This window comes from Echiichthys vipera (assembly GCF_963691815.1).
Source record: "Echiichthys vipera genome assembly, chromosome: 7".
Lineage (NCBI taxonomy): Eukaryota > Metazoa > Chordata > Actinopteri > Perciformes > Trachinidae > Echiichthys > Echiichthys vipera.
In genome coordinates this window covers 13,220,566-13,341,059 of record NC_139832.1, presented here as the reverse complement: position 1 = coordinate 13,341,059, position 120,494 = coordinate 13,220,566, and the positions used below count along the sequence as shown (strand labels likewise).

The 120,494-nt window shown below is 38.8% G+C and overlaps 11 protein-coding genes across 11 annotated transcripts in view; 7 read left to right on the top strand and 4 right to left on the bottom strand.

Annotated features, from left to right (window-relative positions):
* Positions 1 to 10,602: 10,602 nt before the first annotated feature.
* dennd4a (DENN/MADD domain containing 4A) lies at positions 10,603 to 27,320 on the top strand (the record flags this gene model as incomplete). The annotated part of the gene is made up of 30 exons (XM_083916185.1): positions 10,603 to 10,913; positions 11,106 to 11,352; positions 11,448 to 11,517; positions 11,669 to 11,838; positions 12,708 to 12,946; positions 13,042 to 13,108; positions 13,218 to 13,276; positions 13,367 to 13,511; positions 13,800 to 13,975; positions 14,339 to 14,439; positions 15,388 to 15,606; positions 15,941 to 16,086; positions 16,550 to 16,570; positions 18,053 to 18,186; positions 18,479 to 18,611; positions 18,918 to 19,124; positions 19,222 to 19,350; positions 19,482 to 19,626; positions 20,890 to 21,012; positions 21,932 to 22,042; positions 22,650 to 22,718; positions 22,838 to 23,679; positions 23,772 to 23,988; positions 24,527 to 24,618; positions 24,724 to 24,899; positions 25,133 to 25,496; positions 25,960 to 26,077; positions 26,346 to 26,508; positions 26,608 to 26,672; positions 27,184 to 27,320. The coding sequence occupies 30 exons, from the start codon at positions 10,603 to 10,605 to the stop codon at positions 27,318 to 27,320; spliced, it is 5,196 nt and encodes a 1,731-aa protein (XP_083772311.1).
* A 2,309-nt stretch (positions 27,321 to 29,629) lies between these two features.
* On the bottom strand, positions 29,630 to 35,114 carry LOC310949546 (sodium/potassium/calcium exchanger 1-like; the record flags this gene model as incomplete). Its single annotated transcript, XM_083917022.1, has 9 exons — positions 29,630 to 29,879; positions 29,997 to 30,163; positions 30,359 to 30,448; positions 30,542 to 30,802; positions 30,989 to 31,077; positions 31,300 to 31,380; positions 32,525 to 32,633; positions 32,931 to 32,990; positions 34,071 to 35,114. 9 exons carry the CDS (start codon positions 35,112 to 35,114, stop codon positions 29,630 to 29,632), a joined length of 2,151 nt encoding a protein of 716 aa, XP_083773148.1.
* Positions 35,115 to 37,271: 2,157 nt separating this feature from the next.
* Positions 37,272 to 40,694, bottom strand: LOC310949678 (sodium/potassium/calcium exchanger 1-like). Its single transcript, XM_083917188.1, has 6 exons — positions 40,576 to 40,694; positions 39,239 to 40,225; positions 38,394 to 38,654; positions 38,232 to 38,321; positions 37,859 to 38,019; positions 37,272 to 37,756 (listed from the first exon to the last, which is right to left on the bottom strand). The coding sequence occupies exons 2-6, from the start codon at positions 40,061 to 40,063 to the stop codon at positions 37,495 to 37,497; spliced, it is 1,599 nt and encodes a 532-aa protein (XP_083773314.1). The 5' UTR covers positions 40,064 to 40,225; positions 40,576 to 40,694; the 3' UTR covers positions 37,272 to 37,494.
* Positions 40,695 to 41,358: 664 nt separating this feature from the next.
* Positions 41,359 to 46,768, top strand: ints14 (integrator complex subunit 14). Its single transcript, XM_083916511.1, has 11 exons — positions 41,359 to 41,630; positions 42,355 to 42,462; positions 42,610 to 42,765; positions 43,910 to 44,028; positions 44,133 to 44,275; positions 44,369 to 44,461; positions 44,857 to 45,001; positions 45,140 to 45,273; positions 45,643 to 45,761; positions 46,369 to 46,434; positions 46,521 to 46,768. The coding sequence occupies exons 1-11, from the start codon at positions 41,409 to 41,411 to the stop codon at positions 46,752 to 46,754; spliced, it is 1,539 nt and encodes a 512-aa protein (XP_083772637.1). The 5' UTR covers positions 41,359 to 41,408; the 3' UTR covers positions 46,755 to 46,768.
* An 831-nt stretch (positions 46,769 to 47,599) lies between these two features.
* Positions 47,600 to 51,306, bottom strand: hacd3 (3-hydroxyacyl-CoA dehydratase 3). Its single transcript, XM_083916512.1, has 11 exons — positions 50,992 to 51,306; positions 50,146 to 50,188; positions 49,986 to 50,059; positions 49,721 to 49,885; positions 49,533 to 49,578; positions 49,285 to 49,395; positions 49,037 to 49,164; positions 48,825 to 48,937; positions 48,048 to 48,154; positions 47,842 to 47,973; positions 47,600 to 47,731 (listed from the first exon to the last, which is right to left on the bottom strand). Exons 1-11 carry the CDS (start codon positions 51,067 to 51,069, stop codon positions 47,655 to 47,657), a joined length of 1,074 nt encoding a protein of 357 aa, XP_083772638.1. The 5' UTR covers positions 51,070 to 51,306; the 3' UTR covers positions 47,600 to 47,654.
* On the top strand, positions 51,301 to 57,901 carry ppcdc (phosphopantothenoylcysteine decarboxylase). The gene is made up of 5 exons (XM_083916513.1): positions 51,301 to 51,508; positions 53,275 to 53,370; positions 54,329 to 54,457; positions 54,570 to 54,738; positions 57,392 to 57,901. Exons 1-5 carry the CDS (start codon positions 51,365 to 51,367, stop codon positions 57,478 to 57,480), a joined length of 627 nt encoding a protein of 208 aa, XP_083772639.1. The 5' UTR covers positions 51,301 to 51,364; the 3' UTR covers positions 57,481 to 57,901.
* A 6,690-nt stretch (positions 57,902 to 64,591) lies between these two features.
* Positions 64,592 to 73,247, top strand: cUnh15orf39 (chromosome Un C15orf39 homolog). The gene is made up of 4 exons (XM_083917381.1): positions 64,592 to 64,752; positions 67,482 to 70,636; positions 71,762 to 71,796; positions 73,111 to 73,247. Exons 2-4 carry the CDS (start codon positions 67,597 to 67,599, stop codon positions 73,114 to 73,116), a joined length of 3,081 nt encoding a protein of 1,026 aa, XP_083773507.1. The 5' UTR covers positions 64,592 to 64,752; positions 67,482 to 67,596; the 3' UTR covers positions 73,117 to 73,247.
* Positions 73,248 to 76,268: 3,021 nt separating this feature from the next.
* Positions 76,269 to 89,183, bottom strand: arih1 (ariadne ubiquitin-conjugating enzyme E2 binding protein homolog 1). The gene is made up of 14 exons (XM_083917124.1): positions 88,784 to 89,183; positions 84,987 to 85,054; positions 84,711 to 84,858; positions 82,230 to 82,322; positions 82,075 to 82,130; positions 81,301 to 81,367; positions 81,014 to 81,120; positions 80,829 to 80,871; positions 80,625 to 80,696; positions 79,868 to 79,998; positions 79,476 to 79,533; positions 78,675 to 78,935; positions 78,201 to 78,313; positions 76,269 to 78,116 (listed from the first exon to the last, which is right to left on the bottom strand). Exons 1-14 carry the CDS (start codon positions 89,069 to 89,071, stop codon positions 78,032 to 78,034), a joined length of 1,590 nt encoding a protein of 529 aa, XP_083773250.1. The 5' UTR covers positions 89,072 to 89,183; the 3' UTR covers positions 76,269 to 78,031.
* A 1,096-nt stretch (positions 89,184 to 90,279) lies between these two features.
* hexa (hexosaminidase A (alpha polypeptide)) lies at positions 90,280 to 96,630 on the top strand (the record flags this gene model as incomplete). Its single annotated transcript, XM_083916430.1, is given in 16 exon segments — positions 90,280 to 90,550; positions 91,110 to 91,220; positions 91,337 to 91,402; positions 91,567 to 91,613; positions 91,757 to 91,867; positions 91,946 to 92,047; positions 92,236 to 92,368; positions 92,633 to 92,813; positions 93,016 to 93,102; positions 93,193 to 93,265; positions 95,659 to 95,733; positions 95,737 to 95,758; positions 95,761 to 95,835; positions 96,062 to 96,152; positions 96,262 to 96,369; positions 96,501 to 96,630. Coding segments are annotated over 16 exon segments (1,617 nt in total). The 3' UTR covers positions 96,565 to 96,630.
* Positions 96,631 to 115,971: 19,341 nt separating this feature from the next.
* Positions 115,972 to 118,193, top strand: LOC310948983 (photoreceptor-specific nuclear receptor-like; the record flags this gene model as incomplete). Its single annotated transcript, XM_083916297.1, has 8 exons — positions 115,972 to 116,047; positions 116,312 to 116,459; positions 116,588 to 116,691; positions 116,808 to 117,071; positions 117,200 to 117,387; positions 117,495 to 117,735; positions 117,815 to 117,920; positions 118,061 to 118,193. The coding sequence occupies 8 exons, from the start codon at positions 115,972 to 115,974 to the stop codon at positions 118,191 to 118,193; spliced, it is 1,260 nt and encodes a 419-aa protein (XP_083772423.1).
* A 1,948-nt stretch (positions 118,194 to 120,141) lies between these two features.
* stoml1 (stomatin (EPB72)-like 1) overlaps positions 120,142 to 120,494 on the top strand; it is a 4,192-nt gene continuing 3,839 nt past the window's right edge. Inside the window, exon 1 of the mRNA XM_083917082.1 lies at positions 120,142 to 120,423. Coding sequence (XP_083773208.1) covers positions 120,267 to 120,423 — 157 coding nt within the window. The 5' untranslated portion in view covers positions 120,142 to 120,266. The remainder of the gene's footprint in view (positions 120,424 to 120,494) is intronic.

Here is a 120,494-nt window from a genome sequence, read left to right as displayed (position 1 = left end):
ATAAGGTTACAAACAACATATAAGGTGAAAAACAGCTCTTCTCGAACATTTTAACCATAGACATAAAGAGTAGACGCCGCATCGAACGTTGGGCCGCGAGAAATGCGGCCGCCATCTTGGACCGGTCATTCTACCAGCTAAGTTCTATGATTGACTAGTTGAGCCTATGAGTTGAGCAGCAGAACGAACAAGATGCTGTGTTATAATGTTATAGTGAGTCCCTCAGGCTGTGGCAGGTAGATAAATATTTAGCTGCCAGAGGAGCTGCTGTCCCTTATTATATTATTATTATCTTGTCACAGTAGAGGCGTGGAGATTAGCCTCTGTGGGAATGTTAGTTAATTTACCCCCCGGCCAGATGTGTGTGTGTGTGTGTGTGTGTGTGTGTGTGTGTGTGTGTGTGTGTGTGTGTGTGTGTGTGTGTGTGTGTGTGTGTGTGTGTGTGTGTGTGTGTGTGTGTGCATGCCTGTGTAGATATGAAAGGAGAAGCAGGGAGGAGAGGGGTTGTCGTACATGTGGTCTAGTGTAAATGCATTGCACATTTCCAGCAGTAGGTCAGCGGAGGATGTGCTGTGGTTTCATGAGAGGAAGACACTTCAGAGACAGTTAATCTCAGGTCACCTCAGATATTCTCAGTTTTGTTTTTTTAAATATTGAACATGACATTGACATGAATTATGAGATAATTTTTCATGTCATGTCACTATTTTTTTTTAAAGTTTAGACTATTAAAGGAGAAGTGGCAGAATCTGATCAATATCCTTTGCTGTTAAACTGTTTCATCAAACAGGAGCAACATGATGTGGGGTTTATTATAAAGAATGAATTAGAGATTTACGAGGCAAGCGTGAACATGTATTTCCACTCTGTGCCCGATATTCTCACAGCTGAACAAAATGTTCCACACATTTTTACTTGGTTCTCCACATCTCCACTTGAAAGCAGCACGGACGTCACATGTTTGTAAACCAGAACTGGTGAGTCCAGGCTTTTTTAGTTCAGTTGTACCACAGAAGTTGAAACAGTCTGAAAAGAAAAAATCATACATTTATTTAACTAAGGAAAAATCTAGAGCTACACTCTAATTGGTAATTGTGCTAGAACAAAACAGTGTGAAAATTATCGATTTAACAAAATTTTATATATATTTTTATACCACACACACTCGCTCAAATGTGGACCCTCCCTCTCCTCTCCACTACCACGACTATTCGACTGGCAGAGCATGGATCATTTCTGAATATTTATAAACATATAGGGTTCGGCTCTTGGTTTTTTTTTGTGCTTTAAAATGGAAGTGTGTCTGTTTGACTTGTATTTAGATGTGTCCAATATGTCATCTCTCTCTCTCTGACCTAATTGTATTGATACTCTTGATTTATATGTATTTTAATTTTGTGAGAGAGAGTGAGTGAGAGAGAGATTTATGTATTCATGAATGAAATATAGCTCTTAATACTCTATAAATGATTTATATTGTTGTGTTTATATTTATAGTGTTTGCAAAACACCTATCATACATCACATATATCATATATCAGAATATTCTATTACTGTTAATCCCACTGTGAATATTAAAATACGCTGAACCGTGTCCTGTCCTTACACTGAGTGGAGCGGGCGACCGGTCCAAGATGGCGGCCCCACCGCTCGTCAGCGCCAATAGGCCCAACGTTCGATGCGGCGTCTACTCTTTATATGTCTATGACGATAACCCACTGATTCTTTCTCCCGGAGGTTAAAGGAGCAGTGCTCGTATTATTAAGTGCCAATGCAAGTTTACTTTTGCAACATGCAGGGCTCACACATTTAGGCTAGCAAAGTCTAGTTCAAAAATATTTAAATCAATTTTTATATTGATTGACATTTTTTATATTTTTGTATTTATTATGTATTGAATTGAGTATGTAAAATTCAACAATAAATAGACAACAGAGTGTTGCGTTGAAACCATATTAAACAAAATAGGGAAAAAAAGAAAAAAAGGAGAAAGAAATGACATAATTAACTTACTCATTAATTATTAATTAATTTACATTCGCGAAAAGGTGTAGGAAGAAGTATAAACTTAATTCTGTCCCTTAATTCAATAATCAAACCATTATTTTCCATAACTCCTTTATACAATTATAGTGCTTAACATACTTTTCACTTATCACACCCATAGTTAACTATATGCAGTTAAACTCAGCACAGCATTTACACACATATATAACCTTAATTGTCTTAAATAAAGAGCAATACATAATCATATACACATGTGTATATATACATACACATACCATACATACATACACACACACACCTTACACATCTGGTGATCAAAGAAGACTGACTGACTTACATCTTTGTTTTACAAGGTTACACATGCAGGCAACAAGGAAGCTTATTTTATGGAAGATTTTTTAAATAAAAAATGGTGACCCCCTGGTGAAACGGTCTCATATGACCCATTTAGCGGTGCAAACTTCATGACAAACTATCAGTATTGTGTGGAGCTTTTTGTATTTTCTGTTGGTCACATCAGGCTGACTGATAGATGTCCTCCCAGCGTCACTGAAGCTCATTCATCATGTAAATTTCCAGCAACAATATGTTAAGACCATCAACAAAGCAGGCTCCATTTTTAGATCATTTCTTTTGTATTTCTCAGCAGGGATATTGACCAAATAGTCTATAATTCATAGTGCCCTTATAAATCATAACTAATGACAGGCTGCTTCATCCCTCAAAGATGACAGATTGTGTTTACATAAGACAGATCAAGGTAAAGCTGTTGCAATATTGGTCAGATTTCAAATCTCAAAATAAGCCTCAACACAACCTTTTTTTTCCTGATATCCTGAGGCAAACAGATGCTGTTCCTGTAAAAACTCCTTCCTCTCTCTGTCCCATGTTTAGATTCCGACTACTTCATTTAGCCTAAATCGGCTCCTTCTTCTCTTTCCAGTTGGTAGTCTATCTTTTTTGAATAAACTGTTGCCATGGATGCTGCGCTCCCTGACAGCAGAAGCCTTGTATTGACGAGCCTTCATCCCAGGATTCATTTTTACATTCTTTTGTTATTTGATGGAGTGGAACAGAATCGCCTACAGATTCAGACTTTTTAATTATCTATCACTCAAGAGCTATTGATCAAAACATGCCATGTGTTGAGCAATATATTCTGCAGAGGCACTGACTTAATTGTCTCATGTTTTAGACAGTATGGAGAATAGTTTGCAGTTAGAAATCAGAGATCATGACTGATAACATTAAGTATTATTATTATCATCATCGCTCGGCCCTTAACGTATATTCCTGCTGTAATCATTCCTTCTGTTCATAATTGACAATCAGAGCTCCCTTAAATGTGTAATCCAGTGTGACGGGGGACAAAATCCGCACTCCTCATTTTGTGCAAACATGTATTCAAACATTTTTCTGAAGCTATGAGGCTTTAACAGTCGGAGTGAGACAAAGCAAGTGAAGTCTTTTTTAGTACAAAATCCCCTCTTTGTGTTTCCATCCCTCCAGTGCAGCTCAACAAAGACAAATTGTGCTGGGACACACAAAGAGGGAACCTACTTTAACTTTGGAAGATACCCACTTGATTTGTCTAACTCAGACTGCTGGGGTCTCATATTACCTTTAGGTGAACTTTTAAATGTATTTTTGCAGAATGAGGATTATGTCCCCCATCACATTGCTTTGGCAATTTTTTTTTTTAAAGGGTTATCCGCCAACACTATGAGAATGTTAAGATTGTTTTTAGACAGACACTAATTGTAAGGTAATACAGAAAGACATCCACTAAACAGGAAACTCTTAACAATTAACTTATCTTCAAATTCGTCATCCAACTTTCGAGTTATACTGCAACATCTCAGTTATGTCAAATTTGATATTAGTTGCAATTTGTTTTTGGTCACAAAAGATGACCAGAGAGTCGCTGGTTCGAGTCCCTGTGTGGACCATGAATGGAGCGTCGACTGGCATGCCATTATTTGCATGTATATAGGTCCTGTCTGTGCATGTGTGTATTTCAGGCCTGTGTGTGTGTGTAAAAAAATAATAATAGAGTGAAAATTGAATTTCCCCATTGCGGGACAAATAAAGGAATTCTTCTTCTTCGTAGATCTGGAGACCTGTGATGAATTGTTATTTGAGTTAAGTCAAAATTTAACCTGTTTTTTTCACCTCACAAACCCCAGAGTTTGCATTTAAAGCAACAGTGCCATCCAGAAATCATTGGAATCATCTTGAAATATCACAAATGATACAGATTATGATGTCTGATGGAGCGGTCCATACAATTGGATGCTAGATCAAGTGGGATGTTTGGACATTTCAGTAAAGTATAAATAAAATCTATTAAATTGCAGATAATTTATTATGAATCTTTTTAACTTCAGCTATTGGACCCGTCCAGCACCTTGTCTCACTTCCTGTGAACCACTTTACGTGTGAAATCCAGGAAATGTCTCTGTTTGTTGAGGAAGGAAGACAGTTGATGTTTTTCTTTCTAGACATAAATGCTGGACTGGAGTCAGTTTTCAATCTATGTCAATCTAGTCTGAGAATCAAATGAAAGCCCCAGACACTCTGAAAGTCAGACCCTAGTTAATTTCTTGGATTCATATTTTTTTTTCCTTGTTTTAATTTCTCAACTCAAAATGGACAAATCTTACCATGCAAAACGAGAGAGGATCAATCATTCCACTTTACCTCTCTTTTGACCTATTTTTTCATCTAATGTTATCTTTTACTTCTCTATAAGGAAAACCTGCAATGGTAATGTGTCTTTACTTATCATTAAGATGTGATTCCAACATCAGAGATGACAGAGCAAAAATGTCTCAAAACAGAGCCTGTGATCTTCCGGTATACAAATATGGTCATTTGTTAGTTTCAACAGAGCTGTATGTCTTGGTGATCACCACACAAGGGCAGCAGAGGGCAAGAAGACATGTTGTCTTGTCTCATGGTCACAGTTAATTCAGCCTTTCCACATGAGCAACATAAAAGTTACATCTCTGCAGCAGAACAAGTCTAAGTGAATCAAATTAGTAGGCCTATTGCTAATTTAATCAGAAGCATGGAAGGTACTATCATATTAAAAAATTCATCACAAACAAGCTATTATTATTATCATCATTGATGATAATAATAATAATAATAATAATTTCCTTATTGTAAAGCACTTTATGCTGTTATTCTTGTATATAAAGTCCCCATTGTGTATAGTGTAATCTCCCATTATTACTATTGATAATAATACAAATAATATTAATAATTATAATAATAATAATATCATTAATATTACTACAATAAATAATTGGAATAAATAAATAATTTACCCCCGGGATTATTAAGATATTTCTGATAATTCTGATAATGATAATAATTATAATTAGCAATCTTGGCGTATTCACATTCTACAATTATTAATACTTATATATTTTATGGTCTGGCGGCAGTATTATTTAGACTCAGTATATTTAAATGTAACCACTTTTAGGCCAAAAAGTTGTATTATTCTTATACCTACTTTAAGCTTACAACCAAAAGCAAACATTCGCTCTTTTCAGCTCCTCAGATGTAAGGATGTGATGGTCGGACAAAACAAGACATTTGGAAACGTCACCTGGGACTGAAACATTATACCAAGCATTCTTCACCATTTACTGATGTTTTATTGACATTTCATTTAATCAAGAAAACAAGACACAATCTTACGACTGGATGACACCAGCTGCGACACCAAATCACCCTATAGCCTAGTTTTGGTCCCCTTGTTTGGATCACATCCATTTCCGTACTCTGCCTTCATTTTGATGAACTACACACCTGTAGAGTTTTGTGACTGTAGCTTGCACAATTGTGATGCTCTAGGTCAGGGCTGGTCTATCAGTGACAAAATCTGTCAGACACCACGCAAAATACTTAAAACCACCTCCGTGGTAGATTCCACTACAGGAGGTTTCGCCAGGACCACATTTTGACACACACACACACACACACACGCACACACACACACACACACACACACACACACACACACACACACACACACAGACACACACACACACACATTATTATTATTATTATTATTATTATTATGAATTATTAAATATGATAGCCCATGCTAAAGCTCTGTATCTTTCTCTCTATTCCTCCTGTATGCACTGTGCAGTTAAGTACAAAATATTTCTCCACAGCCACAGACGTTGTTCTTCTGTCACAGCTGCCAGCAGTGTCATCAGTGACGTCAGTGAGGGTTGTAATCAGTCACGTGAGCCGCGCAGGTCTGGATAAAGCGCTGCTCGGGACTACACGGGCTATTCGGATCCGTCCATCCCACTGTGAATTATTATTTCTTTTTTTATCATAACACATTTAGACAGAGATCATAAAACAGTGAACAATATAATTTCTTATCGACATAAATCTGGGTTTTGTTTCGACGCAGGTTCATATTCGACAGATCATCCTTCAATCGAGATGTGAGTAGATTCTTCTATTACTGAGAATAAAAACAAACGACGCACACACACCCATAATTTATAATTAAGATGTTTATTGTTGAACATTGTGTGAATGTATTTGGTTTTTTTTTTATGATATCTGTTAGCGTTACAAACAGGAACCTTGTGGACCTATTTATTATTTTGATGTTGGATGGTTGGATAATTGACCTACACGGCAAATCTGTTATATTATTGTCAGCTATAGCTATATGCATTGCAAGAATATTTGAATGCTTTATAGTGAGCATCCCGACCCGTGTGTGATTCCTACATTTACAGTGCGCGTATTGGTTACAAAGAAGTCATATGGAGGCTTATTTTATTGCATCGCGTGTAGATGCTCCATAAGATGGCTTCTTGTGATGTGGGCATAGGAGGAACCCCCTCTGTAGTATTGTGGTCGCTATGACCAGTTGGGTTTTTTCCAAATGACTTGCTGGCTTTATTCTGTAAACCAAATATTACAAATGCACGAAATGCAAGCATTGCAAGCTTATCATTCAGGGTTCTTCAGTATTTTCCAGCACCGACTTGGAGTATTTTCTCCTTCATCTTTCTGCTGTATTTACCTTGGGCGTTTGTGGTTTCCTCATCAAGCAGCCAGGGTTCCCCCTGTCAAACATAAGGAATGCAAATGGCTGGTGAGGGTGAGGGTTGTCTTCGTGGCTAAGAGGGAACAGATGCTGAGTGAAATGTTGTGGTGATTCCCTCTCCAGGTCAGACTGCCGATCCTTCCTGCCCTCCTGCTGTTAACACAGCCCCTTAATCCCTGCACAGCCTGACACTGACTGTCCAGCAGCCACTGCCTCTGTCTCTTGGGCCATAATTACAGCAACAAAGCTCAAAGCAAACGTCAAAATCCCTTTAGTAAATAGCATAATGTAGAGAGAATGTCAATTATTTTTTAAAGGTTTAATATCAAAATCCTGCAAAAAGACTGTTTTGAGTAAATGTAGAAAAATAAAAGTTCCTTGCATGAAATATCAAAAGGCATGGATGAAAAAAAATGAGAAACGTTCCTGTCATAACTTCCATATTGAAATTGATCTCATTCCAGCCAACATTTTAAAAATATTGTGTCACTGTTCAAACTTTAAATAATGAACGTGTTTTCATTATTTGTAGTTTGGTCAAAATTGAGCCTGTTTTACCTGACAAACAAAGTTCTGTGTGGACAAGCACTGTTAAAATCCAAATGAATTTACTTCAGATTGTAGTCAAGACTCCAAGGTTTCCCCAGATACCAATAATGTCAGCTTGAACTACAACAAAAGGGTCTAAAGTGATAAACACATTTTAAATTAAACTCTGCAGCGAGCAGATACAAGATATGAAGAACAGTCAGTGTGGGGAAAATCTTGTGTGAAATAAAAATGTTGGGTGGCTCAAGTGGTAAACACATTGCTGACAATCTGTCATCTCTGCAAATCTGAGGGTTTGAGGTGACTCATAAAAACAATAGTGGATGTGAATAGGGAAGTTGGCTTGTGAGCTAACAGCAAGAGGACATCCGCTTTGTCCTTTTTTGTGCTGCTTTTATGTCGAAAATTGTGGTGAATGAAAAAGATTGCAGTTTCTGTGGAGACTGGCATGACTCACTTCCAGTCTTGCCTACGATAAGTGAGATAGCAGGAAGAGAGTTGAAAATATGTAGAAAATGAAATATAAAGTCCATTCAGGTCAGGTTTATTTATAGGCTTTTGTCATTAAAGCAGGTTTCTGTGTACAAACTAAACAAATCACACAATGCATGACAGCAAAAGGCTAGCACACTTTCTAATGTAGCACAGCCCATCCAGAAATATCAACACTAATGGAGAACAAAGTAAAACTCTTGCTGGGAAAAAAGGTAAAAACTGTGGACAGCCTTGTTCACTGTGAAGTGAGATGATGTGTAATAGCGTCCAGGTCAGAACAAGAAAAAGCCAATAACATGGAAAAATATTCATTAATATATTTAGGGGTAAATCTGTTCTGAACATTTTATTCTCAGGCTGTCTCACACACTTTCTGTACATCTGTGGTAACGTCACAGCCCATTAGTTGGTTTGTATCTAAACAGAGCAATGTTCAGCATCAGAGTGAGAAATGTTTCACTTTTAACGTTGTTGCTACGGTGAGGATTAGATATTATTTTAGGGCTCTGTGCCATGTTGAGAGGGGGAGTAATAGACACAGATGATGCAGTAGTCATAGTTTTAACTGGAGATTACATCTATATTTAATCCTGAACCTTCCCTGTATTATACGACACATCTGCCATTACATGCCAGGCTGTATATTTAGCTGCATTCGTGCAATATCTACTGAGAGCAGGCATTTTACAGATTGGTGTCACATTAAAGAAGAGGTGGAGCTACTTAACAAACACATGTTGGCCTTAAACTTTCTTTGGTTGTTAGGTCACTAAATGAAATGGATTGTAGACAGATTACGATGAAAATATGTATCTTCATTTTCATTCTTTATACCCTAATTCTATCTGAATAGTATATTACCTCAAAATGATACCATGGATATGGAGAATTCTGGTTGGAAAGCAGTCTGAGATGTGGCATATTTGCAGGCATTGGCAGCTGTCAAAAAGGCTATATAATAATCTAATCCTTCGATGTGGAAGTTTTTCTAGTTGACTGAAAAATGCTTTGACGTGACTTGTCAAAGTGCTAGAAAAGTTAAACTAGTGAAGCAACTTGGAAAAAAGATCAATCCTCTTATTCAGAAGTGCAACTGTAGTGTATACATATTTTGTCATTGAATACATTCCAGTATTGAAGGAGATCAGACACCGCTTGCTGAGTCATTGGGTATACCCACAAGGATCAACACTGCAGAGCACAAATAACTCAACATCAAAACAGCCTTCAGCCAATCAGTGAAAACCCTCATAAACATGTGTAGGACAAAACACTGCAAGGCCGTGAGCCACCTTGTGATGATGAGTCATAATATAAAAGACAACTCTCCCTCATGTGATATATTTGATTGAATTTTGTTTCGGTTGGTCTTCTGCTTTCTTGTATAGGCTCATTAATGTGCTTGTTACTATAGATTATCTTCCTTTTTCCGTGATCTCATGTCAGCAGTGAGTTTCACATCCTAAGCCTGTAAGCAGTGCTAAGCTTTTTGTCCCATCACTGGGCCACATGGGGGAATGGCACACATATCCAATAGCTTTAAAGCCAGTGGAAGCCAAAGTCCTATAAGTGGGTGAGATATGGTCACAGATTTTTGTGTGTCATTGTCCCTAGCAGTGACATATCCAGCACAGAGGAGGGGAACTACTTTATGCTAACTCCCTTCACATCCCAGTGGGCAAAATAATAGGCAGCTGTTTATCAGTTTACTGAGTGTGGAGGAACTGCAGAGAGAGATAAAGCAGACTCTTCAGCTGAAGCACAATAAGCTGGCCCAGTGCTGAGAGGGCGTCCAGGGCTCCATGTTTTGTGATAAAGCTATAACAAGCTGACTCACAGGCGCTCACTCTATTCCTTTCTTTTTCATAACATTGTTGAGCGCAGAATGCATGTCGTCTGAATATATCCTCGCTGAGAGCTCCAACGAAAAAGCTTTTTGCTGCACTCCAGTGCACCCTCTATTCATTTCCCAATGCTTGTTTATAGTTCTGGTACTTTTCCTTTCTGCACATTTTTCTTTCTTGTTTTTCTGGAAAGGCATGTGTTTCATTTTATACAATCGGTTATGGCATATAGCAAGGTCATTGGTCTTAAACTCTCCCATATTTCTTGTTGAAATATGGTGATTTTGCAGACAGGAAGGGCAGGCATGCTAAATGCTTCCAGATGTTCTCATTATATTCTGTTGTTTCTTCAGTATAGTATGAATTTGTAATGTAGGTTATGTCTGTTTAACATACTGCATGGAATGTCTATTTCTGTTTTTACTGCAACAATTGAACAATTAATACAGCATGCTCAGAGAGTGATTAGTCCACTCTGCCATGTTGTGCCCTGATGGCAAAGGCCCATTTTCTCTTGATTTTAAGATCGACTACAGCTAGTAATATGCATAATGGAAGTCCTCCCCCTCTCTCCCCTTCTCTATTTATCAGCCCACAGTGTGGGAATGGGAAATGATGGAGGATAAAGGGCCTCGTGTAGCCGACTACTTTGTGGTTGCCGGCCTCACCGACTCGTCCAAGCCTCTGGAGGATGAGCTCCACTTTGATGATGCCGGTCCTAAGTCTGTAACACCAAAAGCCCCTATCACCGACGTAGCTGTGGTGATCCGCTCCCTGGGTGAAGAGGTACCTCCGGGTTTCACCTGTGTTGAAAGCACCCCCTCAGGTCTCTCTGCAGAGCTCAATGGAGCCAGCCTCAGGGGCCAGCAGATATTCTTGTGCTTCAAGCGAGGCAGAGATAAGCCTCCACTGACAGATCTTGGGTAAGCAGTAATCCTCAGTCACTGACCTATTACTCACCCGGCACCACTAATCACTCCTTTGCCTTGGGTCACTATAATCTGTTCTTAAACACATCCTCTAATCTTAATATATTATCAGATCACTCGAGTAATTTTTCTTTATGAATGTCTTGTGTCAAAAGGACAATATATAAAGTCAGCCCTGTATTTCAGGATTCTGTACGAGTGGAAAGAGAAACTGAAGCCTGGATGTCACATCGTCCAGACCACGCCCTCAGGTCGCCCTGCCAACATCAGCAGCTCGTCATCCCAACGCATCTACATCACGTACCGCCGTGCACAGAAGAGCCAGCCCCACACTTCGCTGGCTGTCACTGATGTCTGCATCATCATCCCTGGCAAGGGGGAGATGCCCCCTCACACCTTCTGCAAGGTGGACAAGAACCTCAACAGCAGCATGGTGGGATAGAGCTCTGAGAACACAATGTTATCTCTATCGTCTGTAAGAATAATGCAGATTTTGATTGATCTACAATGTCTTTTCCTATATTCCAGTGGGGATCCTCAGTCTACCTTTGTTATAAGAAGTCCCTGGCTAAAGCTGACACAATCGCATACAAAGCAGGTAAAGTGGTGTGCCGGATTTGTATTATGAGCCAAAGTGAATGCTCAAGTAATCTGATTTGGGGAAATGTCAGTTTTATTCTGCCTGTAAATGAACATGTAATTGAGCTGTGACCACTGTGTTTGACTGTGTTGTGTGTATTTGTGTCCAGGTCTGCTGTGTAGGTACCCTGAAGAGGACTACGAGTCCTTCCCACTGCCTGAGTCTGTGCCTATGTTCTGCCTGCCCATGGGGGCAACCATCGAGTGCTGGCCGGCACACACCAAACACTCCCTGCCTGTTTTTTCCACATTTGTACTGACAGGTGCCTCTGGAGAAAAGGTAAACCACCTCCTTACATTAGCCTTACCAGTAACCATGATGATTTTTCATAAACTTTCATAAACAACATACAAACAAACAAATCTACACACATACATACTGATTTTGCCATGGAAACAACCAACATAAACAGGTCTCTGAACACTCTGTTCAGAGACCTGCTAATTTTCATCAATAATGATTAATTAAGCGGTTCCCCCAAGTTGGCATTAGTTGTCTGGTCTTAAAAATATCAATTCTCCTTTAATTGCTTAATTTCAGCCAGCCTCTCCAACTTAATCCCCCCCCCTCTGTCTCTCTATGTGCATTAGTATCCCTTATGGATTAGCTTGTTGATGAACTGTAGTTTTCCGAAGAATACCAAACGATCTTAATCAACTTCTAAAGTCTGACTGAAATTGAAAATGCTCTAAAGGCAGTGTTTTGAATACTAAAAGGCTGTAAGTCTTTGAAAGCAATGCGGCATAAAATATTTTTCTTTTGAATAATGGAAAAACCGTGGATCACTTGGGCTGGTGCATACATTTTAAATGCTGAATGCCTAAGTGACCACTCCTTCCCTGCAAACTGTAATCTGAAGACTGGTCTCCTGGTATTTCATACCTGAAATTATTTATGTATTTATTTGTTTGGAAGGAACAACTTCAAAGGTCTGAGTATGATTTAGCTGATTTATTATGATGAAAATCCTCTAGTGGAGCCGCCACAATAGCTTACCTGAATAAGTTCTTTCAAAGGATCTTTTGTGCTTTGTGTCTTTATAAAGTTTGCGTCAGGATGTTAACAAGTCTTTGTGTATATGTACTTGTGCATGAACTGAATTCTTTATGCAAACCATCCCACTTACATTGTGATCCTTTTGCTTGCAGGTGTACGGAGCAGCCATCCAGTTCTATGAGCCTTACTCAGAGGAGAACCTGTCTGAGCGTCAGCGCTCACAGCTCAGCCTGCCAAGCTCTGATCTTGGACCTGATGGGACCAGGAGTGTTTACAGCAACAAGAGCATCTGTCTGCTCTCCCACTGGCCCTTCTTCCAGTCCTTCAGGAGCTTTCTCACTTTCCTCTACCGATACTCCATCTCTGGACCACATGCCGTGCCCATTGAAAAGTTAGCAATGTTTAACAGATTAATTTTCTTTGTTGATGTCTTTCAGTCATCCTGGTTCAAAGATTCAAGTCTTTTTTCTTTTTTTTTACTCACAGGCACATCTCTCACTTCATGCAAAATGTGCCGTTCCCCTCGACTCAGAGACCACGCATCCTAGTGCAGGTGAGCTTAAATGAGTGAAGTAATGACCTCAGTTCTGTATGCTTGTTTTATTTGCTTTGACATAAATGTCTTTAACACGCTCTAACGCTCTCCTGTGCGTCTCCCACAGCTGTCTCCACATGACAGCCTGATACTGAGTCAACCTGTGTCCTCTCCACTACCTCTCAGGTAGAGAAACATCAATAATATGCAAAACATGAAGACATTCTGTACTTCACAGTCTTCATCTGGAACCATTTGTTTTATTTGCCTGTCTAGTGGTGGAAGCCTCTCCACGTTACTGCTGAATCTGGGCCCGAAGAACGCAGCTACTCTGCTGGTGCTGGCTGTCACAGAGCACAAGATCCTGGTTCATTCCCTGCGTCCAGCTGTGCTCACCAGTGTTACGGAGGCCCTCGTGTCTGTAAGTCTTTTGTTATTTTTTTAACTTTCCACTTTTCCTGATAATGCCACTAAATAGTGTGTCTTCTAATGTGATTATAACTACAAGGGGGTCAATGAACTAGACATAATCACATCAAAGAAGACCCTCTGGATTATGAATGTTCAAACAACATTTACCTATGAAAAATGCTCTTCAAAGAAATGTGCATATGAAGTTCTCCAAAAAGAAAAAAGAGGAGGAAATAAGAAAATATTTCTGACAGTGTATGTATCGACCATATTTTAATGTATTGATCCCCCCTTTCAGATGATTTTCCCCTTCCACTGGCCGTGCCCCTACATCCCTCTGTGTCCGCTGGCACTGGCCGGTGTGCTCAGTGCACCATGCCCTTTCATTGTGGGTGTGGACTCCAGATACTTTGACCTTTATGTGCCCCCAGCTGACATCAGCTGTGTGGATCTGGACACCAACACAATCTCCCAGTGAGTGACCTCTAACCGCAACTGCTCTGAGATAGATAGCCACCTTCAACTTTAAGACACACAGCCAAAAATAATCTTTATATGGTTTAGGTTTTTATAGGTCTGATGGGAGAAGTCCTTCCCAAGGTTATCAGTATCTGTCGAAGAAAGCCTCTTATGTAATGATTTGAGCTAGAATGTGAAATATTCTTAATGTACACAAATGCACATCTGGGTAACCGTCCAACATCAATCCAAAAGTTTTTTGCAGAGAGATTATATTGTCAGTGCTGGTGTCAGTGTACTTGTCTCCCTCCTTAAATCTTTTTGCAGTGTTTGTTGACTATCCTCCCGTGTAATGAAAACCATATGGTGTACTTTCAGAAAAGACGACAAGAAAGCTTTAACGTGGAAAATCTTGCCCAGGAGAGCCTGCAAACATCTTCTGAATACTCTGCATAAGCTCTATCAGCAGCTCACTGAGGGTGAGTCCAGTCTGATGCTGTTTCATTTTATGTGTGGTTTAATGAATAATTTATGCCTGCTACTTGAGTCTGTTGAGTCAGCCTGTACAGTCTATTTTACAGGAAACTCATTGGATACTTACACTGTTATACAAAACCAACTTTTGATGTTTAGTGCATCCCAAAGTATAGTCTTGTCTGTATCCACTACTGCCTCATATACAGACACTTAGCTCAGTCATTTACTGTGATTCCCAGAATTGCTTTTGCACCTTTACTCAAATTTCAGCATATCATGTGGTTGAATGCCTCAGGGTCTATTATGGTCTGTCTGCAGTAAAAACAGAAAAATCTGTATCTCTGTTCTACCATGGATTTATGTAAACTTTGATGCAATATAAATCCCAACCTAGAAAAAAGCTCTTTGATTGCGACAGATTAATATTTACCTTTGATGTTTTCTGCTAGCACAATTTATTTTGGCTGAACTGAAAATTATGTAATGTCAGGTGGTCTACTTTTGGCCAGTGACAGCCCTCTGTTTTGGTCCTTAGAGGATATTTGTACAAGCTTTCATGGTCCTAAGAGGATGAAGACTACTGACTTTGGTGACCCTGACTTTTCGTGACTTTTCCTCTTTTGTTTTTCAGTAAAATAGTAAGAACTATTGGACGGTTTCCTATTAAATTTGCTCTAAACAGTACTCTAGATTTGGACTTTAGCCTAATCTAGTGATCCCTTTCACTTTTCATCCACCTTCATCATTAAAAATCTAATTTGTTTTTTGGATTATGACCAAATACCTGCAAAACAAATGACATTTCCATTAGCCTCAGCTGTACTTTGTGTTTATTGTTAATTACCAAATGTTAGCATTTTTCTTAGCTTGCTGACATCAGCATTTAGCTCAAAGCACCAAAGTACCTAAGTCCTAAATAAACTTACAGCTCACCTGTTGTATGCTCACAGGTGGTCAGCTGAACCGTGAAGATGTGCAGATGGAGCACACGGTAACTGACAGTGAGCTCAACGGTGGGAAAAGCCTCCACACTCTGGAGCTGGAAATCCAGGAGGCCTTCCTGCGCTTCATGGCGGCCATCCTACGAGGCTACCGCTCCTACCTTCTGCCCATCACCCAAGCCCCCTCTGAGAAGACCACCGATGCGAGCTCCCTCTTCGACATCCAAGGTACACTTCAATCTCAGTCTGCAATTATACTGTATGCAATCACAGAAAGGCCTCAATCACCGCCCAATCACCAGGCTTTGGTGATTGGGCTTGTATGACAAATCATAGAAACCACCATGATTAATAGCACAATGTCCCTGTGTGTTCTTATGCAAGCGGAGCAGCAGAGAACAAATTGTTTCATACCGCAGTATTCATTTCCTGTAAATGTCGGTTAAGTCTGCACGTTAACCCCGCAAATGTTCTGAAACAGCTTGATAAGTGAATGTTTTGTAATCCAATATTAATGCCCGCTCACCATGTTTTTCATTACATAATATGTTTGGCTTCATAGGCTTCCTGAAGAGCAGAGACCGCTCCCACCAGAGGTTTTACTCCCTCATGGCCAAGACTCAAATGTTCAGCCGTTTCATAGAGGAGTGCTCCTTTGTCAGTGATAAAGATGCCAGCCTGGCTTTCTTTGATGAGTGTGTTGATAAGGTGAGGTTTGCAACTAATCTTTACGTGGAGTGTCTGTGTCAGAGACAATTTATCAGAAGATGTGTAAGAACAAATGCTCCAATAACAATATTTAGTCTGGCCTCCACCCTCTTCTTGCAGAGGGAACAAAGCAAGCTGAGGCATTTCCAGGGAAGATTAATCACATGCTGTTCCCTTAATTAAGATGTCTTATTAAGGTCTTGGCTTAATTTGAAGGAATTAATAAGCAAATAACTGGAATGAATAGATATAAACAAAGGGTAATTAACACTCTCGATTGAGCCTCTTTTTAACGTCAACACTAGCTTTTCCCATCTCTAATGCCCCATGTTCTTTCAATCAAGTGCTTTTCTCAGTCTCCTTTTTTTGGAACTTCTATTGCTGTCCTTTTATTCTTCTTTGATTTTCTGTCTTTTTCTCTTTTCTGCTGCTGCTGTATCTCATCATGACCCCTGCCTGGTAGCTATTCACCAGTGGAGGCAAGGTAAGCTACCAGTGCTTGTCTCACAATTTAGACCTTTTATGCTTGTGAGGGTTCTTTTTTTACACACTTTCTCCCTTTTTTAGCTGTAGTAGAATCCCAAGTTAAGAGTTTTTCATTGTTCTCAGTGTGGCACTCAGCTCAGAGTGTTTTGTGTGTGTCAAATCAATGTGAGGGGAAAATAGAGTGGAGCTAAAAGTGCAGAGGAATGTGAGGATGTGCATTAGCTGTCAGCCTATGTCAGCAATCTGCATCATTCAACCAGGTGCCATTAAAAGGAACCACACAGATACAGTAGGTTATGTAGAGTTGTTGGAGACTCTGAAGTTAATTATTTGTGCTTGCCTTCCATTGAGATGACTGTGCACTATCCTGACTATCCCGAAATTTAAAACAAAAGAATAACAAAGGGAAGACAAAGACAGGGGTTGAAATATTGTGAGTGACTAGCCCTGCTCGTTAGTCATTTGGGGGTTGGACAGCTTTTATTAACACACACAAAAAACACAAAACATCGCCTGCTCCTCCCAAAAAAAACCTCTCTGTGCTTGCAAACTTGTGCAACTAGCAAGTCACATTTACATCCTGCATGAACAGTGGGAGCTCCTGTACGAGCGGTTGTTGCGGTTATTATTGAGAAGTGGAAGCTTGATTCATTCATCGTCACTGCTGCTGATGTTGACAAAGAGTGTGTGATTGAGAAAGACCTCTTGGGTGTAAGAGGAAGGGCAACAAGCGGAGAAATACTGAGCAGAATCGAAGCGAGGGCAAATAGGTCAGTGAGAGTTAGATGACTGAATCATCCACTCGACTGACTGGAACAAACCCTGTAACGCAGTAGCACTGGGGAGCTATCTAGCCGCTGCCATAATATTAAAGGTTTTTTGTGAAGCTCATGTCTGAGATAAGATGGTGCTCGATCTAAAATAGAACATGGCTTGCCACTTCCAAATCTTACCATGCAACACAACACAGTGCTACTGCTGTTGTTCTCAGACCGGCGGGAAGGCAGTGGAGCTTTTTACACTTTTCTTTTTCTTTTTTTACACTTGTTTTTACACTCCATACAGCAGATCAGTCAGTTATTTCTGAGCTGAAGGAAATGTGTTGGTTTAATACCAAGCACTGCTGCCAATTCAATACAGTTTAATGTTTCCATGCCCCTAGAGCAACATGACCATTTTTCTCCAGGTCACTGCAGCCTGGATTCATTTAGTGTTGTGGGAGTCATAGGAGCCCTTGCATTGACAGTGCCCTTTAGATAAATGGAGTGGGGACATAGGCCATATTTCTGATGGCGATGGACTCATTGCTGACATCTGTTTTTCCTCACTGACCCTCATATCTGATATGATCTGAGGTTCTCACAGTATCCCATGAGCCCCTAGGCACCATTGGTATCTATAGATTTGTGTTTAAAGCAAACCTATGAGGAACGAACAGAAGGTAGAATAATTACAAATGTGTTATTCTCTTGAAAACCAGATGGACAGTGAGCGGCCAGAGGAAACCAGACTGATCGAACTGGATGAATCACACCGCAGTGAGCACACGGTCTATATCAACCCTCCAGAGCTGCCTCCACTACCACAGGGAGAAGAGCATCCTCTGTGCTATAGGTACTCCACTGTGGATCAATATCTTAACGATAGATACAAGACAGGTTGTTTCTCTCTTTCACTCAGAGCACTTCCACCGAAGGACAGACATACAAAATTGCCTTGTCACTGCTTTATGGCTTTGTGATTATTTCGAGGTGGAACGCATCATATTTTGGATTCTTATGTCAGTGCTCAAGCAACTATTGTCCATGTCCCTTGGCTTGCCAGTGTTTATGTGAATTTGACGCCTATGTCGGTTTATATGTTAGAGTGATTATATGTATAAGAATGATTATATGTCTTTCTGCAGCTACTGTGGGTTCCCTGTACTGAATGCTGAGCTTCTGGAGCCGCTGGAGGGGCCAAATCCTCCATCAGCAGGCCTGGCCTCACGCCACAGCAGCCCAGCCAGCCCTACGACCATCTTCAGACGCTCTAAACAGGTCAGCTAATGAGTAGTGATATTTTCTTAAAAAATAGACTCTTAGAGGTGAATGATGATTTATTGTATTAGAAATACCAAATATGAAGACCTTCATTTCCCCTTTTTTTTTTTTATCTTTTACTGGCTTTTTCTAATGTTAAACCATATAAAAGAGAAACATGAATATGTTGTGTATGTGTATGTATTTATTCTTCATAATTATAGATACAGATATAAATAGATACAGATGTAAATGCAAAATGCAAATATGGTTGAGAAAGGCTGATAAATTATCTCTAAATGTAATCTTTTTTTATTATTTCAGGAGATCAAATCAGCTCAAAGGATGGCCAAAACCTATTCATCTATGCCTCAAATGTGGTCCAAGTGTCTACTGAGCCACTGCTATGGCCTTTGGTTCATCTGCTTACCAGGGTTCGTTGGTACCTGCCACTCAAAGGTGCGAGCTCTGCGTACAGCATATGATGTGCTGAGAAAGATGCAGGACAAGAAGTTACAGGCTCCAGATGAGGTGGGGAACTGTATAAATGATTGTCTATATAAGACAGCCACTATATACATATTTAATTGTATAGATTAATTTGTAAATCTGTTGCTTTCTGTCCAAGGTGTGTTACCGTGTGTTGCTGCAGCTGTGTGGGCAGTACAGCCAGCCTGTCCTTGCTGTCAAGGTTTTGTTTGAGATGAAGAAAGCTGGAGTTCATCCCAATGCCATCACCTATGGGTACTACAACAAGGTGCGTGGTCTTTGTATGTATTGTACATACACACAAGGAAGTAATAAACAAGCTAATCTGGCTCTAAATTCACCAGTTGAATGTAAATCGGAAAATGCATGACCACATACTGTACATGTTGATTGCTCTAGGCGGTGCTGGAGAGCACCTGGCCCTCCACCACCAGAGGAGGCTACTTTTTGTGGGGAAAGCTGAGGAATGTGATCCTAGGTGTGCTCCACTTCAAGCAAGCGGGAAGAAAACAACAGACGCCACACAGAGACGCTCAGCTTTCAGGTAAGAATCAGAATCACGGATTGACTCTCTTTTGAAACGATTCTCAAGTGGCCATACAAAGAACTGCAGTTTTGGTCACTTCCACATTGGCTTAATTTTTTAGCCCCGGAGGTCATCTGGTAGAATAGAATACTAGAATACTAATGTCCAGACACAGAGATGCATTGTATTCATTTTTAATGCTACCCGATATCTGGTACCCTCTAATTGCCGTGTTAATTTAGGCTGATACTGATACAATACTTCCACAAACATCTGGTCAAATATGCCATCACAGTCATCACTCATTTTTTTTAGTTAGTTATATTTATAAGTTATATTTCTTAGCTATAACGTTTCGATAACGGTATCTGACACAGTATATCCTGCACTCCCACACTGTCTGCAAATACTAAAACCCACACCAGTAGTCATTGTTTTACATTCAAATCTAACCAGGTCTTAAGTTGTTTGTGATTAAGTTCAAAGGTAATTACTTTTCAGTCGCGTACAAATTCAGTAAAGGTGATTCTGAAAATATACGATTATAATGACTTCCTGTACTTATTAATGAATAAACACGTAAGTGAGTGTAATCTTGTGGGAGCATTTGTTTCTTCAAGGCTTCTTTCCCAGTCTAATACAAAGTTTCATCCCAACTCCATCCTCCAGCACATATCGTTCCCAAGCCGCATTTCTTTAATGTCACTAATTAAACAGAGTGAAGAGGTTTCCCCTTCCCAGCCCAGCAGTCACAGCACACAGGTTGCTCATGATGCCAGCCCCCAATGCCCAGTTAGACTCTCATTACCATAATGACATGCTGAGTGAGGGGCTGTAATGAAAACATCATGCTTAACACCAAATACTGTAACCTTGTTGTTGTAAGTTCATTTTGATTTCATTCACTTCACAAAGAAAATGTTAATGTAATCATGTTGAGAAGCATCATCCTTTTATTTATTTCAGTGAAAAATGATTCGGTGAAATTACAATTGGTGAACCGCAAATGTGCAATTTAATGTGATCGATTCAACCCTTATCTTGCTCTCCTTTGAGCTAAACATAGCACAGAAAAGTGAAACTTTGATTCTCTTTTGGCACTGGCATCCTTTTATGTCGTTCAATCACGGTGACAGCTATGTGGCATTCAAAGCATTCCTGCATCTTTGCAGTGGATGATAACGATTACAGCACTGTCTTATACCGGCTCTGTTCTTATAATCCTGTCAGTACTCTCATTTGTTTTAATCATCCTCTCCCTTTTCTGTTATCTCCCCTCAGACGGCAGTGATCTCGACACAGTCAGTCATGGCAGTTTGGACAGTGCTAATGACTCTGCTGAGCGCACTTCCTTTGACACTGACTTCACTAAAATGGACTCCAGTGATGATGGATTTAGTTCAGGTAGGAAAAGGCTTCTTTCTTCTTCAAACTCTTCCACTTTCATCCTTTAATTGTGTCACAGCTGCTCCTCATGTCACAGCTTCACTCTGGAAAAATCTCACTTCAATTTGATTTCCAGACCACATGGTTCTTAAATCTTTAATTTTGCATATCTCTACTTAGATGCTGTCATTGTACTCAAATAGTTTTTTGATGTCATTACATTTTCTACTTTTTATCAATCACCTGACACCCACAGAAAGAAACAAAAGTCTCTGGCACTAAGAATGCCACTTTTATAACTGCTGAGTCCAAGAGGTGGCACTTGCTCCTCATAAAAGTATCAATTAAAAGGCGAATCATTTGTGGACAAAACATTGTCCATATACTGTAGAATAAGAAAAGAGAAAAGGTAGCATCATGCAAATATTTTTGTCTTTTTGCAACAACAAAAAACCAATTTAGTTCTCTCTACTAATGTACTGTAGACAGTAGAAACACCAGGGCTCACAGTGGTCTATCAACAGGATAAAGACCTTACACTAAAAATATCATGGTCATGAATCTGACTCACAACTTGTCTCATGTTTCTTATTCCTCAGTTGCAAACAATTGAATGAATTCTGTGAGAATACAATAAATCACAGTAGAGAAGATTTAATTTTTTTTTCCTGTAGTGTGACCTTGTGAATAGGATGCAAGTTTTCAAAAACTCTATTCATCTTCTGCCTCTCCAGCTTTTCTATTCTGGGAGTGTTGTGTGCTGTAAGATGCAGGGAATGTTAAGGCGCTCTGCTGAAGATAAACTCTCAGATCAGTTGTCACATATAAAGTAATCCACAGAGACTAAAAAGCTAGTTTCTGATTCACTCAGCTCTTTCTGAAAAAGGACACTAAGCAAAGTGAAAAAATACAAAGAAAAGCCTCTTATCTTTTTCAGGTGGGCAGTCAGACCAAGGCTACGATTCACTATCCAAAGAGGAGGAGAGGATGTGCAGCAGAGATAGTGACAACACTCTTCTAGTGGAGGACAAAGAACCGAGGCATCCCAGTGAGTTATGGATTAGCTTCTATCTCTAATCTTTGACATTTTAGCTACCGTTTCTCCAGGAGTGATTCACCGCTTACTGGCAGCAAAATAAATGCTTTACAAGCTGGGGTATCATATGGCAGTGTGGGTGTACTGTATTCTCTACCCATCCGTTTGCTGTTATATTTCTATGTTTTAGAGAAACAGATTCTGTTGATGGATGAATGTTAGGAATGTTAAGCAAGTGACTGTTAGCATGAGAGGATTTATCTTGAGTTCTGTTGCTAATAACAACATGCAGCGTCAGATGCAATCTCTGTTCCAGCTTTCGTGATCAATAGTCCTTACTAATTGGTGTGGGTGTTGCATCAGAGGTTTAATTGTTTATAACACAACACAGCCATATTTTAGGATTAACAGGTGTCCCTTAAGGAACCACGCAGCTGCCAGTTCTACCTTTCTTTACCCACGACTAGTAGCTTAAGGCTGGCACAAGCAGCAGCACTCCAGCAATTGATGATTTTCTATAATAAATGTAGTGGTAGTAATTGATTTTGCAGGAATACAATACTGATTTTAGAGATTTTGATCCATCTCCTTAACGATTGGATGTCATTTAAATCTGCAGCACCTGAGATCGAGGTTCCAGTCAACAGCATCTCTCCTTCTATAAGCAAATCAACGGATGACACTGCAGGTAGGTTTTATTTATAAAGAAGAATATCAAGAGGCCATTATAATTGTATATAAAAGCCACAGAGCTTTGTTTTACTGTATGGGAGCTGAATGTTGAGCCACGTATGTTTTTTGTCACAGGCAATGGCAACAGGCTGGTGTCCAGTCCATCTGGTGACACGATGATGTGTGGAGTTCTGGCAAAAACAGAGAGGCCAAAGTCTCTGGACTTGTCTGGTGGACAAGGAAGTCTGAGGCTCACTGTCCCTCACCTTGGCTCAACAAAGCAGCATCACCTAGCTGCTGACAGGCTGCATGGGGTAGAAGAAGAGGAGACAGAGACTGATAAACAGAAACCTCAGATGGAGAGAAGCGTCAGCTGCAGCGGTGCAGTGGAGTGGGCAGGTCTGACCTTAGAGAGGAGTGTCAGTTGTAGTTCTGGGACTGTGAGGAGAAAAGGTATTGAGAGAGGGTTTGATCCCCTGTCACTGATGGCCACAGATACGGCACAAGAGTGTGATCAGGAGAACAGCAGCACACCCACAGCACGCCGTGACCTCGCTGAGGAGATTGAGATGTACATGAATAATGGCAACAGCCCTCTGAGCAGCCGCACACCCAGTATGGACCTGCAGAACCCCTCAAGCCCTCTGTTTCGCTCTGCCTCATCTCCTCACACCTCCCCACAACCTCCCACCCTACTCCGCTCCAACACACACCTCACACTGCCTGTGAAATCCAAGGAGAGGCTGAAGACGTCACCGTCTCTTCCTCTGGGTGTCTGCACAAAAGACAGGGAGAGGCCTTCCTCCTTGGTGTCACCCTCCTCACCTACTCCCTCCTCCTCATCATTCTCCATGGACTCTCTGTTCACCCCAACACTGGACATCTTCAAGAGCAGCGTCCTATCAGCAGGGAAGGGCGTGGCTGAGAAGGCCAGTCGCCTCTACTCTCGTCTTTCCTCCCAGACTTCATTAACACAGGTTGGTGATGCATCACTATCCTTACTAATATTTACAATATAAATGCTGATCACTACCTCCGCAATGATATTCTCCTTCCTCCTGTCCTTCAGGATGGGAACTGTGACCAAATTAGTGTATCCTCACTGACCTCAGGAGAGGCAGACTGCTCCTCGCTGCTTGATCATGAATCCTGTCTGGAGCCGGATGGCTTCACCTCCCCCCAGCACGGCAGCGTTTCCCGATTCAGGAGGAGCCCAGTTGTGGGTCATACCAACTTGGGCAGCCCCAGCACCCCTAACAGAGTGTTCAGACACAACTCATTCTCTGGTTTGTTCCACATCCTTTAATCAGTCTGCCCAACAATATTGTTGGAATAATCCTTCTGGTTTTGGTTTTATGTTGTTGTTGTTTGTTTATGTTTTCTTTAGACAAAAAAAAAGACAAAAGCCATAGCTTACAGCCATGCTCCTTGAATTGCAGTTTAAACGTTAGTGGTGTGTTGGTTCCCTGCAGAATACTTCTTGACGATCTAAATTTAGAGTTAGAGAAGTGCTCAGCAAGGGATAGTGTTGGGTGTTCTGTGCGAAACTAGGCCAGCAGGCGTGAGGGCTGAATCACTGTGTAGGCTGCTCTGCACCCAGGCACAGGCCCTATGCTAAACATGCACACATGCATGTACACTCACGTGAAGCACAGCTTCATTAAACCTGCACTGCATTAAAAACAAAGAAGAAAAAAGTCCACTGATTGTACACTTTGAAGAAGGGGTTGCTGTATTACATGCTGACATGTATATCTTTGATAGATGTGTTAAATCATGGCTTTGGCTTGAGGGTCTAATTGTTTAACCCTCCATCGTATCTAGGTGGTTTGGCACTTGCTTCTAAAACCCCTCACACTCCAGATTCCTCCCCCGACACCAGCCGCTTCCAGCCCACTCCCAATTACACCGTAGAGGTAAGGCTACTCTCTTATAAAAATCTCTTATCAGTCACTCCTCTGGAGACTGACTCAGCCTATCATGACTGAGTGTTACACTGTGTCTGCTGCTTTCTGTTGTAGGTGTTGATGTCCAGCTGTTCGCTTTGTAAGATATGTGACTGTTTGGTGTATGACGAGGAGATTATGGCTGGCTGGACAGCAGATGACTCTAACCTCAACAGCACCTGTCCCTTCTGCGGCACAGCCTTCCTGCCTTTCCTCAATGTGGAAATCAAAGACCTGAGACCACAGAGCAGGTAAATGCTCCCCTTACATAGACCAGTATAGTACTGTATATATTCACATAACAGAAAACCTTTGAATAATTAATCAGGGGCTGAATTAACTTAAAATATACAGTAAGGTGTCTTTGATCTCTTATGCTAGAATGTCTATTTTTATAGTGGCTGTCTGGCACTTTTTCAAAAGACACAAAATCTTTTTATCCCTGTGGCCTCTTTAAACAGATCCACTCTTTGTCTCTCCTCAGGTCTTCTAAGGAAAGTAATCCTGTTACAGAGGAGGTCACGTCGCCGACTTTTAAGACTGATACCAACATGTCTGAAGCAGAGTGTGCAGCTCAGTCATCGACGGCTCCCCCACAGAAGCAGGGGAGCAAAGGGAGTGCTGTCCCGGCCCCGGTGACAGTGCCCTACCTGAGCCCCCTGGTTCTGTGGAAGGAGCTGGAGAGCCTGCTGGTAAATGAGGGCGACCAAGCCATGTCCTCCCCGAGTGTCGTCGACCAACACCCCATCGTCTTCTGGAACCTCGTGTGGTACTTCAGAAGGCTGGAGCTGCCGAGTAACCTGCCAGCTCTTATCCTGGCCTCCCAGCACTGTAGCCATGGAGACCAGGTAAACATGCAGGTGTATGTCAAGCTCACCCACATGTAGTTACTATATTTTCTACCAATGCCGACATTTTATTAATTCTGTTTTAAAGGAATAATTTAACATTTGGGGGATTTTCCACTTTTTTCCCATGAATTAGATGTGAATATTGATATCGCACATCTGTATGAAGCTGATCTTAGAGAGCGGCATTGATCCTCTCATCAAATTATCGAAAGAAAGCAAATAAACTTATTCCCCAAACTCTCAAAGTATTCCTTCAGACCTCCCTTGTATACAGAATTTCCAACCTTGGTGACTCCTAGTGGTAGTTTCAAAAACAGACAAAACCAATTTTCAGTAGGAATGTCTCTTCATCAATTTCTTTTTAACAAATGAAAACTAAATACTTTTATGGATATACCAACATAGTAATTCTAACATACAGATTATGGGATTAATCTTCTACATGTTTCAACCCTTGCAGACTCCTCCGAGTGTTTCATCCGAGGACAGTAAGCAGGTACTTGTGAGGATTATGTGGGACAACCTGAAGCTGCACAAAGACAAAGTTCAACCCTGCTACGTCCTGTGGAACTCACACTGTAAGTCACTAAAATGTTTAACAGACTGAGGTATAATACGTTTCAAAGGGTGACATTATTTTCAGAAAATGATTCTGCTAGTAAGGTCAGATATTTATATGTAAATTAAATGATGCATATGCAATAGCTAGAAACTCATGCATAATTCACTTCAGGACTCCTATTAGTCATGCCGCCCTTATCAGTGCTACACTTTCAGAATTGATCTGGAGTGATGGAGATGAACGAGCCTTAGATCAGGGTGACTTTTATATCTTGTTCCTTGTAGGTGCAAACTCCCTGGTTCGCTCTGGGCTGTGTGAAGAAGGCCAGCTCTTCACTGTGGAGCTCCTGCAGAGTTTCGTGAGGAGTATTAAGAAGAGTGATGTCTATCAGCCTATGAGCCAGATCATCCAGCTGCTGGGGGCAGAGCTGGGTTTTAAAAGACAGAGGTGAGGAGATAAAGAGTTTAGCATAAAGCTATGTGTGAAAAATTATATCAATGGAAAGTGTAATTGTTTTCTTCTTTTTTTTCTTTTGTTTTCAAAAAGGAGCCTGTACCGAGATTTATTGTTCCTAGCTCTGGTGGCTTTGGGAAAGAACAACATTAATATCAGTAAGTCCAAAACATCGATGTCTAGTTTTTAGCCATGTTTGAGGCTTGCTTCAAAACATATCTCAATAACTGTCATATGGATTGTCATGAAATTTGGCAGATATCCATTGTGCCCAGAGAGAATGAATTGTACTGACTTTGGTAATTACCGTTGACTGTTCCTCTAGCAGGTCAAAGTTTAAATTTACCCTGTGAAATATCTCAACATTTACCAGATGGATTGGCCGAAACTACATTTATGTCCCACACAGGATGAATCACTTTTGTGATCCCCTAATCTTTCATCAGTACAATTGTACAGTTCTTTGGTTTTTAGACTACTACTACTTTTCTGTTTAGTGCTTGATTTGCAAATTAAAAAAGAATCTGTGGACTAGTCTTTTTCTTTACAGAGACCAGAACAGTTGCTTTCTTGCTTTGTCAAATACGTACTACACCAGGCTAATGGATTAAAATACATTTCAGTGCCATATTACCTCCTCATTGTTAACTAACCATAACCTTTTTGCAGATGCTTTTGACCGGGAGTACAAGTTGGCATATGATCGCCTCACCTCCAACCAGGTTAAATTGACACACAACTGTGACCGGCCCCCCGGAGCAGGGGTCATGGAGTGCAGGAGGACTTTTGGGGAGCCCAGTCTGTAAACTACTTCTCTTCCTTTGTCCCATTATATTTTTCCTTCACTGTCACTGTTGCTGTTTTTGTGGACTGCTCCTCAGACTCAGGACCGGCTTGCCTGATTGGAGCACAAAGCTCTTAAGCACAATGGGAAAATGACACTTCATGTAAAGCAACTGCCAAGAGTTTCTTGTAAAGTGTAAGAGCTGAGAGGCAGGGAGTTACGTCCTTGCGTTTGTAAATATTTTAAAAATCCACTGTATTTTCAGCATAACTATAGTAAAATGTTTGTACAGTTATTATACAGTCTATTTTATGACTTTGGTTCTGTTGAAGCTGTCACTATGTAAAAGTAAAAGTAAGTGTATGATCACGCTGTCAAAATTCACAAGTGGTCCTGGTGACCTTGTTAAGACTGTTGTCAACTGTGGATAATACGTACTTGCTTTTTGACATTTGTGTTTTTACAAAGCACTTTGACGAGATGAGCTCTTGCCATTCATTCTGATTTACATAATGCTGTGGCCCATGCAGTCTACGCTTAAGTGACTTTTTATTTGGCAGCTGCAGGACTTACTGCACTGTTTAATATTTCCATTACACGCAGTCAAAGAAAGCAATGAAATTCCTCCTCATCTGCACCCTGTACACATAGTTGGGCCATGCTCATACGCCTGAATACACTAGATGGTTACATCCAAACACTATAAAACATATCTGAATCAAGAAAGGGAGTACTCAGTTTAATGTATATGCACAATGTTTATTTATCTTTAAAATAAGCCAAAAGGGAAAAATACTTTTATGATGTGTTCAGCTTCTTTAAGCAATACCGTTTTTAATGTGAGGATTTATTTATGTGTTATATGGGACCACCAAGGATAGAATTCCTTAAAAACAGTACAATCAAACTAAAAGCAGATGAATAAAACCTGAAAATAAATGTTTTTTTGTTGGTTTAATCAACACAATTGTTTTTTAATAAAGAAAATAAATTGTTGACACAATAATGGATCTATAAAAATTGACTTGAGTACAATTTGATTCAAGTATTTTGTATATTTCCTTTTAGTCTTCTCTGTATGGTGATGTCATTTTTTTAACATTTGGACAAATCTCTTTGAACAGATGATGGTCCATGTTTCTTTGCACTGAGCATATTATTATAAGATCTATTAATGTCAAAGGTGTTAAAAAGACAACAGCTCTGCCCTGCCCTAATTCAAACTCACTGAATCACTGTCTTTCACTTAAAACTGACAAAAACCTGCCGAGATTCTGTTAGTAGTTTATTAACGCAGCCTATTACTGGACTTCATCAAAAATAACTTGTGATGCGATGATGGATTACTGTGTGCATGAAAAAAACACCAATACCACAACATGTAAATTTGCATTTTAGTCACCTCAGAAGTTGTAACAAAAAAGACAAAAAAAAGCATTGATGACCAAAACATAATTTGATGTGTACATGTTGTTTACACAATTTGTCAATCCAAACAATGTTTATGAAGTATTATTCAGAATTTGTAACACAGATACTAATTTGTATGATTTTTTTATATGAAAATAAGAAATCAAATTTCTTTCCTGGCTGGATCTATAGTTTGCTCTCATTTATAAATAAACACGTTTATTCTACAGATGTCCAGTTTGATTTTTTTTTTTGTTCAAACTTTGTGCGATTGCTATGCCTGACCTTTTAATAAAAACTTCTGTGCATGAAAGAACAGTGGGTTCAAGCAAGCTCAGGTTCTCTACTAAAAATAATAACGAAAGTTATAAAACACTTGTTGCACGTTACATATTATACAAAATTCACATTTAGAAATCCCAAAAGCGATTTCAGTCAAAAGCAATTTGCTTTTGACTGAAATTGCCTTGTGGATATCGATGACCTGGACAAATGAGAACATTCACAGGCACATTTAGAAACCAAAATTGTCAAAAATGTGCACATATTCTAGATTTCTAATGACATACTGTAGATGCTGTTTTGTAAACAGTGAAAACATTTTAATATTCATGTTAGTGTTCATTCTTTTACACTTACCTACGCTATATTAGTCTGTAGTTATGCATATCCCGGTACAAAACGTGTAAAAGCTGCCATAATTACTAAAAGTGTAGAAAATGTTGTAGTACATTATGTGTAATGTTGCTGACATACTGGACACATCACTGGCAGCAATGCAACATCAGTAGCTTTCTACACAGTTTCTACAGATATCCTGACCCCTGCTCATGATGGTCCGTACACGTGTGAATTCACAGTTGTGCTTCAGGTCACACGTGAAGAAAATGCCTGCTGCAGAGACAGCTTCTGCTCACACGTTCAGATGGAGACAGGGCAGATAATGATGCGATCCTCCAGCATCACGCTAAGCACCAGGAAGATAAAGTAGAGCAGGAACATGGTGAAACCCAGCAGCTTATTCATCTTCCACTTACAGGTTGCAATGGAGATGATGACGAAGAGGAGCATGATAAAGAGCAGCACGATGGCACAGAAGAGCCCATTGCTGCTGACTGCCACCGGACCAAAACCGTGAAAGGATGAGTACAGGAGCCATGGGACTGGAAGGCTTTTGAAACAAAGCGACAGAGCAAGAAACACAGAAAAATTAGAGACCATGAAATGTCTTAACAGCATCACATGCATTTCTTTTTCAATTGTGACACATCCTGGCATCTGAGCTCACCCCACTGTGATGTCGAAGATGTTACTGCCCACAGAGCTGGACACAGCCATGTCCCCCAGGCCTTTACGTGCCACGATCACACTGGTAATGAGGTCAGGGATAGACGTCCCTGCAGCCAGGATAGTCAGGCCCATAATCTCCTCTGAGATGCCGATGGTCTCACCCACCTACAAGTGCAAACTTGAGTTCAGGGTGGATAGAAGCTACAGAAATGGAAAATTACTTACACACAATCTCACTTCCAACTTATTCAAACTTACTTACACTGAATTCAATCCCAATGCTTTGTGCCCGTGTGCACATTCAGGAAATAAGGCAACACATTTCAAACTCCATGTCTAAATGTTACTCCAGTTACTAACCTGATGGGCCCACCACACCATGAGGTACGAGAAAACAGCGATCCACAAAATAGAGCCCAGGAAGGTGCCTGCAAAGAATTTTCTGGATTTCTGTGGGTCAAAGTAAGTGATATGATAGCAAAACAAGGTGTTGTGGCATTTAAGATACCACAGTTGAACTCACAGATGTATCTGGGTCTTTACCTGGTTGCGGACATCTGGAACTGTGAGCCACAGTGGGAAAATTATAGGCAGCAGGAAGAGGTAGGTGGCTTGTTTACGTGGTGTGTCAGGCCACTCTAAAGACAGGGGTTCATCTTCTTTCTCCTCTTCTTCTTCCTCCCCTTCATCGCCTTCTTCTTCACTGGACTCATCGCTGTCATCTTCCTCGCTGTCATCTTCATTGCTGTCATCTTCATCACTGTCCGAGCCTCCTGACCCATCGTCTCCTGCTGGCACATCCTCCTGTTGGGGAAAGAAACCATGATGGACAACAGCGGAAGCGGAAAACAAATAAAAGCAAAGACCAAATAAGCCTTCAGAGGCCTTCTGCCTAAAGTTCAAGCTCTATGCTTTGACTCTTACATAGACAGTTATCAAAGAGTGACTTCTGGGCTTTTTGATAACCACCAGGACATGGTTGGAGAATACCTTCTTGTCCTCTTGTTGCTCCTTCTTTTCTGATGCAGGGGCAGGGGCAGCCTCTGGCTCTTTGGTCAGCTCAGTTTTTCCTACACCATCTGTGAAAGGAATCCAAAAAATGTTGTGCATTTCCTTCATGCTTCTCACACATTCAGCCATCTAAAATAACTCCCATGTCATTATATAAGCCTGTAGGACAAGTTTGACTGTATGCTTTTTGCAGCCTAGGTGATGAGCAGCTTTCAGTTCAGGAGCAGACTCTGAAAGCTTGATGGAAGGTCGCCTGATCAGTGGATGACCCTCACATCCTTCCATGTTACCTTCACTTTTGTCTTGAGTTTTGCTCTCTGCCGTCCGTCTAGCCACATTATTCAGAGTCTCGGCCTTCTCCTTAAATTTCCCTACAAACAATCAAAAACACGAACGTAGAATTCTGTGTTGATTTTTTTCAGCCATGTGATAATTGCATTATTTTCAGTGTCAGTTTCTATGCCTTACATGAGTTAAAGCAAAACTACTGAGGCACAGAGAAATGTAACGAGAGGAAAAAATGAGCTTTTCAAAGGAACAGCATAAATCCAGACAGGATCCATTGAAAACCCTTTACAGTGTACATGAATACCACTGCTTCTTTGTCTCTATTAGACACAGTGATTTGTTTGTTTCCAAGGTGTGCACACACACACACACACACGCACACGCAGAAGAATGCAAGAACACAATGTTCCTTTTGAGACCAATATCTCAGATTTCAAACATCCACCTCAAGCAAGTACAATTTGAAGCAGATGTCGATATGGATAACAATGCAGTACACAGTACCATAACATCCATTTTGATATTACCTTCAAAGCACTTAATGTTCTTTTCCCCCTTTTAACTGAGCTCACATTCCCTACATATCATACAAACATTTGGTAAACAAAGACTTCTTTGTGTATTTTACTCCGGAAGCATGTCATTATCTAGGTAAGTTAAGTTAGCGACTGTATTTGTTATGTTGCTTTGGGCAATATAGACATTGCTGTGAGATGATCCTATGTGATCACCATAGCACAATGCACTGTAAAGCTATAATAACCTCACTAACATATCAGGAAAGGTTACTGGGGAAAAACACTGGCAAAGCTGTAAAGGACTAGTCCATTACCTCATTGCTAACAGATTAGATTACTGTTTGTTATCTAACTGATTTAACAGAAATTATTTTTTTGTATATCCCTCAAATAATATACATTTTATTGTGAATAAATTCATAATTATTATGTGCTAAACAATCTCTCTGTTGACTAATACCACAGTGATGAGAATATTTTCTATATTTCACTGTGGGCCTACACATGGATCCCTCCATATACTGAGGCAGGTATTTATTTGCTAATCCGCAGTATCAATCTGGACTTAGTGCTGTCTTCATTTGGGACACTTTGCTAATCCATTTTAATATGAGAAGGACGCAGTTCCCAGACACTCATTACAAGAGCACTTTTAAAGGCAGCAGATGATCAATCATTAGGGTAGTTAGGGTGGTGATACGGTACTCACCCTCTCCAAGAGGGTCTAATGTGTGGATCATGAGCTGGAAGATGGTGTTTCTCATGGTGCTGTTGTGTAAAGAAGCTGAGCTTCCCCCTCGCTGAAGGGATGGCTTCAACTGGGGAAAGAGATGGCCAAAGTCACGATAGATACTCACAGTAACACAGAGTGACACATCAATAGACAATCAGTTAGTGGAGGTTAGATTTTCTTGAGAAGTACATATACATTCACTCATAGGGAGGCTTGTTTACATGAAGTTATGATGAATGGGACTGCAAAAAGGTCAGTGCGATGTTGAATACCATACATAAATAAATATATAAACACTGTGAGTGTCTATAAATAAGTTACCCTTTGTGTCTGTCTTGTTTTGTGTATTTTTGCAGTTGATTGTTTGGTTGTATGATTTTACCTTTAAATGATTCTTGTCCCCTGGAGCAGGATGGGCATTTTCCTCAGCATCACCGTTTGTCTGTGTGGAACAATGTTTTTTCAGTGATAATCATAAATTGGTGAAGATAGAGCAAAGTTAATTCACTTTCGGAAGAGATTAAATATCAGTTAATATTGTATATTATAATCATTTATATTGCTATTTCACACATTGCACACTCTTGGGCCGGTTATTTAGTAACACTGAAGCTTTGACCATTCGTGATGAGCAAGTTGGCACTTTGCATCGCAAAACGTTTGTGTGTGTGTGTGTATGTTTGCATGTGTTGTAATGTGCTTTGAGTGGTTGGTAGACTAGAAAAGCAGTTTACCGTTCTTAGTGTTACATGTAAGTAAAAGAGCTGCATGCATGTCATTTGTCATTAATCCCTCACCCTATCATAACAAAATGAAAAACCACTATAGTATGATTATGTATAATGTCAAATATAATTCTAATGAATTAAAATGTGATCCTTAGGAACACAGCTCCAGTAAATATCCTGTGTACACAAATACTGTAGCTTTACCTTGTGTGAACACCTCCTCAAAGGATTAATTTGCTGTGGCTGATCAGCTTTGGCTCAAACTAAGGCCTTTGCTCATATCAGTTCACTCTTTTGACGAGATTAGCATAAAAATAGATGTCATGAGTGATGAGTTATGTGACTTTCTGCATCAGTAACAAACAACACTGCTTGTGACAGAATACGAGGCAAAGTCATGGATGAGTTAAGGGCTACCTTCACTTTTAAGAATATGCATCAGTTTTATGTACTGCCTTTTTATGTGATTATTGCATACTAGCGGAAATGGTGAATCATTTGTTAAGTATCATACAATCTGCAAATGTGTAACTCATCAGTGGGTATACATGTATCTTCTATAGCTGTATTGTTTATTAAATCTCCATAGCTTTGTTCTCAGTTACATACCACTGCCAAAATAAGTATACTAATAAGCTTAGAAGCATTTCGACAACTTTGGGCCAATGCCTGCAGACTGTTTGTAACTCTCCAGAGTGTCTTCTACACTTGAGGGGAAAACATCCTGTGCTATGAATACCCAATGACTGACTGATTATTGTGTCAGAAGAGTCATGTTCTGTCACATTGCTTACCTTTTCAGGTTCCTCTACAGCAATAATTCTTACAATGTTCTTGTTTTTGAGAAGTAGGGTCTTGAAGGTCCGCTCTATTTGCACGTTGAACTTCATGAAAGTCACATAGAGAGTGTAACAGGCCACCAGCATCACGCTCTCCCACCACATTATGACATTATCCAAGAAGAAGATGATGAGTAGGATGAGCCCAACTATGTAGAAGGATACATCTCTGAAAAGTGGCCACCAGGTTAGACGAAGTACCTCCCGTGAAAACAAGGCACACATTCCAATCACAAACAAAATGTTGAAAACAGCTGAACCAACTATCGTGCCAATACCCACATTGCTGTGGGCGATGAAGACTCCTATCAAGGAGGTGAAAAGCTCAGGCGCAGAACCTCCTGCAGCCATGAAGGTAGCTCCTGCTACATCATCAGATATGCTTAACTTGTCTGTGATTACCCCCAGTGCAGGAACAAAGAACTCATCACACACAATTGCAAGTGAAATGAACATGTACATCATCCCAAGAATGTGGAGGATCACCCAGCCTTGTCTACGGTCTTCAATAGAAAAAATATCTTGGGGGTATTCCCCCTTCATGTGTGGAGCTTCACCAGGAGAAGCTGGGGTGATAGTGGTCACAGGAGGAGCTGGAGCTGGTGTGGGTGTCTCCTGTGGAGGCTCAGGAGCCACATAGATGCAGTGCACAATAGTCCGGTTTGTGGTAGGTGATGGTGGAGATTCAGTGGGGGTGGATTCTTTAAAATTGGAAGTTGTTTCCGAATGATGTACCACATGCATCTCTACTGTTGTTTGATCTGTGGGCTCTAATTTATGTGTTGCAGTGAGAGGTTCCTCCATTCCCTGAGTCTCTACTGTAGCCTCCTCAACCCCCTCGGTTGAACCTTCTCCAAAATCCTCTCCAATCTGAGGCGTTGGCAAAGGCTCGTACAGTCTGGCACTGATGGTCAGCTGATAAAGGGTACAGAGAAAAACCCCGGAGAGGAGAAACAGGACCCGGCTCAGCTGCAGACGCTTCCTTCTTGTACAATACATTTTCCTCCACAGCAGTGATGCTACTGGCTATGGAGAATTAAGCTGCATAAATGGGCTTTGGTAGAGGACAAGTCCAGCTCTCTCCCCAGTAAACCATGGGGTCACAGATCAGGTCATCCTCAACTCCTTGGAAAACCCAGCGCACTGTGAATGAGACAAAATAACATTAGACAGCAGGTGGCAAAACAGTAGTGTAGATTTAAAAGCATGTGAACTATTCAGACAAGGCATCTGATCATTAAATAAATTATGTCTGTCTTAGCATTAGTGATAAGCCCATTTAGAGGGCTGTTATGACTACTTTCTTTGCAAGTTCTCCGAAACAGAATGAACAAAATGAGTGACAGATGGACCCAATAGACAAATTAATAAATTAACATAAAAAGAAAAACAGGAACAAGTACAATACATACAGTATCATGCGGTAAGGGGTTAGGGCGTATTTCCAAATAAAACACAAAGAAACAACACAATGCATTTTAATTACATATGCAGACTTACCACAGAACCAATGTCTTGCCAAGTGAAGGGTGCAAAAAATCCCCAAATGTAGATTTCCACAGCTGGTTAATGTGGCACATACAAGTCTAAACCGTTTCCAATAGCTACAGGGTTATGTAGGACACAGGACAAGTCTTCACAATGGATCAACATAATACCTGAAGTCTTTTAAGAGGATTATGTGCATTGTCTCACTCTCACTTTATCATGACTGATATCAGACCGATGGGTCTTTTTTGTTAAACAGGAGCCACAGAACATCTAGGACCAAACATCCATCGCATCATTATTATCATATAAAAAAGAATATACAGTGCTTATTCAATACATTAATTAAAATAAGCCTTAGATACCAGTAAATGATACAACTATATACAATATAAATAGTAAGACATAATTTCAAAATAAATTGGAATGAAAAACAAAGTGCAAAAGGCATAGTTATCTTACGCAGATCTCTTTCACTAGCTCCTGAAACAGAGATGTACACATTTCTTATTATTAATAACCTTAACAGATGGGACAGATTTGAAAACACCGGCTAATGGATATGAAATTGACCAAATAGAACTAGTGAGTAAACAGTTAGTTGTATTTTCTGGTTCTTGTTTCCATAATACAACTTTCTTAGCTTCTACATTAAGTGTAGCTTTCTATTCTAGCTTCCTCCAGCATGTTTGTGTATGGATGTGATAAAGCCAATGGTTTATTGTGTTTCCTTCATCTTTAAAAATACGATGTAGGGGATACCTTCTAATGTAATTTTATACACAGGCCATTAGCCAGAGTTTCTTTCTCTGCTTTTTATTAAACAACATAATACATTTAAAGACATTTTAGGGAACAACAATGAATATTGATAAATTAGGCACACACAGGTTATGAGCATATATTGTAGAGAAATAAAATTTATTTGATTTATAGCAGATGTCGATATGGATAACCATGCAGTACACAGTACCATAACATCCATTTTGATATTACTTTTAAAGCACTTGATGTTCTTTTCCCCCTTTTAACTGAGCTCACATTCCCTACATATCATACAAATATTTGGTAAACAAAGACTTCTTTGTGTATTCTACTCCGGAAGCATGTCATTATCTAGGTAAGTTAAGTTAGCGACTGTATTTGTAATGTTGCTTTGGGCAATATAGACATTGCTGTGAGATGATCCTATGTGATCACCATAGCACAATGCACTGTAAAGCTATAGTAACCTCACTAACATATCAGGAAAGGTTACTGGGGAAAAACACTGGCAAAGCTGTACAGGACCATTTATTGTTGCTTTCTATTCTAGCTATCTCCAGCATGTTTGTGTATGGATGTGATAAAGCCAATGGTTTATTGTGTTTCCTTCATTTTTTCAAATATGATGTAGGAGATACCTTCTAATGTAATTTTATACACAGACCATTAGCCTGAGTTTCTTTCTCTGCTTTTTATTAAACAACATAATACATTTAAAACACATTTTAGGTAACAACAATGAATATTGAGAAATTAGGCACACACAGGTTATGAGCATATATTGTAGAGAAATATACGTAATATACCTGCAGCTTTGGGACACACTGTGTCCTGATTGGAGCAGCAGAGTCACATCTAGCCTTCCTATTGGCTAATACTGAATGTTGCAATGCTGGCGTGTATAATGGACAGTAGGCTATATTGTTTATGTGTTTTTAATATTACCATAAATGTTGGGAGATTAAACTGTTACATGTTAGTCTGTGAATGTGCATCGCGATCAGCTAACAAATCCCAAATGTAAATTACTCAAGGAGTAACAGATAAAAATTAGAAAGTACATAAGTACGCATATAAAAAAGCATAATCAATTTTGTGTGTATATGCATATATATATACAATAATTCTAAGCCCTAGTGCCCACACTAACAGGGCAGACAATGATGCTATACTTCAGCATCATGGCAAGTACCAAGAAGATAAAGTAGAGCAGACACATGGTGACACCCAGCAGCTTATTCATCTTCCACTTACAGGTTGCAATTGAGATGATGACGAAGATGAGCATGATAAAGAGAAGCACGATGGCACAGAGGAGCCCGTTGCTGCTGACTGCCACCGGAGTAAAACCGTGGATGGATGAGTACAGAAGCCATGGGACTGGAAGACTTTTCCAAAGAAATAGAAAAAGACATACAAAGAAAACATCAACTGCATGGTAATCAACATTTGTTTTTACAATCATGACACATCCTGCCATCTGAGCTCACCCCACTGTGATGTCGAAGGTGTTACTGCCCACAGAGCTCGACACAGCCATGTCCCCCAGGCCTTTACGTGCCACGATCACACTGGTAATAAGGACAAGGAAGGAAGACTCTGCGGCCAGAGTGGCCATAATATGATGTGAGATGCCGATGGTTTCACCCACCTACAAGTGTGAACCAGGACTCAGACTGAATAAAAGCTACAGACTCTAAATCTGAGTTATAAGACTCAATCAATTTCTCAAAAAGATATTTAACAGAATGAAAAAATTGTGGTACCCTATTTAACGCCCCCATTTAATGTCAAAATAGCATAGTGTTTTTTGGCACTTCCTGTTTACAAACCACGTCTCTAAACGTTGCTATAGTAACTTACTTGATGGGCCCACCACACAAGGAAGTAGGAGAAGACAGCGATCCACAGAATAGAGGCCAGGAAAGTGATCACAAAAAACTTTCTGGATTTCTGTTGGACAAGTACACACACTTGAGGCATTTAAGATACCACAGTAAAACCCAGGTGTATCTGCGTCTTTACCTGGTTGCGGACATCTGGAACTGTGAGCCACAGTGGGAAAATTATGGGCAGCAGGAAGAGGTAGGTCGCTTGTTTACGTGGTGTGTCAGGCCACTCTAAAGAAAGGGGCTCATCTTTTCTCTCCTCTTCTTCTTCCATCTCTTCCCTCTCATCATAATTTTCATTTTTACTGGATTCATAACGGTTTTTGTCACTGTCATCTACATGACTTCCAGCATCTTCGGAGCCTCCTAACCAATCCTCTCCTGCAGGCATGTCATCCTAGAAACAAGTATTTAGTGTGTTGATCATGCTAAGCAATCGTTTAGACATATATGAAAGATAAAAGTAAAGACTAAAGAGGCCGTTTGCCTAAAGTTGTAGCTCTGTACATTGACTCTTAAACTCTTAGTGGACTCCTGAACTTTGTGATAACCACGATGACATGGCTGGAGAGCCTTCTTGTCCTCATGTTGCTCCTTTTGAGCCTTTGATGCCAGAATTTAGAGCCATAGCTCTTCAAAGGATTAGTTAAGCTGTGGTTGATCATCTTTGGTCTCACAAGGCCTTTGCAAACAATATTTCACTATTTTCACATGAGTAGCTTACAACCACACAGTAGGTGATTAGGGATGAGAAATATGGTTTTCGGTCTCATGGCCATTTTTCATAGGCTTTCTGCAACAAGCATGACAGAATTAGAGCCAAAATGATGCATGTGTGAACAAGTGTTACTTTTGAGTACCTGCCTCTTTTTAGCATATGGAACATTAAATGATGTCACTTTTATTTTTTACTCACACTCAGGTTAACATGATCAAAGTCCTTTGATTTAAAGCAAGACAATTTATCACAGGAGTGCTTACCTTTTCAGGTTCCTCCACAGCAATTGCAATGTTCTTGTTTTTGAGAAGTAGGGTCTTGAAGGTCCGCTCTATTTTCATGTTAAACTTCATGAAAATCATATAGAGAGTGTAACAGCCCACCAGCATCATGCTCTCCCACCACATTATGACATTATCCAAGAAGAAGATGATGAGTAGGATGAGCCCAACTATGTAGAAGGATACATCTCTGAAAAGCGGCCACCAGGTTAGACGAAGTACCTCCCGTGAAAACAAGGCACAAATTCCAATCACAAACACAATGTTGAAAACGGCTGAACCAACTATCGTGCCAATACCCACATTGCTGTGGCCACTAAAAACTCCTATCAGGACAGCGAAAAGCCTTGGAGCAGAACCTCCTGCGGCCATGAAGGTAGCTCCTGCTACATCGTCCGAGATGCCTAACTTGTCTGTGATTACCCCCAGTGCAGGAAGAAAGAACTCACCACACACAATTGCAATTGAAAGCAACATGTACATCATCCCAAGAATGTGGAGGATCACCCAGCCTTGTCTACGGTCTTCAATAGAGAAAAGATCTGCAGGGTATTCACCCTTCACGTGTGGAGCTCCACCAGGAGAAGCTGGGGTAATGATGGTCACAGGAGGAGCTGGAGCTGGTGTGGGTGTCTCTACTGTAGCCTCCTCAATCCGCTCTTTTGAACTTTCTCCAAAATCCTCTGCAATCTGAGGCATTGACAAAGGTTCGTACAGTCTGGCACTGAGGAGGGTACAGAGGAAAACCCCGGAGAGAAGAAACAGGAACCGGTTCAGCTGCAGACGCTTCCTTTTTGAAAAATCCATTTTGCCCTAAAGAAATAGTGGTCTTGATGTCTACAAAAAAAGTTGCATATATAGGCAGTCATAAAGGGTAAGTCCAGCCTTTTCACTAGCAGACTACGGAGGTACAGTCCAAAATTTCAGTAGGTCTTCATGTCACATCTTTGGCTCTTCGGAAAACCCAGCCTGTTGTAATAACAGATTAAATGACCGCTAGTATTTGCAAGCATTCAATGCATGATTGCCCATTCGTAGGCATAAATACATATACATGTAGGCCTATGTCACAAATAATGATACTTTTTAACCAACATAAATGACTAATGTAGCACATTGGTAAAGTGTCACTTACTGTACTATGCGTCCTACAAAAGAGGATTATGTGCAGCGTCTTATTTACACACTCAAACTGATCACCAAATCGTTGGTCATAGAGCACTACAGACGTTTGCTTTCCTAATTTAACAGCCATAAACCATAAACTATATATGTTTATATTGTATGTATATATTCTTTATACAGTATATATTCTTTACCTTTAAATGGGTGATTCGTCCTTGCCCCTTTTATGTAAAACTATCTACCAGTTGTGCTATAAACCAAGGCTCTTACGCTAGATGCCAAACACCAACTGTGCACTCCCTTCGTCATAGGACATCGATCACTTCCCACGTACTTTGACAAATCGTGCACTTTTTTGCACAACACAACTTCCCATGTCTCATTCGTTTTTTTGTCCTACTACGCGATCGTGCACGTGGATTGATACTTTATCATTGATTTAAATACGTGCGTAAGCCAGATGCATTAATGTCCAAATAATTTAGCCCCCCTGTGGATTTCTGGGTCGATTTTTCAGCACACGAACATGAAAATGTCCAAAGATCACATCGGAACTATTTATTCCACAGTCACCCGGACGGAAGTAGCGGTGCACATTACAACACAAACAGTGGATGGCGAGCGAGACGTTGAATGGCACGTATATGTTTACATTTGTCATATTAATTACCCACTTTATAGTTTAATTTATGAATAACTATCTCCTCACACTTATTAAATAGTAACCACAGTTGTTCTCCCGTTAGGTTTCCTGCTGTTGCGTTACACATTGCTAGCGTAAGTTAGCCGAGCAACTAGCCAACATTAGCTAACAGCCCACTCACTGCTGTGACATGTTTTCTTTTTAGCTTTTAACATCCTTAAAGTCATTGTTCCTTAACATGCCCTCAGGAGACTGGAAGACACAAAATGTAACGCTAAGTTTGCTAACTTCTTTATCATTTTTCTCTCTTTGTCTTCAGTGGGAGCACGTTGAATGGTATTGGAAGTCTATTGTATTATTGGGAATCTGTATAAACAGTGAGCCATGCCTACCGTGGTCTTAATGGACGTGTCTCTGTCCATGACACGGCCAGTGGCGCTGGATGGCAGCGAGGAGTTTCAGAGGAAGAACCTGGCTGTTCACGGACTCAATATGTTGTTTGAACACATGGCCTCAAACTACCGCTTGGAGTTCACATCACTGATGGCATTTTCTTCCCTGTGGGAGCTTTTGGTGCCTTTTACCAGAGACTACAACGCCTTACAGGTAAAAAGATAAGACAATCCATTATTAGCCCTACAGTGGGTATTTTTGTCACTACATTTTCAGCACAGCAAAAGAGGATAGTCCAAATAACAAAAGCACCAATAACAGATGCAAAATATATTAATAGAATATGCTTACAGTAAAATGTGAATTTAACAGTTAAAAATAGATAAAAACTGTAAAAGCAAAACATTTGCTATTTTTAAGTGTAACATTTGCTGCTTCCCCAATGTGGGACTATTGTTGTTGTTATTATTATAACCTTTATTTAACCAGAAGAAACCCATTGAGATTAATAATCTCTTTTCCCAGGGAGACCTGGCCAGGACAGGCAGTAGCAGAGTTACAACACATAGTTACAAACAGAAACACAAAAACAAAAACTATAGAATACAAAAGGGCAACACAATTTACAATACATCATCTCAATTACAAATAAAAGTAAAGGAGCCATTTTGCTACCAAGAACAATTTACAAACATTAAAATAATTGACATGAGTTTGACATAATTTCTTTCATTTTTTATTTAAAACCAGATAAAAGAATGATTGCACTCAGTTTAAAGTCATAAAGGATTATTTAAATTAAAAAGTGCATCATATGAGAAGTCAACCTGAGTGATTTCCTGAGTCTCTACCTGAGTTTGACCTCAGAGAAAAAGAGTCTGACTTTGGAGAAGAGTTAGGGATGATCTAATTCCAAGTGACATTTTTTTCTGTGCAGGAAGCTCTGAGCAACCTGGAAGATTATGACAAGACCTGTGTTGAATCAGCACTCAATGGAGTTAGTAATGTGGTACAGCAGGAGTGGGGCAGTGCATGTCCCTGTCAGGTAATTGTCTCACACCTTCTGATTTTTTTGTCGATTAAATAAAGCTGGTGACATGCAGGCAATTATTTTTTCCATAGTGATTTCAGTCATCTGTACCTATTGAACCTATTTTGTACATGATATGTACCTCCTTTCTTTATCCTATAGGTGGTGCTGGTTACTGATGGATCTCTTGGTATTGGAAAGGGTTCCCTTCGTCACTCCCTTCAATCACTGAAGCATCGTGGGGATGATAAGAAGTTCCCACTTCCTTTTCCTTTTCCCACCAAAATGTTCATCATGTCTGTAGCCAATGCAGAAGAGGTACTGGCTGATTCAACCATTTATGTCTATTTACCTGCATCTTGATCTGAACACATTTGGTGTAAAACCACAGGGGAAACCATGCAACGAGAAGCAGCTGTTTGTAAAAAAGGTCTAAAGTGATGGCTTCTGCTGGGCCTTGAGACCTTAAGTATTGTTGAAGAAATATTGGGATGAGAAAATGGAAATTTGACAGCTGTTACTGTCATTTTTGAGCCAAGGGATTTAGGATTTAGGGATTTATAGTGATGAGTATTCATGACTAATGAAATGTCAGTGACTGATATTACACTGACTTCTACATACTGGTATGGTTATGGGCGCACCATCTGTTTAGATGACTTATCAAGACTACATTTTAGAGTTGAGCATGCATCGTTCCCTGAATTGGGATGTAAGTGATCTTCAGTGGACAAGAATGTCTGCACATCCGTTTAAAGTTCTTTGCAAGAGTTATACTTGTAAATTAAAGCTTCAAGCAGCAATAAATGGGCCCTCACATCTGGTCCCCGTCTTATAAGCCTTGCTAGGAAAGAAGACACTTCTCCATATTTACCAAAGTTACAAGTTAGGACTGAAATGTGTGCTAAACACTTGATGGCAGGACATCATCGGTGCATTTAAGAAAGGTGATATCTTTAGGTGCGGACTGAAAATCACAGATAATACAGTGTGATACAATTTGTATCCCCTTAAAAGTTTTGCTAGGGAATAAGAAACTTCTCCATATTTACCAACATTACTAGTTCTGATGTGAAATATGTGCAACATTAAACACTTGCTTGTAGGACATCATCTGTGCATTCTAATGAGGGGGTACATTTTGTGGCAGACCCAAAAGTGCAATTCATTGGGGAAAGGAATAAGAAACGGAGCAAATCCAATAGGGCCTTCGTCTGGCCGCTGCTGACGACGGTACTCAGGCCCTGATAAGAATATTTCTCAACATGGGTTTTGCATGTTGACGCACTTAAAGCAGTGATTTAAGTACCAAAGCCAGTATTTAGGATGAAATCTTGGGATAATTTTTTTCTTTTATTCATTTCGCTTTTATACATTTTTTTCTTCAATATAACGGTTGCCACTTGGAAGCGTCCATGTAAAATTAAAGCTTAAAGCCGCCCCCTGTCTTCTAAAATTACAGTTACAGATGACTGATGCCATGGACAACCTGGAGGAGCTACTTCGTCTCAGTGGAGGTGATGGGCAGATCTTCACTATGGAGGGACCACTTTGCATGAAGAGTGTACAGGCTATGTTTGGGTATGACTCTTGATGGGGAAATAATCCAGAAAAAAATTACTTTTCATTTCTTTATATGTTTACTTAGGTGCCTTTGGTAATTGTTTGTCTTTCTATGTCTTCAGGAGGCTGATTGATCATGCATACTCTCCCTTCCATGCTGTCCTGCACTGTGGGAACTTGTCTTCAGACGTTCAGGTGTTCCCTCGGCCTGAGCCTATTGTGATGGATGAAGAGGTGGATCCCATGCCCCGATCAATCAATAATGGTATCTAGCTGTCTTCAATTTTATGATTTATAATAATTATAGTAAAACTTTTCTTCCCTTTAACACTACTTCATTCTGTTATACTTGTTTCAGATTTGGAAATTGTGGGCTTCATTGAAATTGCTGACATTTCCAGCCCTCCTGTTATATCCAGACACTTGGTCCTGCCTATTAATGTCAACAAAGGTTGGTATTGAACATTTTTGCTGTGTTGTTTCAAAGAAAAACTCAACATTAATAGGCTTTTGGGGTAATATCCAGATCGTTGAAGGAGCGTATCCTTTAAAACTGATTTCCCCCGGCATTTTATGTCCCAACACTTAAAAAGCTCTTCCCTGCTTCAATAAAAATAATAACTATGGTTTAGTATTCCTCTTTATAACAAGGACAAGGTGTTAAAATAAAGATAAAACAATAAATAGCTAAATTAAGTGTTTTTAAACAGACAATTTACCTTTTACTTTTAAATAACCTTCATATTTAAAATAAACATGTCTTTAAAAAAAAATACAGAAATCAATGAGACTTCAGTATGTCAGATTATTGTAATTTAAATGTATTTTATTGATATTTGATTTCAGAGGTGGATGAAGTTGGCACAGGAGCCACAGATGAGCTTGAAGAAGAACCCTCTGCCAGTCAAGTGGCAGGCAAAAGTCCTAATTTTTGTGTACTTTTACATGGAAGCCTTAAAGTGGAGGGCATGGTGGCACTTGTCCAGCTGGGGTGAGCTGCAACATCACTGTTTTATATTTAACATATTTGAAAGTTGTGTAATATTGTGTTTAGAATTCAGTGCATTTAAATACTAGTCACCTGCATAGTAAAACAAGTTCATGTAAAATCTACTTTGCTTTTTTCCAGGCCAGAGTGGTACGGCATGTTGTACTCCCAGGCAGACAGCAAGAAGAAATCAAACCTTATGATGTCTCTGTTTGACCCTGGACCAGAGCCTCTGCCTTGGCTGGGCAAGATCACACATTTGGGACCAATATCAGGTAAACCTTCACCTCTACTGGTTTCTCTGCAGACACATGTCAAACAAGCAGACAGCAAGTTTTACAGACAAAAAGTCAACATGTTCTCTTTAGCATACTGTTCATATACTCCATAGTTTCCTCTGCCTAAATGCATAATTTCAAGATTATGTCATAAGTTACATTACATGCCAAACATGTCATGTAATGTAACTTATGACACACTAACCCTTGCACAGGTAGATGATTGTTTTTTTCCCCCTGAAGACCGAACGCCTCTTTGTATGTGTTCATAATCAAGCAGTTAATCATTTACAACATTTTTATTTATCTGGCTTTGGTCATGATACGGACTTCACTGATGTTTCATGACCTTCCTGGTTATTTCAGAGGCTGCTGAAAATCCCTATGGAGAGGACGACAGTAAAAGTCCGTTCCCTCTGCAGCCCTCGGTCAAACGAAGCTATGCCCAGAATGTCACTGTGTGGATTAAGGCCAGTGGACTACAGGTAGAGTAATATCACTGTATAAAACCACCACTGTTCTTCTTTGGAGAAACAACAGTTTCAGTTGGTCATAATTCACTACTGTTGTTTGTGTACTGTTCTGTTCCCAAAGTCCACATGCCATGGTACTTCAGAGAGACAGTTTTCCCCTAATGCATTGCAGCTAGGACCTTTCACAATAGTAATCACAGTCATACTGAGAGATCATGTGCAGTGAAGTAAACTTTGCAGGCTCCCATGCAGCATTTAGCACTCAGACATGACCTCTATGTAGTGGAACTTGGTTAATACATGCTGATGATACGGCCATCTCATATCTGAGTTTGACTTGTAAATATCATTCACATCCACATCCAACTCATAAAAAACGAATATGGACGTTTCATATCAGCCAAAGTCAATACAATTACACCTAAATTACATGGATATGATGTTATATTGTAGATGCACAGTATTTTAACCCTCACACAACCAACTTTACATGAACACTCGAAAGTTGTTTTTCCATAACCATATGTTAAGTTTGAATCGTGATTATTCCGGTCAGTCAAAATATATTTTGAGGGTTATTTCTAGTCATTATTGACTTATTTATGCTTTTGTTCTACAGACTGATGTGCAGAAAATCCTGAGGAATGCACGGAAATTGCCAGATAAAACTCAAACCTTCTACAAGGTAAATCTAACTGAAAATGCCTCTGAACTATCATGAGATTGAACTACAGTCTTCATAATTTAAATTACTGTATTTGAATCTTTTAGGAGCTGAACCGTCTTCGGAAGGCTGCCTTGGCTTTCGGTTTCTGGGAGCTCCTGAAGGGAGTGGCCGATCTGCTGGAGAGAGAGTGCACCCTGCTGCCAGACTCAGCTCATCCAGATGCTGCTTTCCAGCTCTCCCACGCCGCACAGCAACTCAAACTGGCCAGCACCGGGGACTCCCAGTATGCTGCTTTTGATCACAACATTGCTCCCATGCACACTGACTTCTCCAGCTGAGCCACGTCTGAATGAGTAAAAATGGACTAAAATATAGTAGCCTCAACCTGTGTAGACCAAAGCAGTGACAACATCTGTGTGCTTAATTTGTTGAACTCATCAAAATGAGTCAGATTAATGACTCTTTGTCACTGCCTACACATGGCAAAACAGGGTGAGGTGTTTGTAAAATGTTAGCGTGTACATATTTTTTTTACGTGTTTCTTTGTAGGACCTTTTTCACAAATTGACCAGATTTAACATTTCCTTTTTATTCATTGTCAATAACATTTACAGGAAACCTTTGGAATGACCAGTGTTGTCATTTAAAATTCAGAAGACCTGTAGCGGGGTGAGGAAGGGATACAAATTCTACACAGCAGGCTATTATTGAGCAGGAGGGACATAAAAGGTTCTCTGTATTTTAGCAGTCACCAGTCTAATTTTCCCTGAGGTTTGTGGGACAGTAAAGGAATTTGGAATGATAACAAATACAGGATTTGTTGAATGTTGTTGCTTTCTACCGCAAATGACGACCGCAGCTGTATCACTGGTTAAAAAAATACAGAACTCAACCAACATTAAAAGGAGAAGAAACTATCACACAAGATATCAAGTTCTGTGGCTTATCATAGCTCTTCAATAAAATGCAAAATACAACCTTAACATCTAAGAGAAATAAATCATCAGTAAATGAGACAGAGTCAATGCATCGATTAAATACTGATCGAAAATCTGTGGGATGTTCGTGTTGACCACAAATTAAATTATTTCAGTAAGCAAACAGGTTGTGGACAAGAAAAACATAACAAAAATAGACCTGATTTGACTGCAGCATGGTTTATAAGGATCATTTAAAACATTTTATCCAGAAATAAGCAGGCAGCAAAGGTGTTTGAGGTGTGCTGTTGGTGCTGAATCTCAATTTGCTTTCCTCTTTTTAGTACGGAAACGCCTCTTCCTCTGCTTGTAAAGATGACGAAAGTTGATAAAAAGTCCTGAAGAGGGGGCAGGAAACCAAAATCTGATATCAGAACAAAAAAGCCACTGACAGTAGAACATATATGCTCAAAGATATATATAATTAATGTTTTATCTATAGGCTTACCCAGAAACATGAGGACAAGATAGATGTACAGGAAGTAAGAGAAGCTGATGGAGGTACCAACGGCTTTCGGCAGAGGAATGCTTAAGAGTTTGGTCTTGTCAAAGATGGGAATGGATTGTATCACAGCAACCGCTACATGGGATATGAAGCTACATTTTAGTACTTGTATGTGAATTATTAGTTCTGAGAGATGTAAACAAGCTCACCTTCAGCTACAACACCTAATGGGTACAGTGGTATCCAGATAGTGTACCGCAGCCATGTGAGAGTTTTCCACTCTGTGTCGAAACAGCCCAGCATGTAAAATGGATACCTGAAATTGGACCATCATGCTAGTTTTAGGGAGGAAACAAGACATGTTGCTAATTAACTGGTAAATAACAACCCATCTTTGTAACAATGTAGCCAATATGACCTGCTGTTATGCTGATTATTTTGTAACACCAACTGCTGCACCCATCTGCCGCTTAGTAAACCTTAACCTCAAACCTTGGTTGATTTGCATTTTGGCCTTTTGAGGGCAGTGTGCTTGTTGTGTCAATGCCAGCGATGCCACACTGCAACAGTTTTACCTTTCATTCTAGGGCTGCAAATAACCATAATTTTCAATATCAGTTAATTATTGTATGCCCTACAGTACACACTGACATCATCATCATTAAGTTCCCTGTTTTGTCCAAGTCAGTCCAAACGCCAAAATATAAAATTTATTTTAATTCAATCCCATGAAAAGCAACACATTCTCATATTGGAAAACCTGGAACCATCAAATGTTTGGCATTTAATAGAGTATGTCTTATATTTACGTCATTGTTTAAACATCTACATCTTCCGCAAAATCCAAAATTCAGCAGAAGTTTATGTCCTTTTAGTGTTGTTGTCGTTTAAATATATTGGCTTTATAAAGAAGACTGCTGAGACTTTACTAAGCCCAATCACATGACTGTTCACCATGAACAATGACAAGGCAGATGCATACTTACCTAAAAATCTCAATGGCGCTCCACAGATAGAAAACAAAGAACACAACTGGCTGATTGTGCATTTCTTCCAAACTGCCAAAAATGATGAAGAGGATAAAATTCCTTCCAACAACCTGGAATAAAAGCCACAAAAATGAATACTTACACTTGAAATGTATAGCCACTCTGTTAAATGGGGGTGTCGGCACATCAACCCAATGAGCATCCCATACCTGTATGAGAGTTGGAATAACACCTGACCGGACTACACCAAAAGCAGCATTGATGACCTCTATCGCTGCCAGGATCTGGCAGAAGAACATCATGTCTGATATTGTGTGAAATGTGTCGTAGAGAGAATCTGAAATGAGAATAGTGTTGTAAATGACCAGTCTAGACAGGTTTTTGAGAAGAAAATGATCGAAGAAGGAAAAAAAAACAATGAGAAAATAAAAGCCACAGCAGTTTTATATTTCCTCACCTCGGCCAAAGATAAAGAGCCGCACGGTCATGTTGACAAAGATCCATGAAAACCCCAGAAACTGTACCAGGTTGTATACAAACAAAAATGCGGTTTTCAGGCTGACAAACCCTGAAAAAAATGAAAGAAAAACAAAACAGTGAGGCAATAAACAAAAGACCACCATCCAAAACAACAAATGCTTCTGGTAACAAAACCTTTAACAACTGTAAAGAAAAAGACGTGCATCCAGAAAGATTTGTACTCACCTTCCTCTTTATGCCTTGAAGCCTTCAGCCTGTTCCTTTTCGCCTCCTTTTAAAAGTAAAAAGAAAACATGTATTTAATGTTTGCCTTTGGTATGAACAGTACACTCAGATGTTTGGGAATATTGAGTCTGTTATTTAATACAACTGTCATGCATGAAAATGTTGCACTGTAAAAACCTGAATCTCACCTTTTCCCGGATATCCATCTCAGCATCTGACTCATCCAGCCAGCGGTCAAAGTCTGGTGCCAGGAAGACTGGTTTGCGCTCCTGAAGCGCCAGTCTTTCCCACCAGCCTCGCTGCGCTTTACGCACTGTAATATTCACCTGCCGCTGCGTTGACTTGTGGCTCACCTAGACACAGAAAGTCCTTTAATGAGCACAGTCAGCAAAACTAGAAGGCGTAAGAAAGGAGCAGTAAATGTCGAGGACTGATTTTTAAGTGTTGACCTACCTCTGACTTTACTGGCAAAAGAAACTCCAAACTGAACTCGTATTCATTTTGCCCTTTTGCACCATGGCCCTGGGCTACACACAGAATACCACAAAAATATTACAACTCATGAACTTCTTAAAACATTTTGATAGTCAGATGAACATGAAATGTGTGTCACCTCTAAACAGAATCACTTTTTCATGTACATGGACATCAATATTCTGCGAAAGGAAACAGAGGCAGATAATGAGCTTATACTTTCTCATACAGAGTGAGAATTCAAGAATGATATTACATCCTGTGCACAACACAGCTGAACTGAGACAATGATAACACATTCAAAAGACAAGATCAAGATTGAATTACCATACCAATTTGTTTGAGGAACTTAAGGAAATGAGCCCTTTCACACTCAGTCTCCACCCTGAGTCCGCTCTTGTTCATGTTGCTATTTACTGTATAGACAAATACACAGTATAGCAGTATACAGAGCTCTATAAAAAAACAACCTATATGACACAGTTCAGCGAAGAGGGTGCTTCCTGCAGCCTGAGGTTTGGTGACATCTTTGAGCGAGGTAACACCTGTCCTTTCATAATTAATAACCTCACCTGTGGGGCGATAATGTCAGGTAGAGTGCCCAGAGGACTTTAAAATAACTACAACTGACTACACACACACATTTTCAGTAGGTGTAGAGCGAACAAACCTGATAGTATGTTTTTATTTGCACATGTTCTAAAAGAAAGGCCCAGATATATACACGTGCAGAGCTTATCTTGAAAAAAACTTGACCTAAAAGACAATAACGGGTGTTAACAGGTGTTGCAAATATCAACTATGACCTGAAATGATCTATTTAGGCCACCATCCAGTATGCAAAATGTGCAGCTACCCTGCGGTGTAGCATTTACAAGACACGACACCTCCATTTGCACGTTCATATTTATCCTAAGAGGCATTAAAAAAGTACACGAGCAGCAGCAGCAGGTCCTGTCTGTCAGATACACTCTTGTTGTCTCACCTGAGCGTCTGTCAGCTCTACTCGCAGGTAAATATCTTCATGGCGTTGAGCCCAGTAAACAAGTGGTGTGAGCGGCATTGTTCCGTTTTTCAGTAGAGTCTGTTTTAAACAAATATCAGGCTTCACGAACAATGAGTGAAGTCTCCTCGCTTCATGCTAGCCGTCGTGTAAAAGCTCCATCAAGAATATTCTGCAAACGCGCGCTCTCGCCATCTGTCAACGTAACGACGTGCTCGTGCAGGAGACAGAGCCCGTTGGTTGCGTTCTCTTCTGATTGGCTGGCGGTGAATATTTACGGAAGCAGTTGGGTGGAAAGCGGTTTAGTGGAGCGACACAGCAGTTCTGCCGACCCCTTCTTTTGTGATATGCTAATATGCAGACAGACGAGCATGTGTCCGCTCTAGAAACGGATTTGTTGAAGTCTTGCGGGACATTTCGTATTCTCGTTGGCGTCACGGGAAGCGTCGCAGCCTTGAAAGTTCCTCTTTTGGTTTCCCAGCTTCTTGAACTCCCTGGGGTGAGCTGCTTCGGATTCATGTTTTTACATTCAAAGCCTGCTCTGCTGTTTTTTTTCTTCTGTCTGCCTCGGTTCCTTATACACCAACTATATGCCCACACCCTCACACACACATTATTGTTTCTCTGTACATGGCAGCGAGCACATAAACTCACTGTAACCGCAAGATGGAGATGTTGCAGCTGTGTAAAACAACACATCAGTATAATGTCATTGTCATTATAGTCCCGCTATACTTAACAACTGTAGTGTTATGTTACTTTCAGTCCTTTATGGCAAGAGTTTTAAACATTTAATCCAATCACACTCCAATCTGTAATGACATTTTAGATATCAATACCATTTCTCCTAGTCAAAATGTAATTCTTACTAGTCAGAATGATAATTAAAGATAGGCACAAAGACATTCTTACTAGTACAAATTACATCACTTTTGCTATTCATGTGTACTGGGCTTTAAATTCTAGATATCCACAATTACATTTTAGATTTCTAGAATGAACATCTGGATATCTGTGATACAGTTGTACATATCCGTAATGCAGTTTTTACTAATCAGAATGTATTTTGGATAGTCATTATTGTGTTATGGATTTCTAGAATGGTTTTTAATTTGGGATATCTGAAATTAAAATTATAACTAGTAACAATTGGATTGTAGAGAACTGAAACGGGAGTTTTTCCTACAATAATATTTACATTACAGATATCCAGAATGTTCATTGTAGATATCTATAATGTAATTGTGGATATCTAGAGTTGAAAGTTCAATACACATATAGGGCAAAAGTGATGTAAAGGTCATTGTGGCTATCTGAAATGTTCTTTTTGATTAGGAAGAATTGGATTACAGATATCTGAATTGCATATCAAGTCTTGCTTTTAAATGTTAAAACTACATAAAAAAACAGTGACTCCAGCCTACAGTTACTAAACAGAAATAGCAAAGGCTGCATATGAATGGAAACCCATTCATATAGGCTGTCAAAGAGAAGTGAAAACGTAGACTAAGTGACACTTAAGGGAGGTATCTGTATAATTGTGTGAAATACACTGGAGATCATCATAATTTTGCTCACTGTGTCTTGGTTGTTTTTTTTTAAAACATGCCTGCAGTGGTATAGGCACAGCAGAAAATTATATCAAATTCTGAACAATAAAAAATAACAGTATTTCAGTCTAAATCAATTATTTATAATTTGTTCCCTAATCTTGATCGGCAGTGTAAAGACAGCATTAGGGCTGTATATCGTTATACTAAACAGGTTTGAGAGATTATTCAGAGGTGTAACCACCCTTAATATTTGCATGAACAAACTCACTTAGTAATTACACTAAGTAATGAATGTATCTTAATATGATAATAGTGTATAATTATCACCGCAAGTGGCAGTTGTTGGTTTAAACCCTACCTGGGTCAACAGAAGGAAGATGTTACATTTCCAAAATCAAAGCCACAAGCAGCATTGAGATGGTTATGGTTTTACAAAGAACAGCAAACTCACTTCAGCTGGTTCACTTCTGCCTAAAAAAAGAGTGAAACGAATCACACTTGATTCATCATTACAATAGGTCCTCAAAGTCAACTCATCCTACCTGCTTTTATCAGGGGTTTGAACCCTAACTAATGTGTAAGACCCATCAAATGGTCTGTGAGATACAGATCAATTACTTGCTGTTTGTAGGTGTCCTCTTCAGCACAATAGTAATACCTAATGTGCTTTTAAAAATCCATGTGACTGTCACTGTTTTTTTTTCTGCTTTAGGTCGATGTAAGAGTAGTCACCACGGAGCATGCCAAGCACTTCTATAATCCTGCAGAGGTTTCAGTAAAAATCTACAGTGACAAGGATGAGTGGGAGGTAACGATGAACTTGTCAAATGTCCTAGCCATTATCAACTGACGATCTATAGAAGAGTTTCTCAAACTTGGTGCCACCGATAAACTGACTGGATTTTGTAAGATTTATAAAATTGATATTTTGAAATGAAACAGATATGACATATCATAACTGACATTCATGCAAAATCCCATTAAGTGAATCGAAGTGTGGCATAAGTTATCCTATAATCACTTGACATCTTTCAAGTTGCTGAGGTCAGGAGAATGTTGACACATACACACTTCTCATGCACATTCATCATGACAGTTGCATGCATGTAGTCATATAGTTAAAGTAATGTTTATCTGTATCTATCATTTGGATATGAGCCCCATTTGGTTTGAATCTACTGGGAAGCCCAAGGAAATGGGTCATACCTGAAATACTATATAATGGAGGCCCCAAGGAATGTGATGTTGTCTAAAAGTAACCTATGTGAATAAATCACATATGACATGAAGGAGACTCCCCAGAAAGTAGATGATTTCCAGATGTGGGTCCTCAATATATATATATATATATATATATATATATATATATATATATATATATATATATATATATATATATATATATATATATATATATATATATATATATATATATATGTATATGTATATGTATATATATATATATATATATATATATATATATATATATATATATATATATACAGTATATTGATTAGTGCTGTTTTGCTCTGAGAGAACGTCTTGGTCCATCTCCATTCAGTGCTGAATTAAACCTGAGGTCAGTGGCAGAAGTCAACTTTGTGTCTATTATTTGTGTTCAATTCTTGATCTCTGGGCCCCAAATTCTTTCCTCACAGCCAGAAGAGATTGAAAATCTCTGGCCTAAAATATCATGCATTCCACAAAGGAAGTGGGGAAGTGAGTATGTTGTTGGTTGTGTTCCTAAGGGCATGTCTCTGTTCTAGCTGTGGACCCAGAGATCTGACCCTGTGTTGCACATTGAGCTAAGGCGCTGGGCAGATCTGTTTGTCATTGCCCCCCTTGATGCCAACACTCTTGGGAAGATTGCTAATGGAATATGTGACAACCTGCTGGTGAGAACATGACATTCTTATCTGATTACCTACAAAATGTTATGGCAAATAATAATTTATTCCATTACTTTTCTGAAATTATTTGCAATTGATTAGTCCTTGTCATTGGCAGACATGTGTGGTAAGAGCCTGGGATACCAGTCGCCCTCTCCTCTTCTGCCCTGCAATGAATACAGCTATGTGGCAGCATCCCATTACAGCCCAGCAGGTATCCAGGCTCACAGAGTTTGGATATGTGGAGATCCCTTGTATTGTTAAGAAGCTAGTATGTGGAGATGAAGGTGGGTATTAATACCAGAAAACAAGTATTTATGTCTGCCTTATGACATCTCAGAATGTAGGACCCTGTTGTGTTAATCCAAAACATTATGATCCATGGGCAGCATGAAAAATGAAAAGAAATGACCTAATTAATTCTAGCATCAAGTACTTCCATTATATAAATTTTAAATGTATTATAGTCCTTTCGATTTTATTATCACCTATTTTTAAGTATGCTGGCCGATTATGAAATAATGAATCGCTTAAAAGATACGGAAGACGTCTTCAAGGGCAGTAAGTGTAAAATAAGCAGAATTAACTAAATGCAAGGCAGAGCAGAAACAGACAGATGTATTAGTAATGGTACTGAAAATGAGTTGACAAGTAGTGTGTAGCAGTACAGGACACATTATATGACATTAATGCTGTGAGACAAATGCACAACCATGGAGTGGAAAAACAGGTTCCAGAGACAAGTTTCTCTGCCTTCATCAAAAATATACACGTCAACTTAATACTAAAAAAATCCTCCTCCTGTGGTTTGGGTTCTCACCGTTCTGCAATGATGTAGAAGTGTTCTCTGGGGTTATTATGTCTGCTGTGTGGTTTCAGGTGCAGCAGAGCACAAGTCTGACCACATATTAAACTTTCAACCTGCGAGGGCAGTGAAATATGGCTTTTCAGTCTGGTTCTCAGTTGCTCTCATATAAAGATAAATGTAAGACAATTTGTGAATGTCCACCCTACTTATTTGGAAACACTTTTCAGTCACCTTTCAATTGTGTGTACCACAAGTTATATCCTACACTGTTTCCATAAACCCTGTTCCAAGGGTTACAGTACAATGCAGTTAACATTTTCACTCGCTAACCAGTATGCTATGTGGTTTGCTGGGATTCTAATGCATAGGATGTGTTATCAATTCACTCTGTCATCTCATTCATTACTTCCATTCTTTGCATTCATTTGCCCTGTTTGAATTAGGGCAGTATGTTCTATCTGTCTGTTCAGTATTCTTTATGTGGCATAGCTATAGCTTTGACATAGCCTCACCATAACATGCTTTAACATTAGTTGCTATATCTATATGTTATATATATAAACCTTGTTATCTTATGATTGATTAAACTTCTCTACATTTTAGTTTGTCAGTTACCTTGTGCATTTGATTAGAAGATAGTTCAAATTAAAGAGTAGCTTTTTATTGCACATTTGTATTTGGATATATTCCAAGAGGAGTATCAGCCCTAATAATTATCTTCTATAATCATCCTGCTTCAGCAAATATTCAGCAATGGTTTTTATCGGTTTCCAACAAAGTGAAATGAGATTGGCCCAAGGGGTAGGCTGGGAAACAACTCAGTCATGCACTGACTGGAATGCAAGGAAGGTACAGTAGAGGATAAACTGTTGTCAAGAATATTGCTTTGGGGGAGAATACATTTCTGTACAAGTGGTTCTTCAAGGATATCAACAGGCTGCACATTGTTATGTGCTTCTTTAACTCCTTGGCTTTGTCAACCTCTTTCTCTATCATGTGTCTTGCAACTTGAATACAGTATGTATGGTTCAGTGTAAAACAAGACAATATGCTAATCTGCTGACTTTTTTGTACTCACACAAACTAAAACTCTAAATGTGGAAGCTGTTGAAGAAAAACAGTATTTTATACACAGTATAAATCATACAGAAAGACATGCACACATCACTTTGAGATACTGTCATATTGATCCAACAAAAGTGGTCAAAATGTACAAATGAAGATTTGGATGTTTGTTTGGTGGACTGTCAGGTTCAAGCAACCTAAAACATCCAAAACTTAACAAAAGAGAGAAAGACAAGAGTTATATATTTTACTTGCAAGGAGAACGGACAGAGATGCGTTCAGTTACAATCTCCTATCGCTCTGAAGCACACTCTGCCGAGCCCTTTCTTTTTATTTCCTTTCGGTGGTTCCTAGTTACAATATGAGTTATAGCTCTAAAGGTGAGGGGGCACACAACTGCAACTTGTCACATATAAACAATTCATTATCTTTATGAGTTTACAACTCTAAGGAAGAGGGGGCACATGTTGCTGGTCCTTAAAACACGTCCTGTCTTTAATCAGATAAGCAGTGTCTGTGTTTGCACAGATACCTCTTTTGGGGACTCAACAGCAGTCGTGCTTATCTGATTTCTTCTACCTGTAAAACAACTCTACACAAATGAGCTGTTCACACACACACCAAGTAAGGTTAAATTATATGTAAAGGCAATTTGAGTAAATATGAGATTACTTTATGCACAGTTATTCCAACATGGACAATAAAGTTAAATTTTTCTGCGGAAGCTTCACCGTCAGAGCCATAGACTAATAGATATCTGTTCTGAAAAACATTTACTTTAAGCAGTTGCAGCAGGAAGCATTAAGGTTACATCAACGTCATAAGATCCGTCTCTGCACACAACAGCTCTCTGATAGGGCTGTGTCAGATAAGAGATTAAGATATGCAAACACTGGGAGTTTGCAAGAGTATATGTGTATTAAAATGTTTTTGGGAGTCTCGAGAATGTGCATGAGACCATGTGTATGTGTCTTCTTCGTATCGTTGCTTCCAGGCCTCTGACTGCTAATTTGTCCTTCTCTACAGAAGGTGCTCGTATAACTTTGTAATTCTCTACTTTGTTGCAGGTAAAGGGGCCATGGCAGAGGTATTGACCATTGTCACGGTCGTCAAACAGTATCTTCAGAAACCAGATGATCAGAAAACATGCACGTGACATTTTATCATACATTCAGCTGACCCAATAAAACAAATAGGAAATAAGCATTATGACTTAGTTTAGTCATATAGTTTTGTTGCATTTACAAGTATCATCTATTCAATCGTAACATGATTGTGTTGTTGACGTGTTGTTGTGTTGTTGGAAAGAGACCACCTATCAGCTGATCTTGCAATTTAAACCCCTCCATTTTTCTGCAGAGACATATTCATCTCAAAATTACATTGAAATGTGTGATAGCATGTTTCTGTTGCAGCCGTTCATTAGTGACACGTCATCAAGCTTACGAGGAGTAGTTGGGGGGGGGGGGGGGGACAGTTAATGCGTTGACAGTTTTTTGTCTGAGACTGATTTCAGGTGGTATGGGCATATCATTGTGTTATGTCAAATTACTGTATACATACTAATTAGGGTCAAATAGTCTACCTTCCTAAAAAAGTAGGTGATGTCAACTGTGACACACCACTGTGTCACAGTGGACATCACCTACTTCCAGAAATGGAAAAACACTGTCTGTCTAAAGTGAAAGAAACCTGGATTAAACAATGTTTGCTAATAAGACTTTCAACCATGTTTGTGAATGTTTTATTTTCTAGATTTTTATTAATAGCAAAATACATCACAAAATGTGGAAAATGTGTGAGAGATTAGGTTTCATCCACATTAAGCTTTTAAGAAAATCATACCAAAAAAAGTAAAATCTAAAACAAAAGAAATAGTGCAAGATATAGGGCTAAAATATATTTATAGAATATATATTAAGTTATATAAATTGTGTAGACAGTATTGCAAATTAATACAACTGAATGGGAATAAAGAACCATATATAGGACCTCTAGAAGCTATGTATACAGAGGTGTAAGAGGTTGTGAAACACTAAAAGTATATCAAGGTAAAGTGACAAAACGGATAAAACAAGAAGAGCAAAGTTGAAGAGCTTGAGACACGTCACCATTTGTCATTTGTAGAGAATTCAAATGTTCACTGCTTAAAACAACAGAGGTGTACTTCAGCAAACTGGTAACAATGCAATAAAATGCCTTTAACTGCATGTACCTATTTATTCAGACATTTTATTGTGAACAGCATTCTTCTTATTTGAGCCGATATAAGCTATCGTGGTTCCTATGGGGTTAATTATGTGAGACAAAACAGCGGAAACTCTTTTCCCACAAGGGCCTCTGACAGACTGGTTTTACTGCAGGATGCATAAAAGTGTCAGCTGAAGTAGAGGATGTCCCAGGCTCACTGATCATTTGATACGAGTAGTGTCTTATTTTAGTGAACATACACTTTTATTTTTGCAACCAATATGTCTGTGTGATATTTTTGAAATAGTTCCTTATAATAATATTGGTGCTTTGATGTTTTAGATTATATACAAAGGAGGGGTAGGTGTATTTTGCAAAGTGCTTTTAACCTGACTAAGCAGCAAAGGTCAAAAGTGATGAAACCCATGGTTCACAACACATAGTGTTAGACAAGTTTATCATGAAAGCCATCCATCTCCAAACAAACCAGTCTGGATTGTGTCAAGAGAAGACAGACAAGAGAAACCCAGACAATGGTTTGTTTACATTAGAGAGTGGAAGCAGATGGTAACAAGTGACTTACTTGCAATAAACTGAAAGGAACTCAACCTTGTCGGTGGAGATCTTGGAGGTATGTCTTCCCTGCTATATTATTATGTTGGACAAGTAGTACTAAACAATATAAATACTCAAACATTGCCAGACATAAAACAGTTGGAAAACAGATTCAGATACACAAACAAAATCTACGTGCATCAGCACTGTGTGTAGAAAGTTGATTCTTTAATTCTTCTTCTTTATACATTTTATTGTTCTACAGCACTCTTGAAGTCACGTGCATCACCGGTGAATCATCGATTGTATTACTTTGTCATCAAACTGTAAACATGCCCTCATTGCCAACACATTGAAATGTCTCTTCCCCGAGAGAGTCACCCCTTGCTTTACATGTGTGCTGCTAATGTTTTATTTGCCTATTATCTTCAGATACCGGTAGTCATATTTTATCTTAGTTTATGTCCTTATTCAAGGGAGGCATGGCAAATTTGATTTGCAAATCACCGGGGGCATTGATACTGTTGTGCTGTCGAGGTTGCAGCACATGGCGCCATGTGAATGGCTCTCCAGAAAAAACTATCCTTACCTGAACCATAACTTGTCCTTCTGCTATTGGCTGCTTACAGATTCTGTTAATGATGCCAAAGGAGCATTACATCAGCCCCACCAACGAAGGGAGTGACACTGACACCTTGACAGCTCTGTGGAGGAGTGTTGGCCTGCAGGTGTACCTAATGGGAGTAACAATATGTTCTCACAAGTATGGACAAATTAAACAAACAAAAAAGCTACAGATAGGCTGCAGTTAGAAACAATGTGAAATGTTACTCAAAACTGTACTTTCAAGACTAAACATTCTACTTTTCTCTACTACCACTTCAACAACCTGTTTAATAAAAGATGTCTACTTCAAGAACTCGCTGAACAATCTCCCAAAAGTGTGATAAGTCTCAGGTCTATCAAAAGTCTTTGTTTTGTCACGTGAAAATACATGCAGGACAAAACTGAATACCAAGCATTTTAATATAAACACTACTGTAAAAACATAGACAAGAGACTGATCCTGCAGCATACCACCACAATCCCTACACTGCCTTCAATCTTCACTGTCACTAATCACTTGTTCACCTTAGTGAATCATATTTTTAAATCCATCCAAATAGGCTTGCAATACCTTCTGATGTAAGTCACTTTATTTAATAATTTTAGATAATTGTATAGACCTGAGAACCTTCATGGTTCAACAGTCACACAACCAGCGTGCAAGAACAACTCGAACAAACTGCACCAGAAACTAGTCTGCTGTTCATTTCATTGAAATGGTGCATCATAACTGAAACTACTTCTGCCAGTGTGTAGAGTGGGGACAAGGTAAAGTAGTTACTGGACTGCGTACTGAAGTTGCAATGTTAACATGACAGGAGAGATGTGAAGTAGTCTTAAAGCTTTAACAGCAGCAGTGGGACTGAAATAGTCAGGTATCCTACTGAGCATGCCTTTCATGCTTTTTTTTTTTTTATCAAGAGTTAAATGCAAAGAAGTACAAAACAATGAATTAATCAATTAAGTCATTTATTTACTATTTCAACATACGAAAAGGCAAAATATTGAGCAAAATAGAAAATTAGTAATTACTCAAATGTGATAGACTCATGTACGTTAAATAATAACTCCAGTTAAACCATTGTTTGAAATGTTTACTTTGAATATGTAAATTGAGAAATATAAAAAATAAAAAGCAAAATTATCGATCATTGAAGACAGAAACAAATACATACAAAAATAATTTAAGCAATAAACAACATGGACTTTAATTCAATTCATTTACATATTCAAAAAAGCAGAGGGAAGAAGTATTTTTATAGCATTAAGTGTTGCATTAGAGGATTTGTTAATTGTAGATGGAGGGTTGCATTGGTATGAATAGAAAGTTGCATTGGTATGAATAGAAATGAAATATGCATATGCATTACCTGAGTAGTATGGTGGAGACCTGAACAAATACAGATGATACAGACACAACCTTGTCTTTGTCTGGTTTATTAGAGCTTTTGCAAAAGGGACAAACAAATACAGTCACATAGAACCCGCATTGGATTGAAAATGAGTACAGAGTTAACAGTCACTTATATACAGTAGTCTTTGTCTACTCATAGCAATAAACAAATAAAGTGTACAGCAAAATCAAAAGTGTTAGATTTCCAGTGTTGGTGTTGTTTGTTAAAAACAGTGTCAATTCAACATTTGTTCAGTCTAATTCAACTATCTGAGAGTTAGTTCCTCAAAAGGGTTGGTGTTAATCCAGTGAGTTAAATCTAAGCAACTCACTTAACAGAGTTGCTCCAAGAATTTCAACGTATCTGTGACGTAACTTTATTTTTGTTCATTTGACTCAACCGAGTATCTTTGTGTAAGAAACGCAGCATGTCCATTTAACAATACTTTTCATGCAGTAGTAGGCTATTTTATATGTGTCGCTAATAAGTCTCACAGAGTCCCGTCTGCACCGTGACCATAGACTGTGATCATGACAAAGTCTAATGTTATGGCTAGCATGAATGTTGTATGCTATGTTTTGATGGGTGCATTAATGTTCCTTTTGCACAAGAGTGTTGATGAATATCCATAATTTGCTTAACGTGAGTATACACGTTTGGATTAAAAAAACACACTGATGTGTGTTAAATTTTAACCATTGAGAGTGTTGTTCCAACTGTTTAACACTTTCAAAAGAGTGGTTTTAACTCAATCTAGAGTGGACCAATATAGACACTTTGAAAGTGTTGAATTTAACTCCTATGGAGTTTAATTAACACTTCCAAATTTGCTGTGTGTCTTTTATTAAGACTCGTCATTCTAATGTAGCATATCCAATCATTCAAGACCTCACCGTCAATGAGGTGGATTATACTCTCTCTACATAACAAGACCACAGTGACCCTAAAACCATGTACTTCCCATTAAGGTTTCAAGAGTGTGGTAGAAATCATATTCCATCTTTAGAGACCTCATCTATAATGAAATGATTGTATTGTATGCATCTACAGTGAGTTGGTTATAGCGTATGCATCCCTGTACAACAGACCCATAGAAATCCTCTTCCTACCTCATTAGTTCAGCAAAGATCATTAAAGCATCATATTGACACAGTCATGGATATAGCACAGTTGCACTGAGGTCAGACAGAGTTTCATTTACTCAGCTGCAGGTCACTGCTTCCTGCCCTCTTGTGATGTAGACTGAAATTGGCCACTACAAGCAGCAAGTCATAAAAAAGGACAGACTTCAGAACGCCGACCGCATTGCACAACACATACTTTTCATATGTATAGTCTGTACTGTACAAACATGGAACATGCTTTACAGATGATACTGTCTGACATAGTATAGCCACACCTATCTCCACAGCGTGCCAGTGTCTCATGTGTCTCCTGCAACTCGATCAGTCTTAACGGTTTATGGCCCCTGGGTATGTTCACAAGTGTTTCATCAGAAACTCCATCCCGGGAGATCACCCGCTCTATTCCCTGGCTAAGTTACCACAACTCATCTGATTGACCAGCAGATCAGACTTTAAAAGTGGTAAACACACAAGTAGAATAGACATAATTCCGTTTGTCTTGCACAACATTTGACGTAATGTACTTTATATATATGTATTATGTGTACTTGATATACATATTGCACTGTATGTTACACACAAAAGTCCTGTAAAACATTGATACTTTTGTTTAACATCTGGCTGTGTGAAAGGTAAATCTTGTCTCACACGGAACAAAACCAACTGGCAAGCTATTTTACTTTAATCTGTGCCGGTGCTCTTCCCTCAGTCGTGTATTTATTATATATTTACAGTAACAGCAGGAAGTTTCACTGAGGGAAATAACCCTCAAAGAGACAGAAAGACTACAACAACAGTAAATATTAGTCAGATCAGGAAATAGGCGGCAGCAGATCACCTCCAAAGAAAGTAAACAAATCAATCATTCTGTAAAATCATTCACTAACTTAATCACCAGCAAAAAAAAAAAAAGGGGGGGGGGGGGCTTCTGCTGGTGATTGCCTCATTTTGGGTGTTTGAGAATTTCTGTCCCTTTTCTGAAAAAACAAAACAAAGGCACTGTATGTGTTCAATGCCTTTTGTGTATGTTTTATGTTGCTGTATCCATATGGCACACTGTAGCCCCTTAAGGCTTTGTGTTGTTAGCCTTAAGCTGTAATGCCATGGTAACTGGAAATAGGGGAGATGTGAAAGCGCTCCGTAGGGGAAAAGCTGCTGTCTTCCCTCCTCAGTCAAACCCCCCCTGACGAGCATCTCTTTACCGGCGAGGCCACAGGGACTGATGGAAGCCACCAACTTGTCTAGACCAACCTGTGGCAGTCCCACTGGACACACAAATTAGCCTCCAACGCACAAGTGAGGAGGGACTGTATGATGCAAGTGCAACAAGGAATGAACTCACTCAGAGGGTGAATCAAGGAAGTGGAAGAATTTAGGTTGACAGTAATGTGTGATTGCCTGTAATGATCTGCTGCTAAACATACATTAATCTCGTACATTAATCTTGTGTATGTCAAGGCTCACGGGACATGATCAATCGCAAGAGGTGAATCAGTCTGTCTGAGGTAATGGCCGACCTGATTTTTAACTTTGGTCAACCAAAGTCAACCATTAACTCGTCTGCATAGGATCAGGTCAACAAATGGGGATTCTGTGCTACAGGGCCTTGCGCCACAGATTACATCTTTAAAAGAAACACACACACACACACACACACACAAACACACACACACAAACCTAACCATGGTGTTTTCTTTAAGGGGAATGCTTCAATATGCTGCAACTATATCATTAAATGTATTTTCTGTTCATCAGTATAAAAATGTAGCCTACTTCAAATCTTTGACTTTTCTTGTGCCTTATTCATAATTAAATGTAGAAGTATTAGAGTGAATCTACCCATGGATGTTATATAAGGAGTCTAGTTCACTTAAGTTGTAAATGTGCAGTGGGATAACTTAATATATGTCAGGGGTACCCAAACTCGTTTTTTATAGCTATGTGACTAAGCAACAAATACAAATAAATAAAAAGATGGACAGTAGCAATGTTACAATGCAAGCTTACTTGTGTTAATTTCCATGTAGTCAAAGGATGATTGAATCAGATTAGTTCTTATGTTTGGTGACCCCCCCTGGAGTTCCCTGAAGAGTATATATCAAGCTCTGGTTTGGGAACAGCAAAGGAGTGATACACCAGACCAATAGCACACTTGTGTTATCTGTCAATTATTGAATAAACCCTAAAGTTCACTCTAGGTGGCATCAACAAGGAGCTGACAGCTGGACAGATTCGTCCAATAAAAAGTGACAAGCGGGAAAACGTGTAGAAAACCAGCCGTGGATAGACGGAGAGGGTGTGACTCCGCCTATTGATCAAACACCATCCTCCTCCCTTTTGTCTTTTCTCCAGTTTGTTAACTTCTCCAAAAGCCGCGTGGACTTCGGGGGGAGTCGCTCCAAAACCTTCCGATAGGCCTCCACTTCACTTCGTGGGATTTTGGCGCGTCCGGCGGACTGACCCGGTCCACTAACAAAACAGAGACCCCCCTCCCCTCCTCCTTTCTCAGAAGTTGTGTTTCATGGAGTCTTTGTGGAAGTCATTTATTGCAGCGGCGAGGTAAGAAAAAACGAAATTACTGCTCAATCTTCAAATGTCTAAATTAATGGCGGATTTATGATCCAAACAAATCGTGTTTGACTAACACACATGAGTGCAGAGAGAGTGCACATGAGTGCAGAGAGAGTGTAACTTTCAACAAAGCATAAATAGATTGTGAAACTATTCCATGTAGCCAAAACATCGCAAGTGTTTGGAAACAATGTTTTCGTTGCCCACAGTGTGGTTTTTAGTTTTTTACCGTGGTTAACGACGCTTTCGCAGCCTGTATGGAAATCACTCGCACTGTGATCGTGCTCTTGCGCGTCTATTATTTTCATATTATTTGCGTCCTGTTAGGCTGGTCATGCTGGCAGGACAACACGCTCTTGTGTTCTCATGTAGGCTTTTACATCTGATGAGATACAAAAAAAATCAAATAAAAAACTGCCAGGGCGCGTTTTTCTGAGAGTTTAGGTTCCGTTTTTTTTAACTTTGAGACGGAAAGAAACTTTTTTTTACTTCCATGTCACGTGGACTTGCTGACACTTAGCCCGTCTTTATATTACTCATCAGATACATTTATAACTTTTAGACATAATGAAGGGATCTTTTTTTTTTGCCGACTCATTCTTTTCCCACGTGGTTTGAGGATCCGCTTGACCGTTTGGACGGTTTGCTTTCGGAAGTCTCAATCTCCATCACCCTTTGCCCTACAGACACACAGACACACACACACACACACACACACACACACACACACACGCACACACACAGCCTACACTTCACAGTGCGGCTTTCAGTCAGTCGAAAACTGTTTCCTCCATGCATATAAACCACATTTCTTCTGTTTATATGCAGATAAGCCATCGCTCTGCATGCACTTTTCTGAAAAGGTGTCAACAGGATGAACTGATAACATCTACTAGCACTACGTGGCTGTGTGCAGTATGAGCCTGGATCTGGTACACAGATATTATTATTATTATCGTTAACACCATTTCATTTTTTAATGCCATATGTCTTCCACTGGCTCAGATATTGGCAGGTCTTGTGATCTGTATTTGGCTGCCTGTCAAAACAGCATATGTTTTGCACTATGATCTGTTAGTTTTAGGGGTAGAAATGATTGTCTAGTAGTGGAGAGCAGATGACAAAACCTTAAGAAACCCCCCTCTTATCCTGTTCATGCTGATATTTGTGTGGCAGATTTATGAGTTCATCACGTGATGAGGTCATCTTTCCTTCTCCCACGCCAATCTGACAGTTGCATCGTGCTGCCTTCAAGTGCCTGTTGGAAAAGCCAGCATTAGAAGTTGAATGTATAAATATTGTGATTTAAAAGTAAAAGCAAGGGAATCTGGGCTTTCACTGGTTTATTTTCACTGATGTTGTAATTTCCGTTAGATGTTAAGATATTATTAATTATTGTATATGTATAAAATTGAGGTTTGAAATAATATGTTGATTAATTAGACGATGTTGATAACGGATCGTAAGTCAGAAACAAAAATGTATTTAAAGATGTCACTGTAAAATTTAGTTTTCTGACATTTCATGTTTCTTACGCCACTTGGATCATAGTGTAGAGTCAATTTTATTTATAGTGCATATTGCCATACGTATACACTTGAGACAATGTGTCCATATTATGAGAAGCAGAGCAGCGTTCACCCAAATGTTTTGAAGGCACTGAGTAAAAGCAATTGTGGTATGCACACCACAATTGCTATTAGTTCAACATCTCATTAAAGTACCACATAAATTGGACCCAGCTGCTCGAATGTGACGATGTGCTGCTATTTTTTTGTCACATTATATTTAATTGAATATGTATAGGCTTTGGATGGTTGGTTAGACAAAACAAGAGATTTGACGACATCACTTGTCCTCATCATTTATGTAAAGCACTTTGAGCTGCATTTTGTATGAAATAAAGTTCTCTACAAATAAAGTTTATTATCACCTTGTATACTGGCATTAAGCAGTCGACAAAATAACCTGCAGATTAACTGAAATGGCTATATGAGGCCCTATATGAGTGAAACCTTTGAAAAAGGAACTGGGTTTGTGGTAAGAAAATGCCGAATAGAAGAATAGAAACACACAGTCCCACACATTAACATAAGACATAAGACGAGAAGTGGCTTGAAGACGAAAGGTGACTTGAAGCTTTTTAATGTGACAGTGATCACACAGTCTTACATCTGAAAACCATAAAACATTTAATGACTCAAATACAGTATGACAGTCATTCAGTCCCGTCTTGTAGTCTTGTGAATACTGCTTTCAATCACACATGGATATTATATCACCACTATAACCAGTATGATGTAGGGAACATCATGTGGTTACATGTGGAAACTTTCACATTAGCCATCTACAGGGAACAGATTCACTGATTTTCCTTATATAAGCACTAAGTTATGGATCATCCTTGTGAAGCCGCACATCTCGACTTCTTTGCTTGTTGGATTTGGCTTCCACCTATGTGTATCGGCTGATAAGGGTGTAAGTTACATGTGATAAGCCACATGATTTACCAAGGTTGATAAATGCCTTAAGCTAGTTGTTATCTAATGATGACTTGTGCTTCTGCTGATCTATCTGATGTCTGAGGTGGATGTTTATTCAAGCTAATTAAAAAGATGGATACTTTGAACCAATTTTGCATAAATATTAAAAAATGATGTGTGTCTAAATGTGTTTTTTTTATCTATCTATATATATATGTATATATATACTCTCAGGTCTGGAGCTATATCACTGCACCATCACAACAAAGTTACTACAGGATGAGCAGCCAGTCGATGCACACCATTCGACAGGATCGTACCATCCGCAGGACTGTCAAAACCACAGAATATGTCTGGTTTCGTGGGTAAGCCGATGTTGCAGTACGGCGGGGCCTACTTCACGTATGATCCTAGAGGAAGGGACGGAGCTAGATTCTCTCTTCCTTGGAGCAACTCAAAGACCGCTCTGCTGGATGGCAGAAGTCCTGTGAGTCACCTCTCTGGCATGGAAGGACAAAACCACATCATGTACAGGCAAGACAGCAATTATTCAGAAGAAGGCCATTCTCATTCTTCCTCTCTGCATCACACCCCAGTAAAAAAGGGCTTTGCATTATACACTAAAAGTCCTAGGATCAGCAGTCCCACAGCTGCTGTGCCAGTGGCTGTTAGAAAACAAAAAACTGGAGGTGAGAATCCATCTCCCCTATCTGAAAACTCTGTTTACTTAGCGATTCCTAAGCCACTTTATGTGCATAACCCCTGCTGTAATGAACTGGGTTGTGTGATTGGACATCGATACAGTATGGAACATGGCTCTCCTAGAATACCGCACACTGTATATGAGCAGGATTGCATGAAAACTGATGCTCACTACACTGAAAGACCGCCCATTCAGAGGAAAGCACAAGACACACTGCTGCATCAGAGAGGTGTACAGTTTGAGCCCAGTGCAGAACCACTGAAGAGGACTGTGGATTCGTACAGCCCAGATAGAACAAGGACTTTTCCTGCTATGATTGACCCAAACTATAGCAGTTACCCCTGCACACCGACTCACACACTTTATGGTTCTCTGAGTGAGCAGAGCCAGCGTTTACAGACTTCCCCGAGAGGCTACCCTAGTTTCTACCCCTCCCATCCCACATATGAGCATATGACCTCAGAGGTTTATCGGGAACATTCTCCCATGTCCAAATATGGCCAGCTAACACAGCACCCAATGTTTTACTACTCCCATGCAAAGGTGGAGATAGAAAACAGGACACGGTGCAAGCAGAGAGAAGATGTCCCTGTTATTCTCAAACACATCTCAAATCCCCGGGAGCATTATATAGTGCCCCAGTCGCTTCATAATGAAATTCCTTTGCCAAGCCCTGAAGCACTGTCAAATCAGGCCTTGATGCAGGGCTTTGACTATCCATGTTATGTCCCCAGATTTCATTTAAATGCAAGCCAAATCAGAGCACCCCTAAAAAGGCAACGTCCAACGCCTAGCTTGCACTCCAATCCTTTAAATGTTTCCCCATTCAGCCAATACACGGAGCACCCCCTGGCTTATGCAGCCAACCTACATAAGGACAAACCCGATGCTAGCTTGCATGTTGATCAATCCCAAACCAACTCATCATTTCGCTGTGTGGACCAAACCAGTCCTACCAGACGTGTAACTCAATCTGGCATCTCACCACCCAGCATGCGCCTGCACATAGACCAACCTGTCTTTCCACCATCTGACTTGAACAAAGACAGAATCTTGGACCATTCTTCCCATGAAGCCCAGGTTATGAGCCCGAAACAGGCAAAAAGCCTTCATGTTTCTCCAGTGGCATGGATGCCCCAGTCACCAGGTCGAATCTACACAGCTGTATCTAATAGCGCAAATGTCCGACAAATTATTTATTCTACAGCTGTTGCTCCAGGAAATCAATACAATGGCCCTGTGTCCAGTTCAGGTACTTCTGTTCTTAAAGGGTGCCTGAAGAGAAGTATTTCTCACTCCTCTTCTCCCATCCAAATAAAAGAAGAGGACAGGGATGTATGTAAAGTGGAACTCCTTAAGAAACGACAAAGGGTGGAAATGGAGTCTGTAGAAGTAGGAAATAAAACAGACTCTCCTCCTATGCCAGTTATTGACAGTGTCTTCAGTCTGGCACCTTACCAGGCATACCTGCAGGCCTCTGGAGTGTTATTTCCAGGCAGAGTACCCCAGAGAAGCGCTCAGACTTCTAAGCACCGTGAAGTCAATAGCAAGCCCGACATCAAAGCAAAAAGGCCAGATGGAGATGAACAGCAGCCTGTCTGTCTGGTTTCCAAAAAAGTCTGTGCAGATATTCCAACAGAGAAGCCTGTTGTAGCAATCTTTGGACTCAAAAATATTAAAGTGGAAAATGTAGATCCATCAGACACAGAGGACTCTGTGGAGACTCCAGTTAGTCAGAGAAACTGCAGCAAAGTAATAATCAAAAAAGAGCCTGAAGAGACGATTTCATCCAACAGTGGGCCCATGCTGGTGATAGAGAAATGTGAACCCGATGAACTTGAAAGCAAACCTTCATTCAAAAATGAGGGTTCACATGAGTCCAAACCTGTTGAACTGACCTCACAGATGAGACCATCTTCTCAGGCTGATTCATGCAGACTCCACGAACCAGTGCTACCCAAGTCCATTACTCCACCTCAACCGTCTGAATGCAAACTGGATTTCAAAAACATTCCTCCAGAGTGTCTAAAACTTCCAACCTACAAAATAATTCGCCTTGATAGTAATCATTATTGCCCTGCTCCACACCCAGAAAGGCCACCTGCACAGTCTAAAACTGAATTCATACCAAAAGCAGAGCTCCAAAACCCAGTCCGCACGCACTTCCTTGAGTTACACCATTCCCTCTGCAAGCTAGTATCCAACTTTGTGTTGGCCTCTTCAGAGCAGAAGCTAAGAACCTGGTTGTCTCTGTTGAAACTGACTGAACCGGCAACCAAAGTCCAGAAAGTCTCCTGTTTGTTGGGGGTAAAAGCCAGAGAGTTGTGGCTCAATGAGGAGATGCATTCAGCACTCAATCGTGTCCTGGAGAGGTTGAGAGAGTACACAGCCCAAGAGCGCTGTCCTTTTCCACACGTCATGCGGACGGGGGCAGTGTTCCTCCCAATGCTGGTGTTGAAAGAGCTGCTGTTTCCGATGGTTCAGGGCAGCTTCATCGACCAGGTCCTGCAGGAGCACAGGGTGGAGCTGCGGCCCACCACGCTCTCTGAAGAAAAGATCCTCATCCAGCTCCATAAACGAGCTTGTTCCTCCAGGCTCAGGAGACTAATGTCCCTCAAACACCTGCCTGACATCTACGCTGACGTGGTCAACCTTTTGTATCACGCTTGTGTCTGCAAACATCTGGGTGAGTACATCTTCACATCAGAGTTACTGAAATTATGTTATGTGAAAATGTTTCTAGCAAAGAAATGAAGAAAATGTGTTTTGTGGTGATGTAATGTCGATTACAGACATTTTATTTAGTCCTTATTCCCTCAGTTTTCCAAACGAACGGTATTTTGTCTATTTTTGGTATCATCAAGCCAGACAAATTAGAGGTGTTGCAGTAAGCAACTCTGTTAATTACCCTTCATGGGAAAAGGCTGGACTACTTATCTGGCCTACACAAGTTTATACACAAGTATAAATTATTTTGATGGACACAGGAAATTAATGAATAATGGACATTTATGGTAGGGACACACACACACACACACACACACACACACACACACACACACACACACACACACACACACACACACACACACACACACACACACACACACACACACACACACACACACACACACACACACACACACACACACACACACACACACACACACACACACACACACACACACACACACACACACACACACACACACACACACACACACACACACACACACACACACACACACACACACACACACACACACAATAACACAATAACACAATAACTATTACTAAATAAGATTCCTCTTAAATATTACACACATGATTTTTCCAGTAATGAATATCGCAATACGTTAAGTACAGTTTATTGGTCAGGCATGAGTGAAAGTATGAAATGGCTTGTAATAGTTAAGGTTTAGAGGTTATTTGTGATGGAACATAAAACGGACTGAGATTGTTTATTTGATTCTGTTTCAGATAGCTCAGCAACATTTTGGTTCCAATACTTAGAAAGAACATGCCTCTAGTTTGATCATTTGACCATGTGATGTGTACATAACTGCCACTCAACAGTACCTTCTGCCTTTCCTTGCATATTTCTGGAAGTCCCCATTGGGTAGATAGTGTATTAATTTCACTGGACTTTATTATAAAGCATCATATTTTGACTGTTAACTGTATCATGATTTTCCCTCAAGCGGTATTTTTTAAGCAATCACATTTCCTGCATTATTGGCCCTTTTTGTAAGGAAAACAATATCACAATAAACAATAGATATTCAATATAAAATCCATTTATTTTTTACAGAATCAACCTCACCTGATGCCCAAAAGAGAGTCCAGGTATATTGTTTTTTTTGTTTGTTTAATTTTTCAGTCTTACTCTCTGCTTTAGAAAGCAGGAAACCTTTCTGCTAACTTTCAGTTACTAATCACAAGAAGTTGCATGATTGCATTACACTTGTTATGGTGGGTGGAGGGAAGGGTGCTGAGCTGTTGGAAAAAGGAAACTCTATTTCATGATTTTGTTAGAATGTATTGTTGGACCTTAAAGATCATGAGGCAGGCCGTTGGATCACATTGCCAACAGAAGGAAGGAAGTGACATGGGGGGGCTTTGAAAAGATGAGGATGGTGATCTTTTAACTGACTAGTTACCTCAAAAACCTGCTGTCATAGAGGGAAGTGAGACTAAACAATGGGTGTAAAACTTAATTTTAAAGATAAAGCTGGTGATATTCTAGTTTTGTTATTGTCTAGAAATTCTATGAAAAGACCAACACCAACAATATGTGTCTCTGTCTTTCAATACTTTGACTTATGCAGCCTGTCTGCGGCTCTCAGCCACAAGCCCATTTAGTCTGAAACCATCAGTCACAAATTTATAGTTTCCTGCTTTTAAAAAGAAGCTCGGTGCTTATGGAAATGTCATTCAAACAGAAATAAATAGTGCATTTGTTTGGAACTACAGTGCCAATGCTAATCATAAGGAAGTCGCACGTCCCCCTGTGCAGTGGCTCATTTGTCTGTTTTTAAATAGGTTTTGGACATCAAGGAAGGTCTATGACTTTGGTTGCAAAGATAAATTCATTGTTGGGTTTTAGTCTTTTCATGGGATTTAATAAGAAAAATCTAAAATACACTTGAATACTTAAATTACCTTTTTACTTTGTGTCCTTGGTACATGCGTTTGCTAACTGAATTTGGCTTAATTGAGTTTTCATTCACTGCTGACATTATTAGCAGTTCACTTGGTTTGGTGTATGAACATTTCTTACTAATGCCGTACCGCTGTTTTATCTGATAGCACCCATTATTGCAGCTGACTTTTTCCCAGCCTGGTTTACCTTTTATTCTGTCTCTACTGAAAGTGTTTCATGGTGGGGGATCATGCTGTCTAATCACCAGGTCTGCTAATATTAATATAACCATTTGTCATGGTGGATGTTAGCTTGCTTTTTAGGGAATCCTCACAATGTGGATGTTCCACATTCTTCACAAATCTTGAATGTCAACTAATGTTTCCCTGATCACTAAATGAATTTCAACAACCCTAACTTCCCCAGTTTGTCAACAACTTAACTTAATCTTTATATAAATATATCATATTCTGTATTCATGTTGACCACTCCTAATGACTATGTTCCCTGTGTTACAGGATTAGATCTGGATGACTCTGCTGACAGAGAAAAGGATGACGGCTATGAGGAGACCATCAGCTGCAGGACTCCAGTATTTTCAGACACCACTGTCTTACAAGCCTCACCCTCAGAGTCACACCTACTGAGACACCTACAGGACCAGGAAACAAAATCAGATTTGAACAGGAATAGATCAAAAAGTAGGATAAAGAGCAGTTCAAGGCGTATGTTTCTGGACAACAGTTTGTCAGATGAGGAAGAGGCAGATGACACAGAGGAAACTGTAAGTGGAGGCGTGCTGAATGCATTTAGTGTGAACAACTGGAGTGGCTATCAGTCCGAAGGGACTGAGAATGGAGGGAGTGACCATATTGTTGGAGGGCAGGATTCTTCACTCATTCCACTAAGCATAACTTCTGAGAATTCCTGGATGTGTCCTTTACATTTTGACAAGCTTTCTTCATCCCCCAGCGACACAGAAACAGAGGAACACTCCAGTCTGCAGCCTGTTCGAGAAAAATCTCCACTTAGATCCAAGAATTGTTCAGGCGTGATTGTCAAGCTGAGGAGGATGTTTAGTGGGGGTCTAAACAGAAAGAAAGCCCAATACCAAGCAATCTCTGACTCAGGGACGTTTGCTGACCCTTCCCTCTCACAGACTCATGATGGGGAGGGGGATGTTAGCAGTGAGACGGGCCTTCACAGGAGAACGCTCAAAGTAACCCACAGGTGGCAGAGAACAGGACGCTTCTCTCACACCTTAAGACCCCTCATCAGCTCTTCTAAAAGAAAACACAGATCACTCTTAAAGATCAAATACTGTCCCTACTTGTCTGCCTGCCACAGCGCCGAACACAGGAGGCGATGGGTCCTGCGTTCAGCTGTCCAGACGGCTCGGAGGGCCATGAGGTTCTACTACCCAGACCTGGTGGGAAAGAGGATTCGCCATCTGTATGAAGAAGATGACAAATCAGAAGTGTGGTACAGAGGGGAGGTGCTGCGTATCCACGAGGCCCACACCAACCCTCTCAAGACTATATTCGAGGTCAGCTATGACAGCGAGCCAGAGTGGAAGTACTACCTAGAGCTACTGATAGATTATAGAAAAGGCTGGCTCAAAATTGAAGACTAGCTTCCTCCACAAATGTTTAGTTGACTGTTTTGCTTTTGGTCACATCACTGAGTGTAATCATAGTTTCCTTTCTTCTTTTTTTGTGTACTTTCCAATAAAAGGCTGATGAGCGCTAAATATGTGTCTGACCTCCTCAGGAATGAAGTTGGACTGAATATTTCTCTGGAAATGAGGTCAACTAAAGATTCTTTGTAACTTGAGAGCTACAGGGTGTGCATTTTTAAGGACAGACTACAGCTAATATGCAACAACCTGTAGATGTTTTTCAAGCTCTTATCTATCAATGGTTAGAAATGCTGCACCCTTGCTTAATTTAATACTGATGCAAAATGAATCCAAGGGTCCCTTAGGTTGTTTTTGCTTCAATTGTAAGCATCTATTAAGCAGGGTATTTGTCATTATCATTTTTTCTGGTTTTAAAGAAATGTCATTGAGTGATTGTAGTGACTAGCAGATTTTTCTATTTATATTTTGCCAGTATGAAATAAGAAACCAGCAAACGACATGCAGACATTTTGGTTGATGTTTTATTGTGTAACTGAAGCTGGAAAGGCATTAATGTAGTTCTGTTCTAAGCTGCTCAAGGGGTCTTTGACACCCAGGCTGATGTCCCCACCCCATAGCGTGTTAATCACTGTGAACCTTAACTTTCACTTTAAATCATATTTCATTATTGTCTTAGACTTCTGCAGATTCAGTTATTAAAAACATTCTCACCGGTCTTAAATAAATGTTTGTATTGATGTTTTGTCATGTTGTTGAAATGTTTTTTTTTTCTCACAAAAATATACTATTTTTTTGACTACTATATGAAGTCCCCTCCTTTTTTATCTTTATTTAACTCACCTGAGTTGTATTGTATTTCTTGAATATCACTGCTACATTTAACATACTGTACATACTACGTCTTTACCACTGATCGATCAGACCAGCTACACCACCTCATCTCACTATGTAGAGGACATGTTCAATTTAATTAACTACACAATCTTGTGTGACTGAGTCTATTACAGTCAAACCTGTCACCCCACAATTTCTAAAACTGGGTAATCTTGTAGAAAATGATGTGCTAATATTACTGACTCACCATATCAGTGTAGGTAAAATGTTCTAACTGATAAAACAAGTATCTCAAAATGACACTTCAAGTTAGAATTTGTCCCCATCCTGTGGCAGAATGTTTAGTTGCAATTTCCATTTGAAATTGTCAAAAATGCTGTTCAGGTGAAATCTGCCTCCAGGTTTAGCTTGTACAAGTGACCACAGCACACAGTGGTAGTCGTAAAGAATCCTAAGGAAACGTTCTGTAAAAACATCAAATATAGATTGTGGCAAAATGTTTTTTTCTGAATGAAAATGGCTGCTGCCAAAACAAAAACAGTGTCCATTATCAAACAACCACCCATGCCAGAACGATGTTTGCAACATTTTGCACTTTAATATTTTCTCCAAAACAGACAACTAATTTTTCCCACATTTTTACACTAATAGGAAATAAAACACCTTTGATAGCATAAAGAAAAAGATATGTAGAAAAGTATTAAAAGTTTTTGGATGTCTCAATTTAATGTAAGTAGCTGCTTATTACTTCAAATGTTATGTTGAAATGTTCATGAACTACTAGCAGACACAATGAAAACAGTGAGCCCTGGAGAGTATATTAGTCTAATGACCACAGCTATGACTGGTGCGTTACTGTAAGACAGCTTTGAGAAAATAGCCCAGGTTTTGTTACCGTCCATTCAACTCACTGGTTTGTGACTTGAGACAAAATTAATTAAAAAGTGACATCATACAAACAACCATCTGATCTTTATCATACAATCTGCAAGTAAAAGTGGTGCAAAACAAGCTAACATTTGAGCCTAGAAAAAAAAAAACGTTACCAAATGAATTTCCCGCAATTCTGGAAGACAGCTCTGCCAAGGTCTGTGGTATACTACATCGCAAAATACATAGCGCAGAAATGCATCATGGATGTTTGGGTAGTTAATATGATTGTGACCAAACCTACTCTAATGACTCACACAGTACTCCCAAAAATGAGATTTCTCATGACATTTATTCAAATAAACAATACAGTTTATAATTTGCTAGGATAAAATAATAAGTTTGAACACATAAGAAGCATTTGGGAGAGAACTCCCCAAATATTTGAAACTGGGTTAAAGGATGTTTTAATGAAAGCTGACACTTTGGTGTCATCTTCTGACTTGCATCAGTGCCTATATATTCATGTCCCCTCCAGTCAATCTTGTTAAGACTGCCATGTTGCAGAGACATGAACGAGCATTTACAAGCAGAGAGCTTGACAACCAGAGCTAACCACAACATAGAACAATGCAAAACCTGGAGGGGCACTGACATTTCAATGTCGAATCCTCAACCCATGTGCGAAAAATAGTCTTTAATGCTAAAGCATAACGGCGTTATAAAAACAGTCCTACAACCTTTAGAAGTTTGCCTTATATTCCTCATCTGCCTTAGGATCACGCAAGTCCATCTGCGTAGCTTAGTTTAAAGCTATGTTCAGTCTCTGCAAGGCATGAGATCTATTCAAGGAGGCACGACCACTATCGTCAGGCCCATTCCACCCAAGAATTCCCTGCAAGAGTGATGCAAATGCCTGACCCTGTTTGACAGTGATCCAGCCCAATTAGCAGCACGGCAAAGCTGTGCTGTCAGTACATTCTATTACCCTCATTCAATCCCCAAGGTGCAAGCTGAGCTTTAAGAGGGCTACCTCAAGCCACGTCGGGAAAGAGAAAAAAAAGAAGAGTGAATGTCACTCAGTTTGGCTCTTGCAAATAATTAGTAATGTTCTTAAATGTTAAACACCTCTAAAAACAACTAAGATGGTACAACAAAAGGTTAGAATAGAGGGACACAGGGCCGGTGTGTTCTATATTACCTTTGAACTGTTTAACTCTCTGATCTCTGATTTCTAACTCAGCCGTGCACTTTAGCAGAGTCCTTTATCTGATTACTTGGCAACTAAGAGTAATTCTTTCTATCAGTCCCCATTTAGAATTTCTGATAAGGTGTAAGTTGTGCACTGCTCCGAAGAGACTGAAGACATCCAAGCTCCCATACACTACGGAGGGAGTAGACGGACTCCACCTTCATGGCAAAAGTACACCTTCCTCAATATTGGTAAAGAATAAATATTTCAAAATTCAAAATTATGCAAACACGTGCCACTCTTGCTCTTTAACTTCCATGCATATGGACTATTTACAAATTGAAAAATACAGGCCTTCTATTTTGTTCATTTGATGTTTTTTCTTCTTTTCCCCCCTGAAATGTCTTTGCCCCTTTGCAATCAACCCAACAACATTCAGCCACTCGGACAAGAATCTCACCACATATTGCAGACATGGCCAGGACAATTAAAGCTGTGTTGAAAACATTTTCACACTAATGGGAAAACAAAAAAACAAAAGTCAAAATCAAAACAGAAAAGATTCACAAGCAAAAAAACAAAACAAAAGGAAAATAAAATAGTTCAGGGGAGGTGTTACAATGCAAGCCAAAAGAATGTATCTGTTTAAGATGGATTTTCTTCTTTCTCAAGACTTCACTCTGTTGCTAACAATACTGTAGTACACTTTCTTTTTATTACTCTACCTTTTATTTAAATATAATTTACTTTGAAGATTTTGTTAAACAAATCCAGGAAAAATGATGCAAAAGTGGTTGGTTTGCCAAAGGAGAGAGGCGGCAGAAGGCCCGTGCTGCCCTGTTAAATTGCATCAGCGCTCTAGTTTGTCAAGATACTCAAGAGTCCGTTGCATTGGGACGTGTCCTCAATCCTCAATGTACTCCCACAGGTCCTTCTCATAGCCTTCATGCACGTGCTGTAGCAGCACTCTTCGCCTGCTCTCACAGTATCTGTAGAGAAGCAAAACATTTATTAGAAAAGAACACAAAAATGCAACAGTGGCAGGAAAAGATTATGATTCTTCATTCACTGACCTGTACTTATCTTGTACTTTCTGCTTGATATCCTGCAAGGAATCCTGGGAGATATCCCGTTCTAGGTAGCCAGACAGCACCTCGGTGGCATTTTCCAAGTCTGCTTGGTTGTTCTGATGAAGCAAAAAATGCATAATCGATGTTATTCTGAGAGAAACGTCAGTTATCCATGATAATGTCCCCTACACCTAAGCTTCAGGAAGTTCCTCCCATTCGCTACTCCCAACAACTGGGTGCCTTATTTGGTGTTCAGCCACAGGATATGCCAAAATGAATTGTTTCATATAATTATAGTACTTTATGTGGCACTACAAATACTTTTACAGAACACCTTTTCCATCCCAGTGACACATAATACTCAAACTGTTTTGCAAATGGTGCATGACATAAATAACTGGAGTTCGTTTAATATTCATATTATATTTACAAATACCATCTGCTCACAGTTGTGCCAACAATTTTCAATAATTATACCTCAAAAATAATGGACTGGTTGTTCTTCTTGAGGTAGAAGGCAAAGACGTAAGTGAACATGAGTGTGGAGCGGCACTGGCACAGCACATCCACAGCCTTCTTCAGAAACTGCACCTCAATCCAGGACATGTTGTGCTGCTGCATCTCCTCCATCTTCTGCTTGACCTGAGCATAGAGCTTGTGCTCAAAGCGCAGGCTCTGCATGTGGTTCATGTAGCGGTTGCAGTAGAAAAGGTACCTCTGCAAGGCTGCCCTGGAGCGCTGCACACACACACACACACAACATGGAACTGGCTTTAACTCAAGAATGCTTAACTTGATTTGTATTAGACTTAATCTTTAAACTCACTGAGTCACTGGATCACCAGCAACGTATAATGAAATGTCTATATTGTATTCTGCAGATGTTTTAGACAAACAATCAACCATGTTTGTCAGAGGTGTAATGGACATTCAATAGCAGGCAGTGGTTACTTGTTTGATTACTAGGAGTGAAATACATTCTTTAAAAAAAAAAGAAGGTATTTTTGTTGCAGGCTATCAAGTTGTTATGGGATTTATCAGATTTTTAGGATATCGTGTCTGAGTTTTGTGCGTCACCCAGTGCAGTGGAATGGAAACAACACCTTGGATGCTGTTGCATTTGCGTGATTAAAATTGACAGTTACACCTGTGGCAAATACTGCTGAATGTTGCACACTGAAGGACTTGTCCAAAAAGTGGACATGTAAAAATACTGTGTGGCATCGCTGCCAAATGAAAGCGCATGCAAAGGTTTCTAAATATATTAATGAGTCTAACCTCTTGAGCATCTCTGGCTGCCTTTGCATCATCCTCATTGTAGCGATTGCAGTTGTACCTGAAACATCACAGCCGGGTCTGAACCATCAACAATGTTTTCCAGAATACCATATAACAAATCACTACTATTTGGCAAAATTTTATCTTGTTATGCTTTCTCACATAATTTTAACACTGCATACATCAGATGAATATTTATACATGTATTAGCATGACATGTCAATTTTCATGTGATTTCATTGAATCGATATTCGATTTCCACAAATATTTTAAATTAAAGTTTTTAAGTGAAATACAAACAACACTATCAAAAAGACCTACAAGAAGTATATTCTAACATGGCACTAGAAATGACACCAATGTAATTTACTATACAAGCCATTATCTCTTACCAGGCTGAGCCATGGGGTTCCCATGGACCCAGGCAGACCCAGCAGAACTCAGCTTTGCAGTTTTGGTTCCGACAAACCATGTGATTGCAGCCACCATCTTTCTCAATGGTCACATGGCATTTTGGACACTCCTGTCATGAGAGGAGAGTAATGCTTTTTGTAAGTCACTGCTCAAGGCCAAGTGTTTAAGTGTCAAATGTTAAGAGGAATTCAAGCAAATAAGAAACAGAAAATCATACTAAAGGAGTGTTGTGTGCTTTGGAGAGTGTCTAGATTTGAGTTTGAAACAATCTTGGAAGCCATTAGCAATTTAGCTTCTGGGGGCAACAAGTAATATTTCGGACAAACTACAGAGCCATTAATTACGGTTCAATTAGCAACTTCAGATGTAAGAATAGAGTTGAGAGATGGCGTCTCTGTAAACATATAGCTGCATGTCAGTACAGCTAAATAACAACAAAAAGCTAATAAAAAATCTTCAATAGCAGCCGGGTTTTGTGACTACATGACAGAGTTCCACCTTGTTTGCTCTCCTCACAAACTGTTTACCTGCATGCAACCTAAGCATGCTCAGACGTGATTGGTAAATACTCTTTGGACTACAAATGGATACCATATATTCTACATTCCTATGCAGAATCTGTATAAAGAGATTATGTCTGAAACAATAATGAAGGCCCGTCATTCATACAAATGAGCCTTTTTGATTAGGCCAACGCTCATCCCACCAGTAAGGTGTGCATTTTTGATTACTTACCTTTGTATTTGCTGCGATCCAGTTTGAAGTTTCACTGTCATCGTCACATTTCTTAATCCATTTTCTCAACCACTACAAAAGAATTTAAACAAGACTTAGAAATAGTCAAACAATGAATTCTATTCCTAATAGAATTTCACTCAAGATGCTGGAGAAATAGGTCAACATTTCTGTAAGGTGTATAAATATTCCTGATTGGCTTACCTTACACTTGACAGGATCGTGCCAATTCTCTCCACAGTTGAAGCTACACCAACAGGAGGCATCACAAGTCAAATTCACACATTTAATAATTACTATTAAACTTACATAGTCAACATTCAAGTACTGTCACTGCCAGTTCACGTCAATAGTCTAATACACTATGTTCTTTAAACAAATTATCTTACCAGAACTGACGGCCACACTTGCACCTCACTGGCTTGGCATCTGGGTACTGGACTTTGACAACATGATGGCAGTCTGGTGCAGGGCACCACTTTAACAGTCGATTGCACTTAAAGGAGTAACGAGAGGTAGAATATCAACTCACAGTGTCATGGATGGTTATGTACAAAGAAGATCCCTGCTTTTCCAAATAGTGCATACAGAATAACCTAACAGCTCAACATCATAAACCAAAGCTTCATATTCCATGTCAACATACTGTTAAGGAGAAAAGAATCTCAAAGCTTACCTCTACAAAACTATTCGTAATTAAATGCTGGTACTTCAACTTCACTTTAGAATCTGTTATGAGCCGCCTATAGGAGAAGTCACACCATTTATTAGCCTTCATTACATATAATGGATGAGTTTGGTTAAAGCTTCCTTCCTTCATATTCAGTGCATAACTTCCAAGAAACATTGCAGGAAACAAAAAGATGTCACAAATTCATGTTCTCCTCAGTAGCTCAATGAAGTAAAATTATAAATCAGCACTATAGTGAGAATGTTAATTTGTCTGCGGATATATAAAAAAAACTAGTTTAAGTGCAGGCTTTAAGAGGTACAAAATGCATTTCATGAAACTAAAAACTGACCCTAAACCGGTAAGTGAAAACACTATTAGGTCTCTTGCTAGCTGGTCAGATCAGAATATAGGTTAAGGCAATTACCGTCAGCTTAAGAGCTGGTAAAAAAGATTAGTGTCCATGCTTTCAATACAGAGGTATATTGCAACGCACTACAAGCGGAACATTCACATTGAAAAGTAGTTAAGTAGAGTTGTAACTAGAGTCCAGCACTACTTTCTTGTAGAGGGAAAAATGTCAGGTAAAACCTATTCTTATTTAGTTTGTATTCCTATTAAATCTGTAAAAAATGAGACGAAATAAAAACAAGAGGAATAATTTTTGTTTCCTGATTTTGTCATCCCCAGATTTGGTCAGCCACATCTACAGATTCTAATCACTTCTGACAAATATGCAACAAAACATCAAAACAAATATAAACACAAACAGATACTTACATGACTGTGTTGTCATCAACCAAAATGTCACAACTATGAGCGGGACAAGAAATGGTCTGAGAAAACAACACAGAGGGCAAATCTTTAGTCGGAGAGCTTTTAAAAGACTACAAGCGATCAGTGTCTAAAGAAATTTTGTGAAACTTTGTGGGTACCTGTCCCATTCCTTCTTCTATGATTTTGGTAGTCAGGTAATCTCCCCAGCACTGCATGCAGAACTTGTGTCCACACTCTAGGCCAGTAAAATACTGAAAAAGAAAACCATCTTGTAAATGAGATGAATGAGATGAATGAATGTGATTCAAAGGAATCCATATTTGACAAACCAATTATGTTTAACAAAATTATGAAATAATCAATGGGACTATTATGTGTGCTACAAACTCCATCATGCAAATATTCTAAAGAAGTATGGAGAATTCAGCCTTCTTTATGATTTTGGGAAAACAACTGAATATCACAGCTGAAACACTAAACCACCGGGCAGTGATCATATACATTCATCGATCGATTAATTGATGCCCCAGGGCTCCAGACTGCGACCAAATAGTTGCACTTTGCGACCAAAATTGAAGAGTGTGCAACTGAACTTTACATCTAGTCGCACATGCGCGGCCAGATGTCTCGCCATTTTAATATGTAAAAGGCTAAACAGCAACAGGGTGACAGATAAGACAGGAACAATACGTAAGCAGTGCAAGCAGATAGTGCCGTCAGCACCATAACACAAAAAAGTAACACGTGAGCCCGCAGCTAGTCACAGTGTCGGGACCAGACGGACCCGAAGCCTCTGTATATGACGAACTGGGAGAGACGGTTTCTGCTTATCTGTCAGCAGCTCCTGAGCCAAGTGACAGCAGAAATTTACTTAACTAAAAAGTTTTCATGCTGGCTCTATGGGAAGAAATCAACAGTGTTGAACTGATTTATTGACTTTGTTTCTCCGCACAGCGCAGCGAGTGAGGCAGCCGGTGACAGTGATGACAGTGATGACAGTGATGATGCTTTCGGTTTACCTTCTATGTTGCATCTTCAAAAGTGGACAATAAAAATGTGACACTGAATTTAAAACAGCACATTGTAATTTCTGCATATTTTATTGATTTACGGTGTGTGCCCCTAAAATTTCTGGTAGCGCCCCTAAAATGTTCAGCTGGGGGCCACAGTGCTCCTTGTGGAAAGGTTTGTCTGGAGCCCTGAACCCTGTAATGTAATTGTGCAGTGTGTTGGAAGCAAGAAACGTTGAACTGTTGAAATGAAAATAAAATAGCTTTAACCCAATCATTTAACTTTTTGCAATACATCAACAACATATATGCTCAAATCCATCTGTACCTGTATGGCATTAAGTAGGACAGTAGGCCAAAGGAGAAAAATAGTACAATAGTAAACAAATAATAGTATCTAAAATATATTCTATTGTAGAATAGGATTGAATCAGAGCTGTCATACGGTTAGAGTAACATAAATGGCATAAATGGTACCGGTGGCACCAACTGTAATATGCTAAATGACTAGACAGAAAAATGTTCAGTACCAACCACCTTTGGCCCATATAAGAGCTGTCCCATTTCTGTAGTCTTGAAAAGAGACCATTCATGGCAGCATTCAGAAGATAAAAAGGGCATTAGAGCTTCAAACTACTTCAATTTGCCAAATAAAAGACTATTTTTTTTACAAATGTTTTTCCCAGTCCTGTGATGTTTTATAGGATTGATGGATTGGATTAAGAATGTGCAGTAGCCAAGCAAATTACTGTTTAAATCCAAATGTTTAAGGAGCTTGAAGGTTTTTTAAAAAATGGTTCCTGGTTATTTCTTCCACTACCACAGGAAGCACTGTGTTGTTTAAGTAACCATGCCTTTTCATACGTGATGGCCATGAATGGATCAACTGCTACAATATCAGCCACATCATACCCCTTGCATACTCTAGCAGGCACCACCCCTCGCCAAGACCAGAATTATAAGTAAGTGAGTATGGGTACAGCGTATCTTCAATTGTGTGCTGCCATGTGTCAAAGAGAAACTCTGGACTATCTCCGGACCAGATTTTCTTGACTTCTTTTAGGGTTCATATGTGAAAACAGCTAGTCAGTGGCACTTGCTAGACCTGGGTTTCCTACTGAAATGGTACAGCATTGCGTTTTAATAGCTGTTGCAGTATTTGACTTCAGATATTTCTATGTGAGGACATAGAAGCATCCAGCTTACCATCAGCATTATGCAACACTATTAAATAGATTCCCCTTAAGTTCTTTATACTATTAATATTAACTTACAATTTACAATATCCTAACCCCAAATGGTAACGCTACCAGCTTTTATGGACATTTTCTGATTACAGAGCGCAAAGTCTCAGCTAATATCCTACCTTAATATCTGCTGGGTATCTCATACAACTCAAAATAAAATTTGATCACCTTACTGATAAAGGTCAGTCTGTGAGAATACCTCAGTTTGGGACCTTTTGCATTAAACAAGATAAAATGTTCCTTAAATCTCCATTGTGGTATTAAGCCAAGACAGGGTTTTGTCAAACAACTTTCAACAAAATCCCTATCGTAACACCACAACTTAGACCTAACCACAGACTCGGCTAGTGAAACACAATGTTATTGTCATTATGGGACTCACAGAGTTGGGGAAGTTCAGATAGCAGATCTGACATGGCATGTCTTGTGCCGATGATCTAGTATTGATTGGAGGACGGATCCGAGCCTTCTTACTGGGGTTAATGACATGACACTCAGAGAAAAGCTTGTCCAGATTACCATCAAAATACCTGTTTAAATTGAGACAAAAAGAAGACAAATCAGTGTTAAGTATTTAGAAATTAGCGCTCCCCAAAGCTTCTAAGACAACATACTTGTTGGCTAGCAGGTTAAATGTGACAAAAAATAAATTACCTACCGTTCCATAAGCTTTTCTTTATCCCAGTTGAAGTGACTGAGAAGGATGCGCGTTATTGTTGCAGGGTTCTAGAGGAACGAGAAAGGGTTGTTCAAATATAACATGAAGTTTACATTTATCTACAGCAGATTTTTACTAACAGCAAGGGGCTAATTTCACATGAAAGGCCACAGCACAAATCTACTTCTAATACAAGTTTAACTATCTTTTGTGGAACAACAGACAGCTTTATTGGCCAGGTTTTTAGAAATTGTTTAAGCCTAGTAATAGACAAGACGGGTTATTTAAAAATAACTAACTGAAATTAAATTAAGTAATTTTAAATCACTTAAAATAGTTTGTTTTATGTATGTCATCTGAAACGGCTTTCATTACGATCCAATAAAATGTGGGCCCTGAAGTCTCGAACCTGAATATTTTGCCTAATTTTATGCAGACACTTGGTCCCTTTTCTGATAAAATAAAATAACACCACAAACTACAGCCATAAAAGTCGAACCACAAGGTCAAGTCAACTCCTCTCAGACACAAAGGGAAGTAACATGCACTGTCGCTGCAGGGCTCTACTACTGGAATGCATGACACTGAAAAGGAGTTTAAATTGTTCTGTTCATAGTAGTTGCAATTATATTTGTTGATCCAGATGTCACAAACACAGTATCATTACACAGAATGTTTTCCAAGCAAAAGTAATCTGACACTTTATTTATGCACAATATTCTTGATGTCCTTCCTAACTACCTTAGGTTGAGATGAGCAAAAATCTATTATGTAAAATACAAATATATTCTTTGCATGCTGTTTTTGAACCTTTCACCGTTTCTTATTGCCTTGTCGCCATAGGGTACATTCATACAGTGAGCATGGTTACAAATGAGCGAAGTCGCTGATAAAAGTAGTGAATACAGATGTGTCTATGTTGAATATATTAGGTAATGATATTAACCACGGTTGATGTCAGCTCACGTCTGAAAAGTTTCAGCTAGCCAGTACCACATTTGAATGTGACTTTGATTGATGTGCTCTATGAGCATTTATTGTGTGATGCATAGAGCTAGAACTGATGGCCAAGCCACTAAACATACAAGGCTACTACTCGCTCTTGAGCTGCCAGAGTAGCTTCAGTGCAACTTGGCATAAATTCTACAATACTACAAGTCCACATAGTAACATGCAGAGTGGAGCTGCTGCGTTCAATGATCACTCTTGATCCACTATTTTTCTATTTGCTGCCTCCCATTTGTTCTCTGCTCACTCTGACAAAAAAATGTGCTAGTTCACGATTTGATGCTGCCCTGCAGTTAAGCTATACAATACTAAGCAAAATTCAGAGGGGGCATGGAAAGTCAATGGAAAGACACAAACAAGCAGACTGGTTTTGGATGGTGTCTGCAAAAGGTGAAGATGTTTTATTGCAAAATATTTGCAGGATCTGGAGGGAAACTCCTTGAGTTTTGTAGCCAACAGACTCAAGAGTACATTACAAAAGAGAGTTTCCTTTGAATGACATAAGACAAAAATTTATTTTGCATTGCGTTTGAACACAGTTTGCGTATGTTATAACACAGATGCACCCAACTTTATATAAAGTAAAAGACGTGTAGTAAAAACATATTTTGTATGTTGGTATGATATGTTGCATGGTAAAAATGCATGAAAATATAGATTTTACATTTCATTCTGAGATCGGAATAATCGTGCAAGAGTAGAGTATACTGTGTTACAGTGCCATAGTTCAACTGTTAACACAAGGCACTGGGGAGTGTTTTCAGAAATGGCATGATTAGATAAGGCAATTGTCTAAACGTACCTGTTCGCACAAACAATTTCACTCCATCCTGATGTAATTAGGGATTGGATTCACAGTGTAATTCATGACACATCACTTTTACAATATGGTGACCAATGATATGTTTGTTCAGTGATAATTATATCACAGTGCAAGAGGATGGAACAATTTACAAATGTATCTTAAACTTTAAAACATAGTAACGTTGAATGACTTGAAAAATAGGGTGAAATCTATTTAGTCCAGGCTGTCAGTGTGCAAATGTTTTGTGATCATTTTAATGTTTCTCAAATGTATGTGGCTTAATGTTGATTGATGAAATATGTTGCTGCTACTTTTGGGCAGGTCTCCCTTGTAAAGGAGATCTTTGATCTCAATGGGATAGACCGGGTTAAATAAAGGCTAAATAAAAAATAAAATAAAGAGAATATGTTGAATTAATTCATAGAGCCACGTGTACATGTGCTATCACCCAAATGTCAGACAGAAACAGGCTAAAGACTGAACCGCCACAAAGCATATGTTTATTGGTTCACCTGACTCAAACTAATTCAGTCTAATACAAAAATATATAATATAAAAAAAATCTTACTTTTTATTAAGGTTACAATGGTTTTGATTCAATTTGATACTCATTTCAGAGGCTGTAGTTTCAGTGTTGTTGAACTGTACTGTATTTTGTCTACCGTCATAGATATTGGCGTGGAAATGTTAGCAATACCTTTCAGTATATTCACAGACCATATTCATGGACGTTTTTCTGGGCCTGTCTTTCTGAAGTTTGCAGTGGAATCTTTGTCAGTCAACAATGTCTCTACAGATGTCGAAATAAATCCATCAGCCACTTGTAACTTTACCCCTTAACTTAAGTGTCAGAGGCCAGGCAAAACCAGCCACTCTTGACATGTGAAGGCACAGACACTTAAAAGAAAAGTAAATTCAAGTTAACTATCCTACTGCAACACTGAAAACTTGAATAGAGAAAACATACGCAGTCATTTATCTTTTGCAAAATCGGTGGTACTGCAAAACCCTTAAAATAAGTTAAGGCAATTTAGGTCTTAACGTTAACACTATTTTTAGAAGAGTTATCACCATGCGGCTGTACTGTATCCCCATGTACTGATATTTTACCCATTTTGAGGTTAAGGGGTTATTTAAAGTGAAAAGACGACACTCAAAAACACATTTTTGATTAAAATGTAACGCTGTTTGTCAACGTAAACAGTTGGAGGCCAATAAAGACCACTTACAATTGTATTCTGTGCTCAAGTGTACGTTAGAAGTGAAAGGAAATGGAGGCCCGATATAACGCTAAGCCAAAGGCTCCACTGAGATTCCCACCGAAGTTATATTTAATTAAGTTATGCTATAATAGCTTAACTGTTGCCAGAATATAACATTCGTCTGTGTGATCCATCCAAACTTTCATGATAAATTAACCTGTAAATAACCTAGCATGTAACTTGCTAAGCAACTCGATGACCAAGCCTTTCCTTCCAGCATTACAAAATAACGTCAGGGATTGTGATGTTAAATTTTTTTTGTCACGTTAAGTTTTAACTTGCTTGGTCACCGCACTCCAACTGTCGTCAGTTACCTAATTCTTACACGGGTGACGTTATTATGCTTTTACATATGGTTGCTAACGGTTACAGTAGGCTAGTTAGCACGCTAGCATGAGCTTAGCAAACTTCTCAATGGGGATTAGACTACTTCCTGGCACAAAATTCGTATGAAAATTGTTAATTTACACATTTGACGTTGTCTATATCTTCATTTTAAACGTCACACACACATACACACACACACGAGAGATACACTGATAAATATGAATTTTAGTATTGTGTAAATCTTAAGCACTGCTGTGAAACTGCTTCAACTTCCAGCAAGTAAACTACTCCTCACTAGGCTAACGGCTAAGCTAACGTCCATGGCCTGTGTGTTACGCTTCATCCGAGCCTTGGACCCCGGTCTTTCCTGACGCCGACATACCAGAATACCCTACCTGGATGACCTCGTTGACCTCCCTGATGCACTCCACCATATGCTGGAGAATCTGCTCGGCGGTTAAGACCTCGAAGCGGTAGTCTTCTTCCTCCTCCTCGCCGGGACCATGGCCACCTCCGCCGGTTTCGCCGCACTCGTCTCGCTCCCCGCCGGCCACCACGGGATCGACCAATTCCACCTCGCCGAGCTCCAGGGTGTCGTCCTCGGGCTCCTCTTCGGCGCTATCCTCGCTACATTCCTCCTCTTCATCGTCGTATTCATAGTTATAACCCTCGTCTGAGTCCATTCCTAGTGTCTGATAACTGGCGGTTATCCACTTGTGACAAGCACACCTAAGAAAAACCCAAATTATCCGAGCCTGTTTTTCAGCTGCAGCGAAAAATAACAACAAAACGTCTCCGCTGCTAAGCCAACAAAGAGACACAGCGTCACATGGTGACGACGGCCTTACGTCAGACGGACTGTACAGGAAAATGACAAAACATAAAACACTTGGAAAAAAAGATTTTATCATTGAAAATATTCATACGAACTTGATATTGTGTTGGAAGAATGCATTGTTTGGACTTTTAGAAAATAATATAAAGAACAACAACCGGGGATACATATTATTATAATGGCAAAATACCATATTCGCTAATAAGAAGCGATGTTGTATTACTATTAATAATGAGTTCAAGCAATACATTATTTCAATCCAATAATAACTTAATTATAATGCAATTAAAACTGTAACAGCTTGTACCCTAAAGGTTTTTCTTTAAAACTTGATCCCCCTCAGCGTCGGTCTTTTCCTTTAACTTTGTTTAATTTTTATTGTTGTTACTTTTTCTTATTTTATTTTTATTTTATTCCTCTCTATCGTGTCTATTGTTCTTATATTCAGCACAAATGTGTTATTGGGAATTATTATTATTAATTAATAGAGTTGTTTTTTTTAAAAAAAGAAGCTAACACTTTTGTATCACATTTATATGTTGAAACTATTTTTAAAATAAACTATTTTTTAAATATATAAAGCAGTGTACAATACACCTTCTCATATAATATAGGCAAGGCCAACGGTTAATAAAATACTAAGGAAAATAATAATGGAAAATAAAAACAAACAGGCGTCTCAACCTTTCCTTTTTTTATTAGGTGTTTTGACTTTGCAAAATTCTCGTATATAATCAGCAACGACAGTCTTGTTTTCGTAGCCTATCTCAAGGTAACTTTCATTTTGTGTCCCAAAATTTCAGTTAACATTTGCTTAAATCCTCACACTCCAACTGGTGTCACGTGCATTTATATTAGAAGTGACTGTTACGTAACTAATACATAAAAAAATAAAACAAAATTACATTCTAAAAATGGATATCCAGAAATTGTTTTACCTTCAGATTCAAAAGAAGAGAAATCACCCAGACTGTGTGGGCGTTACCTTGTGGCCACGTGATGCTCTTGAGCACCTGACTAGCTCAGTTTGACAGCGCAGTTTGACTGAATGGAGTAATGGCACTCATGTGTATGTGTAGTATTGGGCGATACACTCGTCCAGATTTTAATTTGCTGCTTCTAATTATTATCCAGCTTGGCCTACACACAGTGGAGGGAGTGTGGCCATTGCCGCAGACCTTCACCTCCTCAGCAGAGAGATACCCTCTGAACCCACAGGCTTTCTACTTTGGGTATGGAAGACACTCATCCGCACAGCAGGGCTGCTCTGTTCTGGATGCTGCGTTCAAGAGATATTTTTCTCTTATTTTTCCAGACTTCACTTCTGGTAGGTGATAGGTGGAATTAAGACTATGGCAACTAAAGTGAGATTTTACACCTTGCAGTTTAAAAGTCCAGCCATACTAACTAAAATGGTAAATATTCATAAAGGCACTTGAATTGTTTCTGTAGCCTATAGTAACATATTTGGAACTCTTTCATCATAATTTCCATAGGACAAGAATTTGCTGTGCTAGGTGTATGCCAGTCTAAACATATGGAATGTAGCCACGAACTATATGAAGTAGGACTAAATCCTGTTTTTCTTACTGGTTACTGGTTCTGTTTGTCACGCTGGCTTTTAAAGTAGATCAATGGGCTTTGTAGAGACAGCAGTTCTTCAGTCAGCCTGTGTACAACTACCTACTCTAAAAACCCACAATGACAATGGACCAGTAGGCAACATAGCACAGCTTCATGTTTGTGTTTTCAAAAATACTGTAGGCTATAGAGTAATTGCAGTTTGAGTGTCACATTGTCAAAATGGAAGTGTACAGCCAATGTACGCACTTATGCAAAGTTTAACCCAAAAAGTAGTGACCGTGATAATTTCACTTTTATGACAGGAAGAGGAAATGGTGTTCTGCGATTCAGTGAAGATAAACCATTTACTGTTAAGATCAGTGTTGACCGTGATGATTGTGAGAGCTACCCAAATGAGGACTCTTCTGAGAGATGTAAGTATCGGCACATTTATTTGAGCTAAGGCACCAAAGGTAAAGGTCACAATAGCAACAACCCTCCCAAGTGGCGTGGTTCGATGCATTATCTAACCCTCCTATTTCTGTTCCAGACAATCTGAGTGTCTCTGCAGGACATGCATCTCTGAATGCTGAAACTGTGTGGGGAGCTGTAAGAGGTGATTACAGCCAATACATATAAAATAATAAGAACATTTAAGAATTACAAAAACATAAACATGTTCATAATCAGTTACTGTTGGCAAAGGCAGTATCTCACTGTTATCTGTGCAGATTTAAGTGATTGCTGATTATATACCATATATCTTCTGATTAAGCACAGGTCTGGAAACCTTCAGTCAGCTGGTGTATGAGGATGATTTTGGCTCAGTAAGCAGAATTTTTCAAATACTCCAATTCATCGGGCCTCTTAAATAATGATCTTGAATGCACAATCTCACCTTGTTTTCGACTAATGTTTAAGGATGAATTAATTAAATAAAACAATATTTTTCTTTCTTTTTTCCTTTTAGTTTTTTGTGAACAAGACTGATATTGACGACTTCCCTCGGTTTCAGTTCAGGGGGATTTTGTTGGACACTTCACGTCACTATTTGCCAGTGCAAACCATTTTAGAAACTCTGGTAATAATCTGATGATGTCATCTGAACTTCAGCCTACTGTTTTTATTCAGTAGAATTAACATATATCTTTCTCGTTAGGATGCAATGGCCTACAGTAAGTTCAATGTGTTTCATTGGCACATTGTTGATGACCCCTCCTTCCCTTACCAGAGCCGCACCTTTCCAGACCTTTCCAGTAAGGTATGTTGTGTGCCTCAACTCATGTGCACCATGACTCTGAACATTCATTATAATTAAAATAAAATAAATCTGCATAGGAGGTTAAAGTCAGGTTATATTATATTATGTCCGATTTTTAACTAGGCCAACTGCATGTGGATTCATGAGGGAGGATAATAATAAAACAAAGGCTTCTGGCTCTGATTCAGGGGGCTTTCCATCCAATGACTCATATCTACACACAGTCAGATGTGAGAAGGGTGATCTCACATGCCAGGCTGTGGGGAATAAGGGTAATTCCTGAGTTTGATTCACCCGGCCACACTAGATCTTGGGGAAAAGGTAAACATTTACTCTAAAACAACAGTTTTATACTTGTCATTATGCGTGGTTTGGTCCAACAGGAGTCCTGTCTGCTAAACCTGCACGCTAAGACTACAAATAGCAACAAGACGTACTAAATCTTAAGTGTGACTCCTCTCGTCTGTTTATGGCCACATTAGTGGCAACAAATGCCTTCACTCAACTGACTATGCATGAAATATATTTACACAAATTCTAACCAAACAGCTAACTAAATCTGGTTGATTACCACTTATTCCCCAGGGCAGGCCGACCTGTTGACTCCCTGCTACAGAGGGAGCACCCCTTCAGGCACTTTTGGTCCTGTTAATCCAGTGTTATCCTCCACCTACCAGTTCATGGCAAGACTATTTAAGGAAGTTTCATCTGTGTTTCCTGATTCTTATATTCACTTAGGAGGAGATGAGGTAGACTTTCTCTGCTGGTAGGTTGAAATGTGACGGATCATTTAAATTCCTGGTTTTGATCATTATTGTTGACATCATTACTTAATGTATACACATGTACATTGATTTCTTCTTCTTCAGAGAAAACAAAAGAAAGACAAGAAAAAGTTTCTATCTTGTCCCAGGTAGTTGATGTGGGTATATCTCTTGATGTATGACTCCAACTGCTTGTTCCCATAGGAAATCAAACCCTGATGTCCGAGCATTCATGCAGAAGATGGGATTTGGAGTAGACTTCACCAAACTGGAAGCATACTACATGGAGAAGTAGGTTGTAAAAGGGAACATACTGTACAATATAGAAAGCTTGGGGAAATACACCAGCCAACATGTTAATGTCATTAATGTCATTTTCAGCATCGTGAACATCACTTCAGCTCTCAACAAGGCATCTATTGTATGGCAAGATGTGTTTGACTACCATGAACGAGTAAGTACACCCCAAAAAATAACATCTGTCATTAGTGTTCATATAGGCTCACATACTTTTATACATTGTTTAAAATATGATTCAGATTATTCAAGATATATATATCCAATGTAATGCTTGATGCAGATCCAGGCATCGTCTTTTTTTAGTGCTCGTTCTAATGAACTGTTTTGTGAAAAATGTCTGAATTCACTGGAACTGTTATTTAAACTTGAATGAAACATGTAGCATTTATTTTGTCATAATGTTTTCAAACATATTTGTCACATTTGTTTTTTTCCTGCAACTTGTGCATAAGTGAACGTTTAGTCTAGAATACTGACTGTAACTGTTGCCTCAAATGATGACGTTTTTGTACATGTTTAAAGAGGGAAATCTGCTCTATTAAGTTCACACAGACTAGGGGCTAATTAGGTAGGTATTCATTTATTTAAAAGGGGACAGTGCAATTTCATAAAACACATGATTACACATGGTTAAAAAAGCAAGAATTAGCCAGAAGGCTAGTTTTTATCTGTAGTCCCCTGGCCATGATGTGAAAAGGCAATACAAATTAAAATTTAAAAAAGAAGAAAAGAAAAAGAAAAAAGCACACAATACATGTACAATATAATACAAAATACATATGCAAACACTTACTATACAATTAAGAAAAAATACAACATCACAACATAATGGCTTAAATAAATTACAATAAACGCATATATAGGAATTCCCTGACTATAATCTAAAGGTTTATAATGATGGAGATGATGATGTTGACATAGACAGGTTTTGTGATTTGAACCAACTGACCAGCACTTTTTTATAACAGTAGACAAGCTAATGTATCACACAACCAGTTCATGTACTGTAAGTCTGACAGTTTACAGCATTGTGTTGCAGCGCAGCTCTCTATCAGTGGTGGAGGTATGGAGACATGGCTGTTACCTGTGTGAAGTGCGCAAGGTGGTTAAAGCAGGGCTCAGAGTGATTCTGGCCTCTCCATGGTATCTGGACCAGCCAGGGCCCACACACAACTGGGCCCGCTACTACACTGTGTGGCCCCTCGCCTTCAAGGGTCAGAAAACAGGCTGTGTGCTGTGGCTGGTTGAAGTTGTACTAACTGCTGTGGTCTCTCATAATCATTTTCAGTCAAAATAGGTTTCCTCTAAAATGTGGGACATACACGGCCAAACTTTTTTTGAGTGTTAGTTCAACACAGTGTTCTATTTGTAGAAATATCACTAGGTGGCAGCGAAGACTGTTGACCATGCATTCATGTAAAAGAGACATATTGTCCCAATTCCACATAATATATACTAATTGTATACAGAATGTTCTGTACAGCAATTTTCATAGTTAGAAATCGATGTACTTTTTAATTGCGATTCCAGTGTGAACAAAAAAACAGTACCCAACCTAGAATTAGTATGTATTATGGAACTGGGACCCCATTTCGGGACACCATTTTGGGACACCGTTACAGAGAAGTTTGGTTGCTGTGTCATAAGCTCACAATTCTATTTGATGCCCCGTGGCCAACATGGAAACTCTTGCACACAGAAATATAAACCTATTGCAGTTGGCAGTTATTTCACAAAGCCCCTTGCATCAAATTATGAAAGCAAAGGCCCAGCAGAGGATATATATCTATATATAAATAAGTATATATATATATATATATATATATATATATATACTTATTTATATACATATAAGTATATATATAAAATATGTATATATAGTCTATAAAAAGAAGACTGACATCATTTTACATTAAGGATGCTTATTAGATAAATTACCAATGGACCATGTGTCATCATGGTGCGGTGCAAAATATTCCATTCACTATTGCCTATTGGGTATTTTTTATTGGCTAACTTGTGTGACTAAAAACGATTGAAACATATGCTTTAATAATGCTATGGTATATATACAAAATACTTTACCAAACCCAACAGAAACGGTCAATTTCAGAATAACGTTAAAATGCTTTCTGCAGTGTCAACATTAAGAGGCTGTAAAAGTATTTCCCTTAAAGAAAGAATGTTTTTAAAGTATGCCGTGGCTAATCTGTTTGCAAGCATAGATTTATAAAATTCAATTACTGTTTAAATTATATCTTCTGGTACGGCCTTTAGTTTATTAACAGCCTAGTTTTGGGCAAGACTCTGCTTTTTCAACATAAGAACCAATTTAAGGAATCCATTTGGTTCAGATACTTTGCCCCATCAGAGGGGTACAAACTTTGTGAACCATTTCTTGGTGAAAAGCTTGCCCTTGTTGATAAAAGCTCATTAAGGGGTTTTTATATGTGTCAATTTTACGAAATATAAAACACTATGTAAACAGACAGGTCAGTCGCAGCATAGCACAGAAGGGCTAGACTGCATGTTTGTTGACCTGCTCAGATTCCTAAGGACACAGTGCTGCGCATTTGGAAGGGCACCCCAGCTATTTATAATGCAGAGCTCAGCAAGATGACCTAAGTCGGCAGGAGGGTCCTGCTGGCTGCCCATGGTACATCAATCACATTTCCTACCAGGACTGGCGCAACTACTATAAGACACAGCCACTGAATTTTTCTGGTGTGCGAATGGCCTAGTAATACCGCACTATATAACATGGCTCAGCCTGTGCTGCTGATGGGAGCACGTAGAGGCCTGTTTAAAAACTGACTTGCTGAGTTTTGACTTGAACGGGTGTAATCACCTTGAAGTGAATATTCTGATTAATAGTAAACTCATTATTGCACTATCCTTACTTAAGACCCATCATATTATCAAAGCAAAGCTTTTCACTGTCCCCTCACAGGTACTGAGGAGCAGAAGAAGCTGGTGATAGGGGGTGAGGTCTGCATGTGGGGGGAGTATGTTGATGCCACCAATCTCACTCCACGTCTTTGGTACGATTGTGAAAAAAAAATTGTAAAACTAAACACCTTAATATAGTAACTGCAGCAGCAATTTCATGAAATCACTCAAAGCAATCACTGGTTGCACCCAAAATCACAGGCCAAGGGCAAGTGCTGTGGCAGAGAGGCTGTGGAGTGATGAGACGCAGACCTCCAGTGTCGACAAGGCATTTCCTCGCTTGCAGGATTTTCGCTGCAAACTTGTGAGGTACTTTACCTTTTCTTTACAGAATGTTTTATGACCTTAGAGCAGTTATACCTTAACAAGATACTGGTCTCTTTCTCATGTTTGTTTTGTTACTGTATATACTGATGCTTCTGCTTCCCTTTCTCCTCAAGGCGTAGCATCCGAGCAGAGCCTCTGTATGTTGGGCACTGCAAACATGAGTACCAAGGTGTTTGAAGATTGATGGTTGGGTGGATTAACATGGCAAGGTTTTTTTTCTGGTCATTAAAATGCTTTCTCCAATTGCTCTCTCATTTTTTGTAATTACTATTTTAGCCCTTTTTTATTTCAGATTTTGCATATTTAGCAGTCAAAATAAAAATGTAAACGAAAACCTTGTTTGGAAGAGCCCAAAGTGCTGGATTATAAACGCTATGTTGAATTTTTCTTTAACTAATAATATAAAGTTAGTGTGCAGACACAGTTTTTTCTTCTTTTAAACAGCTTTTATTGTAACACTTTGTAACAGTGGAAAATTCTCACATAGAAAAAAAACATTACACTTGTCCCTCCACATGCTTTCATCAGACAGGATGTCAGTATAATCCGAAGTCTAATCAGAAACGGAAAAACAAACACATTTATAGGGTTTTTTACACACAACCTTTATGGGGGAAATGAGCATCCAGAGGACGAGCCATACTTCATGGCAAGAACATGTACACTTCACACAGAAACTAAATTCAAATCACTTTTATTTATATAGCACAAATGGAAATGTATCAACATATTATGGTATGCACATGTTTATTTAGACGTCATGTATTGTTTATCAAATTTCAATCAATTGATCATATGACAACCATTTTCTTAAAAAAATGGTCCAAATGAGGAACTCAACATAAAAACCCTTTAACGGGGGAAAAATGGGAGAACCGTAGGAGGAGAGGGGGATACCCGTTCCAGGATAATATGTGCCATATTTATAAAACAAGAATTACAATTCTGAAATTGCAATGGAAAAACAGTAATCTAATAATTATTTAAATAGAGGAAAAAAAGTGGAAGATGCACATAGCTATTTCTAGATACCACAAGACCTGAGAGGATGTTACACATGAAACCACCTGAGTAACTTGGAGACATGGAAGGAAGACTACACGTTCAAAACTCAAAGATAACATTCACACAAGAGCAGAGGAGAGAGGAGCTGTGCAGATTATACATTACAACAATAAAAAAACAAAAGACTGTAATAAATCCACCATAAATAAACCTTCCACAACGCATTACTCACCCTTCAGGACCCACCATCAGTGAGAGAAATCACAGCAAGCATAATTGCCCTGAGTGTATCTTGCGAAAACTTACTCAAGAGAGACCTTCTTCTGAGGCGTTCAGATGTATTGACAGTGAAATAATATACATTTTAACAGCAAAAACATGAAAAATAAAAACAAAACAACAAAAATAACCTGTCATGACACAACTCTCCAGTAAACAAGAAAAACCTCCAAAAAAACCCTTTAGTCAGGGAAAATTGGAGAATTTCTTGGGAAAACTTTGACAAGAGAGACCTTCTTCCAAGGCGTACAGGTGTATTGACAGTGAAAACAATATACATTTAAACAACAAAAACAATAAAAACAAAAGCTTGTAATATATGAAAGCTTTTGTAACAGCACGACGATCCCTACCTTTTAGATGTTATGTTCAGGATTTTCCAGCAATGCCCTTCAAATTAGCTTCCTCCGAAACTACTTGTCATGTGAAATTGGAGTGTATCTTGCAAAAAAAATAACTCAAGAAAGACCTTATTGGACGGTGTGCAGTGGTATTGACAATGACAAAAACAGAAAAAAACAAAAACCAAACTAGCCTGTCATGACACAACTCTCCAGTAAACAAGAAAAACCTCCAAAAAAAACCTTTAGTCAGGTAAAATTGGAGACTTTCTTGGGAAGACTTTGACAGGAGAGACCTTCTTCCAAGGTGTACAGGTGTCTTGACAGTGAAAACAATATACATTACATCAACAACAATAAAAACAAAAACCTGTAATATAGGAAAGCATTTGTAACAACACGGCGATCCCTACCTTTTACGTTATGTTCAGCATTTTCCAGCAATGCCCTTCAAATTAGCTTCCTCAGAAACTACTAGTCATGTGAAATTGGAGTGTATCTTGTGAAAAATTACTCAAGAGAGATCTTCTTGGACGGTATGCAGTGGTATTGACAATGACAAAAACAGAAAAAAACAATAACAAAAATGGCCTGTCATGACACAACTCTCCAGTAAACAAGAAAAACCTCCAAAAAAACCCTTTAGTCGGGTAAAATTGGATGATTTCTTGGGAAGACTTTGACAGGAGAGACCTTCTTCCAAGGTGTACAGGTGTCTCGACAGTGAAAATAATATACATTACATCAACAACAATAAAAAGAAAAGCCTTGAATATATGAAAGCTTTTGTAACAGCACGACGATCCCTACCTTTTACGTTATGTTCAGCATTTTCCAGCAATGCCCTTCAAATTAGCTTCCTCCAAAACTACTAGTCATGTGAAATTGGAGTGTATCTTGCGAAACATTACTCAAGAGAGTTTTTCTTGGACGGTGTGCAGTGGTATTGACAATGACAAAAACAGAAAAAAACAAAAACAAAATTGCCTGTCATGACACAACTCTCCAGTAAACAAGAAAAACCTCCAAAAAAACCCTTTAGTCAGGTAAAATTGGAGGATTTCTTGGGAAGACTTTGACAGGAGAGACCTTCTTCCAAGGTGTACAGGTGTATTGACAGTGAAAATAATATACATTAAATCAACAACAATAAAAGAAAAAGCCTTGAATATATGAAAGCTTTTGTAACAGCACGACGATCCCTACCTTTTAGATGTTATGTTCAGCATTTTCCAGCAATGCCCTTCAAATTAGCTCCCTCCGAAACTACTAGTCATGTAAAATTGGAGTGTATCTTGCGAAAAATTACTCAAGAAAGACCTTCTTCCAAGGCATACAGATGTATTGACAGTGAAATAATATACATTTTAACAGCAAAAACATGAAAAATAAAAACCAAACAACAAAAATAACCTGTCATGACACAACTCTCCAGTAAACAAGAAAAACCTCCAAAAAAACCCTTTAGTCGGGTAAAATTGGAGACTTTCTTGGGAAGACTTTGACAGGAGAGACCTTCTTCCAAGGTGTACAGGTGTCTTGACAGTGAAAACAATATACATTACATCAACAACAATAAAAACAAAAACCTGTAATATAGGAAAGCATTTGTAACAACACGGCGATCCCTACCTTTTACGTTATGTTCAGCATTTTCCAGCAATGCCCTTCAAATTAGCTTCCTCAGAAACTACTAGTCATGTGAAATTGGAGTGTATCTTGTGAAAAATTACTCAAGAGAGATCTTCTTGGACGGTATGCAGTGGTATTGACAATGACAAAAACAGAAAAAAACAATAACAAAAATGGCCTGTCATGACACAACTCTCCAGTAAACAAGAAAAACCTCCAAAAAAACCCTTTAGTCGGGTAAAATTGGATGATTTCTTGGGAAGACTTTGACAGGAGAGACCTTCTTCCAAGGTGTACAGGTGTCTCGACAGTGAAAATAATATACATTACATCAACAACAATAAAAAGAAAAGCCTTGAATATATGAAAGCTTTTGTAACAGCACGACGATCCCTACCTTTTACGTTATGTTCAGCATTTTCCAGCAATGCCCTTCAAATTAGCTTCCTCCAAAACTACTAGTCATGTGAAATTGGAGTGTATCTTGCGAAAAATTACTCAAGAGAGTTTTTCTTGGACGGTGTGCAGTGGTATTGACAATGACAAAAACAGAAAAAAACAAAAACAAAATTGCCTGTCATGACACAACTCTCCAGTAAACAAGAAAAACCTCCAAAAAAACCCTTTAGTCAGGTAAAATTGGAGGATTTCTTGGGAAGACTTTGACAGGAGAGACCTTCTTCCAAGGTGTACAGGTGTATTGACAGTGAAAATAATATACATTAAATCAACAACAATAAAAGAAAAAGCCTTGAATATATGAAAGCTTTTGTAACAGCACGACGATCCCTACCTTTTAGATGTTATGTTCAGCATTTTCCAGCAATGCCCTTCAAATTAGCTCCCTCCGAAACTACTAGTCATGTAAAATTGGAGTGTATCTTGCGAAAAATTACTCAAGAAAGACCTTCTTCCAAGGCATACAGATGTATTGACAGTGAAATAATATACATTTTAACAGCAAAAACATGAAAAATAAAAACCAAACAACAAAAATAACCTGTCATGACACAACTCTCCAGTAAACAAGAAAAACCTCCAAAAAAAACCTTTAGTCGGGTAAAATTGGAGACTTTCTTGGGAAGACTTTGACAGGAGAGACCTTCTTCCAAGGTGTACAGGTGTCTTGACAGTGAAAACAACATACATTAAATCAACAACAATAAAAACGAAAGCCTGTAATATAGGAAAGCATTTGTAACAACACAGCGATCCCTACCTTTTACGTTATGTTCAGCATTTTCCAGCAATGCCCTTCAAATTAGCTTCCTCCGAAACTACTAGTCATGTGAAATTGGAGTGTATCTTGCGAAAAATTACTCAAGAGAGTTTTTCTTGGACGGTGTGCAGTGGTTTTGACATTGACAAAAACAGAAAAAAACAAAAACAAAATTGCCTGTCGTGACACAACTCTCCAGTAAACAAGAAAAACCTCCAAAAAAACCCTTTAGTCGGGTAAAATTGGAGGATTTCTTGGGAAGACTTTGACAGGAGAGACCTTCTTCCAAGGTGTACAGGTGTATTGACAGTGAAAATAATATAACTTACATCAACAACAATAAAAACAAAAGCCTGTAATATATGAAAGCATTTGTAACAGCAAGCAGATCCCTACCTTTTAGATGTTATGTTCAGCATTTTCCAGCAATGCCCTTCAAATTAGCTTCCTCCAAAACTACTAGTCATGTAAAATTGGAGTGTATCTTGCGAAAAATTACTCAAGAAAGACCTTCTTCCAAGGCGTACAGATGTATTGACAGTGAAATAATATACATTTTAACAGCAAAAACATTAAAAAATAAAAACCAAACAACAAAAATAACCTGTCATGACACAACTCTCCAGTAAACAAGAAAAACCTCCAAAAAAAACCTTTAGTCAGGTAAAATTGGAAGATTTCTTGGGAAGACTTTGACAGGAGAGACCTTCTTCCAAGGTGTACAGGTGTCTTGACAGTGAAAATAATATACATTAAATCAACAACAACAAAAAGAAAAGCCTTGAATATATGAAAGCTTTTGTAACAGCACCACGATCCCTACCTTTTAGATGTTATGTTCAGCATTTTCCAGCAATGCCCTTCAAATTAGCTCCCTCAAAAACTACTAGTCAGGTGAAATTGGAGTGTATCTTGCGAAAAATTACTCAAGAAAGACCTTCTTCCAAGGCGTACAGATGTATTGACAGTGAAATAATATACATTTTAACAGCAAAAACATGAAAAATAAAAACCAAACAACAAAAATAACCTGTCATGACACAACTCTCCAGTAAACAAGAAAAACCTCCAAAAAAAACCTTTAGTCAGGTAAAATTGGAGACTTTCTTGGGAAGACTTTGACAGGAGAGACCTTCTTCCAAGGTGTACAGGTGTATTGACAGTGAAAACAACATACATTACATCAACAACAATAAAAACGAAAGCCTGTAATATATGAAAGCTTTTGTAACAGCACGACGATCCCTACCTTTTAGATGTCATGTTCAGCATTTTCCAGCAATGCCCTTCAAATAATTTTCCTCTGAAACTACTAGTCATGTGAAATTTGAGTGTATCTTGCGAAGAATTACTCAAGAAAGACCTTTTTCCAAGGCATACAGATGTATTGACAGTGAAATAATATACATTTTAACAGCAAAAACATGAAAAAATAAAAACAAAACAACAACAATAACCTGTCATGACACAACTCTCCAGTAAACAAGAAAAACCTCCAAAAAAACCCTTTAGTCAGGTAAAATTGGAGGATTTCTTGGGAAGACTTTGACAGGAGAGACCTTCTTCCAAGGTGTACAGGTGTATTGACAGTGAAAACAACATACATTACATCAACAACAATAAAAACGAAAGCCTGTAATATATGAAAGCTTTTGTAACAGCACGACGATCCCTACCTTTTAGATGTCATGTTCAGAATTTTCCAGCAATGCCCTTCAAATTAGCTTCCACCAAAACTACTAGTCATGTGAAATTGGAGTTTATCGTGCGAAAAATTACTCAAGAGAGTTTTTCTTTGACGGTGTGCAGTGGTATTTACAATGACAAAAACAGAAAAAAACGAAAACAACAATAATCTGTCATGACACAACTCTCCAGTAAACAAGAAAAACCTCCAAAAAAAACCTTTAGTCAGGTAAAATTGGAGACTTTCTTGGGAAGACTTTGACAGGAGAGACCTTCTTCCAAGGTGTACAGGTGTATCAACAGTGAAAACAACATACATTACATCAACAACAATAAAAACGAAAGCCTGTAAAATATGAAAGCTTTTGTAACAGCACGACGATCCCTACCTTTTAGATGTTATGTTCAGCATTTTCCAGCAATGCCCTTCAAACAATTTTCCTCTGAAACTACTAGTCATGTGAAATTGGAGAGTATCTTGCGAAAAATTACTCAAGAAAGACCTTCTGCGACGGTGTGCGGTGGTATTGACAATGACAAAAACAGAAAAAAACAAAAACAAAAAAAAAACCTGTCATGACACAACTCTCTAGTAAACAAGAAAAACCTCCTAAAAAACCCTTTAGTCAGGTAAAATTGAAAGATTTCTTGGGAAGATTTAGACAGGAGAGACCTTCTTCCAAGGTGTACAGGTGTATTGACAGTGAAAACAACATACATTACATCAACAACAATAAAAACAAAAGCCTGTAATATATGAAAGCTCTTGTAACAGCACGACGATCCCTACCTTTTAGATGTTATGTTCAGCATTTTACAGCAATGCCCTTCAAATTATCTTCCTCCGAAACTACTAGTCATGTGAAATTGCAGTGTATCTTGCGAAAAATTACTCAAGAGAGATCTTCTTCGACGGTGTGCAGTGGAATTTAAATTAAAAAAACAGAAAAAAAACCCACAAATAACCTGTCATGACACAACTCTCCAGTAAACAAGAAAAACCTCCAAAAAACCCTTTAGTCGGGTAAAATTGGATAATTTCTTGGGAAGACTTTGACAGGAGAGACCTTCTTCCAAGGCGTACAGGTGTATTGACAGTGAAAATAATGTACATTTTAACAGCAAAAACATGAAAAATAAAAACAAAACAAGAAAAATAACCTGTCATGACACAACTCTCCAGTAAACAAGAAAAAGCTCCAAAAATCTCCTTTAGTCAGGTAAAATTGGAGAATTTCTTGGGAGGACTTTGACTGGAGAGACCTTCTTCCAAGGTGTACAGGTGTATTGACAGTGAAAACAATATACATTACATCAACAACAATACAAACAAAAGCCTGTAATATATGAAAGCTTTTGTAACAGCACGACGATCCCTACCTTTTAGATGTTATGTTCAGCATTTTCCAGCAATGCCCTTCAAATTAGCTTCCTCAGAAACTACTAGTCATGTGAAATTGGAGTGTATCTTGTGAAAAATTACTCAAGAGAGATCTTCTTGGACGGTATGCAGTGGTATTGACAATGACAAAAACAGAAAAAAACAATAACAAAAATGGCCTGTCATGACACAACTCTCCAGTAAACAAGAAAAACCTCCAAAAAAAACCTTTAGTCGGGTAAAATTGGAAGATTTCTTGGGACGACTTTGACAGGAGAGACCTTCTTCCAAGGTGTACAGGTGTCTCGACAGTGAAAATAATATACATTACATCAACAACAATAAAAAGAAAAGCCTTGAATATATGAAAGCTTTTGTAACAGCACGACGATCCCTACCTTTTACGTTATATTCAGCATTTTCCAGCAATGCCCTTCAAATTAGCTTCCTCCAAAACTACTAGTCATGTGAAATTGGAGTGTATCTTGCGAAAAATTACTCAAGAGAGTTTTTCTTGGACGGTGTGCAGTGGTATTGACAATGACAAAAACAGAAAAAAACAAAAACAAAATTGCCTGTCATGACACAACTCTCCAGTAAACAAGAAAAACCTCCAAAAAAAACCTTTAGTCAGGTAAAATTGAAAGATTTCTTGGGAAGATTTAGACAGGAGAGACCTTCTTCCAAGGTGTACAGGTGTATTGACAGTGAAAACAACATACATTACATCAACAACAATAAAAACAAAAGCCTGTAATATATGAAAGCTCTTGTAACAGCACGACGATCCCTACCTTTTAGATGTTATGTTCAGCATTTTACAGCAATGCCCTTCAAATTATCTTCCTCCGAAACTACTAGTCATGTGAAATTGCAGTGTATCTTGCGAAAAATTACTCAAGAGAGATCTTCTTCGACGGTGTGCAGTGGAATTTAAATTAAAAAAACTAAAAAAAACCCCACAAATAACCTGTCATGACACAACTCTCCAGTAAACAAGAAAAACCTCCAAAAAACCCTTTAGTCAGGCAAAATTGGATAATTTCTTGGGAAGACTTTGACAGGAGAGACCTTCTTCCAAGGCGTACAGGTGTATTGACAGTGAAAATAATGTACATTTTAACAGCAAAAACATGAAAAATAAAAACAAAACAAGAAAAATAACCTGTCATGACACAACTCTCCAGTAAACAAGAAAAAGCTCCAAAAATCTCCTTTAGTCAGGTAAAATTGGAGTATTTCTTGGGAGGACTTTGACTGGAGAGACCTTCTTCCAAGGTGTACAGGTGTATTGACAGTGAAAACAATATACATTACATCAACAACAATACAAACAAAAGCCTGTAATATATGAAAGCTTTTGTAACAGCACGACGATCCCTACCTTTTAGATGTTATGTTCAGCATTTTCCAGCAATGCCCTTCAAATTAGCTTCCTCAGAAACTACTAGTCATGTGAAATTGGAGTGTATCTTGTGAAAAATTACTCAAGAGAGATCTTCTTGGACGGTATGCAGTGGTATTGACAATGACAAAAACAGAAAAAAACAATAACAAAAATGGCCTGTCATGACACAACTCTCCAGTAAACAAGAAAAACCTCCAAAAAAAACCTTTAGTCGGGTAAAATTGGAAGATTTCTTGGGACGACTTTGACAGGAGAGACCTTCTTCCAAGGTGTACAGGTGTCTCGACAGTGAAAATAATATACATTACATCAACAACAATAAAAAGAAAAGCCTTGAATATATGAAAGCTTTTGTAACAGCACGACGATCCCTACCTTTTACGTTATATTCAGCATTTTCCAGCAATGCCCTTCAAATTAGCTTCCTCCAAAACTACTAGTCATGTGAAATTGGAGTGTATCTTGCGAAAAATTACTCAAGAGAGTTTTTCTTGGACGGTGTGCAGTGGTATTGACAATGACAAAAACAGAAAAAAACAAAAACAAAATTGCCTGTCATGACACAACTCTCCAGTAAACAAGAAAAACCTCCAAAAAAAACCTTTAGTCAGGTAAAATTGGAGGATTTCTTGGGAAGACTTTGACAGGAGAGACCTTCTTCCAAGGTGTACAGGTGTATTGACAGTGAAAATAATATACATTAAATCAACAACAATAAAAGAAAAAGCCTTGAATATATGAAAGCTTTTGTAACAGCACGACGATCCCTACCTTTTAGATGTTATGTTCAGCATTTTCCAGCAATGCCCTTCAAATTAGCTCCCTCCGAAACTACTAGTCATGTGAAATTGGAGTGTATCTTGCGAAAAATTACTCAAGAAAGACCTTCTTCCAAGGCATACAGATGTATTGACAGTGAAATAATATACATTTTAACAGCAAAAACATGAAAAATAAAAACCAAACAACAAAAATAACCTGTCATGACACAACTCTCCAGTAAACAAGAAAAACCTCCAAAAAAAACCTTTAGTCAGGTAAAATTGGAGGATTTCTTGGGAAGACTTTGACAGGAGAGACCTTCTTCCAAGGTGTACAGGTGTATTGACAGTGAAAATAATATACATTAAATCAACAACAATAAAAGAAAAAGCCTTGAATATATGAAAGCTTTTGTAACAGCACGACGATCCCTACCTTTTAGATGTTATGTTCAGCATTTTCCAGCAATGCCCTTCAAATTAGCTCCCTCCGAAACTACTAGTCATGTGAAATTGGAGTGTATCTTGCGAAAAATTACTCAAGAAAGACCTTCTTCCAAGGCATACAGATGTATTGACAGTGAAATAATATACATTTTAACAGCAAAAACATGAAAAATAAAAACCAAACAACAAAAATAACCTGTCATGACACAACTCTCCAGTAAACAAGAAAAACCTCCAAAAAAACCCTTTAGTCGGGTAAAATTGGAGACTTTCTTGGGAAGACTTTGACAGGAGAGACCTTCTTCCAAGGTGTACAGGTGTCTTGACAGTGAAAACAATATACATTACATCAACAACAATAAAAACGAAAACCTGTAATATAGGAAAGCATTTGTAACAACACAGCGATCCCTACCTTTTACGTTATGTTCAGCATTTTCCAGCAATGCCCTTCAAATTAGCTTCCTCAGAAACTACTAGTCATGTGAAATTGGAGTGTATCTTGTGAAAAATTACTCAAGAGAGATCTTCTTGCACTGTGTGCAGTGGTATTGACAATGACAAAAACAGAAAAAACTAATAACAAAAATAGCCTGTCATGACACAACTCTCCAGTAAACAAGAAAAACCTCCAAAAAACCCTTTAGTCGAGTAAAATTGGAGAATTTCTTGGGAAGACTTTGACAGGAGAGACCTTCTTCTAAGGTGTACAGGTGTCTCGACAGTGAAAATAATATACATTACATCAACAACAATAAAAAGAAAAGCCTTGAATATATGAAAGCTTTTGTAACAGCACGACGATCCCTACCTTTTAGATGTTATGTTCAGCATTTTCCAGCAATGCCCTTCAAATTAGCTTCCTCCAAAACTACTAGTCATGTGAAATTGGAGTGTATCTTGCGAAAAATTACTCAAGAGAGTTTTTCTTGGACGGTGTGCAGTGGTATTGACAATGACAAAAACAGAAAAAAACAAAAACAAAATTGCCTGTCATGACACAACTCTCCAGTAAACAAGAAAAACCTCCAAAAAAACCCTTTAGTCAGGTAAAATTGGAAGATTTCTTGGGAAGACTTTGACAGGAGAGACCTTCTTCCAAGGTGTACAGGTGTATTGACAGTGAAAATAATATAACTTACATCAACAACAATAAAAACGAAAACCTGTAATATAGGAAAGCATTTGTAACAACACGGCGATCCCTACCTTTTACGTTATGTTCAGCATTTTCCAGCAATGCCCTTCAAATTAGCTTCCTCCAAAACTACTAGTCATGTGAAATTGGAGTGTATCTTGCGAAAAATTACTCAAGAAAGACCTTCTTCCAAGGCGTACAGATGTATTGACAGTGAAATAATATACATTTTAACAGCAAAAACATGAAAAATAAAAACCAAACAACAAAAATAACCTGTCATGACACAACTCTCCAGTTAACAAGAAAAACCTCCAAAAAAACCCTTTAGTCAGGTAAAATTGGAAGATTTCTTAGGAAGACTTTGACAGGAGAGACCTTCTTCCAAGGTGTACAGGTGTCTCGACAGTGAAAATAATATACATTACATCAACAACAATAAAAACGAAAGCCTGTAATATATGAAAGCTTTTGTAACAGCACGACGATCCCTACCTTTTAGATGTCATGTTCAGCATTTTCCAGCAATGCCCTTCAAATAATTTTCCTCTGAAACTACTAGTCATGTGAAATTTGAGTGTATCTTGCGAAGAATTACTCAAGAAAGACCTTTTTCCAAGGCGTACAGATGTATTGACAGTGAAATAATATACATTTTAACAGCAAAAACATGAAAAAATAAAAACAAAACAACAAAAATAACCTGTCATGACACAACTCTCCAGTAAACAAGAAAAACCTCCAAAAAAACCCTTTAGTCGGGTAAAATTGGAGACTTTCTTGGGAAGACTTTGACAGGAGAGACCTTCTTCCAAGGTGTACAGGTGTATTGACAGTGAAAACAACATACATTACATCAACAACAATAAAAACGAAAGCCTGTAATATATGAAAGCTTTTGTAACAGCACGACGATCCCTACCTTTTAGATGTCATGTTCAGAATTTTCCAGCAATGCCCTTCAAATTAGCTTCCTCCGAAACTACTAGTCATGTGAAATTGGAGTGTATCTTGCGAAAAATTTCTCAAGAGAGTTTTTCTTGGACGGTGTGCAGTGGTATTGACAATGACAAAAACAGAAAAAAACAATAACAAAAATGGCCTGTCATGACACAACTCTCCAGTTAACAAGAAAAACCTCCAAAAAAACCCTTTAGTCAGGTAAAATTGGAAGATTTCTTGGGAAGACTTTGACTGGAGGGACCTTCTTCCAAGGTGTACAGGTGTCTCGACAGTGAAAATAATATACATTACATAAACAAAAATAAAAATAAAAGCCTTGAATATATGAAAGCTTTTGTAACAGCACGACGATCCCTACCTTTTAGATGTTATGTTCAGGATTTTCCAGCAATGCCCTTCAAATTAGCTTCCTCCGAAACTATTAGTCATGTGAAATTGGAGTGTATCTTGCGAAAAATCACTCAAGAGAGATCTTCTTCGACGGTGTACAGTGGTATTGACAATGACAAAAACAGAAAAAAAATAACAAAAATAACCTGTCATGACACAACTCTCCAGTAAACAAGAAAAACCACCAAAAAAAACCTTTAGTCAGGTAAAATTAGAAGATTTCTTGGGAAGACTTTGACAGGAGAGACCTTCTTCCAAGGCGTACAGGTGTATTGACAGTGAAAACAACATACATTACATCAACAACAATAAAAACGAAAGCCTGTAATATATGAAAGCTTTTGTAACAGCACGACGATCCCTACCTTTTAGATGTTATGTTCAGCATTTTCCAGCAATGCCCTTCAAATTAGCTTCCTCCGAAACTACTAGTCATGTGAAATTGGAGTGTATCTTGCGAAAAATTACTCAAGGAAGACCTTCTTCCAAGGCGTACAGATGTATTGACAGTGGAATAATATACATTTTAACAGCAAAAACATGGAAAATAAAAACAAAACAACAAAAATAACCTGTCATGACACAACTCTCCAGTAAACAAGAAAAACCTCCCAAAAAAAATTGGAGGATTTCTTGGGAAGACTTTGACAGGAGAGACCTTCTTCCAAGGTGTACAGGTGTCTTGACAGTGAAAACAATATACATTACATCAACAACAATAAAAACAAAAGCCTGTAATATATGAAAGCTCTTGTAACAGCACGACGATCCCTAACTTTTAGATGTTATGCTCAGCATTTTCCAGCAAGGCCCTTCAAATTAGCTTCCTCCGAAACTACAAGTCATGTGAAATTGGAGTGTATCTTGCAAAAAAATGACTCAAGAAAGACCTTCTTCGACCGAGTGCCGTGGTATTGACAATGATAAAATCAGAAAAAAATAAAAACAAAAATAACCTGTCATGACACAACTCTCCAGTAAACAAGAAAAACCTCCAAAAAAACCTTTAGTCAGGGAAAATTGGAGAATTTTTTGGGAAGACTTTGACAGGAGAGACCTTCTTCCAAGGTGTACAGGTGTTTTGACAGTGAAAACAATAAACATTACATCAACAACAATAAAAACAAAAGCCTGTAATATATGAAAGCATTTGTAACAGCACGACGATCCCTACCTTTTACGTTATGTTCAGCATTTTCCAGCATCTTCCACTGAAACTACTAGTCATGTGAAATTGGAGTGTATCTTGCGATAAAAATAACTCAAGAAAGACCTTCTTCGACGGTGTGCAGTGGTATTGACAATGACGTAAACAGAAAACAACAAAAACAAAAATAGCCTGCCATGACACAACTCTCCAGTCAACAAGAAAAACCTCCAAAAAAAACCTTTAATCAGGTAAAATTGGAGGATTTCTTGGGAAGACTTTGACAGGAGAGACCTTCTTCCAAGGCGTACAGGTGTATTGACAGTGAAATTAATATACATTTAAACAGCAAAAACAAAGAAATAAAAACAAAATAACAAAAATAGCCTTTCATGACACAACTCTTCAGCCAACAAGAAAAACCCTCCAAAAAACTCCTTTAGTCAGGTAAAATTGGAGTATTTCTTGGGAAAACTTTGACAAGAGAGACCTTACAGGCGTACAGGTGTCTTGACAATAAAAAAAAAATACATTACATCAAACAATATAAATAAAACCATAAAAACAAAAGCCTGTAATATATGTAACTTTCTGTAACAGCACGACGATCCCTACCTTTTTCATGTTATGCTCAGGATTTTCCAGGAAGGCCCTTCAAAATCTTTCCCCTCCATAAACGATGGACATTTGCCCATGTTTTTCAATGATCCACAGATATCAGAAAGTTAGGACAAACTTTCAATAACGAGGAAAAAGTCTAAGTGGTATCTTCAGTCCTTCAGCTCCACAGTGTGGATCAGTGTCTGAAGAATATAGTCTACAGTGACATCACTGCAGAATTTGCATCTTAATGATCAGAACACGCACTTCCACGAATAAATTAGAACACTGGAAACACAGAAACCTCACACACACATTTCTATTTTCAAATCATAACAATAGAGAAATCATTTAACAAGTAGGCCTACCAAACTAATATTTGTGCCCGGTTGTCTCAGAATTCACTACAGTCCTCTGCTTACAAAACATTTCTACTTTACAAAATATCTCTGTTCACTAACACCCCAACCCCCCTTTATTTCAAATGAAAGTATTGAACCTCTTAGACGTTTTCCAGAGAGTTGTAGTTTCTTGTTAGTTTTTAGAGTATACCTGTTGTCAATTTAAATTCATTAATATGTAAATGCATCTGCTGTACCGCTGTGATATAGCCTCCTCTTATTCTGCATAATGGAGAATTTCAACAGTTGCAGGATTCAGGGAACAACTCACATTACTTGAACATCAGTCAAATACAGTATCCCCCTACCCCCCAACGTTCCTTGGATACATAAAGACACATTGATCTTTTTTCCCTGACACAGCTTTGAGCAGAAGTTAGTTAAACCAAACCGTCCAAATAAACAATGGATACAACCCAGACGATTATTACTGTTACTGTGCTGTATGTTGGATTATAAATGTTCCAGTCTCACACACTGCATCTCTGACATGGCTGTGGGTTTAATACGCTGTGATCAGGTAGCTACAATGCCTGTGTGAACACTTTCATGACACAGAGAAAGGGGGTCTGTCTCCCTCTGGAGACCAACAGTACAACTTCCCAGAGGACCCCCACTGTCAGGGCAATTTTCAGCAGGCATAGGGCCAGGACAGCTTAAACACTTATTTAGTTTGTACTTATTTTAGTTCAATATGCTGCTAAACTGCTTGGTGCGTATTGTTGTATATTGTATATACCTACATTTAACCACAATGTCCGTTGCACTCTGTCACATTTAGTTAATTGTTTGATTTATTTTTTGTTAGCTTTATTTTTATTTGATTTATGTTAGCTTATTGTTACTCTGATCCTTTCCCATCTTTTTATTAAAACTGTTGCACAATAATTTCCCTCTGGATAAATAAAGCTTCTTGAATCTTGAATCTTGAAAGCTGATCACTGATAGTAAAAATGTCTATAAAGTTTTTGATTTATCCTAAATTGTGACTGGCTACATGAAGCATCCTCCTGTTTCCTCTTATGAGTAAATAGGTTGCATTGGACATATAAAAATTAAGTTTTTACTTGATGTTTACTTTATTAGCATGCTAATACTGAGAGAAACTCCTAAATACTTTTTTTTCCTGTACTAAAGTTTCAGAGCATAGGCTCTTGTTTTAACCTTTGTTAGGAATATCAACATTAACTGATGTTGATTTGCCTGTTGAATTGAGCTGACATCACTTTGATACGGACTGAGACAACTGATTTTCTTATTGTGTGGATTACAGTAGTGGCAGCAGATGGCAAGGCGGGGCAATCCTTGGTAGCCATAGTGCTGACATGTCAATCCTTACACTACATCTGACTAGGGGGTGACCACAGGAATTGCTGAAGTGAACCTACAAAGCTTAACCATTCAAGCTACTATTTTCTGCAGCTACTTAGAAACAGGTAGACATGCTGAGTGTGGTGTAACAGAAGCTTATGCTGTTAAAACAGAGCAGGCATATGATTATTCTGTTGGGACATTAGACTTTATTTGTAATTTTATATTTTAGATGTATACAAGGTGTATTTATACCACAATTTTGTCCAGCTGTGTCTGCTTTTTAATGCCCAGAGTTGTCAAACTATATTTGTTTTATCATAAAAGTTGATTGGGTTGAAAGATCATGATAAAAAGGATAATCAATTATGATATATTATATGCCTTGGTAACTTGAGGCACCTACTCCATGTGCATGAAGAGGACAACAACAACTTTAAAAGTTAATCTCACTCTTTGACAATAGCTGTCATTCAAAGAGATTATATAAAAAAGCTGCTTATAGTCTGATACAAAGATTTGTGAACTAGCATTCAAGGGCATCATCTGAAGGACAAGACAGCCTTGCACATGTGTGCCTGCTGTAGTGCATGTGCCTTCATTGTTTGATGGACTGCAACTGATAACAAAGCGAAAAACATTTGAAAGGTAAACTAATGAACAGCTGATCAGTCTGATCTGCCAAGCAACTGAGCTGGGGTATTACTAGTGACGTGTGTTAAATCACCCGCAGGGCTCTGTCATCATAAATGTCCCAACTAAATACATAATCATCCAGTTGGCTCGTGGCAGTGGGCAGCTAAAGATTGGCTGCATCTGCGCAGCAATCACAGGGCTGAGGAGTGAAGAAACGTGACAGTTATCCCTGACAGGCAAAACCTCAAAGCACGCACTTTGCTGATGGCACCAGCATCATACCCGTACACTTTGCTAACGTGTAACTAATGTAAGTGGCATACAGGCTATCGGTGTAAAGGTATTATCAGTGAATTAAATGTAATATTTTAGCATGTAAATGTAAATGTCCATCTACTAGTGTGAATAACAAGATAATCAGCTCAGAACTGACATGTGGGTAACACCTGTCTTATGTAATGTGATATGGGACTCCAGATTAACATACTCAGTACTGCTTAGGTCAGACACATGTATTTTAGGCTTATTGACAGAGTAGGTTTGGTTGGAATTTTTGAATGTAAATTAATACTGCAACCAACTGTGGATCACATTATAGATTGTCTTGACTAGTCTGTCTGTCTGTCTAGAGTGCATTAACATCCTAAACTATGTTTTTATGTCAAAGTTGGGAAGTGAAATCAGATCACAAGTAATTATCAAATGTGAATTTATTACATTCTGATGTCTGGATTACTCTACCGGGGAATTGTTGGGTCTATGTAAATAAGTCATAGAGTGTGGTCTATACCCAGTCTGTAAAGTGTCCTGAGATAACTTTTGTTATGATTTGGCACTATAAATAAAATTGAATTGAATTGAATTGAATTGAATAGGCCAACTACCAGGCCTGTTGGCATCTGGACGTGTATATTTTTTATATTTGTATAAACCGTGGCGGGTTGATTTGCCTTGGGCATGTATGCCAGTCAAATTGTTCAAAAGGCAAAGCAAGGTAAGTCTGTGTAGCACCTTAAAAACGCAACAAAACCCTTTACAAAACAACTTTAAACAAAATGAACAAATACAATGAGGAGAATAAATTAGATTACTGTTGTACCTGCAGTCAATCTGTCAATGTGTCTTTCATACTGTATTACTGAGGTGCATAATACAAAGCCAATTGACTGCATACTATTATAACATATACCCCATTGTAACTATTGGAGCATTTGAGACCCCGAATCTAACCTGCTTTGTCCTTAAATCAGGATCACAAAAGTGATTCAGACAACAGGTTCTGAGTTCAAACAGCTCTGTGTGCATAGCAGCCGTAGACTGCTCCTAGTTTGTAATCCTGTTATACACTAGTTTAGGCCAACAGAAAGAGCTCTGTTTCAATACCACGTTGTTTTTCCTAAAATCAAGAGTGACTTAAAGAAGATTACAGACATCATTCTGTGGACACGGCAGTCACATTTGTAACTCAAGTGTCTTCGCTACATATGATCTGATTAAAGAGCTGAACTAGATGTTATTAGCTATACGCAATAACAACATTAGCCATCACTTGATTGACCTGTACAGAAAATAATAAGCACATGAGTTGATGTTTCTGACATTCATTTGTGGCCAATGGCCATCCACTGTGTAGTTCCTTTAAGTGGAAAGAAGTGAGAACAGTATAGTGATTCCAGGAGTTGTGCTATTGCAATAACAGTAAATTGTACTTGGGTCACTATTTAGGCAGATGGAGGCTTCAGAGAGTGGTCACCATATGGCAGAATAATAGAATTAAGGGTCAACTTGTTGCTGCTCTTACAATCTGGGCTCTAATTGTTTTTCTTCTCAGCGCCCCCTTTCATGATCCCCCTCAAGAAGAAGACCACATTTTATGGAAGGTTAAGCTACTTTGCTGATTTGGGGTGGCTGTACTCTCCTTAGGCCATTAGTGTCATTGACAGGGCCAATATGGCACAGAGGGAATGTCATAAGTATGATGTGAGTCTACAATGTTAACAGGAAGCTAAGGAACATGTGTAGGACTAGGACAAATTACCCGTTTTGCATTGTTTTTAGCACTTGTTGATTAGTTCTACTGTTGTCTTAAAATCAGTGCTTTGGGCAGTAGATGACTACTCATGACCATTTTAGCCAGCATCACCAGATTTACAATAAGCTATGTGAAGCACCTTTGCTTAAACTTTCTTTAGCTTTTCTACTAATATTGCTGGAATGAATAAGCTGATGTAAAACAATTATGTTGATGCAGTTACTCTCTTGAGACTTGCAGCAGCCAAATGTATAATGCCATTGAAGAGCAGTGTGGGTGAGAGGTAAAATATATTATTGTTCTTTTCCTTTTCAATAGTCACTGTTATTGAAAACAGTTATGCCAGTAAGTGGTGTGACTGATTGATTTACCCATAGACAGTAAAGATTAAGAGGATGACAAATCAGCATTTGCTTACACAGCGCCATGGTGCTAATCTCGTTGTCTTCCTTCAGAAAGTCCCCAGACGGCTCACACTCATTCTGGCAGAGAGAAAGAAAGAAGAAGGCAAGTAGTGACTCTATTGACCTGCAATTACACCAGAAACAACCAGAGAAAGGACAACAGCACTGGATCAATATCATCGAGCATTCCTGGAGCAACTTTTTCTCGCCGCTAAAGAAATTAGGACAGGCTTTAGTAAGAACTACAAATTCTGCGTCTTTTGTGTTTTGGGGGAAATGCCATTTGTCAACACTTTGCATGAAAAAATGCTTTGATCCAGCCAGACAAGGCAATAGTAGGGAGTAAGGAGTAATCTTATATTGAAACAGTTAATTAAGTTAAGACAATAGAACACATCTTATAATGGAGGACCACATGACCAAATTTAACATGTTTTCTTCTGACTCGTCTAATGACTTCACAGATGGACCTCAAGCAGGTGAGCCTATAACTGTTGTAAAATGAAAGATCTTACAAAGGTGTTAAACAATGCCAACAAAATTAAAAAACAAAATTTGTTTTCTTTTCTGTGCATTATGTTGTCAGAATAATTATGTGCATAATAAATGTATGTATTGTTTATAAAATAAAAATAATTAGACTAAAAAGATTTAATGTATATGTAGCTACAAGGAAATCGTCCGATATTTAAAAGAGTGTGAAAAATTGTTCAATATTTATTTCTGCTATCTGTCCTCTACAGAAAGTTCAGCTCCTGGTACAGCACTTGACAACGGCTTGCTTTGTAAAGTCTGTTCTGATTCAAGCAGTGGTAAACACTATGGTATCTATGCCTGCAATGGCTGCAGTGGCTTCTTCAAGCGCAGTGTGAGACGAAGACTCATCTATAGGTGAGCAAGGTTTTATTCAAAAGGGCAGTCAGAATTATTGTGTGTATAATGGACGAATACAACTAGTTTAACAAGTAATTATTTGTATTTTTATATAGTACTCTTCATATTTTTTGTCAATATCACAGGTGTCAGGCTGGAACTGGCAAGTGCCCTGTTGACAAGGCTCATCGGAACCAATGCCAAGCATGTCGACTAAAGAAGTGTCTCCAAGCTGGCATGAACAAAGATGGTGAGGAAACTCTCAATAAGTTGTACAGTATACCATGTGCATATGTAATTTCTGTCATAACACATAAAGCCTTGACAGTTTTCACAAGATATACTATTTACTTGTTCTCTTGGCAGCTGTGCAGAATGAACGACAGCCTCGAAGCACAGCACATGTCAGTCTAGACAGTATAAGTGCTGGCACTAAAAAGGAGCACCTGGCCACTACACAGGAGCTCACTTCCTCTGCCACCTACTCCTCAGTGATCTGCAGACCTCTGGTCACTTCCTCTGTCACCACCTCTGCTGCCGTACAGCCCAGCAGCAACACCAATAACTACCACCGTTTTATGGTCAGCCTGCTGACTGCAGAGACCTGTGCAAAACTGGAGCCTGAGGATGGTGAGATCATGTGACAGAAGTTAACTTAAGATGGATGTAACAAGTAGGCGATCTAGATCTATGTTTTGAAAATACACTTTATGATTTGGTTTTGCATTAATGTTTGTGTGTCTTTTTCTAATGCACAGTCGAGGAGAATATTGACGTGACAACCAATGATTCAGAGAGAGACAGGACTCCCTCTGACTGTCGTATGTCCCCATACACATCCAGTTGTTCAGAGAGCATATATGAGACATCGGCACGTCTCCTCTTCATGTCTGTTAAGTGGGCAAAAAATTTGCCAGTTTTTGCTCACTTGCCATTTCGAGACCAGGTGAGACTGATCGACACATACTCAATTTTTGTATATTTACTGAACCAATTTACACATACATGAATTGTGTGCGCAGCTGATAATGTGCATTTCTGTTACATCCTCAGGTGATTCTCCTTGAGGAATCTTGGAGTGAGATGTTCCTCTTGTGTGCCATTCAGTGGTCCCTGCCCATGGACAGCTGTCCTCTTCTGTCTCTGCCAGATCTTTCTCCCACACAGCAGGCCAAGATGAGCCTCCCCACAGCTGACCTGCGCATCCTGGAAGAGGTCTTTAATCGCTTTAAGGCCATGGCTGTTGACCCTACTGAGTTTGCATGCCTGAAAGCCATTGTACTGTTCAAGCCAGGTAAGGAGTTATTCCTTTTAGCAATATGCTTTTGATATTGAATGGACATTGCCGCTAATGTCTGCTGTTTGACTTGCAGAGACACGCAGCCTCAAAGACCCAGAGCAGGTGGAGAATCTGCAGGACCAGTCACAGGTGTTACTAGGTCAGCACACCCATTCACAATACCCCAGTCATAGTGCCAGGTAAGCCTGCTCTAATTCCCTCTCGCTCACAGACTACAGAGATTTTCAAATATAAAAACATCTGGAGTATTTGAAGTCTGTCACGGAAATATCGAATAGAAACATGAAATGTTCACTAACCTTTGTTCTTGTTCATCAAGGTTTGGGAGACTGTTACTTCTGCTGCCATCCCTCCAGTTTGTGAGCTCTGAGAAAATAGAGCAGCTGTTCTTTCACAGGACCATTGGCAGCACACCCATGGAGAAGCTGCTGTGTGACATGTTCAAAAACTGACACTGACTACAGCAAGCACACAGGGATGCCAAATGACACATGTTAGGAAAACACAAACACCAACCCTTCAAGCCACAGGTTTTTGTTTGGTTGTTTGTTTCACATATTCTGGTTATGACTTATTTTAAATTCTATATAATAGCCTTTTTTCACCAAAGACATTTTTATATACCACAGATGGAAACATTTTCCCACTATAAGTTTATCACATTTGAATAAAGCATACAGGTTTTGTTCTGTGATTATTACATATTTTTCTTTGTAAATATAACAATTTTGTTATAAAGAACCACAGACATAACATGTTATTTTGTGTAGGTACTGTTATATTGTTATTACAGTAAATGAAAATGTAGATGTGCTTTGAATGTAAGTATTTGTCCTAAATAAATATGATTTTTTTTTTTGTATTTGACGAGTTTGTTCATCTTTGGTCATTTCCACACACAACACAATATATAATACAAAAAGATGCAAAGAACAAAACCCGGAATAATAAAGATGTTTGAGATCCTTTAGAAATAAGATCACATCCATCTATCCATCTATCCATCTATCTATGTCTTTCTATCTTTCTATCTTTACGTCTACCTATCTATCTATCTATCTATCTATCTATCTATCTATCCATCTATCTATCTATCTATCTATCTATCTATCTATCTGTCTATCTATCCATCTATCTATCTCTTTATATCTTTCTATCTTTACACCTATCTATCTATCTATCTATCTATCTATCTATCTATCTATCTATCTATCTATCTGTCTATCTATCCATCTATCTATCTCTTTATATCTTTCTATCTTTACACCTATCTATCTATCTATCTATCTATCTATCTATCTATCTATCTATCTATCTATCTATCTATCTATCTATCTCTTTATATCTTTCTATCTTTACACCTATCTATCTATCTACCTTTCTATCTATCTATCTATCTATCTATCTATCTATCTATCTATCTATCTATCTATCTATCTGTCTATCTATCCATCTATCTATCTCTTTATATCTTTCTATCTTTACACCTATCTATCTATCTATCTATCTTTCTATCTATCTATCTATCTATCTATCTATCTATCTATCTATCTATCTATCTGTCTATCTCTTTATATCTTTCTATCTTTACACCTATCTATCTGTCTATCTATCTATCTATCTATCTATCTGTCTATCTATCCATCTATCTATCTATCTCTTTATATCTTTCTATCTTTACACCTATCTATCTATCTTTCTATCTTTACACTTATCTATTTATCTATCCATCTATCTATCTATCTATCTATCTATCTATCTATCTATCTATCTATCTATCTATCTATCTATCTATCTATCTATCTATATATCTATCCATCTATCTATCTATCTCTTTATATCTTTACATCTACTTATATGTCTATCTATCTATCTGTCTATCTATCTATCTATCTATCTATCTATCTCTTTATATCTTTCTATCTTTACACCTATCTATCTATCTATCTATCTATCTATCTATCTATCTATCTATCTATCTATCTATCTATCTATCTATCTATCTATCTATCTATCTATCTATCTGTCTGTCTATCTATATATCTATCCATCTATCTATCTATCTCTTTATATCTTTATATCTTTACATCTACTTATATGTCTATCTATCTATCTATCTATCTATCTATCTATCTATCTATCTATCTGTCTGTCTATCTATCTATCTATCTATACATCTATCTATACATCTATCTATCTATCTATACATCTATCTATCCATCTACCCATCTATACATCTATGGTGTCACGGAAAAATAAGCACATTTGACTGTGGAAGCATGAAAGGTGAGGGTTTATCCAAGTGGGCCTGTCGCATGAACTGCAGTCGGGCTACAGCGCCATTAGGTGGCGGTAATGAGCCGCCAGTGAACACAACAGAAGAAGAGGTGAAACAAAACACGGAAGAGCTTCACACGTAAACCATAACTAGCGTCACTTTATTTACTTCGACTGGTTGACAACTGCAACGGAGACTGATAACTAATATGAAGTCGCTTTAAATAAGAAATAACCGTGTTTTTATAATGTTTCGCAAGTCGTATGAACTGCTCCCTCAGAGGGACTCATCCTGTCCGAGGACTCCTGGCCTGTTTGTGGACACTGACAGTTTCACACAGCGAGGCTACCACAAAGGCTTTTCATTTGACACCATCCCCAACATTTCTGAAAACGACTTCACTGGTAGGTGAATTACATTAGATGTGTTAGATGGTAAATGGCGCTTTCACAGTGTTTGTCACATTCACCCATTC

What these genes read in the sequence shown, in the direction of transcription:
- ints14 (XM_083916511.1), top strand. Translation starts at nt 41,409, where the DNA reads ATGCCTACCGTGGTCTTAATGGACGTGTCTCTGTCCATGACACGGCCA. An exon ending in GAGACTACAACGCCTTACAG is followed by an intron (nt 41,631 to 42,354) that starts GTAAAAAGATAA and finishes TTTTCTGTGCAG; the next exon opens with GAAGCTCTGAGCAACCTGGA. An exon ending in GCCCCGATCAATCAATAATG is followed by an intron (nt 44,276 to 44,368) that starts GTATCTAGCTGT and finishes TACTTGTTTCAG; the next exon opens with ATTTGGAAATTGTGGGCTTC.
- arih1 (XM_083917124.1), bottom strand. Translation starts at nt 89,071, where the DNA reads ATGGACTCAGACGAGGGTTATAACTATGAATACGACGATGAAGAGGAG. An exon ending in AGGTCAACGAGGTCATCCAG is followed by an intron (nt 85,055 to 88,783) that starts GTAGGGTATTCT and finishes TCGTTCCTCTAG; the next exon opens with AACCCTGCAACAATAACGCG. An exon ending in ACCAGTCCATTATTTTTGAG is followed by an intron (nt 78,314 to 78,674) that starts GTATAATTATTG and finishes TTGCTTCATCAG; the next exon opens with AACAACCAAGCAGACTTGGA.
- cUnh15orf39 (XM_083917381.1), top strand. Translation starts at nt 67,597, where the DNA reads ATGTCTGGTTTCGTGGGTAAGCCGATGTTGCAGTACGGCGGGGCCTAC. An exon ending in TTGTGTCTGCAAACATCTGG is followed by an intron (nt 70,637 to 71,761) that starts GTGAGTACATCT and finishes TATTTTTTACAG; the next exon opens with AATCAACCTCACCTGATGCC.
- hacd3 (XM_083916512.1), bottom strand. Translation starts at nt 51,069, where the DNA reads ATGCCGCTCACACCACTTGTTTACTGGGCTCAACGCCATGAAGATATT. An exon ending in TTATTCCAACTCTCATACAG is followed by an intron (nt 48,938 to 49,036) that starts GTATGGGATGCT and finishes CTTTTATTCCAG; the next exon opens with GTTGTTGGAAGGAATTTTAT. An exon ending in AGCGCCATTGAGATTTTTAG is followed by an intron (nt 48,155 to 48,824) that starts GTAAGTATGCAT and finishes GTCCAATTTCAG; the next exon opens with GTATCCATTTTACATGCTGG.
- ppcdc (XM_083916513.1), top strand. Translation starts at nt 51,365, where the DNA reads ATGCAGACAGACGAGCATGTGTCCGCTCTAGAAACGGATTTGTTGAAG. An exon ending in AGCTTCTTGAACTCCCTGGG is followed by an intron (nt 51,509 to 53,274) that starts GTGAGCTGCTTC and finishes TTTCTGCTTTAG; the next exon opens with GTCGATGTAAGAGTAGTCAC. An exon ending in GCTAGTATGTGGAGATGAAG is followed by an intron (nt 54,739 to 57,391) that starts GTGGGTATTAAT and finishes ACTTTGTTGCAG; the next exon opens with GTAAAGGGGCCATGGCAGAG.
- LOC310949678 (XM_083917188.1), bottom strand. Translation starts at nt 40,063, where the DNA reads ATGGATTTTTCAAAAAGGAAGCGTCTGCAGCTGAACCGGTTCCTGTTT. An exon ending in TTGTGTGGTGGGCCCATCAA is followed by an intron (nt 38,020 to 38,231) that starts GTAAGTTACTAT and finishes TCACACTTGTAG; the next exon opens with GTGGGTGAAACCATCGGCAT. An exon ending in ACCTTCGACATCACAGTGGG is followed by an intron (nt 37,757 to 37,858) that starts GTGAGCTCAGAT and finishes TCTTTGGAAAAG; the next exon opens with TCTTCCAGTCCCATGGCTTC.